Source organism: Schistocerca nitens, chromosome 1 (assembly GCF_023898315.1).
Source record: "Schistocerca nitens isolate TAMUIC-IGC-003100 chromosome 1, iqSchNite1.1, whole genome shotgun sequence".
NCBI classification, from domain to species: Eukaryota; Metazoa; Arthropoda; class Insecta; order Orthoptera; family Acrididae; genus Schistocerca; species Schistocerca nitens.
In genome coordinates this window covers 50,165,772-50,309,950 of record NC_064614.1, presented here as the reverse complement: position 1 = coordinate 50,309,950, position 144,179 = coordinate 50,165,772, and positions in this window count along the sequence as shown.

Below are 144,179 nucleotides of genomic sequence, written 5' to 3'. Positions count from 1 at the left end.
ACTGTGAATGAACTATTCTATTTGCGTATCACATACTCTTCACCTTCTAATAACATTTTTAAGTACCTTACAATACTGTTTATAATGGGTTACTGTAGCTTGATTTGTAATGGGCTACTGTAACTTGATTGTGACTACTTCTAACATTTTGATATAATTCGCACTTCGCTCTGTATCATATCCTTATCCCACTAGTCAGCCACCCACGCTGTCTTTCACTGGTAGTACCCTGTTTAGAACGTTCTAATGGAAAGCAACTTTCAAAGAGCACGATAAATGTGTTAAGGAAAGCTTTATATTTGTTATATATGTTATCGACATTATAAACATCCTGCCACTCTTGTTCTTTAACGAGGTTTAAGAAACACTCTGCTGCCGTTGGATTAGCTTTTCTACATAGTTTGTAATTGTACATAACATTTGTTTGAGTGCAAAAACCTTTTAGTGTTAAAATTTGTGCATCATGTTCTGAAAGGCCATTCACCCTTTTACTAACAGAATGCCCATCTATTAGTGAAGAGTGAAAAAAAACATTATCTATGACTGTGCTACCGTTCCCCTGCACCCTAGATGGAAAGAACACAGCCTGCATCAGATCATATGAATTTAGGAGGTCTACCAACATCCTTCTTCTTGCACCATCATATACAAATTTTTTGTTAAAGTCACCACATATAAATAATTTCTGGTACTTCCTACAAAGTGAATGAAGAATCCTCTCTACCTTGAACAGAAATGCTCTGAAGTCAGAGTTGGGGACCTGTAAACAACAACAATTAGAAGTTTAGTTTCACTAAATCAACTGCACCTGCACAACATTCAAATACCTGTTCAATGCAGTGCGTTGACACGTCTACATACTCAGATAGAGTACTATTTTTTACGTACATGGCCACTCACCCACTCCGCAAAGAAGTCCTTGAAAAACAGTCAGCTAATCTGTATCCTGGTAAAGGAAGTCTCTGAACTGTCAAATTATTTAAGTGGTGCTCCGATATACCAATAATGTCATAGTCAACATCTATAAGCATTTCACTAACTTTTCCTCTAATACCTCTTATATTTTGATAAAAATCTATTATGTTTATTGCTATACAGGGGAGACATTTGACTTGAAAGTCGCTTGCCTTGTGTCGGCGGATAAATACGATATTGCACAGTGTCTTCCCTGTATGGGAATATACAGTACACAATAAATGCAAGAGTACACGTTGTAGACACATGGTTGACGACATATGGAAGTTTGGGTCAGGCCGTGGGATGTTATCGGATAGCCAAATAGTAAGGCCATCGCTCGTAATAAGTGGGAAATCCTGGTTCGAATCCAGGTTCGGCACAAATTTTCGCTGTCGTCGTTCCATTATAGCTTATGCATATTCGCAACTGTGAATACATTTCATTATATAATCAGGTTTGCCTGCCCTAAGGTGCATAAAATATTTCCTGTGCCTTGAATTTTTACTGATGGGACATCGATAACTGTTACATGTAAGGTTCTTCTTAGAAGCTTTCGCTACCGTTGTACTGTCTCTTGATGACTGAAATCTATATACTGCCAGATTTCAGGGACCCATTGCAGTCTTCAGGTGTATCTGTAATTGGCACGTGAAAGTGTACATGTCAAATGTGGCCTAGAAAGCAATAGACGCCATGTAAATTAGCTTTGACATGGACGCTTTCGTCGACTATTTATAGACTGACCTGAAGACTGGGTTGAGTCCCAGAAACCTGACACACCTGACGACGGGGCTGGGTCCCTGAAAGCTGAAGCTGGTAGCGCAAGAAATCCAGTCATGAAATATCTGTAAAACTGTATATTTTATGGGCCATTTTCATTTTACCCATTCTGTATTACTGACATCAACGGCAGCGAAGGCGGAGAAGATGGGCTTCCGTACGGCGGAGCTGGCGGAAGAGGCACCTTTTATATTTGTGTACAAAAAGAGTACAAGCTGCGACTGAACCCCAGAGGGGCGGCTACAGACAGCGTCTGACTCATGGTGAGCGGCTGACTTTAGGCTGGGCATCCTACTGCCTATGTGGAAAGTAACGGGAAACTACCACATTACATTCCCTAGCAGTACATGGTATGTCTCTCCATGTGAAAGATTCCAGAGTTAAAAGTTCCCCTCATTCGGATCGCCGGGAGGGGAACACATTTAGAGTAGACATATTTGAGAGGAGGAAAGATACGGATTGGAACATGGAATGTGAGGACACTTCTGGAAGAAGGAAAGCTAGAGAATGCAAAACAGGAGATGAAAAGGAACAGATTAGATGCCCTTGGTTTGTGTGAAATGAGATGGGGAGAGAATGGGGAGACAGAAAGTGGAGATTATAAACTCTTTTACTCAGGGGAAATCAAGAGTGGTGAAAACGGAGTAGGGATATTGATAGGGCGAAATGTGAAAAATAAGGTAATGAAGGTACAATATATTGATGGAAGACTGATGATGATACGACTGAAGGGTAATTCAAAAGATTTGGTATTAATACAGGTCTATATGCCAACCAGCCAGCACAGAGATGAGGAAGTGGAAGAATATTATGAGAAAATACAAGAACTCGTCGATAAAGGAAATAGAAATGCCTGCATTTTCATCATGGGGGACTGGAATGCAGTTGTGGGTGAAGGAAGAGATGAAGATATAGTAGGAAAATTTGGATTAGGAATAAGAAATGAGAGAGGTGAACGACTAATTAGTTTCTGTAAAGAAAATTCATTAGCAATGGGTAACACATTATTTAAACACTACAAAAGGAGACATTACACTGGATATCAAATTTGAATAGGGAAAGATATCAGCTGGACTACATCCTGATACAAAAAAGGTTTAGTAACTGTTTGAAGAATGCTAAAGCTTATCCAGGAGCGGATATAAATTCAGACCACAACCTAGTGATGGGAGAAATACAAGTAAAGTTGAAAAACGTCTGGAGAGGTAAAGCAAGGGAAAGACTAAACATAGACTCAAAGAGGTAGGAAAGGCATCAGATTTGGAGAACATATTTATGGAAAAATGGCAAAGAGGTAGTGTTGAAGAAAGTGTTATTGACAAGTGGGTAAAAATGAGGGAATGGCTCATGGACTCTGCCATAGAAGTACTAGGAATTAGAGTATCCCAAAGCACCATGAAAGAATGGATAACAGAAAACATTTTGAAAGAGATGGAAGAGTGCAGAAAGTGGAAAAGTGTAGAAACTGAAGAGGGCAAAAAGAGATACAGGAAACTGAATAATTAATTAAGAAGAGAAACTGAAGAAGCAACAGAAAAATGGATGAAACAGAAATGCGTCGAAATAGAGAAAATGGAGAGAGAAGGAAAGTATGAAATGCTGTATAGACTAGCTAGTGAGATAGTTTTTGGACGTAAAAGAAAGAGGAATAATATGGAAATAGAAAGAGTGGATGCTGCTCTAGCAGAAGAACCACAGGAGGTTTTGAACAAATGGCAAGAATATATTGAATGTCTGTATAAGGGGGATGAAACGCAAAGCGAAATTAAGGTTGAAGAGGAGCAATATGTGCCGGAAGATGGAAAGGGATTTACCATCTTGGAAGCAGAAGTAAAATAGGCGCTGAAGGAGATGAAGAATAGGAAGGCATGTGGAATAGATGATTTGCCAGCTGAACTGTTGAAGAGTCTGAGAAACAAGGCAAGAAAAGAAATAGTCTACCTCTGTAATGAGATATATGACAAAGGGGAATGGCCTGGGGACTTCGCTGCAACACTTATGATACCAACAGAGAAAAAGAGAAACACTAAAAAATGTGAAGAGCACCGGACCACCAGTCTAATTTCTCACGCAGCAAAAGTCTTGCTGAGAGTGTTGAATAGAAGGTTATATGGCAAGCTGGATAGAGGGATTGCAGAGGAGCAGTTCGGATTTAGAAGAGGAAAAGGAACAAGAGATGCTATTGGCCTGCTAAGAACTATAGGGGAAAGATATATGGAAAAGGGTAGAGAAATCATCAGTCAGTTATAATCAACTTCCACATAAAAGCTTCCTCTAGACTTATGATCATATTACACATCATTTGCCGGCCGTTGTGGCCGAGCGGTTCTAGGCGCTTCAGTTGGGAACCGCGCTGCTGCTACAGTCGCTTGTTCGATGCCTGCCTCGGGCATGGATGTGTGTGATGTCCTTAGGTTAGTTAGGTTTAAGTAGTTCTAAGTTCTAGGGGACTGATGACCTCAGATGTTAAGTCCCATAGTGCTCAGAGCCATTTGAACCATTTTACACATCATTTATACACACCCATGTTGATCCCAAACGTTTTCTCATACAATGCACCAACATCACGTGAGGATGCCATCTGTGTCCTTTCTTATCACTTGAAATCTCAGAGACAACTTCCCTTCTACAATGCATCCGCTTGGTACATGTCTAGTATACTTCAATTTCACTAATCGCAGCCCCCTGTTGAACTGCCATCTATCACTTGACCCTTTTGTTCCTTTCGTTGTCTCTCTTCGTAACTACCGACATACGTCCCTCGATGGATTTCGTCATGGGCCACTATTGTTACTAAACCCTTATAACGTTCAATGTCCGTCTGTCATGTGGGAACTTTACTTTCGAGGATCTTACTTAGTTCATCCAAAACACTCTTGTTTATCCTCCTTTTTCAGTTGCCTCAAATATAAAAGCATATAAAATGATAGTAGAACTGTATTAATAATTAGTACAGTTTCCATTTCGAGGTGTTGATTGTAGACTATTTCAGCCATACGTGTAATTTTCACTTCTACTCTCAAAATTACTGTGTTAACATCTGTTCGTTGCTGAAGCGCTTCAGACGAGTTGTGCATTTGAGCCGTAAGGAAACTGATGATGGCTGAACCAGAGAGATTATATATGATGTACACTGGTAGTGGCAAGAAAATCATTTTTGCAGAAGAGAAATTTGTCAACATCAATTAAAGATTTGTGTGTTAGGTAGTCTTCTCTGAAGGTATTTCGAGTGTTGCCGTGTATGAAAGTGAAACGTCGACAACCAACAGTTCATACAAAAAGAGAACAGAAGCTTCTGAAATGTGGCGTTACAGTAGAATGCTGAAGATTAGATGGATAGTTCATGTAACTAATTGGGAGGTAAGGAATGGAGCGGGGGACAAAAAAAGTTATGACGTAACTTGAATGACTCAATTGGTCGGACTACACGACATTCTGAGGCACCAAGAGATCACAAAGTTAGTATTTAGTATTGCAGGGAAGTACGTGTGGTGTGTAAGGGGGCGGGAGGTTCAAAATTGTAAAGGGAGACATAGAGATGAATTTAGTGAGCAGGTTCTAAAGGATGTATGGTGCAGCAGCTATTCAAGGAAAACAGACTTGCACAGGGTCAATTAGCATGGAGACCACAACAACAACAACAAGGAAGAGAAATATTTATTGACGATGTCATCTGAAACCAATAAGGGATGAACTGCTTTGACAGATATGGATCTTCAGCAAATTTTAACATTTAATGAGTTGAAGTACTATCATATTTCCTGTTAAAGTAGGCCTTGGGTGAATTTGGAGCACACTTAGGTAAGGAATTAATCAAGAATTACACATTCCAAATAGATTTATTCTTACGAGGAAAATATATTTTGATACAGAAGTAAATGCAGGCTAGTAATAAGCTATTCACAATCTGGTCCCTTTTTAATGGATCGCCCGTCCTTCTAGTATCTTACACTGTCAGTTTTGTCTACTAATTATGTTACAACACTGTATTCAGTTTTGATGCTCTCAGCTTGTCGACTCAACGGGTTGTTAGTGTCACTTTGGCCTTAAACTGGCCCTGCTTCAAACATAGATGAACCACTGTCTTGTTTCTCAAAAGTAGTTCAGAGACAGTGTGGTGAAACGGTATCCAGCGTTTCTCAGATTCTAACATTCATACTTCTCGCTCCATTTTGTGTTTTCGTTCACGACATGCCAATGGTGCAGTTTATTACACTTATATGTGATGATTGTTCCAGTGACAAAATTAAATTCATTGTTTCTTTGCCATTCTATTGTTCATAACTTTATTTAACATCTCGCTTAAGGCGAGAAGACTGATATCATTAGAACCGATGATGCACTGCATCTCCTTTCTTGAGAAATCGTTGTCTCACATCTGTAAAACTCCTTTCCACCACAGAACTACGTAAATGTGTTCTTAAGATTCTTTTGTATTACTTATCCTCCAGACTTAAATACGAATAGATCTATGTGCCTGTCGATACTTTAAACTTCGAATGACATTAATCTTACCACCTGTTATTACCCTCTAAATTTAATTGAATTCTACATTTACTACTTCACGAAGTAAAGGAACGTTAATAGTGTTCTTTGACACTCGTACAACTCTCTCTCTCTCTCTCTCTCCCTCTCTCTCTCTTTCTCTCTCTTGTTTCCTCTCCTTTGTTTGCGTCCAGTCAGCTGCCAGCTTACGCCATGGCTCAACGTGTTTTGATTGCTTTGTACTTCTATTTCTTCTATCTTTTCTACGACCAAACGTCGTTAACTCTGCCACGCACTGTCGAAGTGTATCGCTCAGTACATTGTATCACGTTCTTATTATCAAATTCAAGGATGCTTCCGCCAACACAGCAAAGGCTGTCCACCGTCTTTTCTCCATTAAAAAACATTTGATGACATTTTTAATATCCACATATATCCATATATGGAACATGCTATTTTCAGTTATGTAAAAATGATCCCATCTACAAAAAAAATTGTACACTAACAAAGCTATTGCTCATGGTTAATTTCGTCTATCTGAAGAAGAAAACATCGGATTTCTTATTGAATGAAAAGCAACTTTAGTGTCGGACAAACTGAACCGGCTGCAGCAGGGTAAGCCCTCTTTCGGTGGGGAATTGAACAGGCGCTGCTTCTGCGAGTACGGACAGCACGCGCACACCGGCCAGTGAACCGTTGGGGTCACGGTCGGCTGAACACAGTGCAGCCTCTGTCTCGCAAAGGTAGGTGCATGCATTTGAATCCTGATCCGCCACACAGTTCTAATTTATCACTGCCTATTGAGCAACTAGTTAATTCCTCTCACTTATTTTTTACCTAAATCTGTGTCTGTGTTAAGCTAATGAATTTTGAAATAAAAAAGAGGGAGCCCCTTAAAAATAAAATTTTATTTTATCAGCACGGAAGCAAATCTGAAATACAATCAAAGAAAATTAATTTGTGAAAAAAATTACTTTTTATCTAGATTTTTAGATAAAATATAGTTTTTCGAAAATTCAGTTATAAATGGCTTATGAAGATACTGTAACATAACATCATTTACCCAGTTCAGATAAGTCCTCAGAGAGACATTTCAGTATATAGTAAACCATTGACACAAGCACATACACTTAATAATCGTAATGAATTACCAATGTTGTTCACTGTTTCCTATCAATATTGTTTAGTTTGGCTACATTTTGGTATCGATAGTAATGCAGCAACGACTGGTAAAGCCACACCAATCAGTTAGAAATATTCTTTGCCGGCTGACCCTGATTTGGGAACTGTTGTTTTTTTAGTGTCATATGCTTGCACTGAGGTAATTTTTTACTCACCCCATTTAGTCGGCAGCGTTATTGACATACACCCACATTTGAAGAATTTGTTTCGATGTCATTAGGATAAAATTGCATCTATTTCCAAAGCATATTTTGTGCAATTATTCGCGCCGTGTTTTCGTTGAGTCTCAATTTTCAGAGTGAAGACGTTATTTACGTAATGCGGCATACGGGGTTTTTCCAAAGTAAACTCTAGTTTGAAATGGTTTTTGAAGTAGTAACAATTCCAACACTAAATACTATATTTGTGGTCTCTCATAAATAGTTATCAACTAAATCACATGTTGGGTCTGGTGGTCTAGTGGTAAAGTGTGTTTGTTTACACTATATACAGGCCTATACGAATATAATCGTCAATGAAACAATTTACCTAAATTTCACCTACATTGAAAGAGGAGTTTAGAATGGACATACTATGTCACTGAAACTACTTTTATGGGCCCCGTTTATTTTTCTCATCTTTAAATGGAGTAAAAGTGAAATACCTTTTAATAGAACTTACTGAAACTTTTTTTGTGTTGATGTCGTTGCAGTTTTGATCTCTAGTGCATAAAAGTCTCAACAACGGAAAGATGACCTTAACAGAACAAATTTGAAAACTGAAAATCGTTTAGAATTAAAAATAGTGGATAATCAACATATTTAAAGGAAAAAAATAAATCAGCGATTAATTCAAAGACCCATATAATATTTTTGTACAGTTTTAGAGAAGTCGAAGTCAATGATTGGCTGCACAGGAAATCAAGTAAACGGAAGAATAAAAACATGGAATGCTTTCGGCAAATCAAATAGAGTTGTGAAAACGAAACTTCTTATGTGCGTGAAGAGAAAGTCTTACATTCAGTGTGTTTCCCAGTTTTTATGTAAGGCAGCGAGTCATGCAGGGAACTGTCTGAAAACTTTAGTTTGCTCGGGGAGAAAAGGAGAAGCAACAGTAATGAGTACTAGGAGAAGCGGGAAAAGAAACAATTTCATACTGTAACGCACAGGAGCTAAAAACTTAATTAAGGCTAGAAGAAAGATTTCGTCCAAGGAAACCAGCTTGTCTTTCAAAAACGCAGATTACAAAAACATCAATAAGCATTCTGAAGTTGCACTAACGAACAGTGTATTGAAAATGTGGCCCATCAGTGAATATTTTCCGGGATGCACTATCACACGATGGCATTCTAGCCGACAGTGTAAGTAAACTGAGTTTCTGGCGTGAATAATCTGAAGATAGTTCTTTAGTAACTGAAACTAGTAATGTCTGAATTCTCGTGTATTTCAACACCCTTTAACAATGTGTATAGCATTTTTTTGTTCTCACGAAAATTAAAGAGATTTTTAAACAAAATTTAGAAGTCTTAGAAATACATCAGATCGCTTATCTCCGTCACCTAATGATCTCAGGTCTTACTGATTATATATTTCTTAGTATTTATAATTTGTGAAACATTCATAAAATACCATGTTTTTATATTGTGTAATATTGGCTCTGAGCACTATGGGACTCAACTGCTGAGGTCATTAGTCCCCTAGAACTTAGAACCAGGTAAACCTAACTAACCTAAGGACATCACAAATATCCATGCCCGAGGCAGGATTCGAACCTGCGACCGTAGCGGTCTTGCGGTTCCAGACTGCAGCGCCTTTAACCGCACGGCCATGTGTAATATTCAATGTTCGTATAGTTATGAGCGTTCTGATATATTCGATGTTTGTATAAATAGCTGCAGCCTCTGTCCAGCTGGTCGGTATGTTCTGGCTTTCCCTTGATGTTCGAAGCGAGGGCGCTTTCAGGTCTAAGTGTTGAGCTTCATTGACGACCCTGCGTACGGATTTGAACTTGAGTGTCTTTACGGCCTGACAGTGTGAAGACGCGATACGTGATAAAAATGCAGCAATTTCTGGGCAAATCTGAATCTTCTGTGAACTAATAGGACAACTTTTCACTTCCAAGACTTGCAAAATCTGTTTTGGAATACCGAGGATGGTGTTTTGGATTTACATTCAAATGCTTACAGAAGGGAAATAGAGCATATAAAGAGATGAGCAGTAAGACTTCTTACTTGGTTAGCCATCAAATTGTTAAACAAAAAACCTCTTCAGTTTACACGTACCCCAATGAGTGAACAAAAACAGAAGTGTACTTCTGATTTTGCACTTAGACTCTGCAGAACCAACTGTACTATTAGTAGTTGTTTAATTGGTTCAGTACGTAAAAACAGACTTTCGTGGCCATAACCTTAGTGGTTAAATTTTCTGAGTCATCAGGCTGCTTCATATTGCTCTTCAAACTTCTTCTGAGATCGACGTTTCGATTCATCCGCTTAGATCTTCTTCAGGATTTCTCTGGCGTCTGTGGGTGTATGAACAATGTGAGTGTGTCATGATCACTTATGAGAAACTATTTTCCGGCTAGGGTGGCCGAGCGGCTCTAGGCGCTACAGTCAGGAACCGCGTGACCGCTACGGTCGCAGGTTCGAATCCTGCCTCGGGCATGGATGTGTGTGTGATGTCCTTAGGTTAGTTAGGTTTAAGTAGTCCTTTCTAGGGGACTGATGGCCTCAGAAGGCAAGTCCCACAGTGCTCAGAGCGATTTGAACCAGTTTTGAGAAACTATTTTCCTGTTTCCTCCAGAGAAGTGAAGTCGGTAGTTTAATTGTAGTTTTGTAGAAACATAAAATATTTTTTTTTCGTTTCCGTTTTTGTTCTACTTTTAGCATTTCTTGTGCCAAGTTCAAATAGTATTAATAACGGTGTTTCAAAGTCTTTGAATCAAACTTGTAGGGAATGTAGATCACGTTACGGGAAACAACCACTTTTATGAGAGACAAAATATTCAGTGATGGTTCCCGGCGACACTAGTAGTATTTTAGACTTTTCCGACTCTGAGACGATGAATTATACCCTTACTAGCAGGGCCTGTCAACTAGCTGTTACATCTGTAAATTGATAGCTTCAATAAGTAAAGCCTTAGAACGAGAGTCTCTAAGATGATAAACATATTTTAGAAGCAAAGCAACAACTTCAACTTTTTTTCACTTTCCGGAAGAAATTTGTGGATGTTGCTGCGATGGTGCCGAATCAGGATTAGAATCCAGATTTCCCACCTTACCACCCTTTTCTTTTTGCCGTTGTACATAAAAACCACTGAGAGAATATATGTATTCAATCATCCTCTATAATAATCAACTACACATTATACTGGCTATAATAATAATAAGAAAATCACATCTTCATTAGATGTGTAGGGACAAAGAAACAGAAGAGCTCTTTAAGCAAAAAGCAAAACATTATCAATGACCTCAGTAGACTGTAAAGAATAAACAAGTAGCAGATCCCCGACGAACGGCTGGCCCGTGGACGGGTACCTCTTCTCGTCGAATATATTCGAAACTCGGTGCTCCAATCAGTATCTGTAAGAAGAAAATCATCAGGTCATCTTCTCTTAGTCCGTACGCCCCAGTTACAGGTGGGGGTGGGGGGTGCATGAAAACACTACCCAAATAATCGAAAGATCGATATGCCGTCAGGTGCATATATTATATCGCTAAGGTTTCTGTTCTTTCCGACATGCATCTCTGAAGAAACAGAAGCGACTCCTATAAAATGTCAATTCTGGTGGGCTTATCAGACGGCAGGATTATAAATAACACATGGCATACACATGCCAGAGAGTGTATACACGCTGCTGCTTCTCAGGGGCATACCAATACGGATGTGTCGGGAAACGTCGGCAAATATTACTTTTTAATAAAAGTTGTTTCCAATGATAAAAGTTGTTTCTAATGATATGCTCCATCATCCTATGACGTTTGATTCAAAGACTTTGGAACGCTGCCTACATATTAAATAATGTCCATGGCTTAATCAAAAGTGATTTGACAATGTTTTTCTCTAATCACTGTTTTTTTTTCCTTTATTGATGTCAATTCCCCATCGGGGCGGGCAGGAAGCAGCATATGCGCTACTCTCCAGCCGAAAGTCATAGAAGAAACAATAGAAGACATTTAAAAATAGCAAAGGAGAAAACATGGTGAACATAGATATAAAAAAAGGGGAAACATCATGCAAGACAATAGACAAATAAGGGGAGACTGTAAAATGGAGATAAAAACCGTAAAAAAGTAGCGCACACAAACAACCACACATTGGGACAGTTAAAAGAACACGGGGCGCAGTATGACTGGAGCATAAAAGTATCGATGGATGACGTAGCACATAACAAACACTGACAATAACACTAAGTACAAGGCCAGCACGCGATTAAAATCACACATCACGACACACAGAAGAAACAGCACTAAACACAACACTGACATGGTACACTGACGATGGTCAACACAGAGGATCTGCCACCCACAAGGAGATGAGGGAGAATGGAAGAAGGGAAGGAGGGGAAGAGAACAGGGGAGATGGGCAGAGGATGGGCTGAAGAGGGCCATGTACACAGGTATGTGGGAGGGAAAGAGGCAAGGATGGGGTGTAGGGTCTTCGGGGGTTGGAATCCGCTCTGGGAGAAGGAAGGGAGAGGAAAAAGGGGGCCCTGGGGAGGGGGAGAACAAGGCCAGGTTATAGTTGGAAGGAAGGGTATTTGTCACTGTGAAGTTGATCATCCGGAAGGGGGAGGCGCTGGAAATAGCCCTGATAAAGGAGATGGAGGGTGTGGAGAGAGAGAGAGAGAGAGAGAGAGAGAGAGAGAGACAGCAATAGAGGCGCGGCAACGGGCAGGGGTGGAGAGGAAGGAAGAAACCTGGGGATGGGTGGGATCAAGCCTGCAGACAATGTAGAGGATTGAGAGACGTTGGAGGAACAGGAGGAGGTGAGGGAAGGGGATGAGTTCATACAAGAGCTGTGTGGGGGATGGAAGGCGGATACAGAAGGCAAGGCAGAGCACATGGTGTTCGAGGATTTGGAGGGCCTTGTAAAAGTTGATGGCTGCAGAGACCCAGGCAATGCGGGCATAACAGAGGATAAGATGGATGAGGGATTTGTAGTTGTGAAGGATGGTGGAAGGATGCAATTCCCATGTCGGGCCACACAGGAGTTTCAGGAGGCAGAGGTGGGAATGGGCATTCTGCTGGATGGTCTGGAGGTGAGGCGTCCAGGTGAGGTGATGGTTGAGGGTGAGGCCAAGGTATCTTAGGGTTGGGGTGAGCTGGATGGGATGAAGATAAAGGGTGAGGTAGATATCATGGAGAAGGAAGTAGTGGGTGGTGTGGCCTATGATGATTGCCTGGGTTTTGGAAGGGTTGAGACAAGGGAACCACTGGTTACACCAAGTGGAGAACTGCTTAAGGTGGGTTTGGATGGTGTGTTGGGACTGTTGAAGGGTAGGATAGAGAGCCAGGAAGGTGGTGTCATCAGCATACTAGAGAAGGTGGGCAGGTTGGGGGTGGCTTGGGCATATCAGCCATATACTTTAGACAAAGGAGAGGGGAGAGGACAGAGCCCTGGAGGACACCAGCAGTGAGATAAAATATACCGGAGTTGGTTTGGTGGAGGGTGACATAGGAAGGATAGTGCGAGAGGAAGTAAGCGACCAGATGGACAAAATTGATAGGCAGGGCGTAGGTTTGCAGTTTAAAGAGGAGACCAGGATGCCATACATGATGATAGGCATTTTGGAGGTCGAGGGAAACAAAAATGGTGGAGCAACAGGAGTTGAGCTGGAGGGAGAGAAGGTGAAAAAGGTTGAGTTGGTCTTCAGTGGAGAAGGAGGGTCGAAAGCCATAATGGGTAAGGGGGAGGAGGTGGTGTTGATTAAGGTGCTGATGGATACGGCAGGAGAGGATGGATTTGAAGACCTTACTGAAGATGGAGGTGAGGCAGATGGGACGATAGGAAGAGGTGGTAGAGGGGGGTTTGTTGGGTTTGAGGAACAAGAGGACATGGGAAGTCTTCCACAGGTCAGGGTAGAAGCCAGTAGAGAGGATGAAATTATACAGACGGTCGAGGACAGTCAGAAAGGAATACGGTCTTTCTCTAAGGTGGCGGTAGGTGACACAGTCGTGACCAGGGGCCGTGTTGTGTTTGGACCAGAGGATACATTTAATGTCTTGTGCTGTGATTGATATCGGAGGGGGGCCACTGCCCCAAGTACTGGAGACTAGGAGCAAGTGGAGCGACCGAGGTATTGGCACGTTCCATGACAGTGGGAAAAAGAGAATAATCAAAGTGGGGATCATTTGGGATGGAGAAGACCTCAGAAAGGTGGGAAGCGAAGTGGTTGGCCTTACTAAGGTTGTCAGGAAGGGGACAGTCATTATGGAGAAGGGGGTAGTAGGGAGCAGAATGGGAACCACTAAGGCGATGGAAGGCAGACCAGTACTTGGAGAAGTTGGTAGGGAGGGTGACATTGAGTCATGTGCAGGTCTGGCGCCAGTCTCGGCATTTCGTTGCTGTAATAAGGTTCCGTATGTGTCGCTGTATTTGCCGGTGGCGTTGGAGTGTATCCCTGTCATGAGTGAACAGGGAGGAGCGATAGAGTTGGCGGCATTCACAGAGGAGGAGGACAGGCCACAGGATGAGAGGGTGGGCTTGGATTGTTTTGGTCGGAACATGGGCCTGCACGGCGTCAGTAATTACCTTCTGAAGGAAGGATGAGGTGTGGATGATGTCATCAGGATGGCTATAGGTAAGAGGGTGGCTTTCAACCTGGGTGGTGATGGATTCCCGGTAGGCATCCCAGTTGGCACAGTGGTAGTCATGGACGACCTTGGGACACGGTGCAGGGTGGGGAGCTGGAGGATTACAGTGAGCAGGCATTATAGTGAGAAGGTCAGGGAGGTGATCGCTACCTGTGCGGTCAAGGATGGGCATGGCGATATGCCCAAGGAGGTTGGTGGAGGCAATGACAACATCTGGGGTGGTGTCACTTTTGGGTTAGGTGTGCTGAGGAAGGGGAACAAGGTCACCTTGCATTATGGAGAGGAACTGATGCCACCACCGAAGGGCGGTAGGAGAGTGGCTATGGATGTTGAGGTCAACGGCAATCTCATAGGTGGGGAAGGTGTGGTCAGTGTGCAAGATGAAGTCATAAGGGAGCAGTGGAGCAGGCATATATGGTGGCACAGGTAATGGTGAAGGAGGGGAAGAAGATGCTGAAGATAAGGTGTTCTGTGTGGTCATTGAGGAGAGGTTGTGGCCGTACGGCAATATGCTTAAGGTAGCCAATCACAACGCCTCCCTGCGCACAAGGACCAGGAGCGTCAGTGCGGTGGAGGATACATGGAGAAGTGCAGATAGAATGGTGGGGCTGGAGAAAGGTTTCATTCAAGAGGAGTGTGTCGATTTGGTGGCAGAAGAGGGTGTGCGTGAGTAGGTATTTGTTGGAGCAGAAGGCGCGAATGTTCTGGAAGAGGATGCAATACTCGTGCCCTCTGTGGCAGGAAGAGAGGGGCGGAAGAGAGGGAGGGGAACAGGCTTAAACTAGGGTGTCTAGGCGGGTGAAGGTGAAGTGGGCTTAGTTGTGGGAGTAAGTGGCAAAGGTGGAAAATGGAGTGGGCGGAAGGGAGATTTGTTGGAAGATGTTGGGGCATTGAAAAGGGTGAATGTTTTGGAGTACAACGGCAAGGAACCAGATGATGTCCTCAGCCGTGAGGGGTGGACGGAGGGATTTGTTGGCGTGGACAGGGGGATCAATGGGACGGACAGTGACTGTAAGCTCGGGGGTGGCTTTACACTTGTGGGAGTAGGTGGGACAGGGGCCATTGCATGTGTTACAGGAAGGAGGAGCAGCGAGGTTCAGCAGTTCTTAAGAAAGTGGGAGGCTTTACAATGGGGACTGGTGGGGGATTTTAGCAGTTGAGGGTCAGGTGGTCATTGTACATGAGGCATCTCTGGCAGTGGTAGGATTGGAGAGGAGATCTGGAGGATTCAGCAGGGTGGCGACGGTGATAAATCAGGGTACCCTGGGTGAGGAGATGGTCAGTGGAGGGTGCCAACTCTGAGAAGACCCGCATGAGGTATGTGGGACCAGAGGCATTGTGGATACGGCAGGCAGAGTGGATTTCCAGGTCTGGGTGGGAGTTAAGTTCCACCAACACTTCATCCTCCGTGATCACCATGCTGAGCTTGGTGATCACAGCGGTGTAGGTAGGGGGGGGGGCGATGGGGAGGTTGAGGCTGATGAGGAGTGGAAGAGGAGAGGAGGGGAGTTAGAGGTGCATGGGGGCCAAACATAACTCGTGGGAGTTTACCGGGGAGGTCTATGTGAAAGGATGGGGACGGGGACTTGATAAGTACTGAGTCCCTGTGGGGAATGTGTTGGGAGATGGGAGCACCAGGTAAATACTTTCGTATCTCCATGGTGAGGGTATGGGCATCGAGGAACCTAGGATCAGGATTTGACAGGACAAAGGTGTGGAGGGTGGGGCCTGGGGTATGGGTGGCTGGAGGAGGGGTGGGGTCCATGGAGATAACAGGAGGAGGTCGTGTTGACTTTATGTGGGAAGTGGCGGGAGCAGAGTCGGTAATGACGCGTTGTTTGGTTTTTTGGAGACTGGAGGCTGGGAGAATGGGAGACGGACGAGGAGGAGAGGGAGGTAGCAGATACCTGTGGTGTAGTGGAGGTGCCAGGAGAAGCAGCCGGTTCAGTGGTGGCGCCGGTGGCTCGGCGTGACGTGATGAGTGTGGGGGATGCAGAAGATGAAGTGATGGGAAGGGTGAGAGAGGGGAAACCGACCACCTTAGGGGTGGCAGCAGAGGCGGCAACAGAGGTGGATATGAGGGCGGAGGTAGTAGTGGGAGCTGTTGAGGGTGTGGAAGCTGGAGGAAGGGTGTCGAGGTGGGGGTACACGGCAGGGGAGTGGATAGTGGGTGATGGGTAAGTGGGGGAAGGGGAGGGGAGGTGTAAGGAGGGATGCCAGGGGCGGCACTCCATGAAGTGACTGTGGATGAGGGGGAGGGGGAGGTGTAGGTGACAGTAGAGGTGGGAGTGCTCATGGTGGACGAAACGGCGACGGAAGAACAGCAGGCAGCAGCGGCGGCGGCGGGGGCTAAGAGACAGCAGGCAGCTGCGACCACGGTAGACGGTGAGCAGCAAGGCAGGCTGGCAGGCGGATGGACAGACGTAAACAGCAGCAGGCGATAGACAGACAGGCACCAAACGTAACAGCAACAGCAACTAGCGCTTCGAAGACGTAGATCACACACTGAATGTTGCCCAGACTCTGGAATAATGTGCTTTCGAAGGAGAGAATCCAACCCCCTAGATGCTAATCACTGCACGACTCTGTTACATACAGTGTGTTGATAATTTCACCTAGCATTGTGTGCCTCACATATTTACTTCGTTTTCGTACGTTTTACGCATGACTCTAGTATGTTCTTGCTCCTTCTCTGTTCATTTAGTAGACTGCATTAACGAGGTAATGTGGGTCATCCACTGTTACGGTATTTTATCATTCTTTTCTTGCAGCAGAGTGGCACAGGGTACGAGGGGGTAGTCACGTTCCTCAAACCACTTCCCGCCTGTGCGTAATTCTGGCGTCAGCGCTAACAGAGGGCGCTGATTATGTGGAGCACGATGGTTCCTTTAAATTGTGGCTTCTTTAGCGATTGGTTTTATAGTTGTTCAATATTATCCGCTGCACTATCAAAATGTGTATAATATTTATGTCATTATCTAGAATATTGGCACTGAGCATATGTCAACTACTGTTTCGCGACTCTTCCTCTTTTCAACAATGTTACTTTTGTCGTATTCTTTTTATTGTTTTTTATTACTGTAATGCCTTTTATACGTTATAAGCTCATTACAGACTTCAACTATTGTATCCCTCTTTATTTTCACTGTTCAATTAATTATTGAGAGCTAGTGTATGCCGACATCAGCGAAATCTGTTGAACTTAAAACATAAACATCTTGTGGCTACTGTACGGCAGCTTGTTTTGAACAGTAGTGCTACTGACAACATGACTCGTGCATATGGTGCTATTCATATATATTTGACGATGCTTGTGCTGATTCTGCATTTAACATATGACGATGCTACTATGGCTGCTGTATATTAGGACTTTGTTTTTATGAAACAGGTATGCCCCTTCATACATAAGGCGCGCACATGCATATGTTGTCAGTAGTACTTTTAATTATGGTCTATGTGTTGTTTTTAAGCTGTAGAGAATCTGCGAGTGTATTTATGCTTTTCCCATTTTTGCGCCGGCCGGAGGGGCCGAGCGGTTCTAGGCGCTACAGTCCGGAACCGCGCGACCGCTACGGTCGCAGGTTCGAATCCTGCCTCGGGCATGGATGTGTGTGATGTCCTTAGGTTAGTTAGGTTTAAGTAGTTCCAAGTTCTAGGGGACTGATGACCTCAGCAGTTAAGTCCTATTGTGTTTAGGGCCGTTTGAACCATTTTTAACCCATTTTTGCTGCAGATCTAATGATGGTCATTAAAGACAGAAACCGGCAATCTGTTAACAAAAAGTTTGTGACCATGAACATAAAGTAAAGGTAACATACTAACAATTTTTTAAAATATATTTTTCACTATATTCTACATACCTTGACCTACTTTTCAACATAATTTTAATTTTTCTTCAAACATTTGTCATCCCGCTCAACAAGTTCCTGAACTCTAATGTCAGAGAAATCTGCTCACTTTGAAGAAATTCATCTGTAATTTTCACTTCTTCAGCGTCGCTGAACAGTTGACTATGCAACCACTTAAAGTAACGAAACATGTGAAAAATCTCAGGGTACAAGATCGCCAGTGTAAACCGGGTGAGCCAGTTATTCCCATTGAAAATACATTATTAGATATTGCGTTTGTGCAGAAATATGCGGCCTCCAATAGCCACGGATCAACATCAGACTGGAAGAGAGTAGGCCGTGTTCCTTTTTTCGTATGGCAGGCTGGAGTTTGTTACACACAAGAATCGAATTAGAGATCGTATCTCATAGTCAGCTGGGTGCCTCAGTTGTCTTAAGCAGACAGTGCGGCAGCAAATTACGTCCAAACGCGAGCAAAGCATGCTGGGAGCAGATGCGAATAGGGACTACGGCGGTAAAGTGTCATTCCGAATCTCATTCGCAAACGGACCTCATTTAAAACACGACACTTACATTTGATACACAAGAATGTGAGGTATATGACCTCTGAAACCGTTTCAAATAATACACTGTAATTTTGGCAGACGTGTAAATAAATCTGTGTCAGCAGAACGAGGTTTCTCCGCGTCAAGAATTCCGCACACGTCGTACCTATCGCACAAACGAACAGGGTCGAAAATTTAGGCGAGCTTTTCAGGTTTGGCACACACCGACGTCGAATACATCGGGGCGGCGACGATCTGTTTGGATAAGTGACGCGTTCGCAGCAAAGCCCCTTGGCCCTTCGGCCGCCATATCGCAAAATCACCACGTACGCCTCCAACGGGGCTCCGACGAGCCGGTCAGGGCGGGGCGATACGTTTGTCGTTTCAAATTCGGAGCCGAGTGAATGGTCTCGGCGCGTGACCCGACTTCGCACGGCGCCTTACCGCCCCCAGCCACGGCGGGCGGCGGCCGTTTGTTCTGCACCTGAATGCAAAGTCTCCTTCCGGGACGCTCGCCGGGGATGGACGCCCGTGTTGGACCGCAGCGCCTTCCGGGCAGACTGCCCGCGGAACAGGTGCGTAGAAAGTGTCGTAGCTAGCGTCAACGAGTGATAGTTTCTAGGGCCTAATGCGTCTTCCGTAAATCGTTTTTATTTGTCTCATGAATAGTTGTGGTCCGTGCACAACAATGAACGTGAGCCGCCTACAGTTACAGTGACCGTCTGAAAGTTTTGTCCTTGTGCTCTGACTTCGACTCAAAATTAGCATTTGATCTTATCAAAAATAAACACCACTTCCGTCAGTGGGTAAGGCCAGAGCTTAATTTTAGCCGGAATTCTCCGCAACAGCGTTCTGGCACCTCACAGTGAAATTCTTTTGAGATTATCCGATCACGTCGTCACCGGAGATTTGAAATAGTATACTTGTATTATATCGCAACGTAACTACAATTTGCAGCAGTCAAAAACTTGACTTTATAGTATCGAAGAGTACCTGCTTATGTTGATATGTATCGAGGAGCACTGGGGAGCAAAGTGACATCGCTGCGGGGACAGATGGCTCCACTTGTTTTTATTTACTGTTGAAAATGGCGAAAGCAGCCTTATGTATGGAGAAGTTATTTTACCAGTTTCGGCATCTCAATAATGCCGTCTTCAGGGTGCTATGCACTCCCTGTGCATTACTGAGAAGCCGAAACCGTTAGACTAAATAAGATACTTTTCAATACATACGGCTGTTTTGGTGATTTTCCGTGACCGGCCGCTGTCCTCGTACTTCCACAGTGGACCAACAGAGGTAGCACAAGCTGTTTATATTAAATTATGTGGTTTTATTGCTACGATTATAAGAAAAATTATGTTTCAGAAACCTGAATTTCAGAACGTATTTTGTGAAAAGAGATTTCTCGTTGAAGGTTCATCAGAAGTATTCAAAATTCGGAACTTGCGTATTTTATGGCTTGAGCGAGAGGGAGGTTTATAGTTGAAGAGGTGCTTTCCAGCACAAAAAATTTTAGAAATTAAGCACTGGGTGAGGCCAGTAACAAATGTCCACTAAGAATCCATTTTGCAGCTCGTAGATCCGAAATGAATGAACATAGCTGTCAATAAGGACTTGTACGATAGAATATCTCCATGCTCCTGTCCCACAACTCGTAGGCTATCAAGCGACAAACGTAACTCATACGGCGAAAGAAAACAATTATGTACTTTGAGTAATGCCACAGACAGCTCAGTCTGCTACAAAATCCGGGAATGTGACCGTTGGAAAGGGATGCCGAGGATTGCGGAAGACTACTCAGGGGATATGTGAAATCGTAAATAATGATTTCGAATCTGTGATGAACCGAAATTAACAAAATAACTAGGTATGCAAGCTAAACATAAGCATACACCTGGCGAAAGACCAATGTGGGTGACCACATGATTCTCAAAATGCAAGCTTTCTGAAGTCTACCATTAATTATGAACTGGTGTGCTAAAGTTAAGGCCGAAAGTAGCTTCCACCTGAAGTGTCATTGACAATTAACATACCTCTTCGGAATGAGATTTTCACTCTGCAGCGGAGTGTGCGCTCCTGCGCTCCTGCGAACCACCAGGAGAGCTTCTGTAAAGTTTAGAAGGTAGGAGACGAGATACTGGCAGAAGTAAAGCTGCGAGCACGGGGCGTGAGTCGTGCTTGGGTAGCTCAGTCGGTAGAGCACTTGCCCGCGAAAGGCAAAGGTCCCGAGTTCGAGTCTCGGTCCGGCACACAGTTTTAATCTGCCAGGAAGTTACCTCTATGGAACTTGAGCCATCCATAGAGAGAATTGCTACAGTATAGTGCGGAACGTAACTAAAATAAATATGCAATTAGACAACCAGAAATGATACTTTTATTCAAAAACAGAAATTTCACTGAAGTCATTACAGTTCATGATAGTCCCCTGGATTCACCGAACATTGGACATGGTTCTTAATTGTGTGTGCAATCATCGTGGACAACAGTGCACATGCTCTGCAACTTGTACCCACGCTGGCGACGAGGTTGGTAAGGGGTTCCAATCCTCCACCAGCTCGGCTGTAAATTGTTGAGTGGTCGTTCGTGCATGTGGACACGCTGTACTACGTCTACCCACCAATCCCAGGCGCTCTCAATGGAAGTCAAAGGCATGGGCAGACCAGTATATTCGCCGAATACCCAATTCGTCCTCAGGGCTCTGTTCATGCACTGCTCGACGCGGTCGTCCAATATCACCCATAAAACGAAGTCAGGACATAATGCACTCCTGAAATGACACACGTGGGGGACGAGTAGAGTGTCACAGCGACATTGGCGTGTGAGAGTAACGTATTTAAAGAATTCGAAATCAGTTCGCTCTGGCAACACAAAATAACACCTAGATCACAGAAATTATCATGTTCGATACCGTTCCTGTGTGAATGTATGGATTACGTGATCGCACCTCTCGTCATACGAGGGTACGTCCACAGTCACTACTCAGTATTAATCTGTGTTCATCCGAAAGAGCATAAGACTTCATTGGTGGTAGCTAGACCAGCTCCTATGCACATAGCACCATTCCAAACGGCACTGTCGATACGCGGGTGTCAATTCAGTACAACGTACTGATTGTGGGCCAAAGAGATTGGATTGTCCTCTCCCCCCCCCCCCCTCCTGGGCTGTACTTGACACACCTCGTCCTCCTTCCGGTTTTCTTTGTTTCTTCCCCGTATGAAGTATCTGATTGTTATGTCTGGGCCGTGATGTCGTGAAGAACATCACCAGAGCGATGCTCGCTGATTGACACACCGTGTCAATCACCGTTTCTTCAAATGCCTAGTGCAGTGGAGCGAGCCGCATTTCGCACTATAGTCACGTTCACCCCACACCATGCGACGTTCAACTTCCTTTGCACAACTGGGAGACGTCTGGAAACATGTTCCAGCACATCCATTCATTTTCAACGAGAGATTAATGTGCCATGGTACTTTATCTACCACGCCCTTAATTTTATAACACCACTGCATATATAAAAGGGAACAAAAACCAAATTGAGAAAGAGCCCAATAATATAAAGAATGTGGGAAGCCAGACCATCGGTGTGGTCCAGAACACTCGCAGGGTTATCATTTGACCACTTTGCATCTTAAGATCCCTGAAAAGTCTTGATTCACAAGAGTGTGAGCACAGACTGTGCCTCAATTTTAAGTAATAAACAATAAGAATTATCAAAGCCCTTTAGCGAGGCACGTGTACGAAAATGGAGTTTTCGTTACCCACTGCATGCAGGGTAGGCCAACCGGGATAGCTCCTTTCCAGCTTGCCTATCACGGGGAAAGCATGGGCTCACACGTAGTGCTATATCTGCGTTTCCGTGCAACCCCAAGTTTTCGTAACTTTACCCAAAAAAGAAACAAAGCAAAATGATGCAGGAGTGGCTTGTGTACAATCGTTTCCTGCTTCAGTAATATAGATCCACCAAGATATCCTGGCTTCATCAAATATTTCGTACAGTGAAAGTTAATGAAGTACAGTTAGCGTGACGAAAGTGGATGAACGAATTGGCGTATTTACTAGACACATAAATTTTACACAATACAAATCACCTAAATACTCATAGCTCATTATAATTCTTTGTATCACATCTACATACAAGGTGTGGGCAAAAATGCAGAACCACAAGAAGCAGAACACATTGCCACGCCTAACATGGCGTAGAAAATCTGTCGGTCTTCTAAATAGCTTCCAGGCTTCTCGAAATTGATACATTCAGGTCCTTTATGGTTATCAAGAAAATCTTATACCAACCTTCCCGAAGAAATTATGGCCTGTTCAGGTACCAATGATTCAGGTGATTAGCGATCTCGCAACCTCCTCTTCAAAATAGACAATAAAGTCTCAATAATATTGAGATTTGGTGACTGCAGTGGTTAGCATAGGTGCGAAAATTCATGTTCATGCTCACAAACCTATTCCTAGGCGATGCGAGTCGTATGAACAGAGGCGGAGTTATACTGAAACACGCCGGCCGAAGTGGCCGTGCGGTTAAAGGCGCTGCACTCTGGAACCGCAAGACCGCTACGGTCGCAGGTTCGAATCCTGCCTCGGGCATGGATGTTTGTGTTGTCCTTAGGTTAGTTAGGTTTAACTAGTTCTAAGTTCTAGGGGACTAATAACCTTAGCAGTTGAGTCCCATAGTGCTCAGAGCCATTTGAACCATTTTTTATACTGAAACACAGCATCCCCATTTGGGAACAGACATTGCATTCTTGATGAAGAAGATCAGCCAAAATCGTCACATAACCCTGACAGTAACGTGACTTTGCAGAGTAGCCATGGGCCTGTAGAATATCAAGATATGAATGCCCAAATTATCACGGAACCACCGCCACGTTTCACTATTGGGACACAAACCCGCCACGAAGTTAGTTACAGAGCGCAACAAGACATGTTTTTCCAAACGACTTTATTCCATTGCTCCACTATCCAGGTTTTACAGCTTCGGCACAACGTTTTCCTGCTCTCTTTGTGTTGTTTTGGTGCTGACAGAGTTCGCGAGTGGGCCATTCGGTTACGAAGTGACTTTAGAGCTGTCGCTCTTTTTTTCGTCGTAATTCTCTTCAATGACCTTACGTTACGATCACTTAACACACACTTCCGTCCGCATAGTGGCTTAGTGGGTGATGCTTTTCTGCTTTCACTGTATGCGATATTAGTAGTCGATACTGTGGCCCTTGAAACGTGAAACACTTTGGGTACTTTTGTTACGAAAGCACCCCCTGTAAGAGCACCAAGAATTTACCCACATTCGAATTCACTTAGCTCCGACATAATGCTCTCGCATCTGTACAGAACATTTTTCCGATCACGACTGAGACTTGCAATGTATTGAAGACATTTCGCGGGTGCCGTTCATGGTCAGACACTGAAGCGCAACCTGCAGATTTGGCTAAAGTCTGCGTTTATATTCAAGCATGTATTTCTCGCGGTGTTTCCAAATTTTTGTCCACCCTATCCCTTTTCATGTATAGTTTGCGACTTGAAGATCCATGGCCGAAATATACGCCTCTAAACGCGCTGAAACCCTATGATGGACGCTGCCGACCGCTTCCAGTAATGGCCACATGTCGAACTGCCTCGACTGTTCAGTCACTTGCTACTGTTCCATCAACACCACGCATTACTGTAATTAACTAATAACACCGGGGTTGGGGCACGGGTAAGATACGGAATCGTTCGCACGAAGCACTGGTGAAATTGTTCTTCTCCTGACACTAAGAACGTACGTCAATGTGGGCTGCAGTGTTATTTGTAAGTTAACACTGATTCATGAAGGCGCACAAAGCCATGGCGACGAAGATGAATGTAGTACTCACGACGCGATAATGAATGAATGTTATGCTACTAGTGAAACATAATTTACTGGTAGTGGTGCCCTACATTCAAATCTACTTACAGTTAATAATAAGTGGCACTGAGTCGAGACCGCACTTAACTCGTAATGTAGATTTCCAAATCCACAATAGTGAACCCCATGGACAACCGTACCTTGCAGTCGGTTCTTGTCCAGCATTGCAGTTCCACGGCTTGATATATATGTTTGCTGTGATCTTTAATTTCGTAAACGACAAAAGCTTCGAATAATCTTGCTCTATTATTGTCCTTCGTGTAAACAACGATATGAAACAGATGCTCTGAAATACCTCGCCGTCCCAGTGAGTCATTGTTGCTACCCTCCCTCACTCTAGGCAAAAACACTACAGCGTCATCGTGGAGACATACTTATTGCTATCGTTCCTGAATCAGATGAGACACTCGTGGGTTTCTGTCAGTTAATTTAATTTTAGCATCGTTCTCTCGTACTGAACGGTGAACGCTTCGAATATGGTTTTTCCTCAGTCCACTATTCGCTTAAATAGAAAACTGTATCACACATGTGTGTTATCAACAATTCCATTCTCAAACGTAGATCTGCCTATTATATTAGTAGAGTTACCTTTGGCGAGGAATGCTTTCTCAGGTTGTGCTAATCTGCTTCTTGACCCCGTAATTTGGCATATGCGTTATAATGCGTCCAGATTAGCAGAATCCTTTTGCTTCGTCTGCTACATGGTCCCCAATTTCATACTCATTCCATATTCATCTTTCTTTGGGTTACTCTGGGGTCATCTCTGTACTCAAGTGACAACTCTGTACTCAACTCCCGATATGAGTGGTTTATGGGTACAATTTTTTGTCTTACTTTCCCAACATATAGCAAAACAAATAAGGGAATCTAATCACTGAGATCCTTTCACCACGAATTTGGGTGCCATTCCTACACCTTTCTGTTGTTTTTCAATTCACTCACCGAGCTATGAAATACCTCATATGCCCTGACTTCTCGAGCGCCATTCAAACTATCCATCATATGTGAAACTTCCTGGAAGATTAAAACTGTGTGCCAGACCGACACTCGAACTCGGGACCTTAGCATTTCGCGGGCAAGTGCTTTACCATCTGAACTACCCAAGCACGACTCATGCCCCGTTGTCACAGCTTCACTTCTGCCAGTACCTCGTCTCCTACCTTCCAAATTTCACAGAAACTCTCCGGTGACCCTTGCAGGACTAGCACTCCTGAAAGAAAGGTTATTCCTGACACTTGACTTAGCCACAGCCTGGGGGATGCTTCCAGAATGATCCATCATATGCACCTACCAAACAAGTTCAGATGATCTTCCTTTTCAGTTTCAGACGCATAGAAAAAAAGCACCATTTCTTCTGGGCATTGGGAAATGTGGGAGTTGAGAAGAATGAAGCAGCACGAGATAGTTGTAAGGATATGTGCATGGAAAATACAAATGTACCATGTGCTATTCCAATGGACCTCGTTGTTGGGACACAATTGTCAGTGAATGCAGAAGGCCTACGTTGAAGAACAACTAGCTGCGGTCGATGAAACAGGCGATACGGCATTGGTGTTCTTTGAAGCCGCTGAGACAGTAGGAAGTAAACTAACGCGTGTCTCTGTAGGAAGACATTTTTCTGTGACGTATGAATTCCTCCTCTGGCAACAGGCTGTGCAGCTTTCGTGAGCTGCCGCATCCTGTAAGCCATATTTTAACACGATGTCTTTTATCAGGATATGAGGGCTGCAGTCAGCTTACCAACTCATCTGCTCTGTTTTTTACGAGCTGATAAAACGAATGTAATCATGTTTTAAGATTTTCTTTACCGTTTGACCGTCTACATGTATTACTAGGTAAAACAATTTAGTGTATTTACAGGCGGCTGATTCATCTTGTTATACTCTCAGAGTTTAGTCGGATACAGCCTCCTGTTACATTAATTCAGTTATTGCGTATTTATAGAATTGTGCGTTTATGCGTACCTCTTTAGTTAAGCTGGCTAGGACGCATGAAAGTCATACAGTAGGTGGAGAATAGCTTTGATGATCACAAAGCAGGCTTGACGGAATTATTTCCATCTTGAAAAATCTACCAAAGTGAAGATGGAAGTATTTGCGAATCGCTTCATGCATACGTTGTGATAAAAAAGCCATACTTCACCTGTTGTATGACTTTCTGTGTGACCTAGCCAGCTTACCTAAAGATGAAACTTGAAACTTCCTGGCAGAGTAAAACTGTGTGCCGGGGCGAGACTCGAACTCTGGCGCTTTGCCTTTCGCTGGCAAGTGCTCTACCAACTGAGCTACCCAAGCACGACTCACGCCTCGTCCTTAGAGCTTTAATTCCGCCAGTACCTCGCTTCCTACCTTCCAAACCTCACAAAAGCTCTCCTGCGAACCTTGCAGAACTAACACTCTTGGAAGAAAGGATGTTGCAGAGACATGGCTTAGCCACAGCCTGGGGGTTGTTTCTAGAACGAAATTTTCACTCTACAGCGGAGTGTGCGCTGATATGAAACTTCCTGGCAGATTAAAACTGTGTACCGGACCGAGACTCTAACTCGGGACCTTTGCCTTTCGTAGGCAAGTGCTCTAAGGGGCGTGAGTCGTGCTTGGGTAGCTCAGTTGGTGGAGCACTTGCCTGCGAAAGGCAAAGCTCCAGAGTTCGAGTCTCGCCCCGGCACACAATTTTAATCTGCCAGGAAGTTTCATATCAGCGCACACTCCGCTGTAGAGTGAAAATTTCGTTCTAGAAATTACCTAAAGACCTTTTACATTTACTAGAATTGTCGATAACTTTCTACGTGACGTTAAGTCACTCCTTTGTTAATATGTGTGTTAATAACGGGACTTTGCAAAATGACTGTAGATTGAGTGTGCGTTTTTTGTACGTTTTTGTGGTATTGTGAGCGCAATTGCAGGCAACACATAGTGGATCTAATTTCCATTCCATATTTTTCTTCTTCAAGTCAATTTTAAACAGTGTAAGGATATTCGTCTTAAATTATTTTAATAACTCTGCTGATGATACTGATATCGTGCGCCCTATAAATGTAACAGAGCAACCAATTAGGGATTTCGATATGCATTGTGAATTCCTACCTCACCTCCATTTTAAACCGAAGGCATCTCTCCTGGTCTTCCACTTGTTTTCGTCTTTGTTCTTATACGGGTGGTACGTTACCTGTCTTTCCCGATAGTACATACCTATTTTCTGCGGATTGCAAACGTCCTGGACCGTCTTTCCAGGGCGAAATATTTTATGAACTTTATCTAGTGTGCATCACTTAGATCATTAGATTCGCTGTGTGAACTATCAAGTATTCATCCTCCAGCAGCTGTGGCATGCATTGCGGATCTCTTAGCCAACGTACTATTAGTTCGTGCAACTGCTTTTTACGGTACAGACTGCCCTTTCTGTTTCCGCCAGCAAGTGACCATGGTAATGTGATTCTACAATATAAGTTTCTTTCTTCCCTTCTGCCCTCTAAACCTGTGCCACGAGTTTCACTTCGTTGACTTTACGCTGCAGAGGCTGAAATTTTCTGTTTCTCGGTCTCAAAGGGTCTCTCATTCAGTTCTGTAATCACATTACACAGAATGCGCCGAGTTTCTGACGTTGAAAGCTCCCGTTTCAGAAAGACTTTCGTCACTTCGTTATGTACTTACTTTAGCGTTTTACTGCGCAAAGAGCTTCAGACGGCACATAGACAAGTAACAGCTTCTGTATTACTGTTTACTTTCCACTTTCAAGTAGTTTCAATTACTTTAAATTGTAAGTAGTTTTTCAGTTTCCGTTCTCACTTTTTATCGTCCCGACATGTATTACGTTTTTGTCACCATTCTAAAAATTACCGAGTTTATTAACTGCATTGATTGACTTATAAGATCACATGTTTTCGATGGAAAAGTTTCTAATAAACAGCGTTTAAATATAAATTCATGTGACTGGTATCAGCAAGGCGAGTAAGTCGCAAAGGTACTGATATTACTTTTGCAAGGACAAGGTTCGGACAGAGATAACCAACGCATAAAGCCACTGAAAAAAGTATAATCCATTATGGCATTTACAGAGATTATCATTGGTAGAGAAAGTGACTCAATTGACCATATTATTATTCAAGTAAGTTATCAACGATGAAATGCTGTACCTAGACTCGAAATGAACTCGCCTCACCCAGGCACAGAGTCGATACCCTAATATGAGATGCAGGTAGCATGTGAAAGTTAAATAAATCTCTTGACGCTAATAAAAGAAATAGTTTGTCGTGAATGATTAACTCGATCGTACAGGTAGTGTGCATTTTCTGCACGCAGCCTAGCAACATCTCACCACCTCACCGACCAGCATCCACATCCACGCGATATTCGACACCAAATACATGTACTTGCTCTGCCCAGCGCAATACAAGTGTAAGCTATGCAAAAGTCGAGCCCAGCGTACATAGAGCGGCGAGTACCCAAAGTGTACTTTCTTTAAACATCACAGACTTTCTCCAGATTAACCAAACCGTTCGAAATCGTTAGCACGTACTGAATAGCATCTTTTCAGTAAACATGGGACTATATGTGCACTGAATCATTACAACGTTAAAAAATATTCAATAGAAATGCGAAAGTTGCAACGCAAAGGCAACTTTCGATACTATTGCCAAATATGTAATCTCCCAGTATGTTTACGATGTTATTAATCTATACTGAGCGGTTGATTTAGCTATGCTGCAACATTTCACCTCATCGATGGTAAAATTCTTCTCTGTCACCAAAGTAGCGCGCAACCAGATGGATGACGGTACAAATACCCAGCTTGCCATCCGGATTCGGTTTTCTATGGTCTCCGAGGCTTCCGAAGGGCTTCTTTGGAAGAACGCGGAGAAACCCCTCCCCATTATACGCCCAGTCAAAACGTGTGCTCCATGCTTAGTGACGTCGTCGTCGTCGATGGTCCGTTAATGCCAATTCTCCCCCCTCCCCACCCCACCCCCTCCTACAATCCTTCCTTACTTTCTTGTAAACGTTAGTTGAATTTGTTGACTAACGAAATCAGGAGCGAGGTGCGCAAGTAACTGTTGTAATAGCCGATTACAGTTACAGGTAAGAAGCCTTTTTTTTTTACATTTAAAGATTCTTGGTGTATGTTTTTTTTTTTTCCTACAGTTTCTGTTGTGGGTATACTTCCTACTTGCAAGAAGCACTCGGGGGTTTTCAAGTCATTAATGGCTGTCAGTGTGGCAGGCACCAGTTTGGAAGACCACAGGGGATGGTCAGCTACATGCTACACTCCTGTAACTTCCCAGCAACAGCGATTGACGGTTCGCGACCATCCTATTGCAAGATCTATCCCCACTACCCCGCTTACGCTAGAGTAACAGAAGGAACACTGAGCAGCTGTTGATGCCAACTTATAATGGTGTAGCGCCCACGATTCTTTAGCTCTTGTAAAAACACGTGTGTTATTCTATGGCGCATTACAATGTCGAAATTGCTCAGAAATAAATGACGGTACATGTTTTAGTGTTTAGCAGTATTTTAGTACCTACCACGTTGTTATTAATTCATTTTAGTTTTAGTGCTTCCCCCATGAACCATGGACCTTGCCGTTGGTGGGGAGGCTTGCGTGCCTCAGCGATACAGATGGCCGTACCGTAGGTGCAACCACAACGGAGGGGTATCTGTTGAGAGGCCAGACAAACATGTGGTTCCTGAAGAGGGGCAGCAGCCTTTTCAGTAGTTGCAGGGGCAACAGTCTGGATGATTGACTGATCTGGCCTTGTAACATTCACCAAAACGGCCTTGCTGTGCTGGTACTGCGAACGGCTGAAAGCAAGGGGAAACTGCAGCCGTAATTTTTCCCGAGGCCATGCAGCTTTACTGTATGATTAAATGATGATGGCGTCCTCTTGGGTAAAATATTCCGGAGGTAAAATAGTCCCCCATTCGGATCTCTGGGCGGGGACTACTAAAGAGGACGTCGTTATCAGGAGAAAGAAAACTGGCATTCTACGGATCGGAGCGTGGAATGTCAGATCCCTTAATCGGGCAGGTAGGTTAGAAAATTTAAAAAGGGAAATGGATAGGTTAAAGTTAGATATAGTGGGAATTGGTGAAGTTCGGTGGCAGGAGGAACAAGACTTTTGGTCAGGTGATTACAGGGCTATAAATACAAAATCAAATAGGGGTAATGCAGCAGTAGGTTTAATAATGAATAAAAAAATAGGAGTGCGGGTTAGCTACTACAAACAGCATAGTGAACGCATTATTGTGGCCAAGATAGACACAAAGCCCATGCCTACTACAGTAGTACAAGTTTATATGCCAACTAGCTCTGCAGATGATGAAGAAGAGAATAGAAGCTTTCGAAATGTGGTGCTACAGAAGAATGCTGAAGATTAGGTGGGTAGATCACGTAACTAATGAGGAGGTATTGAACAGGATTCGGGAGAAGAGAAGTTTGTGGCACAACTTGACTAGAAGAAGGGATCGGTTGGTAGGACATGTTTGAGGCATCAAGGGATCACAAATTTAGCATTGGAGGGCAGCGTGGAGGGTAAAAATCGCAGAGGGAGACCAAGAGATCAATACACTAAGCAGATTCAGGAGGATGTAGGTTGCAGTAGGTACTGGGAGATGAAGAAGCTTGCACAGGATAGAGTAGCATGGAGAGCTGCATCAAACCAGTCTCAGGACTGAAGACCACGACAACAACAACAACAGTTTTAGTGAACAGGTATATTTTAAACTATTTTAAATTAGTTTCATTGTAAGTGTGGCGTTAAATTGCTAAAGCGATATGGACGAATTGACGGGCTGCTCAAAAGATAAAAACATTTCATATAGTAAATGTGTACTGGAAAGCCTTGTAAAACACGCACTTGGAGAATTTATTTTTGAGGGAAAAAGTGACGTGTTCAAACAGGGACGGCTTACATCAAGTCTGCCACATTTGAATACAGTAACTTCAGATTATGTGAGACATGTTCAAGAATCTTGGTACTACTCTTACAAATGAGTACGTGACTGTAAAGAGACACAATAATTGTACTGTTGGCAATGTGTTCCGTTTTCTTTCGATGAGTTCTGGACAAAAAATGGTTTGACTGGCATGAACAATTCCAGCGACTTAAGGAGACGGCACGAAAATTTGAATCACCATGTTACATCTTGAAGGACACTCACTGAATCTGACAGTACAAGGACAGGTTTTCATTCGAACAATGTTTTGCTATTAAATGCTCACCAGAATAACTGACAAGGAATGAAAGACAGACACATTGTGAGCTGAGTAAATATTGTCACATATTTCCTACTTGCACAAGAACTTCCTGTCAGAGGATGCTAAGAAAGAGACGACACTGACAACATGAGAAACTTTTTGAACTAGTACACTTAATGACATAAAAACATGAATGTTTGTCAGTTCCCAACTTCGCTTATTTTTCAGTGTATCTCAAGTGACATAAAAAATGAACTCATCGATTTTATTGCTAAAGTGTTCGTACAGAAATTTCGAAAGAACTGAAAGAAACGCTGTTTGTTGCGCTTATTATGGATGAAATGATAGATGTTTCAGGTCAGTCCACACTTCCAACTGTTTTGTGGTATGTACACTGAAGCGCCAAAGAAACTCGTATAGGCACGCGAATTCAAATACAGAGACATGTTAACAGGCGGAATACCGCGCTTCGGTCGGCAACGCCTGTGTAAGACAACAAGTGCCTGGTACAGTTAATAGATCCGTTACCGCTGTTACAATGGCAGGTTATGAAGATTCAATAGTAGGCGCACGAGCGATGGGACACAGCATCTCGGAGGTAGCGATCAAGTGGGAATTTTCCCGTACGACGATTTCACGAGTGTACCGTGAATACCAGGAATCAGTTAAAGCATCGAATCTCCGACATCGCTTTGGCTGGAAAAAAATCTTCCAAGAACAGTACCAACGACGACTGAAGAGAATCGTTCAGTGTGACACAAATGCAAACTTTCCGCAATTTTCTTGCTTGCCACCAGACAGATGCATTCCCGATATTTCATTACTCTAAATTAATTGTATTTTTATTCAGACTTTTCCATCAGTGAATAAGTTTTTGGCTTCGCTGTGCAAGTCACTTGTCATTTTACTTTAAGCCGTTTCGCTTGGTCTTTCTTGGTCTCCTTCTTCTTAGTTACTTGTGAACCCATTTTTTTTTATTTTAAATGTTTTTGGTTACTATGATACCCATATTGATGTAGTTTCTCATTGTAAGATGTTGATTAATAAACTGTTGTCAAAATATATTTGCAGTACCTTTCCACTACCCAACCACCTCCCTACCACTTCACCATCCCTGCAGGCCTGAAAAGAAACGATACGAAGCTGTAAGTATTCCTGGGAGAACGTGTATGAGAAACGTAGTGAGCAGTGATCTTCGTTGACACGTCCACGGCTCCTGTATTCCCTCAGGGACTCGTAAACGGCAGGCGGCGCCGGCTGCCGTGCTGGAAGTGGGTCGCCCTCAGGGGCGAGTGTGCGGCCCGCAGTAAATCTGGGCCGCGCGCACCTCAGCCCCGCTCGCCACTTGCCGACACTCGTTTTTCTGCAGGCTGCGCTTTGTTTCGTTGTTTATGCCACGCGGCAGCGTTTGCTCTGGGGCTGAAGCGGGTCGGGCAAGGAGGGCGCGGGATCAGATAAGCTTTCCATTTGGCTTTAAGCATAATCGTAAATCAAATGCTGAATTATCTCTTAGCGTACGAAACAGAAACAGGACGGCAAAGTTCGCGAGCCTTAATGAAACTTCAACTTCCTGGGCAGTTTATAGCCGTAATTCATAAGGTACTTCGCAGTGGTGTTAAGCGGTGCTAAAGCTCCAAGATTACTGCAGAGATTTGTGTCGTGGAAACATTCTGAGTCTGGAATTCGCCATCAAAAAACTATGATGAAATAAGGGAAGAAAAGTCAGGATGCTACCATCACCTACAACACTGCAAGAGATACCGGGGTCGTCGTTATCCATCATGAAACAGGCAAAACTGGTTATATAGCCGCCCATCTGTTTAAATAACGTCTGCCACTTTGCCTGAGCGCTGCCATAGCTCTGTATTCATTTGCTCTCTCTACATGAAAGATATTTTTCACAGTGTAAATCGTTTGACAGGAAAGTTATGTTTACGGATGCTGAAAACATACATTGCGCATCTCGCAGAGAGTGTGACGTATACGGCACTGATAAAACTTTTATATTGTTACCAGAAAAAAAGTGCACTGGTTTTATATCATTTAGAGAGTTCTTTTTTGGGGGGAGAGGGCGGGGGGGGGGGCATGTAGGATATCATCATTCTTCAGAAAATACATTCATGTCAGAATAGTAGTTACATCAACGTCCTCAATTTCTTGTCATATAAAAAATAATCTATAGAACGAGTGACTACCACCTGTACGAACACATACTTTCTGAATGGAAGTGGATGCCTTCTGAACGTGGTCCTAATCTCTTGCCGTGTCTGAAACAAATGCTGTATCGGCTTCCTGGAGGACAGTATGAAATGCACCTTTCTATCGTCTTACCTCTGCTCTGTGGGTAAAAATCAAAGTACTGGGCAGACTATTTAATGATCCTTACATTTCTCGAGACATTTTTGGTGTGAAAACCAGTGTTCGGTCTTGCTTTATCCTACTGGAATATAATATTCTGTAATCTGGTAATGATGCATATGACACCGGATTTAACCGTTCGTTCCTGTTTGGTTGTGTCATGGATTCTGCTGAGTCGGTGCTACTGCAGCATCAAAGAGGTACCCACACCGAAATCGAGGGGTTAAAAAATGATTGTGTTTCGAGAATTGCTGCTTCCCGTGACCTCTCACCAAGTGCCCCATTAAAACATTTGTATCGATCTCACTGCAACCAACAGAAGCCGTACTCATCACTGAACACCACAAAATGCCACGCAGTGTCCTAGTTTGGATGCACTGTGCAAGTATCTGTCGATTGTAGTATGGTGTCTGCGGTAAAGGACGCAACACAATTGTACATCTCTGCTTTGCTTCCCATAATCTATTCTCAACAGTTTGTTGGTGACACCTTGTCTTCGTTGTCCGAATTGAATGTGATGTGATTCTTGTCAGAGTCCGTCGAACAATCTTATGATCTTCTGGTGGTGTAGTCCCCCTGCAGGGACACGTGCCAATTCTTCTCGCCCGCCAGCTCTCATCTCTTTACCATAGATGGACGAAACCACATTGTTGGTAGAGACCATGAGCATCTGATGCAAGTGGTGAAGCGATTGGGTCACCTGGGGAAGTAGGAAACGCACTGGTTGCCAAAATTTAGTGGCGAAAGTAACTTTCACATGATTTGTTACTGTCAAGCAGCTTACCTCGATGAAACTTGGACCATACTTAGGTACAACTGCAATACTAAAGTAGGGAAAGTAACTGAAAGAGATACGCAATGAGACCAACACAAGTGATATTTTTATTCAAAGACCATTGTTGTTGTGGTTGTTGTTGTTGTTGTTGTGGTCTTCAGTCCTGAGACTGGTTTGATGCAGCTCTCCATGCTACTCTATCCTGTGCAAGCTTCTTCATCTCCCAGTACCTACTGCAACCTACATCCTTCTGAATCTGCTTAGTGTGTTCATCTCTTGGTCTCCCTCTACGATTTTTACCCTCCACGCTGTCCTCCAATACTAAATTGGTGATCCCTTGATGCCTCAGAACATGTCCTACCAACCGATCCCTTCTTCTGGTCAAGTTGTGCCACAAACTTCTCTTCTCCCCAATCCTATTCAATACCTCCTCATTAGTTATGTGATCTACCCATCTAATCTTCAGCATTCTTCTGTAGCACCACATTTCGAAAGCTTCTATTCTCTTCCTGTCCGAACTACAGTATTTATCGTCCATGTTTCACTTCCATACAAGGCCACACTCCATACAAATACTTTCAGGAACGACTTCCTGACATTTAAATCTATACTCGATATTAACAAATTTCTCTCCTTCAGAAATGATTTCCTTGCCATTGCCAGTCTACATTTTATATCCTCTCTACTTCGACCATCATCAGTTATTTTGCTCCCCAAATGGCAAAACTCCTTTACTACTTTAAGTGTCTCATTTCCTAATCTTATTCCCTCAGCATCACCCGACTTAATTCGACTACATTCCATTATCCTCGACCATAACTGTACTGAAATCACCACGTTCTATGATGGTTCCTTGAACAGCACAAATGCTGGGACATGGTTCTTAGTAGGGTATCTGATCACCACCGACAGCAGTGTTTTCTGTATAACGTTCTTCCATGTTGGCTACGAGGTTGGTAAGGAGTTATTGTGGTAGAGCGTTTCATTATTCCTCCAGCGCTATTGACAAATACTGGATGGTCGTTCCTGCCCGTGAAAGAGCTGAAATACGCCTCCCCAACGGATCCCACAAGTACTCGCAGGGACGTAAGTGGGGGGAACGGACAGGCAACTCCTTTCGTCAAATATAGTCTCGTACAAAGATGATCTCCTCCACATGCGTGGTTGGATGCAGTCGCGCAATGTCATCCATAAAAATGAAATCAGGCCGAATACGTACCTGAAAAGGCGCACAAAGGGACGCAACACAGTGTCAAAATAACGTTGACCATTGAATGTACCATAGTCAAAGATTTGGAGGTCAGTACTCCCAAGGTTACACGCTATAAAATCTGGACTACCAATACGGTCACGCTCGACATTGTTTCTGGGTGAATTACGTGTCCCATCTCTCTCTGTACGAGGGTATGTACAGGATCACTAATCAGATGGGCGGCCTGACTGGCCGAGCCGTTCTAGGCACTACAGCGTGGAACCGCGCGACGCAAGTTCGAATCCTGCCTCGGGCATGGATGTGTGTGATGTCCTAAGATTAGTTAGGTTTAAGTAGTTCTAAGTTCTAGGGGACTGATGACCTCAGAAGTTAAGTCCCATAGTGCTCAGAGCCATTTGATTCATTTTTTGAACTAATCAGATGGAATCTACTTTTTTCCAAGAAGAGCATATGATCCCATTTCTCGTTGGTACAGTCCCTATGTTATATGCAGTCGCACTATGCTCTGTGCCCTCGGTGGCTCAGATGGACAGAGCGTCTGCCATGTAAGCAGGAGGTCCCGGGTTCGGGTCCTAGTCGGAGCACACATTTTCGAATGTCCCCGTTGATGTATATCAACGCCTGTCGACAGCTTAGGGTCTTGATTTAATTATCATTTAATAACACATCCCCCGTCATCCTGTCCCTTCTTGCGAGTAATTTCTTATATATTCCTTTCCTTGCCGATTTAGCGAAGAACCTTCTCATTCCTTACCTTATCAGTCCACAGGATTTTTAGTGTTCTTCTGTAGTACCAAATCTCATGTACTGCGATTCTGTTCTGTTCACGTTTTCCCACAGTCCATGTTTCACTACTATACAGTGCTGTGCTCCAAATATACGTTCTCAGAAATTTCTTCCTTAAATGAAGGCCTATGTCGCTGATACACTAAAAGGCCAAAGAAACTGGTATAAGCTTGCGTATTCAAATACAGAGTATGTAAACAGGTAGAATGCGCCCCTATTGTCGGTATTGCATATATAAGACAACAAGAGTTTGGCGCAGTTGTTAGATTGGTTACTGCTGCTACAATGGCAGGTTATCAAGATTTAAGCGAGTTTGAACGTGGTGTTGCAGTCGGCGCACGAGCGATGAGACACGGCATCTCCGAGGTAGCGATGAAGCGGGCATTTTGCCGTACTGGAATTTAACGAGCATACCGTGAACACCAGGAATCCGGTGAAACATGAAATCTCCGACACCGCTGCAGTTGGAGAAAGATCCAAAGAACGGGACCAACGACGACTGAAGAGAGTCGTTCAACGTGACAGAAGTGTACAATTCCGCATATTGCTCCAGATTTCAGTGATGAACCATCAACAAGTGTCAACATGCGAGCCATTCAACGAAACATCACCGATATGGTCTCTCGGAGCAAAATGTTCTCTCGTGTACTGTTGATGACTGCACGACACAAACATCACTCTTCGTCTGGACCCGTCAACACCGATATTGGACTGTTGATGACTAGAGACAATTTAACTGGTCTGACGAGTATCGAGCACATGGACGTGTACGGGTATGGAGACAACCTCATAAATCCATGGCCCCTTCATGTCAGTAGGGGACTGTTCAAGCTGGTGGAGGCTCTGTAATGGCGTAGGGCGTGTGCAGCTGGGGTGATATGGGACCCCTGATACGTCTAGATACGACTCTGTCAGGTAACACGTACTAAGCATCCTGTCTGATCACCTGCATCCTTTCGTGTCCACTGTGCATTCCGACGAACTTAGACAATTCCAGCAGGACAAAGCGATAACCCACACACCCAGAATTGCTACGAGTGGCTCCAGAAACACTCTTCTGAGTTTAAACACTTCCGCATGTCACCATACTCCCTAGACATGAACATTATTGAGCATATCTGGGATACCTTGCAACGTGTTGTTCAGAAGAGAACTCCAACCCCTCGTACTCTGGCGGATTAATTGACAGCCCTGCAGGAGTCATGGAGTCAGTTCCTTCCATCAGTATTTCAGCCATCAGTCGAGTCCATGCCACGTCGTATTGCGCCACTTCTCCGTGCTCGCGGGGGTCCTACACGATATTAGGCAGGCGAATCAGTTTCTTTAGCTCTTGGGTGTAGTAGACTTCTCATGGTCAGGGATGCTCTTTTCGATTGAGAATCTGCTTTTTATGTCCTCCTTGTTCTGCTCATTATGAATTATTTTGCTTCCAGTGTAGCAAAATTATGGTTTTAAGTTTGTCCCTGTTCTCATTTTTGCTATATCTCATTACCTTCGTCTTTCTTCGACTTACTCTTAGTCCATATTTTATACTTGTTAGACTGTTGATTCCATTCATCACCTCCTGTTATTCTTCTTCACTAACAAAATAATGATAAGAATGAAGTTTATCGCTTGCCACACGTTCGTTGTTCGCGTAGTAAAATTTCTGCACCAGATATGAAGTTTTAATTTATTATTCTTTGTCATTAATTCAGTTTGTAACACATTTTTCAGGAAGTACCCTAATTCACCACTGAATGTATCTGACAAACTGTATCATTGTGCCATAGATATTTCAGGAGATGTGTCGTCATAGCGATCACGATGTTAAACCACCAGGAGTCAATCACAGGACGGAGCGGAAATTACGCAGAATATACTCATCCAGAGTTCGAGCACTTAACCATTTCCAACCGACTATCATTACAATTTCGAGGATTTTCCAAAACTGGTGATCGATTATTTAAAGAATTGTTATGTGTGTGTGTGTGTGTGTGTGTGTATGTGTATGTCTGTGTGTGTGTGTGTGTGTGTGTGTGTGTGTGCATGTGTGTGTATGTATGTCTGTGAGAGAGAGAGAGAGAGAGAGAGAGAGAGAGAGAGAGAGAGAGAGTGTGTGTGTGTGTGTGTGTGTGTGTGTGTATGTGTATGTCTGTGTGTGTGTGTGTGTGTGTGTGTGTGTGTGTGTGTGTGTGTGTGTGTGTGGGTCGGTGGGTGGTTGGGAGGGTGGGTGAGTGTGACGGGGGTAGGGGGCTACAGGCACTATCCTAGACGTGAAAACTGCTTACAAACCCCTACGTTCTGCCGACATGTGTTCTAATTGGCGTAGGAATATTGTATGTAGCGCCGCGAACGCAAGCGATAGTTTCAACAATCGATGTTTCAAATTCCAAAGCGTTGATGATTAAGTTGTACATGCACTACAGACGTCATATTGGGCGTGAGGCTGAATTCAGAATAGAAAAGCGATGAAAACCAGCGTAGATTCCAGTCATCCCATTCGTCCACTAGTACGACAACGCTTTTTTGCAGGTTATTTTAAACCTTTTATAACCTTTGTGGTTGCGCGCCTTCATCCCTCAAAAACTAAGTTCATCCTCATTTCTTGGATTTACCCATTTGAGAACAATGTTTGAGTGAATGAAATGACAGTTGGAATCAAGAAGTGCGTAAGGTAAGGTTGCAGCAATTCGCTACTGTTGTTCAGCTCGAACATCGAAGAAACATTGGAAGTTAAACCATATTTCGTAACAGAACAAAATCTCTAGAAGAAGATGCGATATGTTTATGGTTCGCAGACTGCGTAGCCCTTCTGGCAGCAGTTACGGAAGACTTAGAAGGCTAGCTGAAAAGAATACACTGGATGCTTGGTAGGAGTGTAAAAAGGAAAAGTATGGCCCTCTCTAGGAAACAAGATTACACCTAATGGCCAAAGCAAAGACGTTGATTGTAAGAAACCAAGACAGCTTTCTGCAATAAAAGGACTTCACTGAATTCGTATTTTGAACAGGAATTAAGATAGAAGTCCTTGAAAATGTACCTTTGCAGCGTATTTTGAACAGGAATTAAGATAGAAGTCCTTGTAAATGTACCTTTGCAGGAGAGTATGTTAGAGGAGTGAATAGTGAGCCATGGTACATACGGGGAAGCAGAAACGGGAAGCTGTAGGAATGTGGTGTAATAGAAGATCTAAAATCAGTGATCATAGAGACTACTAAATGAAGAAATATTACAAATAACAGAAGAAGAAAGAATACTCTTACCACAATAAGTTAGAGACATATCTGCTACAACATTCATGACTTGTTAACTTGGCGCTGGAAGGAGTGGAACAGGAGAAAAATTACGTAATATGCAAACCAAATTACATAAAGTGTAGGGTCTACTCGTCACGTAAGGGTGAAGAAATTAACACGAAGTATTAACGGCGACTTAAAAAAGAAGAATAGTGGTATGTTCCAGACACTGTCGAATATCTAGCATTTGTAACTGAGTTTGCAGTAAGATTACAGACTAGTAGTCTAAGAATTTATCACGCAAACCCTGGTACACTGCTGTGATAACAGCATTAGAGTAACACACACTTCGTACACTGCGATCACATTACAGAAACTTTTTTTTTATTCCAAGGTGACCGATTTCGTCAGTCTTACATTGACATCATCTGTTCTAATGGTAGAATATGATGATAATAGGGGCGGGGGGAGGGGGAAGAGACTACAGTTTCACCTATTATAGTGTATGAGATACAAAGATTCATTTGCCTTATGGAACTTGTTATAAAAATGCCTTGTTACATTACGTGAAGTTAATGCACAAAAGGCAAAAGGCACCCTATACATACTCACACAGGGTAAAGCAAGACTGTTACACTTAGTGGTCAGCACGAGATTTCTTATCACAATTCCAAACAAAAGTGTACCTATCACATCCTATTCCCACCAATAGGTTTAATAGAAACGCGATTTCCAGAAACGAGGCCATGGCACACTGTAACTGTGTGCAGCATGCCCAAAAACAAATATCATGAACTCTGCATTGTGTCGGAGCTGTCCCATTAGCTCAGACATTTTTAAAAAAAAGGGAGGAGGGGACCGATCATGGAGACTGGCCGAGGTTACAAGCGCGTTGGCGTCAAACATTTCTTTTTGTTTTTGCAGTTAAAACATCAAATTGTATCCAATTAACTCTTCCCCAGTGAGATATCTTGATTATTTCTTTCTGTTACTGTTACCTTTACTTAAACATAAAGATATAACTTGACCTTCTTATAGACGTAACCAATGATTGTGTTTCATTCATGATGAGAAAACAGCCAATAGGAAATAAAAGTGAATACACTGAAGACAAAAACACAATAAGTAGGCTACTGTAGACTGCACATTATGCTATACAGTAATTCCTTTCTGTACATTTGATATCCTGGCTTATCTTCGCAGAGCCGAAACGTACACTTACGAGCAACGATCACTTTAATATTCAAAGCGATCATCTTACATTTTCCAACACTTCACCATTCACTGGATCGCACCTTGCTGGACCCCACTTGCATCCACCACTATCGAAGCGGCATGCACGCTAACTGTTAGGTCGTGTACATCCGTGGGTGGAGTGCAATAAACCTCTTCCTTTAAGTGTCCCCGCAAATAAAAACCTAATCGATTAAGGTTCAAGGGACTTGGAGTCCAGAACATTGGGCCCCATTACCAATCCGTTTACCTGGGAACGCTTCTTTTAAATAGATACGCATATTCATTTCAAAGTTTGGCGGTGTACCAGCATGCTTTCGCTGGACACCAAGTGGAACGTTTCCTAATGCACCAGGGAAAGTGTTGCAAAGAAACGTACAATACAGGGACTTATTCAGCTTGTCCGCCAATAGGTAAGGGCTCGAAGGAACTCTTCCCATGAAGCCAGCCTACAGGTTAATGCCAAAGCGTGCTTGAAAGCCATGTTCACGGATGACATGTTGGTTGTCTTTCTATGAATAACGTCTGTTGTGGAGGCTGAAAATATCATATTACGTTATTTATAAAACATTCATTACCGTCCACTTAGTGCAATAGTCATTCAGAAAACTGTACACATCGAATGCGATCTTGTGGCCTCTTGTTTTGAGTAAAAGTGGAATGATATGGATACGGTTCCTCATCGTGCAATGACCGGTCTTTGAGATGTTTGCAACTGCTTTGCAATATCGCGGATAGTTCGCCAAGGTGACTGTGCGAATGATTTCAAGGATCGTGACCTCTGTTTTGTGGTGTACGTCTAGTCCTTGGACGACCTCTGTCCATTACTTGTGGACGAATATTACCGGTTTGCCAGAAGGCGTTGCTCCCGGCGATGGAGCCTTTGAAGGTACCATGCAGCATCACACCAGAAGCAGTAGCTTCGTTATTGGATGCTCCCAACACGAAAAGCTCATCCACATGTTTGTTCATCACTTGGGTACTCCATCGGGAAGTCGCCTACATAATCTTGACAGGACCAGTAATGGTTGTGTACTGCGTTGTTAGTAGATACATACATGAAGTTTAATGGATCCCACTGATGTGATAGGCTATTGTCATGTGAAAAAATAATTTCCTGCTTGTGAACGACGAGGATTATGAAACGTAAGTCTAAAAATTAAAAAAAAGGAACCTGACAGAAATTCGAACCATAGCTCCATGGTGGATTTATGTTTCATCTTGCAGCAGTCTTCTCAGGGATGGCCGGTACAGTAGTGTAGAGTGATACATGTTCCTCTGTACATTCTGATCCACTGAACGATTTTAGATTGTCGCCAGCTCATCGTTTTCATACGTGTGTTTTCAAAATACGCTCGATCTGATTTTGCTAGATAAACTTCTGTCTTGTATCTGGATGAGAAAGAGCATGCAAAGATCCAACTGCTGTATTTTCCCTTCATGCAGTATGCTGATTAAAAGACACACAGTTGATTACATCCTCGCAACATCCATACGTATGGGCGCAAGACTATTGCAAGCCTGCCGTACAGTACTACGCAGAGAATTGTTAACCTTCTGCCCATAAGGTGGGGTGGAAAACCACCTGCCCAACTTTTCTGCCATTTTGTACTCTTCCAACCAGTCACTCTCACAGTATTGGAGGAGTCGCCTGCTCCGTGGTAAATACCACCCGATCCTGTTGCCGACGTCCTTCAGATCCTCCTTGTGGTCGGAGAGTTAACCTGCTTTAGAGACAGCATATCAGCTACAAAGTTAAATATCTCGCCTTAGGATGGTGTAAATACTACGTCTAAATGATCACACGTGATAGTTGCAAGCAGTGAATACTGTGCAGCAGATATAAAGATGGATTTTCCAAAATGTCCACTGTAACAATTAGGAATGTTAACTGAGCATATATTTAAAATTACCATGGGTTTACGCTGATCATAAAATCCATACTCATGCATACCATTTGCTTATTGTACAGTGAGGAACTTACAGTAATGATATAAGAAATCAAAGAATAATAATATGTATTTTCAGTTAACAAAGGAACATAACATAAAGAGAAAACCGCACTGGTGCTAGTGGCAATCTTAAGGGGCTCCGGAACGCCCTATACTTGCAATGTTAAAATAACGCTTATAAATTACATCTTTCCTCACAATGTATTTGAGGTAGGAAGTTGAACTTTTTACAGGTTATTTATTGGAATATGGGCTACAACTTAACACAGGGATTTTACAAAATTTTAGTTCAGTTATTAAAGATGATTTTTTTCAATTGTAATGAAAATTCACAACATTTCTTTGCAATTTTTTATTTATATATTCAAAAATATACAGTTTTTTGGAGAAAGGCTGTGTTAAATTATGGAGAAGGTACTGTGTAACATTTACTGAAAGTTTGAAACAAATATGTTTGGAAGATCCTTAGAAAACATGTAAATAGTATGAGAAAATAAAAGTTTTGGGAATCGAGCGACAAAGATTGGATTAACATTTTAGTGCATTCCAGGTCCATAGGAAGGATTATCTTCATCCTCTGCAAACTCCTCCTCCAGCTTCCTCTTGTTCCTCCTCCTGTTTACTCTCGCTTGTATTTCAAGACTCTTTACAGCCCTGTCTGCAGTCCGAAGGCGTTCCTTGTCTAAAGCAAGCATCGCTCGTACCATGTTAGAACCTATCTTCATTCCCATATTTCTAAATACCTTTGGCTTTCCAACATTTCTCCTTTTCTTAAAAGCCTTCAGAGGATTTCTAATAACTTTACTTTTACTCATTATTATACTTCAACAAAACAAAGACTCAAGAAACAGAATTAATTACGAATATTTTCGAGATAACGACAGAGTAAATAAACATGAAACAATCGACAATCACACCAGCGATATATATTGAACCATCACAGGTTAGCCACAACACATACTTTATCTCACATCACTAAAATGCACCTGATGAACACGGACGTTAATAATAACACCATTTGACAGCAGTTTAACAGCGCCACAGTGGGTCACGCCCATGTAGAACACATTTCAAAAAAATTTAAAAATAGTTGTAGTCTTCGGAATTGAATAAATTATATATCTATTAAAAGGTAATAGTCTGCAGATTCAGAAAACGCAAAAAAGTAAAAATTGAACTTTTCATGATTTTGAGCCTTTCCGGAGCCCCTTAAGGTCAGATATGGAGACGTCCCACAAAGTACTGGAAGGTAGCCTACGGTGGCGGCAGACACTGGCGGCGGTTCTGTGTCTGCCAAATGGCTAAAAAGTCGTGACCACCATACCCAAGAGGTGCCACATTCATAGATAGAGCAAGGAGATCTGGGAATAAACAGTGGCCCCTGTGTGGATTACCCCTGAGTTGGCTACCTAGACGTAACATTAATTTAATTACTTCAAATCCACAACCAAATAAATGACACCAAACGGAATAAGAATGGATGTCACTGAAAAAGTAATAACAAGGATCTACGGTATCACAAAGAGACTTATTAACTAATATCAAGGGCAAGAGAGAACAAACATAGAAACTTCAACTGTGTATCATTTCATTAACACGAACTCAGGTTGGTTGGCAATAGACATGGGGAACCTAATCTGAATTGACGTGTAAATGAGACTGGCTTCTGTGAGTCGTGACCACCATACCCAAGAGGTGCCACATTCATAGATAGAGCAAGGAGATCTGGGAATAAACAGTGGCCCCTGTGTGGATTACCCCTGAGTTGGCTACCTAGACGTAACATTAATTTAATTACTTCAAATCCACAACCAAATAAATGACACCAAACGGAATAAGAATGGATGTCACTGAAAAAGTAATAACAAGGATCTACGGTATCACAAAGAGACTTATTAACTAATATCAAGGGCAAGAGAGAACAAACATAGAAACTTCAACTGTGTATCATTTCATTAACACGAACTCAGGTTGGTTGGCAATAGACATGGGGAACCTAATCTGAATTGACGTGTAAATGAGACTGGCTTCTGTGAGTGGAAGGACGTCAGTCTAGGAAAGCACACTCTGCTATATCGTTCCACTGATTGGTATCTCGCGTCAAGATACAGTTACGCATGCAATAGACACTGGGAGTGGCTACTGCGAGTAAAAGGCTGCTATGACAAAAAGACGGTCGTCAAAACGATTGATAGGCTTCTGAATTTGCCGAATCTGCGAAACGTTACCGATATAGCTGGTGAAAGAGGAGATGCTGTCGACAGCGTGCGGGGGCTGCTGAAGCGTTGTACTGCGTGAGATGTCCTCCGGCGATTGTCTCATGTCCACGAAAATATAAAGTCTCGCCCAGCTGTCCCGACGTTTCATAACTAACACCTCTCTCTGTAGAATCGTAAGATCTCTAGCGTGTGTACTCCATAACGGTCTAAAAGCAAGTCCTCGTCTCTCCCTTTTGCCCAAAACCTTCTGAAAAACATGCCCCCCCCCCTCCCCTATGTTCTCAAATAGACCTATCATGGCCCTGCAGTTGTTACCATGTCAATCATGTTTTTTAGCAAGGAGACCCAATTCTCTTCAACCAATCACTGGCATGCGGTACATATTCTAATCTCCGAAAAAACAGCACACGGTGTCTGGAGGCCCAAACCCCCGGCGCATTTCACTAGATGAGGGAAGGCTGCTAGTGAAAACGAGCTCCATCTCGTCCATCAAACGATTTGGTGGGCGCCGTTTTGGCAGGGCGCGGCGGCTCCTAAGAGACGCGACATCCGGAGAAATTTGTTGTCCCGTCCGTTCTTGTGATGAACACATTAGCCGGGTTCCGGCCCGACGCCGCTTTACCTGTACCCGTACACGAGATACAGGCTTCCACACCACGTCCAGTCGCTAATAAAGCAGTTAGGCTGTCTGGCGCCGCCAGTTTCTAAAGAAGTGTCATTTCGCATTCAGCCATGGCGTTCCCACCCTATTGCTTGGGCGACATCGCACATGGCTCTGAGCACTATGGGACTCAACTGCTGTGGTCATAAGTCCCCTAGAACTTAGAACTACTTAAATCTAACTAACCTAAGGACAGCACACAACACTCAGCCATCACGAGGCAGGGAAAATCCCTGACCCCGCCGGGAATCGAACCCGGGAACCCGGGCGTGGGAAGCGAGAACGCTACCGCACGACCACGAGATGCGGGCTGGGCGACATCGGAACAAGACTGACCACCAGAATGGCGGCCCTGAAACCACTGCTCTTCCGTGCCCACGGCCCACATCGGTGGCAACAAAGGAATCCTCTAATTCGCTTGCTGTTCGGGGAAAGTTCTAAAGCTGCCGCTAATGCAATGCTCTCCTCCAGCGTCCAAAAATCTGTCTCTATAGCCGAGTTTAATATTACTACTGCTACTAAAGTCATTCAAGTACTGTGAGATTAATCAGTGGTTCACACTAACCCTAATAGTCCATCGGATTAATATCAATCAGGGAAAATGTCGATGCCCCAAAGGCAAGTGAAGTTGTCTGATAATCACCGAAACAAAATGAAAGGGGAGGTGAGTGACGAGAATTACTACTGCAGTGGCCTGTCTAGAAAGCACCATCTTTCAGTACCACTCATAAAAAGTGTAAGCGTTTAAGAAATCACAAATCACGTCTTCCAGAGTCACCTAATTCAGATGTAAGCCTTAAAGGTGCGAGGTGCCTATTTTAAAGTCAAATCGAAATGATCTATACTACAAAAAATAATGTAGACAACTACATTAAAATTAAATGTATGAATGGGTCATATCAGGACGTATGTGAACATATAATGAAAGCGCACGACGGATATCTGTAATAAAAACTTCTATAAACGGTGGCATTTAAGCAAATAGTAATGACAAACATCAAATAGCTGAGCTGAGTCCAAGGACGATATTTGGTATTATGGTTAAGAGATGAGAAGGAATCTGTTATATCTGCAACCCCTCATGGTAACGCAATCATAAAGTTTCGAATTAATGCCATAGGCAATACCCTTTAGTCCTCGAATCCTCGATCTAAAGAATGTACCCTCTATTCAATGAGAATGATGTAGGACAGATTACCTATAACTCCTGAGGTAATGACATGGCACGTGCATACTGTTCTATTAGGAGCACATCTATCATTGTTTACAGACCTTTTACGTATAAACCAACCAAGTTTAATCAGCAGTCTCCTCCATTGCCTCACCTAAACGTATAATATACCATCAAAAATGTTAAGTAATTTTAGTCACCTGTATTAAATTGATCATTAAGATTGTTACCTGGGTATGTCTTTTTATTCGTCTAAATTTGTATGTTTTTCATAATATTAAGAATTTTACCTTTGGGGGCGTTAAGTAGAATTTCCGTACAACAGCTTATGTCTATTACACTGTGCTTAGATGCACGAAGGAGATAATGGTGGCTGTTTTATGTAGACTTTTGTGCTCTCTGAAGCGGGTGATAAATGATCTCTCCGTCTGGTCTACACAAAAGCCTCAGCACTCGCCACGGTATAGTTGTACATGGCAGCATTTCTGTACATGTCTTGCTGATTTTTTATTGTATATCTCAGTTTAGAGCGTAACGTATTAAATTCGTCAAAGTCAAGAGCTATATCACTCACATCAAAAAACGTTTTGCATCACCCTGGTTGACAGAACTCATAAAGACAGAAATTGACTGAGTATTGTACCACAGACACAGTTCCTTTAACTGTTCAGAGAAGTCATTAAACACGCCCAAAGATGTAAACAACCATGCATGAGCAGCGCCTATTAGAAGGAGAGCCGACAGCCGATCAGTTCCAGTCATTCCACCAGGAATCAGGTACACGGCTCGTGTTGTCTGTAGTTCAATAGAGCGGTTCGATCGCGTCTGCGTTGTTACTTTCTGCTAGGAAGGGCTCTCAACGAGGGAAGTGTCCAGGCGTCTCGAAGTGAACGAAAGTGATGTTATTCGGACATGGAGGAGATACAGAGAGAGTGAACTGTCGATGATATGCCTCGCTCAGGCCGCCCAAGGGTTACTACTGCAGTGGATGACCGCTGCCTACGGATTATGGCTCGGAGGAACCCTGACAGCACGCCACAATGTTGAATAATGCTTTTCGTGCAGCCACAGGACGTCGTCTTACGATTGAGACTGTGCGCAATAGGCTGCACGATGCGCAACTTCACTCCCAACGTCCATGGTGAGGTCCATCTTTGCAACCACGATACCATGCAGCGCGGTACAGACGGGCCCAACAACATGCCGAATGGACCGCTCAGGATTGGCATCATGTTCTCTTCACCGCTGAGTGTCGCATATGCTTTCAACCAGACAATCGTCGGAAACGTGTTTGGAGGCAACCCGGTCAGGCTGAATGCCTTAGACACACTGTCCAGCGAGTGCAGCAAGGTGGAGGTTACCTGCTGATTTGGGGTGTCATTATGTGGTGCCGACGTACGCCGCTGGTGGTCATGGAAGGCGCCGTAACGGCTTTACGATACGTGAATGCCATTCTCCGACCGATAGTGCACCCATATTGGCAGCATACTGGCGAGGCATTCGTCTTCACGGACGACAATTCGCGCCCCCATCGTGCACTTCTTGTGAATGAATTCCTTCAGAATAACGACATCGCTCGACTAGAGTTCAAATGGTTCAAATGGCTCTGAGCACTATGGGACTCAACTGCTGAGGTTATTAGTCCCCTAGAACTTAGAACTAGTTAAACCCAACTAACCTAAGGACATCACAAACATCCATGCCCGAGGCAGGATTCGAACCTGCGACCGTAGCGGTCTTGCGGTTCCAGACTGCAGCGCCTTTAACCGCACGGCCACTTCGGCCGGCGACTAGAGTGGCCAGCATGTTATCTAGACATGAACCGTATCGAAAATGCGTGGGATAGATTGAAGAGGGCTGTTTGTGGACGACGTGACCCACTGACAATTCCGAGGAATCTACAACGAATCGCCGTTGAGGGGTGGTACAATCTGGACCAACAGTACCTTGATGAACTTCTGGATAGTAGGTCACGACGAACACAGGCATGCATCAGTGCAAGAGGACGTGCTACTGGGTATTAGAGGTATCGGTGTGTACAGCACTTTGGACCACCATCTCTGAAGGTCTCGCTGTATGATGGTACAATGTGTAATGTGTGGCTTTCATGAGTAATTAATAGGATGGAAATGATACATATGTTGATCTCTATTCCAAGTTTCAGTACAGGTTCCAGGACACTCGGAACCGACCTGATGCAAAACTTTTTTTGATGTGTGTAGAATTACGAAATTGTTGCTCAATTTTCTGCTAGAGTAGGCCATTGTAAGTCATAAAATATACAGGATGATTATAATTAAAGTTAAACTTGCAAAAAGATGTAGAAATAGCATCACTGGTTAGAATGACGTGAAATTGTAACAGAACGTTATCTGTGAAGGGCGAAAACGTATGGCTGAAAAAAAATAGTGTGAGAGTTGATCAACAGATGGCGCTGTATGTTCAGAATACGTAAATGAAAACACCTGTCATGCGCACGACCCCATGAAGTTGGAACACGCAGGGTACACGGCTTTTCCTCCTTTAGCGTCTGCGATGTTCGCCATGACAGTCTCAATGCAGGAAATCGCTCTTCTTGTAATACAATATTACAAAAAGATGACTGTGCTCACGTCGCTCTGCAGAAGTTCCGGACACTGAAGGGTTTGAAAAAAGGAACTGGTCCCTTGAATGCTTTGGGTCTGGAGAAAATGATTCGGAAATTCGAACAGACGGGTCCCAGGAAGAGACGAGTGATGGTGTGTAAACGTGCAGTGCGCAGAAAATTGTCTGAACATTTTACATACCCGTGAGCTCGGTGTGTAAAATCCTACGAAACATCCTTCTTTGCTATTCATTCCAAATTACTCACGTGCACGAGTTGCTTCCTTGTGACCTGCCAGCAAGAGATGCTTTTGCTTTAGAAGTTCATGCTCGCATGAAAGTGGACAATGATTGGCCGTGGAAGATCTTGTGGACAGACAAAGTTCACTTCCATCTGACAGGATATGTCATTACACAGAATTGTCGAATATGTGCAGCGGAAAATCCACACACATATCAACCAGTACCAATTCATCCTGAAAAGTCACTGTATGGTGCAGGTTTACAGCATCATTTATCATTGGGCGTCATTTTTAGTAGAGAGAGGTGCTTCTGGTCCTGTTACCTGTACTGTCACTGGTAAGTGCTATGAGTGTCTTTTTCGCAACCACGTTATTCCACGATGTGTGGATGAGATCATTTTATACAAGACTGCGCACCCCCGCACATTGCAAATCCAGTTAAATAGCTGTTGAAGCGCCATTTCGGAAATGCTACAATTATCAGCCGTCATTTCCCTACAGCCAAGCCGTCCCGAGCACCTGACCTTAATCCGTGTGACTTCTGGCTGTGGGGCTATCTGAATATGTTCTGTTCATTGTTCCGATTGCTAGCTTAGCTGCCTTGAAGGCAAGCACTGCGCAACACATTCTGAAAGTGACCCTGGAAGCACTTAGATCAGTTGTGGAACATGAAGTTTCTCGATTTCGACTTGTTGCAGAAAACGGTGGACAGAATATTGAACGTGTTTTGCGCCAGTCACACGGAAATTAATAATCGGATTTGAGGTTGATTGATACTTTTTACGTTGTTTTTGGCATCGGGTCAATTAAAAACCTATGTGATTGATGCTTTTTCTGCGGTTTTGGCCTCAGGACAATTAAAAACCGATGTGAGTGATGATTTTTAATGCGGTTTGCGTCCCCAGGACAATTAAAGACCGATTTTTCCCATCCGATATGGTATAACCTTGTCTTGGTATATGGGCTTATGTAACTAACAGTATCACACCTGTACATGCATGCACATTGAGTAGTAGAGTTTGTTTAACGTCAAACGTACACCTTAGGCATTGTCGTATGATTCATTTGTCATGTGTAGTCGACCACTGTTAAATTATGATGCTCACAGCGCCGTCTATTGTTACATTTTGTAACCATTTATTTTTCTTCTGCCATACGTTTCCCCCTTCTCCGATAATATTCCGTTGCAATTTGACGTCATTCTGAGCAGCGGTGTTATTTCTACAGCGATTTCAAAGTTTAACTTTAATTATAATCACCCTATACTTTTTCTCTTTTTTGTTATTAGTAGTTTTATTCTTTATTTTTCTTTTTCGCTCTTATACATAGACTATGGCTGGATCGTAAATACTTTTGCACGTGATACGCTTTAACGTTGGCATTTGTTACATGAGACTACCTCGTTCCAGTTAAATAGTCATAGAATAAAAGTATGCTTCCTTGTGTTGGCTTGGGTGGCGTGAATTGGCATTAGTAATACGATTTATTGAGGTGGGTTCCCCTCCTTCATTTCCAACGATACAGATCGCTCCACAGCACACGTACCTTACATTAGAGGAACAGTTCAACAGGTCTGTTCCGATAGCTTCATTACATTCCCGAGGCCTATGGGAAGTAAATGAGCTGCGAGAAGTGCGGTCGGCTAGACAACTGTGTTCACCGAACGGAAATAAGTTCTGTGCTGAAGGTCAGCTGTGCGTCTGTGTTGTAATTCTAGAGGGCCTCTATTTCTCCGGCAAATAACAGAGCAGCGTCGCCTGGATCCCATTTCCTGGCGTAATCTCTTTGATATACTGCGCATCTGGGGAGCAGCAACAATTCCGCGGCGCAGCTTCCTTCCCCCTACCCCACTTCTTCCACCCCCTCCCCCTTCCCTGCCCACTCCTGCTACAGTCCCAAGAAGTGGACGACGCGAAGCAGTAGAGGAGCAGGCTGTTCCTTGGGTCGTGCCTGCAACACATTCTCCTCCCCTCCAGCTAGCGAACTATCCACGGCTAACTGCCAAGTGCAAAGGGATGAAGTACACCAGAGCTCTACATAAAACAAGAATATGTAATTGTTGTTTCTCGCAGTCAAAACACTGGACCGATATCACCTTGATGCTGGGGTTTCTTACCATAGCAACACATTGCGTCTATACGCACAGGAACAAAAAATTGCAGCACACGATACATCACACCGTTTAACACAGTCTTGATAATGCAACCCTGGCGGCATGAAATAGAATCCGTCACTTCCTTAGCTACACCACGTCAGTCTTAGCCAGTCATTGGCGATTAGAGCCGTCCGGAGTGGCCGAGCGGTTCTAGGCGCTACAGTCTGGAACCGCACGTCCGCTACGGACGCAGGTTCGAATCCTGCCTGGGGCATGGGTGTGTGTGATGTCCTTAGGTTAGTTAGGTTTAAGTAGTTCTAAATTCAAGGCGACTGATGACCTCAGCAATTAAGTCCCATAGTGCTCAGAGCCATTTGAGCCATTGTTTTGGCGATTAGATTCCATGAAGACATAAAAGTGCTGGTATGTTTGTTGTTACATTTCACTTGCTGTTACAACAGGTCTGAGACATTCTCTATAAATTAAGATCGGTGACGTAGCCGGTAATCGAGGCGCTATACGGTGCGTGCGTTTTCTTCGTTAAACCAGGAAGCATCCCTGTGAAGACTGCTGTTGTCATCTTGGAAGAAAGGTGTGTCCACAGCAAATGGAAGAAAGGACAACATACCGACACCAGGGATGTTTAACTACCGTCGTTAACCATGTTTATGCAAATATGATTGATTTGGCTTAAGTCATGGCTTGAAAAATATTCCCCATCTCTACAAACTTCCATTTAAACGCCTTATGGGGCCGTATGTGGAATCGACTCCTTGTGTCATTTGAAACAGGCACAATCACGATTCGTCAGACGGGTTGACGAAAGTCATGGAATACCTCCTAACATCGTGTCAGACGTTTTACCTGGCGTAGGCCAGCGTTCTGACGTAGCATGGACTTAAAATGGTAGATGTAAGTCCCCTGTAGAAATATCCGTCCCGCCTCCTTAGCCGCCCATAATGGCGAAAGTGTTGCCAGCCAGTATTTTGTGTACTAGATGACCTCTGGATTATGTTCAATAAATGTCCGATGATGTTCATGTCGGGCGACTTGGATGATCGAACCACTTGCTGAAACTGTTCAGAACAGTTTTGATCCGGTGCCACGGCTCACTGTCATCGATAAAAATTCCACCTTTGTCTGGGAACATTGTAAGTAGGCTGTTTAGGTTTTTATGTTGGTAACGCCACGTAGCGCTCTGTATGAAACTCACTGACTGCGCTGAGTGCAGTCTGTGGCTGGTTGGACTCATTGTTGGAATATTCGCTTGTGTAGTGTTGGGCAGCTGGATGTGAACAGCGCGTAGCGTTGGGCAGTTGGAGGTGAGCCTCCTGCAGTGGTGGATGTGGGGAGAGAGATGATAGAGTTGTTCTCTATAAAAAAAAAATCATTTGCTAACTAAGCCAATTCGTAGTTAGTGCCTTCAGTACTCAGAATCTTCTATTTAGCTGGCAGTATTGGCGCTCGCTGTATTGCAGTAGTTCGAATAACGAAAATTTTTGTGAGTTAAGTGATACATGATATGTATAGGTTATTGTTAGTCAGGGCCATTCTTTTGTAGGGATTTTTGAAAGTCAGATTGCGTTGCGCTGAAAATATTGTGTGTCAGTTTAGTGATGATCAGAATAAGTAAAGAGAAAACTGCCTGAGTACGTTCAGTTTCACTCAGCTGTCTTTGTATCAAATAACGTAGAAGTTGAGTAGCACTGTCATTCATAATTTTTTCTAACGGGACGTTACAACATGAAGTCTTTGAACAGCTACAAATGGTCTCCAAGTAGCCGAACGTAGCAGTTTCCAGTGAACAATCGGTTCAATTTGACAAGAGGACACTGTCCCTTCCGCGTAAACATGCCCACACCATTTTGGAACCACCACCAGCATTTACAATACCTTGTTCACAATCTTAGTCCATGGCTTCGTGGGGTCTGCACCACACTCGATCTCTAGCATCAGCTCCTACCAATTGAAATCGGGACTAATCTAATCAGGTCACTGTTTTCCAGTCGTCTAGGGTCCAAACGATGTGTTAACGGGACCGTCGAGCCATTGCAGGCCATGTCGTGCTGTTAGTAAAGGCACTTCCGTCGGTCGTCTGCTGCCGTAGCCCATTAATGCCAAATTTGGCCGCACTGTCCTAACGTATACGTTCGTCGTACGTCCCACGAAGACTTCTGCCGTTGTACCATATAGTGTTTCTTGTCAGTTAACATTAACAGCTCTACGCAAACTCCTCTGTTCTCGGACTTTAAGTGAAGGCTGTCGGCCACTGCGTTGAGAGGTAACGCCTGAAATTTGCTATTCACGGAGCACTCGCGGGCCCCAGTGGGCGAGCGGTTCTAGGCGCTTCAGTCCGGAATCGAGCTGCTGCTGCGGTCGCAGGTTCGAATCCTGCCTCGGGCATGGACGTGTGTGGTGTCCTTAGGTTAGTTAGGTTTAAGTAGTTGGAACACGTGAGGCAATATTAACCTTACGACTTATCTTAGAAGAAAGATTAAGAAAAGGCAAACCTACGTTTCTAGCATTTGTAGACTTAGAGAAAGCCTTTGACAACGTTAACTGGAATACTCTCTTTCAAATTCTGAAGGTGGCAGGGGTAAAATACAGGGAGCGAAAGGCTATTTACAATTTGTACAGAAACCAGATGGCAGTTACAAGAGTCGAGGGGCATGAAAGGGAAGCAGTGGTTGGGAAAGGAGTGAGACAGGGTTGTAGCCTCTCCCCGATGTTATTCAATCTGTATATTGAGCAAGCAGTAAAGGAAACAAAAGAAAAATTCGGAGTAGGTATTAAAATTCATGGAGAAGAAGTAAAAACTTTGAGGTTCGCCGATGACATTGTAATTCTGTCAGAGACAGCAAAGGACTTGGAAGAGCAGTTGAACGGAATGGACAGTGTCTTGAAAGAAGGATATAAGATGAACATCAACAAAAGCGAAACGAGGATAATGGAATGTAGTCAAATTAAATCGGGTGATGCTGAGGGGATTAGATTAGCAAATGAGACACTTAAAGTAGTAAAGGAGGTTTGCTATTTAGGGAGTAAAATAACTGATGATGGTCGAAGCAGAGACGATATAAAATGTAGACTGGCAATGGCAAGGAAATCGTTTATGAAGAAGAGAAATTTGTTAACATCGAGTATAGATTTAAGTGTCAGGAAGTCGTTTCTGAAAGTATTTGTATGGAGTGTAGCCATGTATGGAAGTGAAACATGGACGATAGCCAGTTTGGACAAGAAGAGAAGCTTTCGAAATGTGGTGCTACAGAAGAATGCTGAAGATAAGGTGGGTAGATCACATAACTAATGAGGAGGTATTGAATAGGATTGGGGAGAAGAGAAGTTTGTGGTACAACTTGACTAGAAGAAGGGATCGGTTGGTAGGACATGTTTTGAGGTATCAAGGGATCACAAATTTAGCATTGGAGGGCAGCGTGGTGGGTAAAAATCGTAGAGGGAGACCAAGAGATGAATACACAAAGCAGATTCAGAAGGATGTAGGTTGCAGTAGGTTCTGGGAGATGAAGAAGCTTGCACAGGATAGAGTAGCATGGAGAGCTGCATCAAACCAGTCTCAGGACTGAAGACCACAACAACAACAACAACAAGTAGTTGTAAGTTCTAGGGGACTGATGACCTCAGATGTTAAGACCCGTAGTGCTTACAGCCATTTGAACCATTTTGAACGGAACACTCTTGTCACTTTGAATATTGGAATATTGAATTCCCTATCTATTTCTCACATTTAATGTATAGTGCTCTAGTCCCAAATGCCATACGACGTTCAAGTCTGTTTATTCCTGTCGTGGTCCATAAAAAAGTCGGAGTACAAAGGAAAGCACTGCTAATGCTTTGCCCTTTTATATCTTGTGTATGCGATGTTACCGCCATATGTATATGCGCATATCGCTAGTCCATGACTTTTGTCACCTCATTTTACAGCTGTGAGGTTTATTGCAAATATTAGCGTAACTCAGACGTTTTCTAACGGGCACAGTTCTACATGGGCTCTGGTTGCTGCCTATAGAATGTCTAGACGATACTCAGTATCTCTACATGTCTTTGTCAGAATCTCTTCCGCCACGACCTCAGCGTCGTATCACATTCGTGCTGTAAGGGGTTGCCCATCCGAAGACAGTTACTTTGATTCTGTATTCTCAATACTGATCCTACGACGTTTCATAGACGATAGATTAATGAAAGGCAAACCTACGTTTAAGCATCTGTAGACTTAGAGGGAGCTTTTGACAATACTGACTGGAATACTCTTTTCCCAGTTCTAAAGATGGGCAGTTTAATAAACAGCAATTGATTGGAGGTCCAAATGTTTTTCGTGGACTGCATCTGAACTTCACTTGTGATGTTCAGGCTGTGTTTGGAGGTAGTACATGGCTCACACTGGCTGTTGTATGGGGCAACCAAGCAGATTATGGTGGCCTTGAAGCTTCTCCAGATGCTAACATATTGGCTTGGAAAACATGGAGTATAGCAGAGACCACAGGACTGTTGGATAAACAGCCTTATGGTACGCTTGTTCCAAGCATGCCATTTGTTTTGACTACGAGAAGGAAGAAGTAATTAAATGCTGATGAGTACATGTTTATATGGGCCAAAGTTGGTAATGGCAATTGTAAAATAAAGATCAACGGTGACTGTATGATTTATTATGGAGAATAAAGTGTGTTTTGTCCTTTCCTTATCTCCTTTCCTTATCTCCCGTGAGATTTTTTTTAATTAAAAAAATTTATTCACTTTTTGTTTTGGTGGCCATGCCGCTCTTGGTAGCTCGTTAGGCGGGTGACCTTGAATGGGACTTAGTCGCTGGAGGAGGCTGCCGGGAAACACAGGGGGCGAAAGGCTATTTACAATTTGTACAGAAACCAGATGGAAATTGTAAGTGTCAAGGGCGTGAGACAAGGTTGTAGCCTATCCCTGATGTTATTCAATCTGCATGTTGAGCAAGCAGTATAGGAAACAAAAGAAAAAGTTGGAGTAGGCAAATCCAGGGAGAAGTAATAAAAACCTCGAGGTTTGTCGATGACAGAAACAGCAAAGGACTTCGAAGAGCAGTTGAACGGAATGGACAGTGTCTTGAAAGCAGGATATAAGGTGAACATCAACAAGAGCAAAACGGGGATAATGGAAAGCAGTCGATTTAAATCAGGCGACGCTGAGGGAATTAGATTAGGAAATGAGACACTTAAAGTAGTTTTGCTATTTGGGCAACAAAATAACTGACGATGACCGCAGTAGGAATGATATAAAATGTAGACTGGCAAAGGAAAGAAAAGTACTTCTGAAGAAGAGAAATTTGTTAACATTGAGTATAGATTTAGGTGTCAGTAAGTTCTTTCTGAAAGTATTTGTAAGGAGTGTACGCACGTATTGAATTGAAACATGGACGACATGAAGAGAATACAAGCTTTTGAAATGTGGTGCTGCAGAAGAATGCTGAAGATTAGATGGGTATATCACGAAACTAATGAGGAGGTACTGAATAGAATTGGGGAAGAGAGGAATTTGTGGTACAATCAGACTAGAAGAAAGCTTCGGTTTCTAGTACACGTTTTGAAGAATCAAGGTATCAACAGTTTAGTACTCGAGGGAAGCGCGGGGTGTAACAATCGTAGAGGGTGACGAGGAGTTCAATACAGTTATTAGATTCAGAAGGGTATAGGTTGCAGTCGTTGCTCGGAGAAGGAGAGGCTTGCACAGGATAGAGTAGCGTGGAGAGCTGTTTCAGAGCAGTCTTTGGATTGAACACAATAACAACATTCTCAAAGTAAACGGGAGGGGTTCCGTGAGATGGACTTGATTGCAATGATGTTGGAACCTCTTACCTTTCCATCTATCCAGTAATGTGCATTGTCACAGCATCACAGCTAAATTGGGCGACTTTTAATGTGTGTGTGTGTGTGTGTGTGTGTGTGTGTGTGTGTGTGTGTGTGTGAAGAGAGAGAGAGAGAGATGCAGTCGGAACTCATGCGGAAATGTACTCTTTTTAACTTCCTGACTTAAGCTTCCGTTTGGAAAAATCCTGCACAGTGATGTCGAAGCGTATATGTGGAAGTGTATCCATAAAAAAAACTTGGCTAGTTAATCTATTATTTCCAACAAACTGCACAACTGTACCAATTATAGTTGTGAGAATTTTATTTTTGTTCAGAAATTGTATCTGTGCTCAGCTTGTGCAAGTGAGAATACTTACTTTTGGCGTTACTAATTTATAAGACCATTTTAAGTGAAGAAACAGCTGTGTGTCTTATAGTGCTTCAAATATGGAAAATAACTATCTCGACAGTAACTACTTATTTACAGTGATTGTTTTACGAACCTCTTTTTAAAGTGCTATTAACATTGCTTTCATTTCTACAGAATTTGCACGTGATGTTGAAAGGTCTCAGTTGAATTCCTTTCATGTTAATTACTTAAATCTGTTGTCATTTACGGCATAAATTCCTCTTCTAAATTTACTGTGGTGTTTCTGACTATCTGGGAGGAGACTGAGCAGTGAAAAGTGTTACTTTTACACATAAACAAGAACGATCTGTCACAATACTACACTTCAAAACACAGTTTATATGTAATTCATGTCACACAGTCTCATACGGAACCTACATCCGCTTTCTTTTATATACTGTATATGATAAGATACTGTCATCCCCCTTCCCTTCTGTGTGAGAGGATGAATGAGCAAATGTATTTCTAGTTGCATGCTTTATGGTAGCAGACAAGCCTGTCTGCTAGAGAACAGTAGGACCAACGTCGGAACAGGTAGCTACGCTTTCTAGAAGCAAAGAGGTTTCTATTCTTAGTATGGTCCTGTCCGTCTCTTGTCATGTTGGCATAGGAAGCTGTCTCTCTGGTCACTTCCGTTTGTATCTGGGAAGCACGCTCGATAGGAGGGCAGGTCAGTCTGTCCGCGGCGAGCGTCTGAAGTGGTAAGATCTCCAGCTAAGTGCGTGTCTGCTAAGTCCGTAGGACAATGGATTTCTTAAGTTCAGCCTAACTGAAAATTTAATCACCTTCATTTCAGGTTTAGCTCTAAAATATCTAATGTTATCTTAAATTGCAACGCAGTGTGATTCGAGTGTACATTTCAGAATATCTTCCAGTAGTTGCTTTGTCACTACTTTGTGAGTAAAGTGGAACCACGTGTTGATCAGTAACTTTATGATCATCAATCTTAAATGTGAAAGTGCGTGAGATTATAACGTCTCGTCTTGAGAATATTTTTCAATATAGCAACTATTCTTTATGTTCAACCCACGTGGGGTGTACTTCGTGAGACCAGTACCACGTGCTTATACAATTGTTTGACCCATCAGGTTAATAGTAAGACGTTAGTAACCAGTTTGAGGTTTTTCTTTTGTAAATTGCTTTTCGATCTAATTTATTTTAATTATCAAAATTATTGTGGAGTTACACTCCTTGTGTAAACCAAGTTGACCACGTGAAGCATGTGGTGTAATCATGAAAGTAGCCCTCAGCTATTCTTTTCAGGAAGATTTCACAGAGAGCTAGTATGAATTTAGTATACCAGTGTGTGGTAATTACATGACAGACAGGATTGTGCTATGAACGTAACTTCTGTGGGTGAAAATTGAATCGGTTGGTAGTGGTTTATTTCCTCTTGCGTATGTTTCAACGTTCTTCGTGTGTTATTTTTGGAATGCAGTGTTGTATGCAGTCTCCCAATCTTGGCTCCATATTTGATGCGTTCTGTAAGATTACAAACCCACATTTTCACAATTCTAAATAAGGCACCAGTTTAGTTATGAATCAAGTTTAATATACCGAAATTTCAGTGATCAATGTTAAAATAAATTTCCAAATATAAACTGATTTATTTCTTTTTATTTAAATTCTCTTTTATATATATATATATATCACTAGTTGTCGTATGAGTATTAAAAGATTATAAAGATTATAATTAATGTTAGTCTGGTTGGGAATTTGGTAAGCTAGACTGGATACCTGGTGAAACATTTGCTCAGTAATGCAAGGTTAACTTCCCCAGACAGCTCACAGTTTTTAACCCACTTTTATAGTCTTGAATAGCAGCACCGCTTGCAGACCAAATTAAGGCAACAACATTACACATGGCGAAAAGTTCTGTGATTCCGCTAGACTCTGGAATCACTGAAACGTTAGATTGCGAGCGTTGTATAATCTTAATTTTTCCCCTGTAGCGCTCAAACAACTTCTACGTTGTTTCTCAGCAGACTTTCAAAATATTCACGGCGTTGTTGAGCGGCGTTGTGTTGTTTGTCCTGTTTTGTTTTCTATATTTGTGTGTTTTATATGTATGTGTTTTTTTTCTAGCTTGTAAATTGCACTGACTTCGATCAAAGATATAAATTTGTTTTGCGTGTGAAAAAGTGCGTACTACATTGGGTACCTTTCGTATGACTGTCGTAATTTTTGGGGGATACACTTATTCTGATTAGTGTGTTTCATACCGGGTATAAATTGAACTAATGCAGACACATAACCAAGCTAAAAGTAGGCGGTCCAACAACTTAAGCAACATGGACCAAGGGGATAATTTGATTTCGAATATTAACACGTCGGACGGTTCCGAAAAAACAATGGGGAATACTTCAGAGGAAATGCAAAACAGGACGAACGGGCTCACAGCAGAGCCAGAAACTAATTTGCCTCCAACTAACCAAATTGATTTGGCAGAACTCATAAAAGCCTTATTGCATCAAAATAAAGAAAACGCAGAGAAATCAGAAAAATCGATCCGAGAACAAATAGAATCATCCGAAAAATCGATCCGAGAGCTAGGCGTACAAATGACGCAGAAATCTGAAAAATCGATCCGAGAGATAGGCGAGCATATGACGCAGAAATCTGAAACATTGATCCGAGAGCTAGGTGAACAAATGACAGAGAAGTCTGATAATTCGATCCGTGAGCTAGGCGAACAAATGACGCAGAAATCTGAAAAATGTACCATAACCTAAAAATTGGTAACAGGTTGTGAAATAAAACTATTTTGTTAAAACAATTATGGTATATAGCAACAGAGCAGTGTTACCCTCTGAGAGGAATTTTGTTATGTTGACCATGTCGTACCTAACGGAGGTGGCTTATCAGAAATGAAAGTCAGAATTACGTAAATATTTGAACAGTAACAAACAAATTTTTGCCTATCTCCACTCTTTAACTGATAAAGAAAACGGTCGCCAGCCTAACTAGGCAAGAGAATGATTAACATTCTCGTTCAAGAAAATAGTTATTTGTAACTTTAATGGATAAACACAACCTATACTTGGCCACACACGAGTGCAATGAACTCTGACACATACATATGTTTACATTAAGATTGAAGCTAACAACTGGAGCAGCACAAACTAGTTGCAAAATTATAACAGATACCGAAACTCACTATTACTTTCTGGGCTTATACAAACTGAATGGTCTTTATAACGTTATTATTATTATTCACTGCAGAATACTTAATTGGATATAGGTTAAGCCTCTTCTGTTAAATACTTTACTATTAAAAATGAAGGTTAATTGGAATCCACTAACGGGTTGCTTCTCACTATCATTTGAATAAAGAAATTATGGTTTCCATAATTAGTGGTCTTTCAGTTATTTGTTACCAAACATTAACACACTAGACAAACTGTGGATCCTGTTATACTGTTAATATGCACTTATAATACACAAGAGAGACAAACTCTTAGTAAACATGAGTATATAACGTTTCACAACTGCAGTATTACACTTTTACTACAGTGAGACACAGAATTAACATATATGTAAGATACTGACTCACCTTCTGCAATTTACAACAGGCAGTAATGCGATCATTCACCAAGCAAAACTTTATAATCCTCGATCTTAAGAACTTTTAATTTTGAAGTAGGCATCAGCACATTAATAAGCAGTTTTACTAGGAAAATTATTTTCAGCAAGCAACATTAACTTTAACTTTCTTTTTACTATGTTCAAGAGGCATCGGTTAGCAAAACACTGGGATTTATTGTTATTTCAGTAGGGACACTCGGTAATCACTTTAGATCAAACGGAGAGGAACCTGAGAGGTGTTATGATGAGGAGAAAAATCAAGGTAGGTACATAAATTCAGATATAAATTACCTTATATTTGAACACATTAGCACATCCATTAAGCTGATCCTTCACTGTACATCATTATAGTATTACGTTACGGTGATTGCGCAATGTGGTGGCAACTGCATGTTGGTAGGTGGATTCGCAGACAGAATTGCTGGTATCTAGCCCTTCTTGGTGGCGATGATGAATACCAAGTCCAGAATCGTTCCAGCTATTTATCCATGCATCCGAGGCATTGGAAAGTAGCAGAAAAGCCTCTCTCAGAACCAGCACAATATGCATCTTTTACATGGCAGTGCACAGATTAGTAGCTCGTCCCTGACTCGTGGCTCGTCCCCGACTGGCTCTTGTTCCACCTTTTATACCTAGGCCAACCACAAGTTGCGCACGCTACACAATTCCGTTCCCAAGGGGAACCACTCCGCGTTTTACATGCAAACCCACTAAGAACCCTAAGTGAAGGTCAGCAGTTTACATAACAGCAAACAAACACATTAAATAAAACAGAACATTTTCACATATTGACATTTCTACAAAAAATTATTTACACAGAAATTGCAATTATATATAGTAAGTTTTGTTCCCTCCAAATGGGACAAAGAATTTAAATGATAGATATACCACATTGCACAGAACCAAGCCATGACATCAAAGTTTGTATAAAGAAAGCAGTATACAATTTTGTGTTATCTATTTAATCAAACATATTTACAGAAGCTCAGCGATGTAATTTTAAATAAAACAAAAGCAAAATAAATCCGTGAAGTATTACAGCTATGGTATTACACATGCCCCGTGTTTCGCTGAAGTTTCCCGTCAGGGATACTTCAAGGAAACATCCATAACACTTAAGTGGTGTTGGCTACAAAAAAAATATGTCATCCAACTTCAGTCGGGAGAAAAAAAATAAAACATATTACAGGCATACAGCATATACACTAAGAAATTTCATACATTTCTTCCAAAAATATTTTCAAAACAAGGCATTTACATTAATTTTAATCCACAGACTGGTTTCAGGAAACTTATTTTCATCATTACACGGGATATCTTTAAGCATGCTCATTTCATACACATACAGTTCAAATAACAGACAAATAGTACATAAACTAAATCTGCATATTAGTAGAATAGGTATAGCCTTCAAACAAAATAGAGAAAGTAAACACATATACAATACCACAGAACATTTTAACTTAGCAAAACAGAAGTTTGTCTCTCAATATTTTTAAAGGAATGTAAATATTCACAGACGCACAAGCATGTTAATGATCATAGTACATTTCAAAAGGTTCAGCAATTAATGAAATATCGAAAATTTCTGTTTGCATCCACATATGCACAAATATTTACACAAACAGCTATGAGAACCCTTTTCAACTGACTGTTTAAATACCAAAGTAGCTTTGCAAGGTTTTCTCAAAATAATCAACTTTGAGGCTGCTCTTCATTAATAGCAGTCCAAAATGTTTGTAGCATATAAAGACACTAACATATTCAGAACCTATCTTTAACTATCACTGCTGTATTTTAAAACAAGACAATCCGAAACTTTAAGTTATTTTAAAAAACCTCGTTTGAAAACATCTACATCCATTTAAATAAGAATGCATATATATTTTATAATAACTTTTCACTGACTTCAATAAGAATAGTCAGTTCATAACTCATTGACCACTCATTGACCAATAAACCTAATTTACTTCACTGCTTGCCTCAGCACCAACAGTCCATATTACATATTCTGCCCATTATTGGTTTGGCAGTTTTTGTATGTAAACATTTAGACACAAAAAATACAATTTTAGATTGCAAAGATTAAAGAACATGACAAACTGCCTATTGGCTTCTGTCTCGGGTTCTTCGGCCGACGTTCATCTAATGATTTTTCTGACGTTTCGCCAGCACGAGTGGCTGGCATTGTCAAAGCTTCACCCTCCACCACCGGCAATGGAGGGTGAAGCTTTGACAATGCCAGCCACTCGTGCTGGCGAAACGTCAGAAAAATCATTAGATGAACGTCGGCCGAAGAACCCGAGACAGAAGCCAATAGGCAGTTTGTCAACAAGTGGCCACGAAAGCCTCAACAATTTTGTATTAAAGAACATATTTTTAAATTAACACACTGCTCCATCCTCTAGGTTAGGCAGTTCATAATCACTTATCGACTCCTTGCCCCACAATGGCAAGTAGTTTGGCTACTGCTCACATACCGTATTTGGTAGTCCTCAACTCCAGGACCACAGCATTTTTTATTCATTTGTCTTGTTTTGCTGCCCAACAACATATTTTTGAGCAGTTTATTGTCATCATCTCCAGGTTTTTTCATCTTTATATCACATCTTTGGTAAAATTTGCTTTAATGGTATAAAACATAAAACCTGCAACTTTGAAACAGCAATTAGACACTGGTAATATTAAATTTTTCTTTACAGCATGTCAAAATCAGGCAATATACACATTAATGAAATAAATTTTAAATGACATTTTTGGTATAATGACAATGTTCAGGAGTTATTTGAGAGTCCCAGATTTATGGTTTTTCTCCCCACTTTCTTACTCAGTAACATTTCTTTCAAAGTCAGTACTTAGTTTAATTATTTTTCCACACATTTAGGTCATCAGATATGTCAAGATTAGAACAATTATTTTACATCCTACTGCAAGTGATTTCTGCCAACTCTTTGTGGCACTAGACACACACATCCCTCTCACATCTATTTCACATATGTTAGTCAGGTTCATCTCCTCAGTTTTAAACACACATACAGTTTTTCAACACCATATTTGCCCCTATTTTCAAAAAAACATTTACATTCAGTCATATTATAGTATTCATTTATCTTGTTTTCAGTATTCTTACCTTTTCTCATCCATATTTCTCTTTCCTATTACTTTTCCAATACAATTTTCCTTTACAATACCCACTACACTTTCATTATTCTTTGTCATTTTCTAGTGTATCCAATTTAATTAATCATTTACTTATCCACAAACAATACACAGTATCTTACATTATTTCTACACTTTTCAGTTTATTCTAATAGAGAAGAAGGAAAGAAGATAGTAAAAGTTCTGAATGATGAAGAGGAAGGTTGGCAGCACGAAAAGAAACAGAAGTAGTACTGGCAACGACTCGGGTCCCTGGTGCTCGTCAGGCACCTGACAATGTAAAGAGTGCATGTCCCCTGAGGGTTAAACAACCCTCATCTGAGGACATGTACCTTTAAATACACAACATGGTGCAAACATAAGCCCTTTCTGGTTTTTAAGTATATTAGAAATTAATTATTATCTAGTGGAGTTCTTTGCACTTTCATTAAGTTACCATAAGCATCATTATTCATAAGGTTCTCAGGTTTCTCACATTACATGGCCCTCTCTTCATAATTACACTGGCAACAATAAGTATTCAATTAAAATAAACAGTTCCTAAGCAAAGTCAAACAGTACACTACAGTAAATAAGCAACAACCTGCCCCAGGCCTCAAGGTCAACAAAACAATAATTAACTTTCAGATAACACTTAGATACAATAATAATACTAAAGTCACGCATTATATTAACAAAATATATATACATACATCCTGCCCCCAGTCTCTTTATTAACAAGGCAGTCTTTTATGGTTCATAAAACAGTCACTCAATTCTGGTGGCTTTTCAGGCCTTCTAGTTTCTACATCTTTCACTAACCTATTCAGGTCTTGCCAACGTTTTGTTTCATCTGGTGGCTTTTTAGGTTTTGGAATTTCAAAGTCTTTAGCAAGGTACAACATCTCCTGTTCTGCTATCATTTCATCCGGTGGCTCTTTTTGTTCCTGTAATTCACACTCCTTCAAAACATTTGTTAAGGCATGCCCCAGTATAGTAACATCTGGAGGTTCCTGCAAATTATGCCCCTGTGTTACATTACTGAATAATTCATTCTGTTTTGGCCCAGTTCTACTTTCTGTATCTTGCTTTGGAAAAATGTCACTAATTTTCTCATACCCTCTTTCAGTAAAAGTATATTCACTTTCGTTTACACTTGAAAATTCATCTTCACTGGAGTCATCCCTACTCTTTTCCTCACCATCAGATTCACTTAAGTACTCGACTTTTGAACAATAGGGAAAATTAGTATATTCATTCTTATCTGTATCCATATACACTTCATCATCTGAACTATCACTGATTTCGTTATCACATTCGAGCAGGAAAGCAACTTTTAAACAGTGAGGCAGATTATCACTAGATGTTTCAGCCACTTCGTTTTTCGACTCATTTTCTACGCAATGCACATCGTTTGGACAGTCAGGCACTTCTGTTGAATCACTTTGAACGATTTCAGCCTTAACTTGATACTTAGTATAATGGTCAATTACTTCGATAACCTTCATTTCATTTTCTTCCATGCTATCATTTTCAGGTAATCGTGCGAAATTCCAACTAGACCCTTCTGCATCAGAACCATAAAACACCTTTCCATCAACAACAATTTCGACTGCACTGTTTATAATGCAATGTTTACTAACGTCCTTCTCTACATCACTTTCACTTATTAGTAATTGTGCACACGTCTTTGGCGTGACATATTCTACCTTCGTCTCCTCTTTATTCATCATAACTTCCCCCACATCTACGTCTTTTACCTCATACACATCATTGACAGTACAAATATTCCCCTTTTCACTCGCCTTTTCTGGCTCACTTTCATTCTTTAATAATGTATTTTCGCACAATTCCAATATTGACTTATCTTTATCATATGACATATTAACTTTATTTTCAGTTTTACATTCGTCTGTTACTGAAACCGGCCAACGGAAGTGTCCGATCCTGCCTCTTCTATTTCCCTCCACGGCAGCCATCTTGTTCTGACGTCTGCCATTTGTGTGTGCTGGCAAGTGCAATGTATGGTGTTCCAGCAAGCGCTGGCCCGAACACGAACGGTCACGTGACTTCGCACTGGGAACGCCACTATGTATCACTCCGCGCCCGTCTTCCACAGGCGCGTCCTTAACCTCCCTGCCAGATGTTTTACATCTTTCCTTCTTCAATTTATGATTTGACACCTTTTCTTTGGGCCCAAAACCGGTTTCCGCAGCCGGCCGCGGTGGTCTAGCGGTTCTAGGCGCTCAGTCCGGAACCGCGGGACTGCTACGGTCGCAGGTTCGAATCCTGCCTCGGGCATGGATGTGTGTGATGTCCTTAGGTTAGTTAGGTTTAAGTAGTTCTAAGTTCTAGGGGACTGATGACCACAGATGTTAAGTCCCATAGTGCTCAGAGCCATTTGAACCGGTTTCCGCGTGAATCCGGCCAGTAACACACGCGGTTTTCAGTTTTCCATTTCGTCTCTAGTTTGGAAATTCCGTGCCATGTATCCTCTGCCGCGCGTCGTAAAACTTCCTCTACCTCTCGGACGACCTCGTTGAATCGTGTTTACACGATATCTATCGTTTTCAGGTCGATCGATTTGGTCATTACTTTCTCGGAAATAACTGTTGTTATTATGGGGAAGAGACTCGCTATTAGCTTCGCCAGTGGTCTTCAACCTCTACCCTTTCCAAAAACGCAGAAAAACTTCTGTGTGTACTCCCAACATATCGTTTAGAATCCTCAGGCAGTTTCTGCCAAAGAACCCAAACGATCTCGGCTTCAGTTCTCCTAGCCTTCAGATGTATCAGTTTTCTGAACCATGATTCGCAAAATTCTTTCATGGTTTGCCTACCCCTGGTATCATACAGCCTGGCCATTACGAACTCACGCCACAACTGGTCTTGTTTCTTTTCTGACCAGTATTCGTCAATAAATTTTTGTTTAAAGCTTTCAAAAGACATATGGTTTGTATCTAGATTCAACCCCCATCTTTTTGCTTCTCCCGTTAATGCACTGATCACACCATTATTTTTTTCCTGGTCAGACAAATATTCAGGAAAATTTCTTTCGCAATTCTTTACAAAGTCTAGGGGGTGGCATCCGTTATGCCTCTTTGCAGGGTCGAATTTTTCCTCTCCCTCTAATATTTTACTGAAAGGGATCCTTTCTGTACATTGTGTAGCTCCTGTTTGTATTTTTCTTTCCAAGTCATACGTTTTGCCTTGGATTTGTGAAGTGTTATGGTCAGACTTCTTTTCGCTATTAACAATCTGTTTGGTTAGTTCCCTACTTTTTTCTGTTAGAGATTGTTTAATCTGTGCAAATTCCTCGTTACAATCTGTTTGTATTTCGGATTTAATACCGAATACCTTTTCGTCTACTTTGGTACTGACTAGAGGTTCTATTTGATCTTGAATTTTAATTATTTCAGTGTCAAATCTTTCATTAATGTCATCAATCTGTCCTTGTACGTTGGCAATATTGCCATTGATGACAGTAATTTCGCTTTTAATACTTTTGATTTCATTACTCTTTGTTCCTACCCTTGAGTTGACTTCTTCAATTTGTTTGCTAAGTCTGGTACCCTGCATTTCGATTTGTTTGCTTTGTGCTGCATTTTGTTGCCCCAGTACTACGATTTGTACATTAACATTGTCACTCTGTGCTGCAATTTGTGCAGACAACATTTTTAACAGTTCTATCATATCTGGATTCTTTTCACTTTTAGGTTCTGCTACATTTTTGTGTTTGAGTCCTACTTCCCGTTCAGTTTTTGGTGATTCACACATATCCCGCGATTCATTGACATAGCCACTGTCTTCGACAACATCACCCATATTGTCTTGCTTAGTACGCGCGACATACGTAGCTTCGATCTGTTTATTGATGTCTGCGTTATAGCGTAGGTAATTTAAGTCGCGCGTAATGCCATCTATTGGTGTGCTGCCTGAACTGCTCTCGATTGTATTCTGTTCTCGCGTGTCTAGATATATTTCTAGTTTCCTATCCATTTTAGTTGCTATTAAGTATTGATAGCTTAAATTTTCAATTTAAGCTTAACTGTCGCTATCCGTTCTGTCAAATAATGTACAGGTTCGTGCCGCTGAACGTTTTATGTTCACTCTATGTTTGTAAAATGCTAACTACCTATAATTTTTTCTGTCTGTAGGTGCAATCAGGAACAACGTCCTGTCACGCGGCGCCACGTATAACACTACCGTCTGCTACTGCTGTACCATAACCTTAAAACTGGAAACAGGTAGTGAAATAAAACTATTTTGTTAAAGCAATTACGGTATATACCAACAGAGCAGTGTTACCCTCTGAGAGGAATTTTGTTATGTTGACCGTGTCGTACCTAACGGAGGTGGCTTATCGGAAATGAAAGTCAGAATTACGTAAATATTTGAATAGTAACAAACAAATTTTTGCCTATCTGCACTGTTTAACTGATAAAGAAAAAGGTCGTCAGCCTAACTAGGCAAGAGAATGATTAACGTTCTCGTTCAAGGAAATAGTTATTAGTAACTATACTTGGCCACACGCGAGTACAATGAACTCTTATGCATATGTTTACGTTAAGATTGAAGCTAACAACTGGAGCAGCACAAACTATTTGCAAAATTATAACAGATACCGAAACACAATATTACTTTCTGGGCTTATACAAACTGAATGGTCTTTATAACGTTATTATTACTATTCACTGCAGAATACTTAATTGGATATAGGTTACGCGTCTTTCTGTTAAATACTTTACTATTAAAAATGAAAGTTAATTGGAATCCACTAACAGGTTGCTTCTCACTATCATTTGAATAAAGAAATTATGGTTTTCATAATTAGTGGTCTTTCCGTTATTTGTTACCGAACATTAACACACTAGACAAACTGTGGATCCTGTTATACTGTTAATACGCACTTATAATACACAAGAGAGACAAACACTAAGTAAACATGAGTATATAACGTTTCACAACTGCAGTATTACACTTTTACTACAGTGAGACACAGAATTAACATATATGTAAGATACCGACTCACCTTCTGCAATTTACAACAGGCAGTAATGCGATCATTCACCAAGCAAAACTTTATAATCCTCGATCTTAAGAACTTTTAATTTTGAAGTAGGCATCAGCACATTAATAAGCAGTTTTACTAGGAAAATTATTTTCAGCTAGCAACATTAACTTTAACTTTCTTCTTACTATGTTCAAGAGGCACCGATTAGCAAAACACTGGGATTTATTGTTATTTCAGTAGGGACACTCGGTAATCACTTTAGTTCAAACGGAAAGGAACCTGAGAGGTGTTATGACGAGGAGAAAAATCAAGGTAGGTACATAAATTCAGATATAAATTACCTTATATTTGAACACATTAGCACATCCATTAAGCTGATCCTTCACTGTACATCATTATAGTATTACGTTACAGTGATTGCGCAACGTGGTGGCAACTGCACGTTGGTAGGTGGATTCGCAGACAGAATTGCTGGTCTCTAGCCCTTCTTGGTGGCGACGATGAATACCACATCCAGAATCGTTCCAGCTATTTATCCATCCATCCGAGGCATTGGCAAGTAGCAGAAAAGCCTCTCTCGGAACCAACATAATATGCATCTTTTACATGGCAGTGCACAGTTTAGTAGCTCGTCCCCGACTCGTGGCTCGTCCCGGACTGGCTCTTGTTCCACCTTTTCTACCTAGGCCAACCACAATTTGCGCACGCTACACAATTCCGTTCCCAAGGGGAACCACTATGCCTTTTACATGCAAACCCACTAAGAACCCTAATTGAAGGTCAGCAGTTTACATAACAGCAAACAAACACATTAAATAAGACAGAACATTTTCACATATTGACATTTCTACAAAAAATTATTCACACAGAAATTGCAATTATATATAGTAAGTTTTTTTCCCTCCAAATGGGACAAAGAATTAAAATGATAGATATACCACATTGCACAGATCTTTTGTGTCTGTTGTAGGTTCAATAAGTTAAGATGAAACTGTTTTACAGAATAGAGATTACCACAATTTTGCCATTCATGAGAAATGAATCCAGAATGACCACCACAGGCGAAATAACTGAATTGGAAGCGAAAGGTAACTTAAAGAAGGTACGAAATGGGTAAGAAAATGTAGTATAACCGTTATAATGAAAATATTTTTACCCTTCTCAGAGTCATCTGTGTGATTAATTCTTGTGATAACGTAATTGTAGATGAAATTTTCTTACTGTTTTATGTGTTAATATATGAGTATGATAAATGTATAATTGCGAGTCTGTTATCAGGTGTGTTAACTGGTATAAATGTTTTGGCGTGTAAATAACCATTGTTCTTTTTACTGTGTATATTTAAGGAAAGTTTCTCCATATTTATCATGTGACAAGATATACGCGGCGAGTGTCAGGAAGAGGACGAATTAGAACAATGTTGTAGTGGTATAAACACTGTGTTGAAGTAGCATTGAAGTAGCTTGTTGGATTAACTAGTAGTGGATAGAAGTAGAATTTTGAGTAATACATATTTATGGGTAGTTGGTTTGTAGTATAGACAACAGGTGTGCATGTGTGTGTGTGTGTGTGAAAATAACATGTGAACCCTATGCTGCCCTGACCTATACTTGCACAAGGCATAATACTATTCATTTTAGTGAATTAATAAGTAGCATTTGATTTACTAAAACGCAAGTGAACCACATTTGTAATGTGGATTTAGATCTTATATTGTCAGTTCATTTAATTTTTATTTTTATACTGTCAAGTCATTTCACTTTCATTTTTTATATTGTCAAGTCATTTAACTTTTATTTTTATATTGTCGATTCACCTAACATTTTTATTAAAAAAATTAAGTCTCACTTTTGTTCTTAAAAATTATGAAACACAATACTAAGTGGTATTAGGTATGACTTTTGTAATCACATAACTATGATGAACAATTTCTGTGAATACAGTTGAGAACGTGAAAGCGAACCGGCTCAACTATTATCAGACAGCGGGAGCAGCGAGGAGGAGGACTAGTTGTAAACAGGCGGGTTTCCCAGTAGGACACACTGTCAACCGGGCCACTTCAGGAGCGGAAATCCATCTGCTGGCAACGCACCACACGCACGTGACCGTGACGAGACGGCCGCGGTGAAACGACAGAAGACAGGAGCTAAAGGGGCGTGGAGCCTTTTGACAGGTACTGTCCAGAGAAACTTGCAGACGTCAACGACGCCTATCGACATTTCCTGACGAATGCCCACTGTCAAGCGACAGTAAATAATGGTTCGATGTTCTCTGGTCGCTAAGGGTGGCACAAAGCAGAGCCATTAAGTGTCATCCTTGCCCAGGAATATCAACCTGGCGTGTCAAACGAGGATACCGCACGAATTTGAAAACACAAACATGGAACCAAATCGAGATGTACGTGACACGGGCTACCAAGAGAAACTTCATGAGAGGGCAGAGACGGCGGGATTGCACGCAACAGATGGACAAAAATCCCTACTGACAGCTGCGGCGACGACCCTCCCCCCTACCCTTATATTGCGCCACGGAATAATGGAGCCACTGAGTATGTCAGTGAACTGCGATTATACGGTTCTTAGTTCAATGCATATACGTGTGTTTCTGTCAGATAAACTTTGACTCTTGTATTTTGCAGGGGTTCGATTTATTGGTGTTTATTAGACTGACTCTTGTATTTTGCAGGTGTTCTATTTATTGCTTTTTTTTAGACTTTGACTCTTGTATTTTGCAGGTGTTTTATTTATTATTTTTTTTTCGACGTTGACTATTGTACTTTCAGAGCTGTTTTATTGATCAATGTTTGTTCTTGTGTGATGTATTAGATTTGTGATATTTTGTTTCCTAAATTCATTCCTGTGGCATTGCTTCGTTTATCAGTCAGATAGCTGTTCATTCTCATTGGACTGTGATCGATTAGCCTTTGCATGGGGCAAATTTATACTGAGGAACCCCATAAGGGTAACAATCACATAATTAATTGTAGTTTCAGTACAATGACACAGTGCTCATTGTTTGCTAACTAACTGAAATATAGTAGAGTAATTAAATTAGAGCCACAAAGGTATTATAATTCTAAAAATTATTAGTTTTATAAGATATAGAATTTTTTGGCGATAACCGCTTTGTAAAACATGTTTTTTTTCTCTTATCATTTTTTTGCTTTTGTGGATTGTGCATTGTAAAGTTCTGCTTTATAATACTGAAGTTACTCCATGTTTTTTTTAAATTGCTGTGGCACCTTTGCTATTTTCATAAATTTTACTTGTTAATAAACAGTCATAAATTTTCCTAAGATCAGTTGGCTCCTGCAATGAGCAAATACTGGTGTACTCCATAAGGGTAACAACCCGACATTGTTTTCATATTAATGACACAGTAACCATTGTTTTTACCTGCTGACCGAATTAGGTCTACACTATCTTTTAAATAGGTGTTACAGATTGTTTTTTTCTCTTTGAAATTTGTAGACTCTAAAGATGTGTTGAAATTATTGTGTTTTAGCAAGTAGCTGGTGACCATTTGCCTTTTCTTTACATTTTTCGTTTAAGTTGGGTGTGAGAAGCCTGCTTGTGAATGTCCTAGCATGGCCAGAAAATTCCCTGCACAGTCTTTTCCCGGAGCGTTGGGGTTTTGAAAGGTCTCTGTTGGATTCCTTTCATGTTAATTTCTTAAATCTGTTGTCATTTACGGCATAAATTCCTCTTCTAAATTTACTGTGGTGTTTCTGACTATCTGGGAGGAGACTGAGCAGTGAAACGTGTTACTTTTACACATAAACAAGAACGATCTGTCACAATACTACACTTTAAAACACAGTTTATTTGTAATTCATGTCACACAGTCTCATACGGAACCTACATCCGCTTTCTTTTATATACTGTATATGATAAGATACTGTCATCCCCCTTCCCTACTGTGTGAAAGAATGAATGAGCAAATGTATTTCTAGTTGCATGCTTTATGGTAGCAGACAAGCCTGTCTGCTAGAGAACAGTAGGACCAACGTCAGAACAGGTAGCTACGCTTTCTAGAAGCAAAGAGGTTTCTATTCTTAGTATGGTCCTGTCTTTCCCTTAACATGTTGGCATAGGAAGCTGTCTCTCTGGTCACTGCCGTTTGTATCTCGGAAGCACGCTCGGTAGGAGCGCAGGTCAGTCTGTCCGCGGCAAGTGTCTGAAGTGGTAAGATCTCCGGCTAAGTGCGTGTCTGCTAAGTCCGTAGGACAATGGATTTCTTAAGTTCAGCCTAACTGAAAATTTAATCACCTTCATTTCAGGTTTAGCTCTAAAATATCTAATGTTATCTTAAATTGCAACGCAGTGTGATTCGAGTGTACATTTCAGAATATCTTCCAGTAGTTGCTTTGTCACTACTTTGTGAGTAAAGTGGAACCATGTGTTGATGAGAAACTCTACGATCATCAATCTTAAATGTGAAAGTGCGTGAGATTATAACGTCTCGTCTTGACAATATTTTTCAATATAGCAACTATTCTTTATGTTAAACCCACAATGGGTGTACTTCATGAGACCAGTACCACGTGCTTATACAATTGTTTGACCCATCAGGTTAATAGTAAGACGTTAGTAACCAGTTTGAGGTTTTTCTTTTGTAAATTGCTTTTCGCTCTAATTTATTTTAATTATCAAAATTATTGTGGAGTTACACTCCTTGTGTAAACCAAGTTGACCACGTGAAGCATGTGGTGTAATCATGAAAGTAGCCCTCAGCTATTCTTTTCGGGAAGATTTCACAGAGAGCTAGTATGAATTTAGTATACCAGTGTGTGGTAATTACATGACAGACAGGATTGTGCTACGAATGTAACTTCTTTGGGTGAAAATTGAATCGGTTGTTAGCGGTTTATTTCCTCTTGAATATGTTTCAACGTTCTTCGTATGTTATTTTATGAATGCAGTGTTGTATGCAGTCTCCCAACCTTGGCTCCATATTTGATGCGTTCTGTAAGATTACAAACCCACATTTTCACAATTCTAAATAAGGCACCAGTGTAGTTATGAATCAAGTTTAATATACTGAAATTTCAGTGATCAATGGTAAAATAAATTTCCAAATATAAACTGATTTATTTCTTTTTATTTAAATTCTCTTTTATATATATATATATATATATATATATATATATATATATATATATATATATATATATATATCACTGGTTGTCTTATGATTATTAAAAGATTATAATTAATGTTAGTCTGGTTGGGAGTTTGGTAAGCTAGACTGGATACCTGGTGAAACATTTGCTCAGTAATGCAAGGTTAACTTAACCAGACAGCTCACAGCCTTTAACCCACTTTGATAGTCTTGAATAGCAGCATCACTTGCAGAACAAATTAAAGCAACAACATTACAATGTACTATCTTGACATATTCCACATTAATACTACTTTTTCATTTCATTTGTTCTATTTGCCTGTTATTAAATTTAAATGTTTGTTTACAAAGTTTGTAAGTATTACCCGTTGTTTATGTATCCACGCAAAGTTTATTGCGGTAATTATGCTATTTGGTGCGATGAGTTGGTGAAATAGGACTGCCATATAGGATCCATCATCAAGCTAGTTGTTTTCGTCCAATCAGGAAATACTTCGTGGATTTTTGTTAGTAAGGTGTTTACGCTGTGACAGAACTAGAAACATGACAGATATTTAGTGATTATAGAATTGTTTATATCTTGGAACTCGTCGTACTGCATCACTATAAAGGATATTACCCTCTTTCCAGTAATAACGAATGAAGAATCATCTGGATTTTACGAATTTTACGAAGTTAGAGCAGTAGCTGAAAATGTATTTCATAATTATTTGCTTCAACACTAATTTTTAGCAGTAGTAATATGACAAGGAAGACTGTTCTGTAATAAACTGCATATTTCGTAGTAGTAGGGTAGTATGGGAGAGTGTTGTACCTTGAGAATAGTGTACCTGGGAACGCATGGTGCTTCTTGGATACATTTGAGTCTACTGACTGATTTTAGAATCATATGAAGGAATACGCTCTAGAGACTGCTACAAGCAGTATCCGCCATTTTCTATATATTTTGTTGTTGTTAGGCAGGAGATGGTGTTTTGTGCAGCATTTATAAATATTTCAAGTTCTACACATTTCAGCGCTATAAAATATATTCAAGCTGTTTAGAATATAATGCTAATTTTTCGAGTACAGAATTGTATGGCAAGTAAAATTATATACAAAGTCGGCCCTTTGTCAGGCTCTAACGAGATATCGATATTGTCGATCGATATGAGTTACGAAGGTGTTGTACTATGGTCTTTGGCTCAACATATGTTACTACATTCATCTCGGTGTTGAGAAAACTAGATGGCTGAAGCACGCTTGACGTTCCAGCAACGAGAACGTATTGTGAAGTAGTTTTTCAAGTTTGATAATGCCATTGAGGTGCAACGTCGGTGGAGGCGGGAGTTTGAATCGGAACCGCCAACCCGCCTAACAATTAAACGCCTCATTGACAACTTTGAATTGCATGGAACGATTTGTGATATTCACAAAGGAAGATCAGGAAGACAACGTACAGCTGTAAGTCATGCACACCTTTTTGTACAAGACTATGTGACTTTAAATCCTTGTGAAGATTATTCTTATTTCTAGTATTGATTCCATGAATTGAGCTGTTGGTTTGAAAAAGTGATATTTTTAATGACAAATTTCATTAAGGAATAAATATATCGGGAAGCAGTAGTTAGAATCCCTAGTTCCCTAAACAGGCTTCTGCAGGATGTTCTTAAGTTCACACCACATATAACTCTTACTGCACGTTCCTGTGCCCAGAAAACTCTAGCTTGGCTTGATGAATTACCCGAAAAAATAATCCCATATGACATTATGGAATGAAAGTAAGCATAGCATGCCAGCTTTTTTATTTTTATATCCCCTATGTCTGACAAAATTTGCATTGCAAACAGGGATTTGTTAAGATGCTTCAGCAGTTCTGTGGTGTGCTCCTCCCAGTTGAATTTATTATCAAGCTGTAATCCCAAGAATTTAACACTGTCCACTTCTTCTATCTTCTTGTCATCGTATGTTAGGCATATACTCGTGGGACACCCTTTACAAGTTCTTAACTGCATGTAGTGTGTTTTTTCAAAGTTTAGTGACAAACAATTGGCTAGGAACCAGTGATTAATGTCCACAAATATTTTATTAGCTGATCTTTCTAAGACTACGCTTGATTTGCTATTTATTGCAATGTTTGTATCATCGGCAAACAAAATGAACTTGGCATCTGGTAATGTTACTGATGAAAGGTCATTGATATACACAAGAGTTCCCAGTTGGATGATGCCTGATATCTTGAAACATGCCTCTTTCCTAATGACACCCTTTGTTTCCTGCCAGAGATATAAGATTTGAACCATTTTTCAGCATTTCCTGTTACACTGTAATACTCTAATTTACTTCAGAGGATATTGTGATTTACACAGTCAAATGCCTTTGACAGATCACAAAATATACCAGTTGCCTGCAATTTTTTTCTAATGAATTAAGCACATTTTCACTGTAAGTGTAGATAGCCTTCTCAATATCAGAACCTTTCAGAAATCCAAATTGTGACTTTGACAGTATGTTATTTGAGATAAGATGGTTATAAAACCGACTGTACATTACTTTTTCTAAAATTTTTGAGAATGCTGGCAACAGTGAAATTGGACGGAAATTTGATGCTATTTCTTTATCTCCCTTCTTAAACAGTGGCTTAACTTCAGCATATTTCAGCCATTCAGGAAATATTCCACTGATAAATGACTGGTTACACAGATAGCTTAATATGTTACTTAGCTCAGAATCACATTCTTTAATTTAGTTTGTTGATATTTCATCATACCCACTAGATGTTTTTTATTTTAAAGATTTTATGATGGACATTATTTCTGTTGGGGTAGTGAGGGTCAAATTCATATTATGGAAGTTGCTTGACCGAACCTGACAACCCCATCTTTTCGGTAACAGATATAAAATGTTTATTAAAATGTTCTGCAACACTATACACATCTGTCACCAATGTATCATTTACTCTTAATGCTATTTGTTCTTCTTCATGTCTGGTTCTACCGGTCTCCTGCTTCACTATATCCCATATTTTCTTTATTTTGTTATCTGATATGACTATCTTTTCCTAGTAATATGCCGGCCGCTGGTGGCCGAGCGGTTCTGGCGCTACAGTCTGGAACCGCGCGACCGCTACGGTCGCAGGTTCGAATCCTGCCTCGGGCATGGATGTGTGTGTTGTCCTTAGGTTAGTTAGGTTTAATTTGTTCTAAGTTCTAGGGGACTTATGACCTCAGCAGTTGAGTCCCATAGTGCTCAGAGCCATTTTTGAACCTTGTAATATATTTGCTTTGACATCCGTATTACAGTCTTTAATATTTTGCAGTATTTCTTGTAATGTGCAATAGCATCAACATCGGAACTGTTTCGGATTGACAGATACACTTTTCTTTTTGTTTTACAAGATACCCCTATTCCTCGAGTAATCCATGGCTTTTTTGTAGACTTTGCTCTAACCTTGGTAAGTTTTGGGGGAAAACAGTGTTCGGATAAGGTAAGCACTTTATTAGCAAAAGTGTTATATTTTTCATTCATGCCATGAGCACTGTAAACATCAGTCCAGTGAATGTCTCTGAGGAGTGTCCTAAAATAATAAATTTTTGGCTTATTGATTACCCTCTTGAGCTCAGATTTAACAGATTTTATATCCTGTTCAGTATTAATACTTAACAGAAGGAACTGCATGTAATGGTCTGAGAGGTCATTGACTATTGGTTTTGTAATATAATTTTGTTCATTGGACTTTTCTGTAAAGATATTATCAATGGCTGTTTGTGAGCAAGTGGCTACCCTAGTGGGGAACTTTACAGTGGGAATTAAGTTGAATGATAGTGTTACTGACTGAAATAAGTTCTTATTGGGGAGTCTTTAAGGAAATCTACATTGAAATTACCAGCAACCACTATTTCTCTGTTTTTGGTTGTTAAATGGGCTAGTACAGCTTCAAGGTGGTTTACAAACAGATTAAAGTTACGTGCAGGTGCTCGATATACACTTAATATTATGAAGGATTTTTTGTGAAATTCTAATTCTGTTGCACATGCTTCCATATGCTGTTCTAGGCAAAATTTTTGAATGTCTATGTTCTTAAATATATAGCACTCTTAATGAATGTAGCAACTCCTCCTTTCTCCATTTCTGATCTACAAAAGTGAGATGCTAACCTAAACCCTGTAACACTTAAAAATTATATACCAGTGGTCACATGATGTTCAGAGAGGCAGATTATGTCAGCTGGATTTGAGGACTCTAATTCATCTATGCAGATAGTTAATTCATTCATTTTATTTCTCAGTCCTCGAATATTTTGATGCAATAAAGATAGCTGACATCTCACATTGGCTGAATTAAAATTTGGTAGAGTTATAGTATCTGCTGACTGTTGAAAATTCTTAACCAATAGCTATTTACGCTGATGTAATAAGCTGGAATTATGTTTTTTGATTTCTTTCTCAAACTTAAGGTTTGTATCAGTTCTAACCTCTCTTAAAATCTGCTTTCTTTCTGTCCTCCCTACCCTAAAAAAGGGTATTTTCTGAACCCTATAATCACTGGTATTTTACCACTCATGACAGTGCCTCCCCCCTTTAACTTTCCTGCTATTTCCCCAGCCAATTTACCCTTCCCCTTCCTGGTGAGGTGAAGGCCATGCCTAGTATAATCCCACCTACTGAGAAAATCAACAGGAACCACACCAATGTGTCACCCTGCACCCGACATAAGCAGCCGTTCCAGCTCCAAATTAACTCTCTTGACAGAAGAGTTCAAATGAGGTCGGTCATGGCGCCCAAGCACAGATACAAACTCAACACTAGTATGCTTCGATGCTGATGCAATCTTCTCCTGGCCACACTCTATACTGTACCCAGGATCTCTGTCAATACTGTTACCTGCCCCACCCACTATAACCACGGTGTCTTCCTTAGTGAAATCTTTGCAAAGTGATACTAAATCCTCTGTCACCTGCTCCAGACCAGCACTAGGTTGGTGTCCTGGTATTCTGATCCTAGTTCATCCTGCAAAAGTTGGCCAACACCTCTTCCATGGGAACTACCTAACAACAACATTTCTTTCTCTTTACTGATTTCCTTACATTCTTACTTTTCAATTTGCTGCTGAAAGTTTGTTGTGCCCTGTCTACACCTGCAACTGCCTGAGGCTCACCAGCTTCTAACTGAAGCAACAGGTCATATCTATTTTCCACATTCACCATGAAGCTGTCAGTCAAAGTTCTAGGCCTGTTCCTCCTCTTGCCTGTTGCCACATCTCACCTCTCTTTACCCTTCTCCCTCCTTAACCTGGCCTTGTCTAACTCAGCCTGAAGGGGGGCAATTTTCCGTTCCTGTTCTAGTATCTTCCTATCTCTTCTACGAATCCTACAAGACCAATGATGAGTCTCATTTACTTCCCCTATTCCCAAGCCACTACAGTCACCCACATGGAAAAAACTACAGCATCCATCACACCAAAGCCCCGACCTAACAATTCTACGGCAAGTCAAGCACTTTTCACTCATGATAAACGTAATGGTTTATTAAGAATAAGTCAGTTCAATTACAGATAAACAGGAAAATTCGGTTACACAAATTTGGCCTATACGCAACTGTGTGTAAACAAAAACAAAAGTGCCAAGTTTCTGAAACAACTTAAACTTTACGCTACTTTCCGGAAATGCTAGTTAAATAATGAAGAGGTACGCTAATTTAAATTGTTGGAGAGAGCAAGGAACAACTAAACGAAATTCTATAGATCTGCTGCAGCAGAACGTAAACAGAAAATACGACTGTACGGTCTTTTCTCGTTTTCTGCTTTATTACGTAAAGAAAAATGAAACTTTTAATGGTACACTTAAAAGGTACACTAATAGACATATTTATCACGTAATCAGTACTAATCTATATGTTTTACAATCTAAAATGACTTATCTTTACGAGAACACTAAAACTCGTGCTAGTCGCCTGGCTGCAGGGCTGCCAACCTTTAGGGGTGATCCAAGATCACGGAAATTCTTAGATTAGATTAGAGTAGATTAATTATGCATTCCATAGACCCACAAAAGAGGGGATCCTCCTGGGTGTGAAATATGTCAGATAAATATATTACAAAAATTTATTTAGAAAACTTGAGTTTCATTAATTTTAATGATCCTCAGTCAGTGAATAGTAAAATTATGTACATGAATTAAAATTAAACTTCTAACATTTAGAGGTTTAATGCTTACATCTGCCTTTATTAAATCCGTCATTCACACAGTAGCCAGTTACTTGGCTATTACAACCAGGTATTGCCAAAAATTAAAGTAAATTATTCATTTCAATGATCCTCAGTTAAGAACAGTCAAATTATGTACAAAATTTAAAATTAAACCTCCACTATTTACAGACTTGAGACTTACATCTGCTTTCCACACATCCGTCATTCTCAAAGTAGGTAGTTACTTGGCTATTACAACCAAGTGTTGTCAAAAATTAAAGTATAATAAATTTTCATTATAATGGTCTACTGCACTTGTTGAGAAATTCATGGATGGAATAGAAGGAGTTGGCCACCAAAAATCATTTTAAATTATGTTTAAATTGTGCCTTGTCTGAAACTAAACTCTTAATGGTTGCTGGTAACTTACCGAAAATATGCGTTGCTGAAGAGTGGACTCCTTTCTGGATTGTTCTTATTCCTAGTATTGATACTATATACTAAGCAGTTATTTGGAAAAAGAGTTATATTATTTACAACAAACTCCATTAAGGAATACATACACTGAGGAACTGTGGTTAATATGCCCAATTCTTTGAAGAGGTTTCGAATTGATGTTCTCCAGTTTTTTATATTTCTATCTCCTATGTCTGACATCATTCGCATTGCAAACACAGACTTGTTTAGGCGCTTTAGCAGTTCGTTAGTATGTTGCTCCCAAGTGAATTTATTATCAAGTTATAATCCTAAGAATTTTACACTATCGACTTCTCCTATTTCCATGTCATCATATTTTATACACACACAAGAAGGAAATCTCTTGGCGGTTCTGAACTGCGTGTAGTGGGTCTTTTCAAAGTTTAATGACAGTGAATTGGCTTTGAAGCACTTATTAATGTCAGTAAATTGCAATGTTTGTATCATCTGAAAATAAGAGAAACTTGGCATCTGGTAATGTAACAGATGACAGGTCATTAATATACACAGCAAAAAATAGTGGACGTAGTATGGAACTTTTCGTTTAGCTGTTGTTTATTATTCTGCTGGTTATCGGTAAAATAATGGACTGACAGTACGCTATTGAGAGATTCTTTAATTTGAAATGCAAACGCAGCAGCCAATCGCGGAGAAGGACCACAATTCTCACTAAACCCGTACCGAACAAACCGACAGTCGTCGGTACCTTAAGCCACCTTACGTCATTCTTGCCACTTCTACCTTCTCAGCTGCTCTAAGAAGAGCTTCTTGTACCTGAATATAATGGCTGCAAAGCCAGAAATAATACACTCTACAACCAGCTCGGGATTTTGACGATCTAACGCGGCAATTGGTCAGAATTTGGCACGATAACCGCCAGGACGACATCCAGCATCTCTATCAATCAAAGCCAAACCGAATAACTGTTTGCATAAGTGCCAGGTTTTGCTGAAGCTGTAATCATCTGCATGTCTGTATATGAACACTCATGCTCATAAGTTAAAGATAATGCTGATACATGGTGAAAGAACGCTCTGGTGGACGGTTTGCTGGTTAAATCACCTCGAAGAATGACCATGCGGTGTATTTGACCTGCGGTCGTCCCACGGTGGCGCTGGCAGCAGTCTACATACGCTGAGGTGTGTTGGGGCATGTCAGAGTACGGTGCAGTGAGTAAGTGTGCAGACGTTTCCAGACGTGCTAATGGTGACTGTGTGTTGAAAATCGCTCAAAGAACTCATATTGATGAGGTTGTGAGGGGTAGAATATTAGGGCAACTGGAGGCAGGTCAAACACCGCAGGTCGTAGCACGGGCCCTCCGTGTGCCAGAAAGTGTGATCTCGAGATTATGGCAACGATTCCAGCAGAAAGGAAACGTGTCCAGGGGCTGCAGTACGGGACGTCCACAGTGTACAACACCACGAGAAGATCGATATCTCACCATCAGTGTCGGAAGACGGTCACGGAGTACTGCAGGTAGCCTTGCTCGGGACCTTAAAACAGCCACTGGATCAGTTGTCTCCAGACACACAGTCTACAAACGACTGAAAAGACATGATTTATTCGCCCGGAGACCTGAAAGGTGCTTTCCACTGACCCCTGGTCACAGGAGAGCCCGTTAACCGTGGTGTCAAGAACACAGTACATGGTCTTTGGAACAGTGGTCACAGGTTATGTTCACGGACGAGTCCAGGTATAGTCTGAACAGTGATTCTCACCGGGTTTTCATCTGGCATGAACCAGGAACCAGATACCAACCCTTTAATGTCCTTGAAAGTGACCTGTATGGAGATCGTGGTTTGATGGTGTGAGGGATTATGATTGGTGCACGTACACCCCTGCATGTCTTTGATAGATTAATTGTAACAGGTCAGGCGTATCGGGACCTCATTTTGCACCAGTATGTCCGCCTTTTCAGGGGTGAAGTGCGTCCCACCTTCCTCCTGATGGATGATAACGCACGGCCCCACCGAGCTGCCATCGTGGAGGAGTACCTTGTAACAGAAAATAGCAGGTGAATGATGGAGTGGCCTGCCTGTTCTTCAGAGCTTAACCCTATCGAGCACGTCTGGGATGCTCTTGGTCGACTTATCGCTGCATGTCTTCAAACCCGTGCAAGAATGAAAGGCTATACCCCAGCAGGTGCTCGACCACCTAATCCAGAGTATGCCAAACCGTTGTGAGGCCAGTGTACGTGTGCATGGTGATCATATCAGATACAGATGTCGGAGTACATGCGCAGGAATCAGATCAATGTCGTGTATGTTGCCTACGCTCCTATGCTGTTAGCGCCACTTTTCTGCAGTGCCACGCTGTGTGGCACCACATTCTGCAATTATCGTTAATTTATGAGCATGAGTGTACGTAACTTCTACTGATTTCCTTCCGTCCTTTAGGATAATTTCTTCGTGGTGCGTCGACTTTTACTTTTTTTTATGAATAGCATCAGTCCAGTCGCATCAGTCCACCTTCAGGCTACTTAAGCTTCTGGAACTTTCACAATATTACGAAGGAAATTTTTCCTCTTCGGCACTATTTGTTAGGATATTTCATATGCGTTTAATACGTTTACCAAGGAACGGTGCGAAAGTGTCGAAATTCCAGACGGTAGCATATCAACAGGGCCAACGGCCTTGCCGCAGTGGTAACTCCGGTTCCAGTCAGATCTCCGAAGTTAAGCCTGTCGGACTGGGCTAGCACTTGGATGGGTGACCATCCAGTATGTCCAGCGCTGTTGGCAAGCTGGGTGCACTCAGCCCTTGTGAGGCAAACTGAGGAGCTACTCGACTGAGAAGTAGCGGCTCCCGTCACACAAACAGACAACGGCCGGGAGAGCGGTGTTCTGACCACATGCCCCTCCACATCCGCATCCAGTGATACCTGTGGGCTGAGGATGACACGGCGGCCGGTCGGTACCGTTGGGCCTTCCAAAGCCTGTTCGGACGGAGTTTAGTTTTAGTTTAGCATATCAACAGGAGAGCTGAAAGACTTGGTGAGAAATTTAGGAGGTCGCTGAGAATATTAGTTCTCGCGGGGGTGAAGCGGTTTGCGCTGTTTCCAAAGTGGCACGCAGCGGCAGACAGCGCCGATCGGAGCCGTGGGATGCGCGTGATGGGCCAGCGGGAGAGCGTGGAACGGGCGGCCGGCCGTGGGTCATCATTTATGTTTCAGTAATCTGCCAGAGAGCGATAAATTGCGGCTGGCGCGATAAAACAGTTGTCACCTCGGCGGCCGCAGCGGGCGACCGACGGCTATCAGCGCCGCACCCGTGCGCATGCGAGCCACCGCTGTGGTCGGCCGCCGCAAGCTGTCGATGGCCGCGTCATCACTCCTGCCGCTGCGTGCCCTACATCCGCTTTGTAACTCACCTACACTTTTTTGTTTCTGCGCACGTCGACTCGTTTTCAGTTCTGCGGTTTGCTGCAGTTCTGACGGGGCGGGTTCCACATTTCTCTCTAATCACCTTCCACAATTCACAGCCCGCAGCGATAAAGTGTGGTACCTATTCCTAATGGGGCCCATTCGCTTCGTAACAGGTCGCTCTATGCTTCTGTGAATGTTCTTCAACTGCCTTACTGCGGGTCCTAACGTGCATCATATTTTCCACTTTACATTACCTAGGAATGATATTACATTTTTCTTTATAAACATACCAGAGGTTATTAGGCACAACATCGAAAGATAGTGTCGTCGACCTAGCCCCGTCATTAACTGTTGTCACTGTTGTTTAGAATAATAATAGTACCGTAATAGAAAATTGGTATGACTTAAAGTCCTGTTGCAAGTCTTTCAATTTAAACGCCACTTCAGTGACTTGCGTGTCCCTAACAAATGGTTCAAATGGTTCTGAGGACTATGTGACTTAACATCTGAGGTCATCAGTCCCCTAGACTTAGAACTACTTAAGCCTGACCAACCTAGGACATCTCACACATCCATGGCCGAGGCAGGATTCGAACCTGCAACCGTAGCAGGAGCGCAGTTCCGGGCTGAAGCGCCTAGAACCGCTCGGCCACAGCAGCCGGCCGTATCCCTAACCTACATCAGCAATACTACCTGGGAAATTGGACCTACAGTTCAATGTCTATGTCGGACCAAATTTCTTTCCTTTACATCACTGTGAGGCGAAGCGTAGGTTAAAGCCCAGCTGAAAAATTTTCATTGGCTAAACCGGGAACCTTTTGAATTCATCTCTCAGTTTCTTGTGCTATAATTATAAGTGAACCAAATGGAACTTTATTCTGAAAATTCGATTTTCTAAACTAATGTGTGCCGGACCGAAACTCGACCTCGGGACGTTTGTCTTTCGCGGGCAAGTGCTGTGTCGTTTCTTTTCTCTTTTTTTTTTCATTTCTTTCGTTGTGTTTGGTCCTTGCGGACATTACATGGCATCCGTTCGAGTTTTTTTGTTAATCTTTTCACTCAGTTTTTTTATTACACAGACCAACCAGCTCTCTGACCGAATACGCTGGGCTATCGTGCCGGCACCGCTGAGCTACCCAAGCACGACTCACGCTCTGTCCTCGCAGATTTACTTCTGCTAGTATCTCGTCTCCTACACTCCAAACTTCACAGAAGCTCTTCTGCGAACCTTGCTAGGTTGGAGGGTAGGATACGAGATACTGTCAGAAGTAAAGCTGCCAGGACGGGCCGTGAGTCGTGCATGGGTAGCTCAGACGGTAGAGCACTTTCCCGCGAAAGGAAAAGGTCCCGAGTTTGAGTCTCGGTCTGGCACACAGTTTTAATCTGCCAGGAAGTTTCATATCAGCGCACACTCCGCTGCAGAGGGAAAATCTCATTCTGAAAACATCCCGCAGCCTGTGACTAAGCCATGTCTCCGCAATATCCTTTCTTCCAGGACTGCTAGTTCTGCAAGGTTCGCAGAAGAGCTTCTGTGAAGTTTGAAAGGTAGGAGACGAGATAGTGGCAGAAGTAAAGCTGTGAGGACGGCCATGAGTCTTGATTGGGTAGCTCAGACGGTGGAGTACCGTACTCCGTATTATTAAAATTTTATTTCCCGCACTTTGCTGAATAAAGTTTTCTTAAGTTACCGACACTCGTTGTTTTACGCTCGACCATTTCTATGCAAGTAATTATGTCAGTATGGTTCTAATCTCCTCCGCCATTAATTACGTAATTTACATAATTTCCAAGAAACGACAAGACAGTATTATTTGTTGTGGTGGAACACAGTTTGGTGTCGAGACCGAAGTAAGGTACATGTCGTAGAGCTGCTTTTTGAACTCCTTGTTACCAGCGCAAGTCCTTTCTTGGTCCACATTCAGTTGCGTAAACGATGCCACTATACAACCAGCCCCGACATCGATCATTTCCATTAAGTTGAGAAAGAAAAGTTATTTCAGTCACATTTCCAACGTTATCCTTTCTTCTTGGATTTGGAGTGCAAGTGCTGTACATTCCTTAACAGTCTAATGATATTATGCGGCAAGGTGAATCGGTCCCCACCTCGTGAGGATGGTTTGAACACTAGAGTGCTTTACTAGCTTGCCGCTTCCTGTTGTATTTTTCCCTATGAATAAACTTGTAAAAAGGATTTAATGTTTTTCTGTAATATGTGAAAAACTTTGATATTTTTTCACGTTAAGTGCATCGAGTGAAAAGGACAAAGACACCAAGCGCGATTTATTATCTGTGTAGACAATGGTTAAAAAAGACTGTATATACTCTGTTAATTGTCATTTCTCTGATAAAAGAGAAGACACTGTACCTTGTCGAGTAGAACAACTAACATAGCAACCCGCCTCTTTCTATGTTCCATATTAAGAGGGCTGTAAAAAGTGTGATAATTGTTAATTTTTCTAAATCGTTTTCAGAACGCAAATGGTGTTTGTTACTATAGAAAACATCTGTTAGTTACAGATGAATTGTGTCCTTTCCTGCAGTTATTGAAAGTTTTACTGGTTATGATCTTACCCTATTTTTGCCCGCCATTAAAGTTGGTAGTCCTATTTTTGGTAATCACGGCTCTTCCGGCCCAGATGTTACTAAGATAACTTATTCAGTTCACGCATTTATGAAAGTATTAAAACATATACGCTATTAATTTCATTTTCTGTTGCAAATTTTGCCGTTCTGCGCCACAAATATCGAGTATTACTCACGTACGCGCCGTCGCGCCGTTACAGAGAAAGCTATAACTAAATATGCTTCATGCCATTAAAATTACAGATCAGTGTGCTACTCATAAGTATACAAACATACGAAGTCGAAGTTTCAATCCCTGAGGCCAAAAGAGATCATTTTCATTACACTACACTGGCACTCCATAACGTGGGGACCGATAAACAAATTTTATCTGAATTTTGTATGTATATCGTCGCAGGTTGTGTCGTACTAAAGAATATGTACTTTCTTTTCATGTACTTCGACGTGTAAATGAAGTGAGAGGAAGGAAAGTAAAGGAAACAATGTCCAACTATCGAACAAACTGGAGTTGGCCCCTTATACTAAACTGTATCACAGTATTATTCAGATAAGGCATCACAGGTGATATGTTTCCTTTCTGGTCGTTTGCCAGTAAGCTTACGCTACATGCATACAGCATATTTTTTTTAACTGGGTATAGATAAACGCAGCACGAGTTACATGCGAAGTATCAGCTGGGAGACAGTCATCAACTGTTGCATCGACTTTAAGAGCAGCCCGATAAACAGTTCTGTGCAAGTATTTGTGTATTTAGTTATAAGTTCTTTTTTATATTTTGTGTATTTTATGTGTATAGCGTGTGAGGTTTAATAATAACTTAGCACAATGGTTAGACCAAAGCGAATGGAAACCCCAGACGCTGAGCATAATGTCAGTGTTTAGGAAACAGATACGACAATGACTGAGCTTCCCACATGGGAAGCAGAAACTCAAAATATAGAAGACAAAAGTATTCCGGTTTCGGAAAAGGAGATAGTAGCCAAAGCAAATTGTTTACTACATCCAGAAGTGAAAACGTTATAGATCTTTCCGTGCCGAGGGAAGCGTCAGATGATCCTCTAACACAGAAGTACCTGGAACAGATTTAATTACTATCCTGTTACAAAAACTGGATGTTAAGAGAAAAAAAGCGTGAAGCTAAACAGGCTGCATTAGAAAAAAAGCGTTAAAAGCGACAGGTTCGTAGGGAAAAACAACTGCTGATTGAGTTTTAAAAGGAACGAGGCAGGAAAGAGGGTTTATTAGAAATAGAGCGTGAAGTCTAACAGGCTACATTAGAAACAGAGAGACGCTAAGCAGGAGCTTAGAGAGAAGGAAATGATGAAACAAGTAAATCAGGCACTAGCTGCTGGAGTCGATGAGTTAGTACGGTATCAAGACTAATTGTAGTCTTAGATGCTCGCTGTATAGCTATCGTGGAGAATATTTAGGAGGATCTCGAAAGTATTCGCGAAGACGTCACTGCTTTGCAGATTCACTGGTAAAGATAAAAGTAGAAAATGTCACAATAGAGCTAGCTTTTTGCAAAGATGAAACTTTCCAGGCTTGCGTGAGGTGCTAACTACTACTAGGGAAATCATACAGTCTACATTCCCCACGTGGCAAGGTAACCGACAGACGCAGGTAAGAGAACCTGACAGGTAAATGCGTAATGAAAACAACGCAGAGCGAAATGATGTAAGCCACACTGTTCCTCAGTATCTTAATATACCAATAGCACTGCCTGTGTACAGACCCGTGGCTAGGGGTGAAAGTATGCCGTGTAACAACACCGGCTTTGAGACAAACTAGGATTGTTGGTATTTTTAAAAATGTTTGAATCCGATACATCGATATTTGAAAATTATATCATACCGACGCTCTATATATCGGAAAAAGTGCCAATATATAGACGGTAAAAATATTCACGTACCAGCTTATAAAAACATCGGCTGCACATTGTAAATATACTGCTGGCTTTAGAACTGTATAGTTGAGTACTGATTTAGTATCAGATATCCTGTACAACAACAAACTGGCAGCCTGCTAAAACCCTTAGGGCTTAGAGCAAGAATTGAAAGGAAAAAGATGCACGTTTATGTTTGGCGGTAACCACTTTGGTAATTATGATAACTGCTTGTAAGTGGCACAAAGAAAGGTGTCCGATGGATCCGTCGTTCGATTTCGTCAAATATCGTTTTGTCCAGAACACTGCATGTCGACCGCCCTGTTTTTTTTATCTCTGCAAACTACAGCGACCTAGCAGTTGCAGTGTCAAACTTGCGTGGTGAAGTAAATGGAAATGTCGTGTGACTAGGACCTCCCGTCGGGTAGGCCGTTCGCCCGGTGCAGGTCTTTCGAGCAGACGCCACTGTGGCGACTTGCGAGCCGATGGGGATGAAATGATGACGAGTAGAACAACACAACACCTAGTCCCTGAGTGGAGAAAATCTCCGACCCAGCCGGGAACTGAACCCGGGCCCTAAGGATTGATATTGTGTCGTGCTGACCACTCAGTCACTGGGGGAGGACGCGTGGTGAAGTTAAAGGCTGTTGTTTCCTTTGGTAGCACCGAGCGCCGACTGTGCCAGCATTCTTCACACGTCTCCGCCCACCAAAAAGACCAGTCTTATCATTCAGATTTTTGTTCATCATTTTAACCAACTGTTTCTGCAGAGTGCCGTTTTGGCGAAATAGCACACTAGTCAGCTAAACAATAATTTTTTAACCCAACTGGTGTGTTGTTTCTTCACATCGAGTAGGTTGTATTTCTATTCACACCGCCCCCCACTCCCCACCTACAAGAAGACTTCTTCACAGAGTTAAGGAAAAATCTACTATAATTTCGAAAGAAGAATTTAAAATATGCAACGAAAATTGCGAAAAAATATAATACAAAATAAAAATATCGATACTCGATATTGCTATTTAGATATCGATATAAGGGAGAAAATAATGTTGCAGATATAGACTGCCATTTTGGGAAAAATATCGCAATATCGATATTTAATCAACAGCCCCAAACATTTTATGAACAGCACCAAACAATACAAAAAAAAAAAAAAACCACGAAACCAGGCATACCAACTTTGACACATTTAATGCAAAGGGAAAGTTTGATCAAACATCGCCATTTCCAAACTTTCAATGATGAGAAAAAGAATATCCACCCTGTGGTATTGATAAACAATCTTCGAGGTGTTGTACCAAGATCATGGACAGAATGACAGAAAATTCAGTTTGTTATCTCACGTAACTAATGAGGAAGTATTGATTAGGATTGGGGAAAAGAGAAGTTTGTGGCACAACTTGACCAGAAGAAGGGATCGGTTGGTAGGACATGTTCTGAGGCACCAAGGGATCACCAATTTAGTATTGGAGGGCAGCGTGGAGGGTAAAAATCGTAGAAGGAGACCAAGAGATGAATACACTAAGCAGATTCAGAAGGATGTAGGTTGCAGTAGGTACTGGGGGATGAAGAAGCTTCCACTGGATAGAGTAGCATGGAGAACTGCATCAAACCAGTCTCAGGACTGAAGACCACAACAACAACAAACATCATCTTACATGTAACTGGGGATGCATCGCTATAGACACTCCAAGTTGCAGAGATATGCAACACTTTTGTGTATTTGCTTTCTAGGACGATATGAAGCGAAGGAACAAGGGAAACCATCACTTTTTTCCGTCGAGGCAACATTTTACTGTATATCTATTGAGTTAACAGTGATACACGGGAGTTGACTACTGTATTCGACACCTTTCAGGATGACAGAGAGCCATCTGCCTCTAAACTTAATTGCTTGTTCGATAAAGGATGAGATAGAGTGCTTGGTAGAGATTTAGTTTTAACGAGGCACGATTTAATGGTAGACTGATGATGCATTCTAGAGAGAGAGAGAGAGTGGGAGAAGTTGCTGCAGGTCATTTGACCATTTTTTTCTGTTATTCAGTCAGGATGCATCATTTGTGTTATATAGCCTGCATTCGACTCATGTAGAACCACATGTTCTGTGTGGGTCTTAAAGCAGTGGCTACTTGCGATTGTTAACAGTAAACCGATCAGTCATCAGAGGAGTTCCATCTCATGCGTGGTGAAGTGTGACCCATTTCTCTAAATGAACAAAAATTTATGCGACGAACTCCATTTCCCTGTAGTATCTTTGGTGACAAATTGATACTTCAGTTTCATAACTAAGTTGGCGATAGGTGTTTGTGAGCCACTGCAATTCCCATGAACACATCTGCCTGACTGACGTGCTGTTTACGGAGTCTGTGGCGGCATGACCTTTGATTTCACATGTCAGACGCTGCTGCTGTGCGCTTACCTGTTTCCTTGTAAGAGATATTCTCCGTTACTACCATCATTTTATGTAGGATTGATGCGGACATAGTACAGTTTCTGAACCATTATCGGATGTGAACAGTGGAAGCTATACATCTCGGGAAAGCTATATTGTGCGTGTATCACACAGAGCCACTGTTTTAAGGAAGTAGTTTTTTTCGTTTTACAGTTTGTTACCATAGTTTATCGTAGAGAAAGCTGGAGGAAGGATGTATGTCATGTGCTGGAAATATGTTTCTTACATTGGAACATTAACAGTGCTTCATTCCACACAATTGATAGGTCGGAAACTGAAGCGATCTAACATTATAGCCTGTTTTAAGGGGACATTGTAGGTCGTATGCCGCCAATAACTAATGAGGAGGTACTGAATAGGATTGGGGAGAAGAGGAGTTTGTGGCACAACTTGACCAGAAGAAGGGATCGGTTGGTAGGACATGTTCTGAGGCATCAAGGGATCACCAATTTAGTATTGGAGGGCATCGTGGAGGGTAAAAATCGTAGGGGGAGACCAAGAGATGAATACACTAAACAGATTCAGGAGGATGTAGGTTGCAGTAGGTACTGGGAGATGAAGAAGCTTGCACAGGATACAGTAGCATGGAGAACTGCATCAAACCAGTCTCAGGACTGAAGACCACAACAACACATGCCTCCAATGTCAAACTATCGAATTTTGTGACCCATTATCTTGGAAACCTCTTAAGACACCAACTTACAACCTTCCATAATTATTGAGTGCACCTTTCTAGATACACTGAACTAGAATTATTACTAAAATTGTATTGTAGGGCATGTCTCCTTTTCTTTGTTTTTGTCCCAAACACTCAATTATTGACAGAATTTTGTAAGTAAATGAACATAAAAACAGAACAACTCAGGATATTTTAATTATTGTAGTTCCGCATGTGTTGAATCTCACACTTGGCATTCTGTGAAAGTTTCGTGTCTCTACCATCAGTACTTTTTTAGAAAACGGGTCATTGACTGCCAAAAATGTAGTTCAGAGTTATTGATGTTTAAAGTCTTTTTATTACAAATTCTTATACAGACTTACGTTTCTGCGTCTTTTTGCACTAGATTTTTTCCTGGCCCATAGTCTATGTCTTGTTCAGTATCACAACAGGCCAGTGCTTGCCTCCTCCATTCCTGTCTTCCTTCTTTTGTCATTTGCTGAGCAGCTAACTTTGCTTAACGTACACGAAGCTCATCCAGTTCCCGCAGTCGTTTAGCTGTGTTCTGTCCAAATCTTACCTCTAACTTCTCCAGAACCTTAAGTCTTTCATAGTTCCCATCATTAAAAGTTGTTACAGCTCCAGACATTGCTAACTTTAGAGTCATAGTGCCAACAAATACATTTTTAGGCCCATGGTACCACACAATATTATTGAAGGACTCATTACCATTTAGACACTTCTTTATTAGCTCAGGATTTGCCAAATTTCTGTAAATAGGTTTGATTGCCTACATTGTTGCCAAAGGAAGAGAATGTTTATGTGCAAATTAATGTAGGGTGCCAGAAAATTCAGCTTGCTTATATTTACACCAAGTGTTTGGTTGAAGTGGACACAAAGCATGACATGGCTTTTCATCGGTTGATGTACCAACACAAATTTGCGTTTCCTGAAGCTACTTTTACGGTTAGTCATTTTATTTACGTACAAAAAGCAATTGAAGTTAGCTTACTACAAAAATAGCCAGTAATCACACTACTTTCAACGAAAGCTAGTATCAGAGACAAAGGACTGATTTCTTTATTCATAATGTCAACTTCTGAGATGTAGCACAACACAAAGCAATTCACAGCCTTCTAGACTGTGTAGTTCCCAAGATATGACTGCTCAACTGTGACAGTATATGCGTAGCCGCGAAATTTGACAGTCACACATCAACATTCGAAATATTTTTTTAAGGTCTCACAATTGCCTGATTTTAATGTATTATATTCCAAATGTTCAGGTAAGTCCAAAGTACATTATGGAGTAGAAAACAGAAACTCTTAAATTTCAACAGATGTCACGTATACTGTCCACTTAAGTGCAGAACTGTGTAGCCTTAGGAGTGCACGTGTTTATCTTCTCTCTTATCAATTCCCTCCTGGTACTGATCTCAGACACTAGAACAATACTTTTAAAATGACAGCGTAGTTGATTTACATAAAATGCTTCGAACTCCATCTGTCTGGAGCTCCATCATGCATAAAAATCACCCATTTCTTATTCTTCTTAACCGTCTGCAATTACATGATAACACTTTAAAATCTGTTACTATACATCTATAAGTAGTGCTAACGTTCTGGACATGGACACATCCGGAGAAATTTAGTGCACTTGGATGGGCGAGGACTTGCCAAGGTCCATTCATTCACGGGGTGCGGAATGTAGCGGTCTACTTCTGGTAAGCGACTTATTAAATCGGTATCGTTGCTGCAGGCTGGGTTGGTCAAAGACAATGCAACGGGGTCTTTCAGTCCCTGCTCTGATCTTATCCTAAGACTGCGAGAATGCTCTGAGACTCCCATCTGCATGGAGATAGATCGTAAATTATGCACTATGCTCGAGGTGCTATAAATATGTAGACTGCTGTTTGAGAATTAACAGTGAATGGACGTACTGCACAGTCATCTACCTACATTCGCAATGATAACTGCAAAGTAGAGGATGGGAGGTTTAGCTGTGATACTGAAATGGGGAAACGCTGTCTCATCATTGGTCGGTATTGAAATTGCTGCAAAATTGCTAAAATTTTTCATGCTATCAACTGTGATGCATATTATTAGAGTACATCGACGGTGTCTTTCCATCCCATCCATTTACTAGTATGTTGCTGGGTACCACCTAATGACTAACTGACAGCTTGTTTCAGTTGGAGGGAGAGTTTGGTGGAGGGGCAACACCTTCTGGGGATGGGTACCAACAAAACAGTGATCATGTACAGAACTGCAATATGAGGAATCAGTCGAAATGGAACACAGAGTCATCAGCTATTCCGACACTGTGACCGATGAATTTAAATGTAGAGGTCGTCAATTGCCTTCGGGCAGCAGTTTGGAAACTCTCCACAATGCCGCAAAACTCTTCCAGTTTCTTTAAGTGGTAACTGTCTTTATTTAAAATCATCAAGTGCGTGTGGTGTGTTGAGGTAGCATCGGTAACAACATGATTTACACTGTGCAACATATAGTTTTCTGCGAGACGCAATGGATCATCAGTATATATGGGAGGAGACAGATGCGGTAAAAATCTTATCAAGTTGGATGAAATTAGTCTAGCTTTTACAGTTCGTAATTTTTCTGTGTTGGATGGTACATAATAATGATGATAGATTGTTGGGGTGATAGTCATGAAACGGCCCTGTGGGATGCGGATCCGTAGCACCTGTTGGTAGTGTGGAGAAGCACCATAATGCAGCAGCAAAATCCACATCCTTCCCCCAGTTCCTGTATTGTCTTTTATACTACCTCTTATTAACTCAGCTTAGCCTGCTTCTACATAGGTTACAGAAGGTTGTAGATATAGCTCTCTCCAACTTCTACTCAGTTCCGACTTATATTGGAACGATCACACTTGCAAAGCTGCAGGGATGATAGTACAGAGTCAGAGGGGCAGTTGTAAGATACAGAGGGACCACCTAAGACCACGTTGGAATTTTACTGTAGCAGATAGGTTCAAGAAAGGTGACATATTTCGCGATATGAGAGTGCCAGAAATATGATTCACTTGTGGCTGTAATCATTAAAGAACTTCTTCATAGGATCCACTGTAGGTATGTGGTTGAATGGAAAAACTTGACTCCCAATCCCAGACGACATATCTACTGAAAGTGTAGCACTAGAAATCTGAAAAGCTAGTGTACATTTCTTATCACCTCAATCAACATACCTTCTACTACTGTTTGTAATCCTTCTCAATCAACCATCGCCTATAACCCAGTCGATACATCACCGAATCTCTGACATGGCATCGAGATAGAATGCGTTACAAATACTGAAGAAATATCTAGCGGCGGCAGTGCATTAGGTCAGTTGGACTACAGACCTCATGGTGAATACGCTGGATGGCGGTTCAAATTGCTCTGAGCACTATGGGACTTAACATCTGAGGTCGTCATTGCCCTAGAACTTAAAACTCCTTCAACTTAACTGACTTAAGGACATCACACAGATCCATGGCCGAGGCAGGATTCGAACCTGCGACCGTAGTGCCGCGCGGTTCCAGACTGAAGCGCCTAGAACCGCTCTGCCACACCGGCCGGCGCTGGATGGCGGTACTCCCTGAAACTCTGAAACTGTTTAAATAAAGACTGAAAATAAAGACTTATGTCCATACTATCCAGCACAAGCTGTGTCCTTTTCCCACAGATTCCTAGGCAGAAGTGGCTGTCGGATGACTTAGGTTAGTGGAGGTAGCCCAAGTGACCTATTGCCCCGCCATTGCTTTATGTTAGTGGAGGTAGCCATGGTGTGTTGCATTGTAATGCTGGACTGCTGGAATTTGAACTTCCCGCCATGACATCATTGTGATGTTGCCATATCAATGGCCGCCATCTTGTATCCGCTATCTTGAATAAATTTGGCAACAATGGGGAGTGGGGTGATGCGCAGGTTGTTCCACTTCCCACGCGTTGTGGACGTGACAGAAATTGAGAAAAGTTCATATTCCCAGGCGTCAAACTGTGGGTTACCACTGTAGGCCTTCGTCAGTTGGTCGCAACACAGAATGAAGGGACAACACAACGACTCGTAGTCGTTACATACAACGACAGGGATGACATGAGGCAGAAGAATGAAGTCACAACATAACTGAGATAAAAAGAACCTTCACCATCGCAGCGCGTAAGCAATCGTTGGTTAATACATTAAAAAACTAAAAACCCGCCTCGATTACGAGAAAAGCACCTAGTGTTATGTGTTAACCCAGGTTTCGGCGTAGATAACTACACCTTCTTCAGAACAACAATAAAACCCACAAGTGCCTAAGAAGACCTTTGTCAGTGATTAAAAGAACACCATAGCTATACATTAATAAACGAAAAAGAAAAGGAAAACACAAACAGTACATATGTACAAAGTCAAAACCACTACTTAACTTAATGGTGTACGCTCCACCTCACACCGGCCTATGTTCGATGGGTCATGACCCGCCATAAACTGCAGCTACGAATGATCGCTCACTTACAAGCCTGTCCCGCTACCTATGCACATGCGCAAGAGAAGAGAAGTTACTTGAATGCGCATGCGCATACGAAGACGGGAAAGTTTACACAGGTTTGGGGCTAAGTAGCCCATATATTCCCAACCGTGGATCAACATATATAAAAAAATGGAATGGATAGAACAAGAGACGAGCTAAATAGGAGATGAAACCTAAAAATAACCGCACACGGTTGCTTATGCTGGTAAAGAAACTTACATATGAAGCTACCTATGACAACAGGAGGAACTCTTAAAAACTATACCTAAGGCCAGTAGTTAGCCCGGGGGAGGGGGGGGGGGGAGCTGAGGGGACGTAATCTAAGGACGTGGTGGTAACAAAGATATACGGATAAACTGTGAGGTGTTCAACTGGCTAAAATCACCTTCATCGTGAAAGGAAAATGAGGATAAAAAGAAAGATGAACAGCTTGACCAACCGCGAATGAGGATTTTCACATGCGTGCACTGATTGGCGAGCTGTTCATCTTCTTTCTTTTTATCCTCATTTTCCTTTCGCGATGAAGGTGATTTTAGCCCTTTGAACACCTCACGTTTTATCCCTATATCATTATTACCACGACGTCTAACTACTGGCTTTAGGTCACGTGGTTCCAAACTGTAGCGCCTAGAACCGCTCGGCCACTGCGGCCGGCCAATGAAGAGAGAGGTTCACTGACCCATTCGTCAAAATAAATGCCCAGGGAGTACTCCAAAGGTTGCAACTAATATTAAATTTTCATCGGGACTGCATGGGACTATGTAAGCTTTCGACGATGCTCGACATGTGAAATTTGTTTCCAGGAAGAGATGGGTCTGCCTTTCGTTCCATGTAGACATGTTGTTGCTTGCGTTGAATGTGCATTTCTCATTTCCTTTTGTGCTACATGTTGGAAACAGGTTTCAGCAACAATAAGCGCATTTCTGGCGTTATAAAAGTCGCCATCGTCTAAACTCTCGATAGACCATATTCAAGATAGTAAACAGCCAGATGTGCTGAAGCACTGCTCCCCCTGTTAAAATAACCAGCTTCATGTATGTTAGTGTTTTTCTACCACTTTTTATCTCAAATCACTGCACCCTTTTTCTGAAGACTGTGCGTTTATCATTTTCCAAATACACATACAGTGGTATACAAAAATATGGAAACACAAAACGTACTCCACTGAAGCACTGCTCCCCCTGTTAAACTAATAAGCTTCGTATTTGTTGGTGTTATTCTACCACTTTTTATCTCAAATCACTGCACCCTTTTTCCGAAGACCGTGCGTTTATCATTTTCCAAATACACATACAGTGGGTAGACAAAAATATGGAAACACCAAAAGTACGCCACTGAGGCACTGCTGCCCCTGTTCGTGTTTGTTGGTGTTATTCTACCACTTTTTATCTCAAAGCACTGCACCATTTTCCGAAGACTGTGTATTTATCATTTTCCAAATACACATACAGTGGGTAGACAAAAATATGGAAACACCAAACGTACGCCACATTATCAAGCCTAATACGGTAAAAAAAACCGTTGTCTTTCGAAACAGTTTCCAGTCGTCTTGAATAGGATAAATACGGATCCTACATGTTTTCAAGGGATTCTAAAGCCATTCTTCCTGCAAAATTTTGCCTGGTTCTAGGAATAATGATGGAGGTGGATAGCGATCACGCGCTCTTCTCTCCAAAGTCAAAAAAATGGTTCAAATGGCTCTGAGCACTATGGGACTCAACATCTTAGGTCATAAGTCCCCTAGAACTTAGAACTACTTAAACCTAACTAACCTAAGGACATCACACACACCCATGCCCGAGGCAGGATTCGAACCTGCGACCGTAGCAGTCCCGCGGTTCCGGACTGCAGCGCCAGAACCGCTAGACCACCGCGGCCGGCTCTCCAAAGTCGACCACAAACCTCAGTAATAATGAGAAATGTTGATCACGGTGGTCAGATACGACAGCTCATCTTTGTACTCACAACATCAGATCTGGACGATGAGACATGTATGCGCATGGGCCCTGTCGTCATGAAACAGTGTACTGTGAGATTGACCTCATTGTCCAAAATGGTCAGATAACCTCTGGTAGTAATTCGACCTTGCAGAGCAACCATGGGCCAATCGAATCTTGTGCGAGAAATGACTATCCCATTGCTTCAGAGTCCAGGTTATACTATGGGTTTGGCACCATATTTTCCTGTTACGGACATCTGCATCACACATGAGTGATTTTAGAATTCCAGCTCGCCTTTTAGTTCCCTGCATGTGGAGCTCCCTTCGTCTTGTTTTAGTGCTGCCACGGTTTTCGACAGCGACGTTCATTTCTGCAGTGACTTTTTCAGCTGTTGTCCTCTTCTTTTCCGTCACAGTACTCTTCAATGATCGTTTGTCAGGGTCACCCTATACACAAGTTCGACATCATTGTGTCTTAACGGATGATATTGTACCACTTTCTCTGTATTCGACGTTCGACACGGTGACTCTTGAAACACCAAACACTTCCGCTCCCTTGGTTACAGAAGCACACACCATATGAGCACCAACAATTTGTCCACGTTCGAATGGAAGGAGCTGTTACATAATGCACCCACAACTGCACAGGACACTGTTCTGACCACCAGTCATACTTGCAATGTATTAACGAAATTGCACACTTATCGTTCGAGGTCAAATACAACAGTCCAAATGGTTCAAATGGCTCTAAGCACTATGGAACCTAACATCTATGGTTCTTCAGTCCCTAGACTGAGAACTACTTAAACTTAACTAACCTAAGGGCATCACACACATCCATGCCCGAGGCAGGATTCGAACCTGCGACCGTAGCAGCAGGGTGGTTCCCAACTGAAGCGCCTAGAACCGCTCGGCTACAACGGCCGGCTACAACAGTCCAACCTGTAGGCTTCGCTAGTACCTGTATTTATGTTGAAGCATGCATTTGGCGATACGTTTCAATTTTTTTGTACACTCCCTGTAGTTACGACGAGTCCGTTTAATCGCTCAATATGCTCGCTATTACATGTCTCAACAAACGCTTTTGCATCCGTATTAATATTGTTGCTATGTTTGTTGGAGTGAGGGGGGTCACTTGTACCCACGTTCTTATAGATATGTATCGAGCGAGGTGGCGCATTGGTTAGCACGCTGGATTCACGTAAGAGGTCGACGGTTGAAATCCGCGTCCGGCAATTCAGGATTTGGGTTTTCCGTGATTTCCATAAATCGGTCCAGGCAAATGCCAGGATGGTTTCTTGGAAAGGCCACGGCATGACTCCTTCCTCATCCCTGAAACGTTTCGAGCTTATGGTCCGTTTTCGGCATCGACTGGACGTCAAATCCCTACACTTATCTCCTTCCATCCAATAACATGAAATAATCCATTGCACACGTAACCATTGTCTAGAAGGTGTAATTTTGGTAGCTGGTACGAGGGTCACTTGAAAGCTCCTGAAACCGTAAACCAAAGTATCATCTCGTAATATTAACAAATGCGACGAATTCTCATGTCTTATTTATCATCATCATCATCATCATAATCATTTAAGACTGATTATGCCTTTCAGCGTTCATTCTGGAGCATAGTCCCCCTCATAAAATTCCTCCATGATCCCCTATTCAGTGCTAACATTGGTGCCTCTTCTGATGTTAAGCCTACTACTTCAAAATCATTCTTAACCGAATCCAGGTACCTTCTCCTTGGTCTATCCCGACTCCTTATTTATTCTATTTAATAATACTAGCCCAAAAATACTTTACAACGCATCGAACGATCGGATCACTGAATGATTACCAAGCTATTGTGACTATTGTGAGGTGACACTTTGGTGGCGGGGTGCGAGGCGGATGTGAAGACCTCAGTTTCTGTAGTAGAAATCGCGGCAAAGTGGCAGTCGAGAATCGGGCGTGTTTGCATCTACGATGGGTGTGTGTCAGCCGTCTCGACAGCAGCAGAATCGTCCTAGCATCGGCACTGACCGACAGATGGCGGTACTTTAAAATAGGTACGGTCGGTTTGGCGTCCAGCCACGTAACGGGTAAACTCAACGGCCGGCCCGCTGGCTCACGGCGGGCTTTCTCTGGGCCGCTTTTAGCAGAGAGCTAAAATGAATGTGTGAAGAACTGATCCCAATGAGGCACAAAAATGCTTGTAGGCACATTTTAAAGCAGGAAATTAGCCGGTTGTGCTTTTATAAATGCGCCTCCAGTCGCCCCGGTAGTTTTTGAATTACACTCCTGGAAATTGAAATAAGAACACCGTGAATTCATTGTCCCAGGAAGGGGAAACTTTATTGACACATTCCTGGGGTCAGATACATCACATGATCACACTGACAGAACCACAGGCACATAGACACAGGCAACAGAGCATGCACAATGTCGGCACTAGTACAGTGTATATCCACCTTTCGCAGCAATGCAGGCTGCTATTCTCCCATGGAGACGATCGTAGAGATGCTGGATGTAGTCCTGTGGAACGGCTTGCCATGCCATTTCCACCTGGCGCCTCAGTTGGACCAGCGTTCGTGCTGGACGTGCAGACCGCGCGAGACGACGCTTCATCCAGTCCCAAACATGCTCAATGGGGGACAGATCCGGAGATCTTGCTGGCCAGGGTAGTTGACTTACACCTTCTAGAGCACGTTGGGTGGCACGGGATACATGCGGACGTGCATTGTCCTGTTGGAACAGCAAGTTCCCTTGCCGGTCTAGGAATGGTAGAACGATGGGTTCGATGACGGTTTGGATGTACCGTGCACTATTCAGTGTCCCCTCGACGATCACCAGTGGTGTACGGCCAGTGTAGGAGATCGCTCCCCACACCATGATGCCGGGTGTTGGCCCTGTGTGCCCCGGTCGTATGCAGTCCTGATTGTGGCGCTCACCTGCACGGCGCCAAACACGCATACGACCATCATTGGCACCACGGCAGAAGCGACTCTCATCGCTGAAGACGACACGTCTCCATTCGTCCCTCCATTGACGCCTGTCGCGACACCACTGGAGGCGGGCTGCACGATGTTGGGGCGTGAGCGGAAGACGGCCTAACGGTGTGCGGGACCGTAGCCCAGCTTCATGGAGACGGTTGCGAATGGTCCTCGCCGATACCCCAGGAGCAACAGTGTCCCTAATTTGCTGGGAAGTGGCGGTGCGGTCCCCTACGGCACTGCGTAGTGTCCTACGGTCTTGGCGTGCATCCGTGCGTCGCTGCGGTCCGGTCCCAGGTCGACGGGCACGTGCACCTTCCGACGACCACTGGCGACAACATCGATGTACTGTGGAGACCTCACACCCCACGTGTTGAGCAATTCGGCGGTACGTCCACCCGGCCTCCCGCATGCCCACTATACGCCCTCGCTCAAAGTCCGTCAACTGCACATACGGTTCACGTCCACGCTGTCGCGGCATGCTACCAGTGTTAAAGACTGCGATGGAGCTCCGTATGCCACGGCAAACTGGCTGACACTGACGGCGGCGGTGCACAAATGCTGCGCAGCTAGCGCCATTCGACGGCCAACACCGCGGTTCCTGGTGTGTCCGCTGTGCCGTGCGTGTGATCATTGCTTGTTCAGCCCTCTCGCAGTGTCCGGAGCAAGTATGGTGGGTCTGACACACCGGTGTCAATGTGTTCCTTTTTTCCATTTCCAGGAGTGTATAATAAATTGAATATTTTAATAACTAAGTAAGATTGTAAATTGGGCATCTTGTAGACGCTTTGACAAAATTTTACGAACGAGGCTTCAAATGAAAGGTCTGAATGAGTGGTATTAAGATATCTATGTAACTTTTTACATGTTTTAAAAATTAAAATTAGGAGCCGGAATGCTGTTGGCATGATTAAAAATGCAGAATTTTGATAAATAAGAAGTAGACGTAAGGAAATAGGTTATTTATGCAATGAAAGTATTTTAAATAATGAAAAGTTCTATATGTAAGAATGAGATCTCGTACAGAAATTCTGGTGATGAATCTGAAATCAGCGGAAAATTTCCGTCAGTATTGTAACTGTATTGTCCACCCCAATAATTGGTGAATGATCAGCGTAAGGGGCCTGGGTTCGATTCCCGGCTCGGTCGGGGATTTTCTCCGCTCGGGGATTGGGTGTTGTGTTGTCTTCATCATGATTCAATCTCCGTGGGATGCACAGGTCGCCCAATGTGGCGTCGAATGTAATAAGACCTGCACCAAGGCGGCCGGACCTGCCCCATAAGGGGCCTCCCGGCCAATGACGCCAAACGCTCATTTCCATTGTATCTATATTAAGTGTCAAAGTAAATTTTATGTGCAAACAAACTTGATTTGACTTCAGAGTGTTCAATCCGACAGCTTTTAAGGGTAATCATTGTCTGTGGTGGGAGCAGTCTTTCAGTTGAGTCACGAATTGGATTTAGAATATTTTCGGACCGCGAAGTTGCGTGGAAGTTGCGATTTTCAGCAGTTGTGTGCTGCTGGCCTTTGAAGAATTCTCGGTGGTGCGCTTGTGAGACTTGTGAAAATTTCGCGCAAGAGTTGAACTTGGAATATTTTCGTACCGCGCTGTCCTGTCGAACTTTAACTCTGAACGACCGCTGTGGGACATTGTCATTTCAGTATGCGGTTGGACTTCGGATGGTGTTTGGTTTATTATTATTTTTCGAGAAGTATTCTCCGCTCGGAACTTTGTTCATCTTGGGGTTCCAGCTATTTTAAAAGAAACATTAAGCGAATAATTGCTGAATGATCGTGATTAATATTTGAGTGGCGCTGTTGAAGTAACTCGGTAAATATCTGAGGTCAAATCAAGAACACTTAAGGGGCTCCGGAAAGGCTCAAAATCATGAAAAGTTCAATTTTTACTTTTTTGCGTTTTCTGAATCTGCAGACTATTACCTTTTAATAGATATATAATTTATTCAATTCCGAAGACTACAACTATTTTTAAATTTTTTTTGAAATGTGTTCTACATGGGCGTGACCCACTGTGGCGCTGTTAAACTGCTGTCAAATGGTGTTATTATTAACTAACGTCCGTGTCATCAGGTACATTTTAGTGATGTGAGATAAAGTATGTGTTGTGGCTAACCTGTGATGGTTCAATATATATCGCTGGTGTGATTGTCGATTGTTTCATGTTTATTTACTCTGTCGTTATCTCGAAAATATTGGTAATTAATTCTGTTTGTTGAGTCTCTGTTTCGTTGAAGTATAATAATGAGTAAAAGTAAAGTTATTAGAAATCCTCTGAAGGCTTTTAAGAAAAGGAGAAATGTTGGAAAGCCAAAGGTATTTAGAAATATGGGAATGAAGATAGGTTCTAACATGGTACGAGCGATGCTTGCTTTAGACAAGGAACGCCTTCAGGCTGCAGACAGGGCTGTAAAGAGTCTAGAAATACAAGCAAGAGTAAACAGGAGGAGGAACAGGAGGAGTTTGCAGAGGATGAAGATAATCCATCCTATGGACCTGGAATGCACTAAAAAGTTAATCCAATCTTTGTCGCTCGATTCCCAAAACTTTTATTTTCTCATACTAATTACATGTTTTCTAAGGATCTTCCAAACATATTTGTTTCAAACTTTCAGTAAATGTTACACAGTACCTTCTGCATAATTTAACACAGCCTTTTTTCCAAAAAACTGTATATTTTCGAATATATAAATAAAAAATTGCAAAAAAATATTATGAATTTTCATTACAATTGAAAAAAAAATCATCTTTAATAACTGAACTAAAATTTTGTAAAATCCCTGTGTTAAGTTGTAGCCCATATTCAAATAAATAATCTGTAAAAAGTTCAACTTCCTACCTCAATACTTTATGAGGAAAGATGTAATTTATAAGCGTTATTTTAACATTGCAAGTATAGGGCGTTCCGGAGCCCCTTAACACTGTTTCAGTCAAATCTGTGAGGAACATGTTAAAATAAACTCCAATTAGTTAAAACTGTGGTGTGTTCACGAAAAATAATTACTGTCTGCTAACATTTGCTTTTTATAAACTTGACATTAATTTATAATTACTGAGGATAGTGCAGCGGATGTGGTTGGCACCCCTCAGAACTAACGTAGCCTATTCAGTTAATAAGTCCAAGCATATCTTACGGAACCTGAAGGAGATGCATGCTATGTAGGTGCTTGTTTCTGCTTTTTTTTTTTTTTTCGTGCAGAAGCACGTGGAGGCTCGAGCCATCTAGTTTTACTAGATAACTGACTTTGAACGACAATTATTGTGGTCACCCAGTGCAACCAGGGCGTTTCTCCCGATCTCGCGCATAGAGAGAAACCGCAGCACGTCGCAAATGGTTTTCTCGACGCAGCGAAGCTCGCAAATGGGTATTTCTCGTCCGTAGTAGCTCGCACTGTTCAGCAACACAGAAATCGAGGAAGTAGATCCGTAAGTTGTCGTAAAATTAGTATCTGAAGATAAATTTACAAACGGACCCAGCTGACACTCTAACCATTAGGAAAAAGGATTTCGTATTTGAGATATCACTCCCCTAACTTCCATGTTGTTGTTTCCATAACTGACGAAGGTGTGTTTAAGCGCACGACTACAGTCAGTCAGGATCAAATAGGAGCGGAACCCTTTCGTGGGTGGTAGTGCTACTCGTAGGCTGTGCGAGCGACCAGCCGACACTCGGCGGTCCTGCCGGGACACCTGTTCAGCTCTGAGAGGACCGGACAGGTCGTCCGCCTGGGGCAGCATCGATCAGCAGCGGCGCGGGAGCCACAAAGCGGCTCGCCGTCTGTCCTTTTGTGACCGCCCGCAATCCGTCAGCCATTGTCCGCTGACGGACTGGTCTGAGGGGGGGAGGGGGGGGGGGCGGTGCTGACACGGCTGGATGACGCTGCGGCACCTAGCGGATCCGTCGCCACCGCAGGGGAGTAACCATGACACACCTTGTGAAACGATTCCGGCACAATTTTCTCTCAGTGAAAATCGATATTAAGGTATAGTGCTATACAAGGAGACACTTTTCAGAAGTCCTCCTATTGCTACTTTGGTAATAAAAGTGTAATACTTTTACTTATTCCATTTTCCAATGATACAATACATTTTTTTTTCTGTTCCACACATTTTCTGATATTACACCGAAAAATTATGTATTTTCCTAATGCAAAAACGTGTTTCAAGCTATAAAGTTGTTACGCACCTAGAAACAAGCATTCTACTTAAATTTAAAATTGTAGGAATAGAGAAAATATTGTCATTACCGTACTTAGTTGTTTATCTGTTACATTTAGATTGTACTACACACCAATAAACTGCATGTGAAATCAAGGTAAGCAGAAATATTATCAAGAACGGGTTAAGAGCCAAATACATTTTGACGCTGAAACTGCTGGAAATTGATACTAATTTCTATTTTCAAAACAATTAAAACCCTTAAGACATTAAGGAAATTCAATTAATTTGCACATACCACTTTTACATGGTAAACGACCTCCTTCCGTTACGAACTACAAGATTGGTTGGTTTTTCGGGCTTGAAGGAACCAGACCACAAACGCCATCGATCGCTTGAATTACAAGATTAAGCACGACCGACGATATATGACTTAGCCATCTACACTAAATACAGAGTCAGCCAGAAAAATGTATATGCACTTTAAGGAAAGAAAAGTATTACTTATGTGCTTATTTTACATTTAATAAATGTTCACGCATGCTGTACAACCCTCAGTTTAGCACATGGTTTCTTTAAATGTTCTTAATGTTCACCCTTGGCAGCTATACACATGACGGAACGACGAGTGCTTTCCGCAACTACGTCAGTCATGTCGCAACGGTGATGGCAGCACATGCCACTGTAATCTCCTGGTGAAGTTCCTCCAGCGTGCGTGGCTGACGCCGATAGGCGTTATTTTTCACAGTTCCCCACACGTAAATGTCCATAGGTGTTAGATCTGGCGACCGTGGAGGGAACTCAATGAGCTCCTTTCGTCCAATCTAATGTCGGGAAAATTGTCATCAAGGAAAGCTCTAAGGCTAGATGGTAGTCTGGTGGCACCCCGTCCTATTCTTAGGAGACCTCTTCACCAGCTCCATAAAGCGCACATATACCTCGCAAAATTGATGTACGTAACATTTCCAGGTACACTTCTCCAGTGACAGTAGTATCAAAGAATAAGGGTCCTACTAAGCCCCTAGATGACAGTCCACACCACACTTTAACCTCTGGTGGACTGACCGTTTATCCACATAAATATGCGGATTTTCTGGTGCCCAGTACATACTGCTATGCCGATTCACGTTTCCATTAAGTTTAAATTGTGCCTCGTCACTCCACACTACCTTCGTCAAACATTGTCGTAATCAGTTACAATTTGCTGACACCATTCGCAAAATTGCATTCGGCGGTCAGGATAGTCATCATTAATCGCGTGCAGTAATCGTGGAACGCTAACTCCCCACTTTGGAGCTTTCACAATTCTTCGTACACTTATACTCCTAACCCTCACTTCACGTGCACGTTGCGTAGCAGAATTCTGTGGGGAATTAACCAGCGTTTCCAACACGAGAGCCGATGATTATTCAGGAACACACATTTTCAATAACTTGCCAGCAGCCATAAAAAGCTTAACAACCAATGAAATTCAGTTTAAGAGAAGCCTAAAGGATTTATTGGTGGCCAACTACTTCTACTCCATTGATGAATTTCTCAGTAAAACCGACTGATATATATATATATATATATATATATATATATATAACTTCTGCGCAATTTCAGTGCAGTAATGTGTTCATTGTAAATGTGTGTGTGTGTGTGTGTAAGTACAATCTAACTTCTGCAACATTTCAGTGCAGTAATGTGTTCATTGTAAATGTGTGTGTGTGTGTGTGTAAGTACAATCTAACTTCTGCAACATTTCAGTGCAGTAATGTGTTCATTGTAAATAAGTATTATAGTAGTTGTATTACATGTTTATTACCTTATAAATAAATAAAAAATCTTTTATATTTTAAATTCAGTGCATTACTATTTGTAAAATGACTTTCATATAATGTTCATTAAAAAATGATGATCATTCCACTTGGGACCTGTGGAATGGTATATTAGCTTATTTGTTTTAGTTATAAATATTTGTCATGTATTGTTATTTTTCTGACATGTTCCACATCCTGGAGGACCTCCTCACTACGGATCAATTGGAATGAAAGTAAATCTAATCTGATCTAATCTAACATGGATGGGGGGCGGAGTGGTTCAACTGTAAGGTTAGAGCTGGTTCGGCAGTGTCGGAGGAGAGACTCGTTGTCTCCTGCGGTCAGCGTCAGGTTAAGACTTTATTAGCGATGTATGTTTATTTGGAAATATAATTGAGCACAGTGTTATAGTTATATAGGAAATATAATTGAGCACAGTGAAATATAATTGAGCACGGAAATACGCAGTTCATTATTTCATTCAAGAATGGAAATTATTTGTGACTCAAAAATGGAATGTAATTGTGCAGTTCCTCGTGTTCTCAGCCGGCCTTTGTGGCCGAGCGATTCTAGGCGCTTCAGTCCGGAACCGCGCTGCTGCTACGGTCACAGGTTCAAATCCTGCCTCGGGCTTGGATGTGTATGATGTCCTTAGGTTAGTTAGGTTTAAGTAGTTCTAAGTCTAGAGGCCTGATGACCTCAGATGTTAAGTCCCATAGTGCTCAGAGCCATTTGAACCATTTGAACCTCGTTTTCTGCTGATAAAAACGGAGTGGCATCACTTATAAACAAAATAGTTTAAAATATAATTATTCACATAATATCAGTTCCTCGATAAGAGTTTCTTAAAGCCTCAAGAAAACGAATTCACGACCTACGTGCTATTTTCTGCGTGGGGGACAACAAAAGAAGAGTACAGGTTGGTGAACATTTATTAGCACTTATGCATTCAACTCTGGACTCTGGAAACAAATAGGCTCCTCGCGTGTACTGCAATCTTAGTACAAATGAGATCAGTGACACGTCATCTGTGGTAACACAGGAGGGGTATGAAGAAGAGAAATTTTTGAGGGTTGGGTTTATCGTGCACTTATATATCATCCTCACTCACTCTCTCTTTTTCAAGTAACCGTAAGGGCCCTGTCCATAGTCCTCCAAACGTTCTCAGTTGGGGAGAGAATAGGAGACATTGATGGCCAAGGTAGGGTTTCGCTAGCAAAATACTAACAGTATGATCTCTCACCGTGTGCCTGCGGGAGTTGTCTTGTTGAAATGTAAGCTGAGGAAAGTTTGCAACGAAGGCAACCAAACGGGGCGTAGAATATCATCGATGTACCGCTGTGCTGTAGTCGTGCCAAGAATGACAACCAAATGGGTCCTGCTGTGAAAAATTCTTTCACCCCAGACCATCACTCCTGGCTGTTAGACTGTACGGCTGGTGACAGTGAGGTTGGTGTTCCAAGTCAGGTTGGTAACCCACCGCTGTTCTGGGATGTCTTCCCTGGACATCAGGGCTCAGTTCAAAGCGGGATTCATCACTGAAGACAGTTACGTTACATTCAATGAGATTCCAGGTTGATGACGTTTTTGGAGATGACCCTGACATTGGTGGGATACCGACCTGATTACCACCCGCCATACTGCACGACAACCACGGTGATGGTCTGTGGTGCTATTTAATTTCATTGCACTTCAGCTGTGGTGGGCCTTTTCTGACACACCAGCTCCTTGGGACGACTATCGATTACCCGGCTGTACTACGATCTTTGCTCTGGTTGTGATCTGCCGGCGGGTATTTGCGGTAGGATAGCTGGACGCCAGGACTCTCTACGAGGCGCTAGGACGTGCTTGAGGGGACGACAGAGGAAACGCGCGGGCTCGGGCAGCGGTGGCGCGGCCAGTGTACCTTCCAAGACGGTCGCGAGTTTCTGGTGGACCTGTCCGATGTCAACGGGGCTGCTCGTCACATTGCTTTGGGGCCTGTTTTCTCGCAGAGACCCCATCCCTCGAGACCATTTCGAACAACGCTCTCCATCGTACGTGTAAGAGGTTTCGGTGCGTTCGTTTCGTCAAACAATTTGCATTGCAGCGAGTGAACTTGTTGGTCGTTTGGCAGCCGGCAGAGTCTGTGTGACTCCATGCAGACAGCAATTACTACACTACTGCTCATTAAAATTGCTACACCACGAAGATGACGTGCTACATACGCGAAATTTAACCGACAGCAAGAAGATGCTGTGATATGCTAATTATTAGCTTTTCACAGCATTCACACAAGGCTCGCGCCGGTGGCGACGCCTACAACGTCCTGACATGAGGAAAGTTTCCAACCGATTTCTCAAACACAGACAACAGTTGACCGGCGTTCCCTGGTGAAACATTCTTGTAATGCCTCGTGTAAGGAGGAGAAATGCGTTTCCGACTTTGATAAAGGTCGGATTGTAGCCTATCGCGATTGCAGTTTATCGCGACATTGCTGCTCGCGTTAATCGAGATCCAATGACTCTTAGCAGAATACGGAACGCCGTGCTGGATCCCAACGGCGTCGTATCACTAGCAGCGAGATGACAAGCATCTTATCCTCGTTGCTGTAACGGATTGTTCAGCCATGTCTCGATCCCTGAGTCAACAGATGGGGACGTTTGCAAGACAACAACCATCTGCACGAACAGTTGGACGACGTTTGCAGCAGCATGGACTATCAGCTCGGAGACCATGGTTGCGGTTACCCTTGACGCTGCTTCACAGACAGGAGCGCCTGCGATGGTGTACTCAACGACGAACCTGGATGCACGAATGGCAAAACGTCATTTTTTTCGGACGAATCCAGGTTCTGTTTACAGCATCATGATGGTCGCATCAGTGTTAGACGACATCGCGGTGAACGCACATTGGAAGCTTGTGTTCGTCATCACCATACTCGCGGATCACCCGGCGTGATTGTATGGGGTGCCATTGGTTACACGTCCCAGTCACCTCTTGTTCGCATTGACGGCACATTGAACAGTGGACGTTACATTTTAGATGTGTTACGACTCGTGGCCTTACCCTTCATTCAATCCCTGCGAAACCCTATATTTCAGCAGGATAATGCACGACCGCATGTTGCCGGTCCTGTACGGGCATTTCTGGATACAGAAAATGTTCGACTGCTGCCCTGGCCAGCACATTCTCCAGATCTCTCACCAACTGAAAACGTCTGGTCAATGGTGGCCGAGCAACAGGCTCGTCACAGTACGCCAGTCACTGCTCTTGATGAACTGTGGTATCGTATTGAAGTGCATGGGCACCTGTACCGGTACACGCCATCAAAGCCCTGTTTGACTCAATGCCCGGGCGTATCACGGCCATTATTACGGCCAGAGGTGGTTGTTCTGGGTACTGATTTCTCAGGATCTATGCACCCAAATTGCGTGAAAATGTAATCTCATGTCAGTTCTAGTATAATATATTTGTCCAATGAATACCCGTTTATCATCTGCATTTCTTCTTGGTGTAGCAATTTTAATGGCCAGTAGTGTATTTGCTTTCAAATGCGCTGGTTGGAATTACTATTAGGAAGCACATTAGCACAAATCCGTGCGTATGATGTATTGCCATCAAGCGACGTCCCTGGAATATTGCTGTAAAAGAAAAAAAAATTGCAACCAGTTATTCTGTTGTTAGTAAAACTTATATTTATGAAGCTATCATTTGTATGTACTTCCTTATATACGTGCACTTATTGAATGCACTCATTCAACAGCAACTGATTTGTGTATTTTATTGTTTATCAGTTTCCAAACGTATACTGATTGATGTTTGTTTGGTGTTTGCCGTCTCTTCTGCGATCTGTTTGTGTTCCAGTTTCTGCGAGTTGGGGGTTGTGGGTGCGGCGACACGTCCCTATTCGGTGCACAGAAGCTGTGACGTGCCGTCTAATGGGAAGTGACTCCCGGTTGGGCCCCGGCGTTTAGGTGTTGTTTGGACGGCTGGTCTGCTGGTTCCGGCATTTAAGTCACCTTTGCTCAGGGTAGCCCGGGGTCACTACCCGTTTGATAAACGTTGCCTATTCTATATATATTTAATTAAAGAAAGAAAGATTTTAGATTTTTGTATGAATTGTAATTCTAGTCACGTGTTGTGCTCGTAGGGGTTTTGGGAGTTGTAAACGTACTGATGCTTTTTATAAACGAGCTTAATATTGTAATTTACTTTTTTTAAATTTTGTGCTGTTTCTTTAAATCAGCTTCAGACTGTAATTTATTTGAAATCTCTGTGGGTTATCTCTTTAAGTCTGTTGGTAATTGTTATCCGCTTTTAAAAGCAAGATATCAGTAATGTTTAATAAAAGATGCCCACGTTGATTATCTCTTACCTGTTTTGAATAAACAATGAATTTCGTAGTTGTTGTTTAAGGAGTGACATTACAGGGGCCTTGAACATCCATCCTAAGTGTACCCCTCATCCCCATTGAACGCAGTAGTTGGACAGAATTTGGTACTACACCCCTGAAGAAAACATCGAGCAAATCTGTCAGTCAGTTCCAAGCCGAATAACTGCTTGCATAAGGGCTACGGGTGGACCAACGCGTTACTGACATGCTCATGGTGAAGCTCTTTTTCTTGAAGAAATCATCCAATTTTTCTGAAATTGTTTTCATTTCTTTATCTGCACATGTGCACTACGTCTACCGATTGCCGTCCTATTCGGGTGTTTCCATAGCGCTACAGGGTGTATAACAGATTCTGACCACACCTAGTAACATTTTGTTGAAAAAAATATATGAAGTAGTTTTTCTTTAACTACCAGGAGGTCACTGACACGCATGATGGACTTTCTTGTAGCTTTGTTCGTGAGGGAGATATGAACAACAGTAAGTTTCTTTTTAAATATCATCGTAAATATTTTATTCTCCTCAAGACCTGTTCAAAGCCGTACAACAGTGTACCATTCACGTGAGCATCACGACACTAAAAGCTTAACACAGAACTAACTTTGACTTCCCTGTACTGCCACACTGTGTACGTACTTGGGGCAACGATACTCGTCCACTGGTAGGACTTGACAGTAAAGTAATAGAACAGCTTTTGTTGCAGTGCACACAAATAATCTCAGTAAAATGGAATTGACACTTTCTTCACCCAAAGAAATAGAATCCATCATAAAGCCCCTGAAATCAAAGCATTCTACTGGTTATGATAACATATCAACAAAGTTAATAAAAGAGTGTTCATGTGACCTTAGTCATATCTTAAGTTAAGTTGTGTAATCAATCACTTATCACTGGAATGTTCCTGTACTGGCTTAAATATGCTGAAGTTATACCTCTCCACAAAGAAGGGGACAAAAAAATTCCGTCAAATTACCGACCGATCTCTTTCTTTCCAGCTTTTTCAAAAATATTTGAAAAGTTTATGTGCAAGCCTCTACTTAAGCACTTTAGTGAAAATAACATGCTGTCAGAGTCACAGTTTGGGTTTCTTAAGGGTTCTGATATAGAGAAGGCTTTTTACACTTACAGTGAAAATTTCCTTAATTCATTAGACAACAAATCAAAGGCAACTGGCATATTCTGTGACCTGTCAAAGGCTATTGACTGTGTGAATCACAGCATTCATTTAAGTAAACTAAAATATTATGGCATCACTGGTAGTGCTGTACACTGGTTTCAGTCATATCCTAGTAATAGAAAACAAAAGGTGTCGTCACGTAACACTTCAGCAGTAAGCAATCAGACATCATCTGACTGGGAAGAAATTACATGTCGTGTTCCCCAAGGTTCCATACTAGGTCCACTACTTTTTCTTGTGTGTGTTAATGACCTGTGTAGTTTTTCTTATGTATATTAATGACCTGTCACCTGTTACATTACCAGATGCCTAGTTTGTAATAAATAGTAAATTAAATATAAATTTACAAGGGGCAGCTAATCAAATTTTTACTCACATTATAAGTCGTTCATAGCAAATTCACTGTTATTAAACTTTGAAAAGACCCATTACATGCAGTTCAGAACTTCCAAGAGATTTCCTTCTAGTGTGTGTATAAAATATGATGAAATGGAAATAAGAGAAGTGGGGAGTGTAAAATTCTTGGGATAACAACTTGATAATAAATTCAGTCAGGAGCGACATACTAACGAACTGCTAAACTAGTCTGTTTTTGCAATGCGAATGTCGTCAGACATAGGAGATATAAATATAAAAAAACTGACATATTTTGCGAATTTTCACTCCATTATGTCATATGGTATCATATTTTGGGGTAACTTCACAAACCGAGAAAACATTTTTAGAGTACAGAAGCGTATAATATGAGTAATGTCTAGTGTAAATCCAAGTACGTCATGTCGAAACCTGTTCAGAGAATTGGGCATACTAACCGTTGCTTCTCAGTATATTTATTCCTTAATAAAGTTTTTCGTAAATAATGCATCGCTTTTTCCAACTAAATGCTTAGTCCACAGTATCAATACTAGGAATAAGAACAATATACGCAAAGATTTAAAATCACTTACTCTTGTCCAGAAAGGAGTCCAGTATTCAGTAACGCATATTTTCAATAAGTTACCAGAAACCATTAAGAGTTTAGTTTCAGACAAGGCACAATTTAAACATAATTTAAAAGATTTTGTGGTGGCCAACTCCTTTTATTCCATCCATGAATTTGTTAACAAGAGCAGTAGACCATTTTAACGAAAATTTTATTATACTTTAATTGACAATACTTGGTTGTAACAGCCGAGTAACTAGCTACAGTGTGAATGATGAATTTAATGAAAGCAGATGTAAGTATTAAACCTGTGAATATTAGAAGTTTCATTTTAATTCATGTACATAATTTTACTGTTCATTGACTGAGGATCATTATAATTAATTAAACTCAAGTTTTTCTAAATACATTTTTGTAATGTGTTTATCTGACATGTTCCACACCCAAGAGGATCCCCTCTTTTGTAGTTCTATGGACTAAATAATTAATCTATACTAATCTAATCTAATCCATCTCTCCGCTGGCATATATTATACACACACAAACGTTCAGCTGTCAGCTAATGATATAATTATCGAAATTATCTTGGGTTTCCATCTGTTTACCTCCAACTCCATTATGTGGACGGGTTACGTTCCTATAGGGACGTGAATCTTGCGCTACTTTACGAAATGCGTGTTTACGTACATGGTATGTTGAGATACGTTTTCGGTCAGGTCTTGAGGAGAAGAAAAGGATTACCGAATATAAAATATAGGACGCTATATAAAAAAATGCTTACAGATCTTTATGTATTCGTTACGATCGAAGCCACAAGGAACGGAATTGTGCTGGTTAATGTCGCCATTGTAGCATATTATTCTTGACACACATCTTAGAGTACATCTGAAAAAAAGATTTTTGTGGTGGTCACGATAAATGGGATAATCTGTATACATCGTGTTCGGCAATTCCCGTCACTAACTTTTGGGACTTGTAGAGGGGAATGAGTAGTTAATATTTTGAACAAGAACTCATGTCTGAAAACGTACTGTTTCTGTGCCACATACTTGCTAGGAGGTATACAACAGGGTAGTCATGGTGGGGGTAGTTACGTCGGATAGGCTGATGTCTCTGACCTAGTTCGAGTCTCTTTCAGATGTCTGTGAGTGTTAGAGCTACATGGTTGAGTACATGTATGCAGAATTCACCGACATGATCTTTCTGAATGGCGAAGCTCACAGTAATCAAAGAGCTGCTTGTCGCCATTATCGTGTTCGTTCTCCACAACGTCTAACTCCATCACATAACATTTTTGCCACAATTACGCAACAGCGTCGAGGAGGGGTACCTTCACCGTCAGCAGACGTGACTGTAGTCCTTCAAAGAAACTCATGGAACCCGAACTGGAAGAAGACCTATTGCATCACGTTGAAGAAAACCCGTCAACGAATATGCGACCATTAATGAGTGGAACTGTAAAAAAAGTGGTGTACTGGGTTACGCCTAATCAATTACTGGTAAAAGTGATCGCGGTACCAAAATGCTTCCAAATGGTTATAGCAATGAAACTTTACGTTTCGGGAATGCGTTGCAATTCAAAACACTATCTACTCTCTCCTCCCAACAAGAGGTAGAAGTTTTTACCGGGCATTTCCAAACACCCCGTACTGCAGTCACTCAGCGTGCCACACAAGCGATCCATACACCTCTCAACAAAAGATAGCGAGTCGTGTGCGGTCCCGGTTTGTGAAAACAGAGTAGAATGCCTTGAACAATCCTGTCTGCTGCAGGAATGAATGAAGCGAAAAATGTAACGAGCTCACTTCAGCACGCAGTAAACAGTCGATAAGCTAATCCAGTGTTAATGGATTGTCGTGTGACGGAAGTACCGAGCATATTTTGTCGCTCGTCTAACATCTCTTCATTCAAAACCTTTCTGAATAACTGATTACAGAACATCAATTACGCCGCTTCTCTTATACAGATAAATTACAGTTCATATGACAGAAGGTCATGAACTTTTACTTACTTTCTTTTTGTAGCGTTTCTGAATATATTCAATATCATAAAAACATAATACCATAAAATACGGTTTTTTAAAATAAGATGAACATTAATCAGCATATGCAAGGGCAGGTCGTCAGATTCTCGTGTTTAGCAATCTGCGTCGCTGCAGTTTTGTAGCACTACGGCATCTAATCACCTATGAGCGACTGCAGCAGAATATGGCTTCCATCTTTAAGCAAGCCACACACATTGATTTCGCATGTGTAGCACGAGGTATCTATGGTACGATGACTTTTCTGGCGTATATTGCTTGGGGCCACTGCGTGTAGATATGGTTGAGTTTGAGAAAACAGCCTTAAGTATCTGAATATTAATTCCGAGTACAGCTCAAACGATTTAAGCAGTAAACGCCAGGAGAGTCCTCATGGGGCACAATTTAATGGGCAAACATCACCATGATTCAGCCAATTATGACGAAATTTTGATATTTTTGTAAACAAGCGCACCTCGTGAATCAGTGTATGTGTTAGTTAAAAACGTATAAAAGTCCCTGTAGTCGTTTCCAATATTAGCTTTCACATACAGGCAGAAAAAAAGACGCGGGGGAGTTTTTTACTCGTATAATACCGCGGCTCGTGGTTTCCAGGTAGCGTTCTCGCTTCACGAGCACGGGGTCTCGGTTTCGATTCTCGGCGGGGTCAGGGATTTTCACCTGCCTCGAGTAGACTGGGTGTTGTTGTGTCGTCTTCATCATCATCATTCATTCCCATTACGGTCGGAGGAAGGCAATGGCAAACCACCTCCAATAGGACCTTGCCTAGTAAGGCGGTGAGGGTCTTCCGCATCGTTCCCATACGCTCTGTCAAGGAGTATGTGACTTCATCATCATCAATACGTAGCGATACGAAAATTTTCGGATTGGAGGGAAAGTTACTGTTACGAATATCTATTTGAAGTACAATTTGCTGTAACCAGTCATATTTATAATAAATTTCGCAACGCGTTTCGTAAGATAACACCTCCACCAGCAGTGGCTTCACGTTAAATCATGAAGCGTGGATGTACAGTATACAAGAGTTCTGGGAAACCTGTGTCACTGCCGTATGTGGTCGTATTTACGTCACACACTCTTTTATCCAGCATCGTAAGTAGAAATTTGGAAATTTGTGGTAAGTACCTATGGGACCAAAATACTGAGGTCATCGGTCCCTAGGCTTGCATACTACTTAATCTAACTTTAACTTACGCTAAGGACAACACATACACACACACACACACACACACACATGCCCGAGGGCGGACTCGAACCTCCTACGGGGGAAGCCGCGCGAACAGTGGCAAGACGCCCAAGACCTCGCGGATACCCCGCCTGTCTCGTAAATAGACAATTTGAAGCGGTATACATCTCTGTGGCTTAGAGTGGTCATACTTTTAAGTGTATGTAATGTAAATACAACTATAGAAGCAACCTATGGCTACTGAGTAACAGTGATACAAGTTTCCTAGAAGTCGTACGTACTATACGTTTATACCTTATTAGGTGACACAAATCCTCCGAAAAGCGATGCGGAAAGTATAATAAATGTGATTAATACCAGCAGTTTATATTCTGAATACGTACGACACACCTGAAGAAACTTGTGGACACTCTGTGTCATCGAAATCATGCCATTATCTAGGCTAGAGACTTGTTCGCGTCTGCCTGGGGCTGACTAACATTATGTATGGTATGTTAATTTGAGAAACCAAATTGCCTGACGAACCAATGAAGCACGAAGAGGAGATGGTCGAATGTAACTATAACCTCGTACAAGTACTCATCACCAGCGCGTATGCAACTGATTAAAGTTGTAATTTTCTGTGGCAGATAGAACGGCCACTAGAGTAAATAAACATTGTTCGTGTTTAACGTTGTTAGCAGCCTGGCAGGATATACAAGGACTGTGTGCAGCATCATATGGTGAGTGATTTTTGTGAAGGTCACGGAGATGTCGCGTACCGGTGTGAGACAGCCTTATCGCGCCTGAAAGTGAAATGAGACTCATTGTGTTTTTCCAGTGATGATCTGCATGAGACCATGAGGTCAGGTATATTCGTTATCAAGGTTCATGTCGACCACATCTGACCCGCACATAGGAGGACTACATTATTGAGCATCATGCACACTCTAACGTCTTCATATATGTTCCTGCCGCCTGAGAACAAGTAATGGACTCCCTGGAATGTTCTTTGTCGTCCAGAGCCACTGGCCGGAGACTATCAGCAGTTCCTAGTAGGAAAACACCACCCCACGCTTAGGCTACCGCAAACACCACATCAGGAGCAGATGTGTCTTGCGTGGGTTCGTAATGATGAAACATGTACTTCTCGTGAATGGTGTCGCGTTGTGTTCAGCAGTGAAGCATGGGTCTCCACTGCCTCAGGTGACCACGGTCGGCGAGTATGGTGGCGATGTGTAGAGAAGTCCATTTCTTCCAATATTATGGAGAGACACAGCGACTTTACTTCTGGCGTCACGGTGTAGGGAGCCATCAGGCACGACTTTAGGTCACGATTGGTAGTTGTTGGGGGAACTCTGACGTCACAATAGTACGTCACAGTGCTCGTCCACTCATGTCATGATAATATGACGTATTTGCATGATGCTGTGGTACTCCAGCGGCCAACTAGGTCCTTCGGTTTCTTCCTGACAGAATACAGGGTGGTCCACTGATCGTGACAGGGCCAAATATCTCACGAAATAAGCGTCAACTGAAAAAAAACTACAAAGAACGAAACTTGTCTAGCTTGAAGGGGCAAACCAGATGACGCTATGGTTGGCCCACTAGATGGCGCTGCCATAGGTCAAACGGTTATCAACTGCATTTTTTAAATAGGAACCCTCATCTTTTACTACATGTTCGTGTAGTACGTAAATAAATATGAATGTTTTAGTTGAACCAATTTTTTCACTTTGTGTTAGATAGCACTGTAATAGTCACATACATATGGCTCACAATTTTAGACGAAAAGTAGTACAGTTGGTAACAAGTAGGCTTTTTAAATTAAAATACAGAACGTAGGTACGTTTGAACATTCTATTTCGGTTGTTCCAATGTGATACATGTACCTTTGTGAGCTTATCATTTCTGAGAACGCATGCTGTTACAGTGTGTTTACCTGTAAGTACCACGTTGATGCAATAAATGCTCAAAATGATGTCCGTCAACCTCAATGCATTTGGCAATTCCTTTAACGACATTCCTCTCACCAGCGAGTAGTTCGCTTTCCTTAATGCGCGTATATGCATTAAAAATGCGCTGACGCATGTTGTCAGGCGTTGTCGGTGGATCACGAGAACAAATATCCTTCAACTTTCCCTACAGAAAGAATTACGGGGACGTCAGAATGAGCGACCAATCCACCAGTCATGAAATATGCTATTCAATAACGCTTCAACCGTACGCGAGCTATGTGCCGGACATCCATCACGTTGGAAGTACATCGCCATTCAGTCATGCAGTGAAACATCTTGTAGTAACATCGGTAGAACATTACGTAGGAAATCAGCATACATTGTACAATTTAGATTGCCATCGATAAAATGGGGGCCACTTATCCTTCCTCCCATAATGCCGCACCATACATTAACCTGCCAAGGTCGCTGATGTTCCACTTGTCGCAGTCATCGTGGATTTTCCGTTGCCCAGTAGTGCATATTATGCCGATTTACGTTACCACTGTTGCTGAATGACGCTTCGTCGCTAAATAGAACGCGTGCAAAAAATCTGTCATCGTCCCGTAATTTCTCTTGTTCCCAGTGGCAGAACTGTACACGACGTTCAATGTCGTCGCCATGCAATTCCTGGTGCATAGAAATATGGTACGGGTGGAATCGATGTTGATGTAGCATTCTCAACACCGACGTTTTTGAGAGTCCCAGTTTGTCTCCTAGTGATGTGAGGATTGGCCGCGACAGCTGCTAAAACACCTACTTGGGCATCATCATTTGTTGCAGGTCGTGGTTGACGTTGCACATGTGGCTGAACACTTACTGTTTCCTTGAATAACGTAACTATTCGCCGAATTGTCCGGACCCTTCTATGATGTCGTCAAGGATACCGAACAGCACACATAGCACACACCCGTTGGGCACTTTGATCACAATAGCCATACATCAACACGATATCGACCTCTTCCGCAAATGGTAAACGGTCCATTCTAACACGGGTAATGTATCACGATGGAAATATCGTCCGCACTGGCGGAATGTTACGTGGTACCACGTACTTATACGTTTGTGACTATTACAGAGCCATCTATCAGAAAGCGAAAAAAGTGGTCCAACTAAAACATTCATATTTCTTTACGTACTACACGAATGTGTAATAAAAAATGGGGGTTCCTATTTTTTTAAAAACGCAGTTGGTATCCGTTTGACCTATGGCACCGCCATCTAGCGGGCCAACCATAGTGCCATCTGGTTTCCCCCTCCAAGTTAGACGAGTTTCTTCTTTGTAGTTTTTTCGTTTGACGCTTATTTCGCGAGATATTTGGCCCGGTCACCGTCAATGGACCACCCTATATATGGGGGACCAGATCGGATGGCAACTCCATTCGAGTGCCCTTATTTGGTCTATCAAGTGTCAGTTACGATAGCTGTCATCCAGCTTTCCACTGCATGGATTGTCATGGCATTATGATACGTTTCCCAGTCAATTCAGTGTACGCCTTGAGGCCCTAGGATGCGCAATGCCATACAGTCCTCCGTTAATTTGATTTTGTAATTATTGCCACAGGGGAGTGTTATGGGACCATTGCTTTTCACAATATATATAAATGATCTAGGAGATAGTGTCGGAAGTTCCATGTGGCTTTTCGCGGATGATGCTTTAGTATACAGAGAAGTTGCAGCATTAGAAAATTGCAGCGGATAGGCACTTGGTGCAGGGAGTGACAACTGACCCTTAACATAGGCAAATGTAATATATTCCGAACACATAGAAAGAAGGATCCTTGACCCGTAACATAGACAAATGTAATGTATTCCGAATACATAGAAAAAAGGATCCTTTATTGTATGATTATATGACAGCGGAACAAAGACTGGTAGCAGTTACTTCTGTAAAATATGTGGGAGTATGCGTACGGAGAGATTTGAAGTGGAATGATCATATAAAATTAATTGTTGGTAAGGTGGGTGCCAGGTTCAGATTCATTGGGAGAGTCCTTAGAAAATGTAGTCCATCAACAAAGGAGTTGGCTTGAGTTTTGCTCATCAGTGTGGGATCCGTACCAGGTCGGGTTGACAGAGGAGATAGAGAAGATCCAAAGAAGAGCGGCGCGTTTCGTCACAGGGTTATTTGGTAAGCGTGATACCGTTACGGAGATGTTTAGCAAACTAAAGTGGCAGACTGTGCAAGAGAGGCGCTCTGCATCGCGGTGTAGCTTGCTGTCCAGGTTTCGAGAGCGTGCGTTTCTAGATGAGGTATCGAATATATTGCTTGCCCCTAGTTATAACTCTCGAGGACATCACGAATGTAAAATTAGAGAGAATCGGGCGCGCACGGAGGCTTTCCGGCAGTCGTTCTTCCCGCGAACCATACGCAGCTGGAACAGGAAAGGGAGGTAATGACAGTGGCACGTAAAGTGTCCTCCGCCACGCACCGTTGGGTGGCTTGCGGAATGTAAATGTAGATGTAGATGAACATCGCATATCATCTATAACCCTGAAGTATCATCCCCTTTCGTCGTCCATGTTTGGTTTCTTCACTCTTTCGATCAGTAAGTGTGCATGGGACGTTCACGTCGACCCCCTACGTCCGCGTGGGGACGGTTTCACTGGCGTACCTGAGCGACACATTCAAGTTCGTCGGCAGAGTTAGCCTGCCCACTGCAGAAACGTGCGGCAACTCCACCGGTTTGGAATACCTTTCGCCGGTGTATCATTCGTTCGCTCTGGTAGTGTGGCGGACACGTCCGGGACGCCCTGCGGGAGGCGGAACGTGGACCCTTAGCGCAGTTGGACGGCAAGTTTTTATGGCGGCTCGCGGCGGGTCACCGGATGCTCCTGAGAGAAGTCCTGCCGCGAGGAGGGTTCGTCCAGGCGGCGCAGGACTGCCGCATAATGGGCCGTCTTTATTCCCGTCAGGTGCCGGCCGCTATAAACTTATTTGCCGCGCGGCTCTGTAGCTGACATCCCGCAAAGATGACTTTACGGCTCCCCGCTGTATGGGAATATATGTGCGGCAGAGGCGGGTTTTATGCTGGCAGACACAGTTACTGCCGCCCTGCTGCCTCGCGCACGCTCGTCCACACGTCTGTCCCCGCCGCGGCCGGAAACAAAAGACACGCGCGCCCGTGTGTCGCGTGTGTGTGTGCGTGTGTGCGTGTGCGTGTGCGGGCGCGACACGGGGACGTGAAAGAGCAGCGGCCGTGCTGTCTCCCGCAGGAAATGCTCTGCAAACGACGTGCAACTGAATAACGAGACGGCTTCTCTGAGCACAGTGCGGCCTATCGAGTTTCACCGTAGCTTCCCAACTTCAAAAAGCTCGGAATCATGTCCTGGAATGATATCTTCTCTTCTGTGTTTTTGTCAGTCAAGAGTGCGATATTAGGATTTTCCCTTTAGTTAGTTATCATGTGCAGTGAGCGTAACGCACTAACGAAAGTGACTCGAGTTAGCAATAGTCACAAAATGTATTCGTGGGAAGTTCCTTAAGGAGGGTAGGACGTCAAACGGGCCGACTTGGAGCAGGAGAGGCACCACAGGACATTTTAATTTCCACTGTCTATACTTTTACAAATAAATTCATAAAACTTCGAAAGCATAATCAGGAAGAATTTAGGATTCACACTCATAGTGGTGGAAGCTCAAAAACGTAATAAAATATATTTTTTTACATGTGAAATTTCATCATTTTTTCACTTACTACTGGCTGCATTTGTCGCTATAGGTACACTTTTCTTCCTAATTATGAAGACTCTTTTGCACAGCATACAAACTATAGTTAAATGTGTATGAAACTCTAGAGTTTATTTAATTTATGAAAAAATCAATGAACTGTTACATTTTAAACTTCTTGTTTAGAAGAAAACTCAAATTTTATAGTTAATTATCTCAATTTTTACCACAGTTTTTAATAGATTGGGAAATTTCTAGAGTTTCATACACCTGTAAGTACTGTTTGTATGCTGTGCAGAATCTCTCATACTTAGGAAGAAAAGTGCACTTACAAAAACAAATGCAGCCAGTAGTAAGTGAAAAAATGATGAAATTTCACATGTAAAAAAAGGTAATTTGCCACGTTTTTGAACTTCCACTGCTATGAGTGTGAGTCCTCAATCCTTTCTCGTCATGCTGCCAAAATTTTATGACTTTATTTGTAAAAGTATAGACAGTAGAAATTAAAATGTCCTGTGGTGCCTCTCCTGCTCCAAGTAGGCCCGTTTGACGTCCTACCCCCCTTAAAGGAGGACCTTGTGAACCTCTGAAAAGGATGGGATGACGTGGGAAACGAAGGTACATGTGTTAAGTTAACAAGGAGTAATACGTCCAAGGCATCTGAGACAGCTGTAGAGTGAAGAAACCGTGGTCTATGAAGAGAAAGACGAAGATACACAGGGTGACACTTATTGAAGTGTATGAATTAAAATCGTCATAACCTCTGACGATTTGCGTTTGGACGTTCAAACTGCTAAGTTGGCCGCGTGATAGGATGTGAATTAGTATGTGTATGCGCATGTGAAGGCCAGCTTCATTTGGATGGGTTCGTCAATAAGAACGTCTGGCCCAACTGGGGGACTGGGAATCCGCATTTCGCTATCGACAAGTCGGTTCATACGCAACGGGAAGCTGTGTGATGTGCACTGTCCAGTCACGCAATAATCTGTGCGAACATGTCATCACCTAAATCCCGAATATCTGTAGTGTCCTTTACATGTTGAATAAAGTGTGTGCACGCAGTAGTTTTTCACTAATTTATGTTTTTTTCCTACAGTTCAATAATTGTCACCCTTTATTTGGCAGATAAATGTGGAAATAGTCTGATTAGATTAGATTAGTACTTGCTCCATTGATCATGAATACGACACTTCGTAATGATGTGGAACTTGTCAGGTTAATAAAAGGTGTCTATACAAGATATTACATTACACAAAATATTACATGCCACTAAATATTTTTAATTTTTTTTGTGGGGGTTGGGGAAATTACACACTTACTATACCCAAAAATTCATCTAATGAGTTGCCATTAAGAAATTCTTTTAATTTCCTTTTAAATGCTATATGGCTCTCTGTCAGACTTTTGATGCTATTAGGTAATTGACCAATGACTTTCGTGGCAAACATAATTTACCCCCTTATGAGCCAAAGTTAGATTTAACCTTGAGTAGTGAAGATCGTCCTTTCTCCGAGTGTTGTATCCATGTACACTGCTATTACTTTTCAGTTCGTTTGGACTGTTAATAACAAATTTCATGGAAACGGGGGCAGAACGGAGTGACTATTGGTAGGTCACATTAAACTACTTAGTAATCTGATGTCCCGAAAAGAAAAAGAATGTTGATAGACTGTCTGAAGCATCTTAGAGAAATAGTGGTAAATATGCTTTAGGGCTCTCGCTACAGTAATGGAAAAAGTAAAGTTGTAGATTCTTCGGTGGCTTAGTGTGATGTCAGTGGGACGAGTGGCCTAAAGCTATTTCCCTCCTGGCAAATGAAAAAGTCTCATCTCATCCTTTGCTCCTTTGATAGTGGAGGCATCAGTCTTCAACATGTACTACGGGCATTGGATTGCCTAGACAAACGACGTAAATAATGGAGAGAACAGGGAGAAACTACAGACCAGTAGGAAGCAGTGAATTGAAACTAAAGCAAATGAATATTTGATAAGAACACGTATGTGCAATAAAGGTTTGTCACAAAGAATGGGTCTAGCAGACTTACAGTTACGAACTACACTGCGAGCTACTGGCTTACTACAGGATAAGCTCAATGTACACGAAAAAGAATCAAACTAGATGCAATGACCACGACAAGTCCCCAGGGAGAGTAATAATTGAGAAAGGAACAGAGGTGAACCTTGGGAGTTGTGAATGACTAACGAAAGCAGAGAGCTACGAGGTGTCACGTAATAAGTGCTTACATGAAGGATCAGTGCGACAAAGCCTGCAGTTCTAACATCGGTGAAACAGTAATGTTGGTTGTTCGTGGTGAAAAGCACCTATTTGCATCTTAATCTCGGATGAAGTTTCCAAGAGGATTCTTCCACGAAACTAAAGTCGACTGAATTTACGCACTGTTGCTCCTAAAGTGATGGAAGCCCATATATGCATCACAAAGTGCCTGCAACTTCCGCACTACAGCTAGTCATAAGGTGAAGCCGACTAACAGCTCCAACGAATTGGAGCCTCGACAACATCTCTCCAGAGTTTTGTGACCTCGGGTGCTGCACAGCAGTGTGCCCATTCCAACAGAACAGTCAGTGTAGCCAAACTGACTCGGGTTGGCCAAGGGAACAGTTTCTACTGCTTTGTGCTGATGGGGCAGTTCGTTCTCTTGGAGCTCAGACCGGCGACATTCGATGGTGCTAGTTTCCCAAACTCAGGCAGGACTAGCGATCTTCTGCATAGGCGTTCCTATCACCTGAATCTGAAAGTAGCTTCCCTACCAATTTTCGCAACCTTCGGTAGTCTCTAAATTATTTAACAGGTGGTTATGAAAACTGCTTTGCCCCACCTTTCTATAATCCTCAGCTCAGGCTAACCATTTATGTTTGCAGTTGAATGGGAAAAATTAATCCTATTGCACTACTTGACCAACTAATTTCACAGACTTTTTAAGTAATTGGTTGAAATACCCACGATTAGTGCCACTGATTTCATGATAATATAAGCGATATGAATCTGTGATTGAAAGTATGAACTTAATTTAATTCCTCTCTCTTCCTTGGGAATGGGGACTGGATTCGACAGCTTTTTCCACATCTCTGAAATGTCTTCAGGTTATAAACAATCCTGCCATGTGTTCTTAATGAGTGAGGTGTCGATTGAGCTCCTATGATGCTGTAATTCTTGTCCCCTATAACCTTCACGGAAGGAAGGTCCCCCATAACATCATATAAATTTAGGAAAAACGAAGTCGTTCTGTCGGTAACCCCTTATTGGATGTAAGTTACTGGGGGTTGCCCAATTAAACTAAAAACTACTAGTACCACACTTCGCGGGGGTATTATAATGAAGGAACGCATCGGTCTGCAAAAGTAAACTAGCAGTCAATATAATAACTTCGTTTCTTGCTGTAAGACACCAATCAAAATGATTTACGCACTGAATCCAGCACATAAATATTTAACAGGTGGATAAATGGTTGCAAATACGACCTATAGCCTTGACATTGGCGGGCGGGTACATGAAACCATAATATGAAACTGTATTGTGGATATGGCTAAAGACTGCATAAACTGTTGGACTTTATAAATTGTTAGAACCCCGGAAAAGCAGGAGTGAACGCCATTCGATTCGTGAAAGTGCACGATACGTGCAACTACCTGGCTGACAATGTTAAACCTGTGCAATTAAACCCTGATACAATTTAACTGGCTCTGTGTCTCTCTCGCTTCAGTGACTCCATTGACAGATCAAGCTTTTCACTTCTAATCACTGCGAATGTGGGACATGGCTGCAGCAATGACTGGAGAGTCTGAGTCCAGATCCACCTATGTAGTCTGCTCAATATCTGAGGCATCTGTCTCTTCCACAAGTACATTCTTGAGCATATCTGAAGTTAGCGCGCCCTTCGAAATCCCGGCAGCAAGTTGTACTGTGTGATCTCTCTACAGCAAATCTCTTCTGACTTTGCTCTGTCGAACAGCTTTTTCTGCCTGTGTAGGATTGTCGCCTGGCAGTTGGAGCCGACCTTGAGAATCCTGACCAATAATAATTCTGTAAACAAGTTTAACAAAATCTTACTCTCATGGATTTAGTCACGGTGAATCAATAATGGTGTGGTTGTGGAAGGAAGGCATAGACTCTCTCCTACTATGATATCAAACCATGGCCTACCAAAAGTCCTGCATCCAGACATGCACAGAAAAATTTAACTTGTACCGAAATAAGTATTCTGAGCCAATCACTCGGATTTTAATGAACATTCGAGTGTGTCACTCCCATGACCAATGGCCAGTCCCACAATCTCAAGCTCTGGATTTTCACATAGATTTCAAATTTTATCTCACCAAAAGGGATTCCTCCTAGCATATCGCACAAATCAGGTTTTATGGAACACAGGCCGCTCTCCTAGACAGCTTCAGCGCAGACATAGGACATTGTGACATCTCTGTTCTATACTTTCTCCTGGCACCTTCCAGTGCTGATCAAGTTTAAGTCACTCTTGTCCTTCTATGTTAATTTTGCTGTCACTAGCCAGCTAAAGAAGGTCCAAAAGCCTGCTGGAAACAATAGGTATTCCTCCAAATAATAAAAGGAAAGGAAAAATAGAAATAATTAGCTGTGCATTCGTAGGCAGCAGTGCATATTGTCTGCAATTCGTACAGTGGTAAGGGGTTTTCTGTCCTGATTGAAAATCTGGAGTGTAATTTCCTTGTGACTCCATTTGTATACCGCCAACTCCATAAGACGGAGAAGTTGGTTATCCAGGAAGCCTACATCGTGTACTAGTACAAGACAGTGACAGTCATTTTGTGTTATGTTTCTAATAGCGTTATGTCTACGTGGATAGTTCACTGATGCGATTTGGGCCAGTTATTGAGAAGAGCAAGTTGATCACCGAAAATAATATAGGATGCTTTTGATGTTGTCGTGACGAACAAAGACACAAGAAAGTAACCATGATGACTGGTTTCCTTCTGATAGCTTCTCATCAAGAAGTTGCTTCCATTCGTCAAAATAAATGAAACACCCTGTAGACATCGCATCGAAACTATTCTCCGCAATTAATGTTTACACATCGTGAAGCTGGAAAAACGGAGAAGGAATACGTGTTAACGGAAAATCTCAATTTCGTTGATGGTTTTGTTCGCTTTATTTCTAGACTAAATAACCTTAGATTTCGATTAGAAGGTCAAAATATAGAAAGCTTGAAAATAAGTGCAAACTGACCTGCAATACAGGGTCCTGCAAAAAGAACTCCAGTATTTCAAAAAGTAATTACAAGCAAACAGATAAAGATACAGAGAAAATACTTTTATTTATGAACAACATATACTACGCCATTTTACATTAGATGGTTTTTAAAATTATGTCCTGTAAATAGCGTTCTTCTTTGCTGACACATTGATAAAGCCTTTTCCGGAAGCTGTACACACTTCTTCGTGTCATTTCCGGTGGAATGCAGCCACTTCCTGGGTGGTTGCCACCGTAAGTGGTTACAAGGTAGCGGGGAAATGTTTATGAACATGAGCATTCTAGTGTCCCCAAAGAATAAAATTACAAGGTGACAAATTGGGTGACTTTGGGGACCAGGAGAAATCTCCTCGTGAAGACGGAAGACAACTGTCTCAAAATTTCTAGAGAACGCCGAGAAGCGTAAGTTGTCGCTCCGTCGTGTTGGAAGCAGACTTTTTTCTCTTCATTGTTCCTAACAAACAGTTGAAATTAGGTCGGAGGAAGGTCTCTATCATGTGGCGGTAACGATTTGAACCGGCCGTTGTAGCTACACCATCATATTCACAAAAATACGGACCCTAACACCAAATTTACCAACGTCGCACCAAACTGTCGCACGTGGCTGAGAAATGGTTGCTGGTGAAGTTCCTGGGGATTTTCTGCTACCCAAAAGCTGACATTTACAATATCCAACAATTGGAAGTCGGTATCATCAGAAGAAATCAAAAAAACGTCAATGGGAATGCACTGAACAGTTTCCTTACACACAGCTCTGCGTGTTTCAAAATCTCTTTCGCCTATTTCTTGGATGACCTTCATTTAGTATGGGCGCATGTGAAGGTCTCTGTGCAGGATTCGTTTTACTCTCCTGTCAGATAATCCCAGGGCAGCTGCATGTGAAGTACTGAACGCTTTGTAGATTAGTGGACGGACTATCTCTGGCGCGCCACATTTACCGGCGTTGTAATAGTCCGAGATTGGGTCACCTAGGAAGCCATTGCGCCTATTGAAAATGGTAGGTGTACCGCTATTGATCGATTACCCCCCCCCCCCCCCCCTCCCACACACACACATTAGAAACCCCGCCGTAGCTCACACTGCGGCTTCTCCAAATACGGGAGGTCTTTCTGCCGGGCCCTGTATGATTAAATTAGTGTACAGTAACATGACGACATGGAAGTACAACAGATTAAGAATGAGTTAATGGGGTCAGTTGGTTAACAACTGTATTTAGGGCACAGAACATACGGATGGATTTCTAAAGAAACGGACGGGGATATGCAGATGCCTCCAGAGACTTTGATAAACTAAATAGTTAGCATTGCTAAGCTTCCTATATGTTTGAAAAGCACGCATTGAAACAAGCGTTCAGTTCATAGTGCTGTGGAATGTGGGAAAAAAGCCGCAAATTGGCATTCATAAGAAGAACAACAACACAAAAAAAAATGGTTCAAATGGCTCTGAGCACTATGGGACTCAACTGCTGTGGTCATAAGTCCCCTAGAACTTAGAACTACTTAAACCTAACTAACCTAAGGACATCACACACATCCATGCCCGAGGCAGGATTCAAACCTGCGACCGTAGCGGTCGTGCGGTTCCAGACTGTAGCGCCTTTAACCGCTTGGCCACTCCGGCCGGCAACAACAACACAAAAAATGCAACAGGATTATAATATGTAAGAAATTGTCCACGCAACCTGCCACTGATGATGCCTTGCAGAAAATAAAGGCGAAACGCGTATGGCACTAAAATTGAGTTTTATTCAGTTGCTGTCAGACGGTCCATAAGTAAAAATTATCAATATACCGTGATAGCACAGAGTTCATTTTCAGTATATTGACTTAAGGCAGAGAGACGTATGTGAAAACAGAGTAAATTTGAAGATATAACAACGGCTTTGGACAGTTCTCAGAATGTCTCTGCCATTGATATCACAGAGATATGCCGCAAATGCTAATTGGTGAGTGTTATCTGTGACAGGCCGAAAGGGAACAGCTTAGGCTAGGGCGGCCTCTCAGACTCTTCTTGAATGCGAGGAAGGCAACGCTAATTCGCCTGGAGTGCATTGGGGAGCAGGCGGCTTATGTACAGAGTCACTGAGGTGGGATCTTGGGCAACTTTGCCAGTGGTGAGCCACTGGTGATGGGTGCAGGACGTTTGTCTGTCATTTGCTCACCACCGTGTATGCGGTATATTCTCCGTATGGATGGACTTCAGATAATGGCAACGAATGCTCTTTCTCGCTTCCATGTATGGATTACGATGCCCGGACGAAATCTACACAATTACAGGAAGCCTCGAGTAGTAGTCGCCGGAGATCTCAACGCCAAACACCCAGAATGGAATTCACGCGTACGAAATCCCAACGGCAAAAAACTATACGAACATTATTCACTAGGCAGAAACTACATTATACTAGCGCCGACTGAACCGACACACATTCCCTATCAGAGGGGACACAGGCCAGACGAGATAGACTTGGCCCTCATCAAGGGTATTACATGGACGTTGCCGTTGCCGTTAAAAACGACCTGCACTAAAATCACCAATCTGTAATACTATACATAGAGGAAACACTGCAGCACATGGAACAACGCAGGATGTTGGACTACGGGCGTGCTAATTGGACCTTGTCCAAGGAAACGCTCGATAGCCACAATCCACCCATACACGAAATTAACGAAACAGCAGAAACCCTCACTAACGCCGTCGAGGACGCAATGGTGGGCACCACTCCCGATCGCACCCCACAACAACACAGAGCTGCCTTGTCCCAGGAAAGTGGCAGCGCACCAGGCTTCAGTACTTCAAACGGCGCATTAACAGGCTACAGGGCGTCATACACGACAAAATACAAACACATAGAACACAACAGTGGAACCAAAAACTTGACGGGCTGAACACGCATCCTGGCGTGTGGCATCTAGCCCGACACTTCACCAGGGAGAAAATGTACACCCCAATGCTCCAAGGGCCTGACGGACCTGCATACTCAGCGCAGAGAAAGCAGAACTAATGGCCCCCACACTCGCAGCGTCCTTACACCAAACCTGGTACTATCAGATCCTGTGTTCAAACTTGCTACAGACCAGGATGTTACACGCATTCTAGCCCAATCATCGCGCGACGGCATTCGACATGCTAGTACAGCTTAAGTCTCCTGGGATATGATGCATTCCGCTGCTAGGAAAGCCCCTGGTCATGATGACATTTAAAACCATGTCCTCCAGGAGTTCACGGATAAAGCCACAGAATATCTAACACACATCACGAATTCCATACTGAAACACCAACACTTCCCCGCCTTTTGTAAGGCGGTCAAAATCGTGATGTCCAGGAAGCCGGGGAAAGACCACACCCTCTCACAAAATTACCGATTCATCAATCTTCTGAGTTCACTCAGCAAGATTGTTGAGAAGGTGATCCTCAAACGCATCACTAGGCATTGCGTAACAAATGACACCCTGAGAGGCCGGCCGAAGTGGCCGTGCGGTTAAAGGCGCTGCAGTCTGGAACCGCAAGACCGCTACGGTCGCAGGTTCGAATCCTGCCTCGGGCATGGATGTTTGTGATGTCCTTAGGTTAGTTAGGTTTAACTAGTTCTAAGTTCTAGGGGACTAATGACCTCAGCAGTTGAGTCCCATAGTGCTCAGAGCCAACACCCTGAGACTGGAGCAATTCGGCTTCAGGAATCAGCACATTACAACACAACTCTTACAGGTCGTTCAACATACAACACAAGGCTTCAACACAAAGAAAGCAACAGGGGCGGTGCTCCTGGACGTAGAGAAAGGTTTCGACCGTCTATGACACAACGGCCTCATTCGCAAACTCAGCGACGCACAGTTCCCCGACGGGCTGGTGCGTCTCATACACTCATATCTCACAGACAGGAGTTTCAACACTGAAGTGCAGGGAAAACAATCAACACGACATGGTATACATGCGGGAGTACCCCAAGGAAGCATCCTGGGGCCCCTATTGTTTAACCTCTACATAAATGATCTCCCAACGACACACACACAAAAAATAAAATAAATAAATAAATAAAAAAAACACAACGATGGCACTACGCGGATGACACCGCCATCCTCGTACAAGATTGGAAACCATCAAACATCACGTCACGATTACAGACCGCACTCAGAGTGGCTGAGCTTTGATTAGAGAAATGGCGTGTTAGAGTAACCGTCGACAAGTGCGAAGCCGTTCTTTTCACTCGAAGACCGAAGGAACTGCGCAAACATCGAGACTGCAGACCAGTAACACTACATGCACGCCCAATACGTTTCCATGAGAAAGTCAAATACCTTAGTGTCTGGCTGGACCGGAAATTACTCGGGGGGGGGGGGGGGGGGGAGACCAGATACAACACATAACCAACAGAGCAAGCGCGAGGCTCAAACAGCTCTACCCTATGCTCAACAGGCATAGTACATTGAACAGACAGGTCTCGAGGACAATGTACATGACACTTATTCGACCCCTGATGATGTACCCAGCCCCTCTCTGGGGATACGTTGCGCCCAAACGTCTGCGCCGTCTCCAGCTCATACAAAACAAAGTACTCAAAATCATAAGCAATGATCCACGATACACACGCATCGCGGCGCTTAACAGGGAATACCGACTTGAGACTCTCACGGAGGCAATCCACAAACTCACCACAAGACTATACAGAAACTCCAGACATTCGCAGAACCCGTTTATTCTGAATCTGGGGAACTACGACCACAACCATAGATGGAAACTAAATAGACCAAAAAACATACTTGCAAGGACCTAACATCTATGGCCAAGTACATGCAAACACAACGGTACAGGTGAGCCGCTGTTTATCAGCCACCCTTACTAGATGTAGAGTTGGAGCACATCTGCCGAAAAAACCGGCACCACGTAGGGACGCCGTGCCGTACACTACATGCAGACAAGCTATACACACACCCCACACAGTGAGATGATCTATGGCCGATCTCTCACTAATATATATCTTGACTGTTCCAGGAATGCAGCGGCTGCAGCAAACCGGGATACATCACCATTGCCTGCCACGGTAGCGAAGCATGATACCCACACAAACAAACCCAACCTTGCATCAACTATCGCGGCTAGTTAGCCACTACTGCTCTTACTACCCATTCCACTGTCGCAGAGGTTTTTTTTCCCCTCGGCACGAGCCTTGGCTCTTTTTTCCCCCTGCTCTTAAAATCGCTACCCTCATTCGCATTTCGTCCACAATCTATGCGTAATCTTAGCCAGACGCATGGATAAGATTACAGCCCAGCATCCTGTGATCGACTGATCAGACAGCTAACATGTTGATGGAGGTGACAGTAGAACATTTGGTTTGGTCACCACATTGGTGCGGGCGTCGAGGGGCCCCATCTCTAGATTAAAAAAGCCTCTGTGCCGCCATCTTTTCGGTGCCGCTTTCGAAGTACGGCGCGCTAGTTCGTGATACACTAAGTGATCAAAAGTATCCGTACACCCTCAAAAACATACTTCTTTCATTTTAGGTGTATTGTGCTGCCACCTGATGCCAAGTACTCCATATTTGTGACGTAAATATTCATTAGACATCGTGAGAGAACAGAATGAGTCGCTCCGCGGAACTCACGGACTTCGAACGTGGTCAGGTGATTGGGTGTCAGTTGTGTCATACATCTGTACGCGAGATTTCTACACTCCTAAACATCCCTATGTCCACTGTTTCCGCTGTGATAGTGAAGTGGATCCGTGAAGGGACACGTACAGCATAAAAGCGTACGGGCCGACATCGTCTGTTGACTGACAGAGACCGCCGACAATAGAAGAGGGACGTACTTTGTAATAGGCAGGCATCTATCCAGACCATCAGACAGGAATTACAAACTGCATCAGGACACACTGCAAGCACTTCGACAGTTAGGCGGGAGGTGAGAAAACAACATACGCAACAAAAACACAACATACGCCGAAGCGCCAAAGACACTGGTATAGGCATTCGTATTCAGAGATATATAAACAGGCAGAATACGGCACTGCAGTTGGCAAAGCCTATATAAAACAGTAAGTATCTGGGGCGGTTGTTAGATTACTTGCTGCTGCTGCAATGAAAAGTTATCAAGATTTAAGTGAGTTTGAACATGGTATTGTAATCGGCGCACGAACAATGGGTCACAGCATTTCCGAGGCAGCGGTGAAGTGTATCGTGAATATCAGGAATCCGGGAAAACATCAAATCTCCGACATCGCTGGGGCCGGAAAAAGATCCTGGAAGTACGGGACCAACGACGATTGAATAGAATCCTTCAACGATACAGAAGTGCAATATTTCTGCACCTCGTTTCAGATTTCAAAGCTGGGCTACCAACAAGTGACAGTGTGGGAACCATTCAACAGAACATAATCGATGTGGGCTTTCGGAGCCGAAGGCCCACTCGTGTCCCCTTGATGACTGCCCGACACAAAGTTTTACACCTCGCCTGCGCCTATCAACACCGACAATGGAGTGTTGATGACTGGAAACATGTTGCGTGGTCGGACCAGTCTCGTATCAAATTGTATCGAGGGGATGGACGTGTACGGCTGTGGAGACAACCTCACGAAACAATGGATCCTGAATGTCAGCAGGGGACTGTTCAAGCTGGTGGAGGCTATTTAATGGTGTGCGGAGTGTGAAGTTCGAGCGATATGAGACCTCTGATGCGTCTGGATACGGCTCTGACAGGTGACACGTACGTAAGCATCCTTTCTCATCACCTGCATCCATTCATGTCCATTGTGCGTTCCGACAGGACTTGGGCAATTCCAGCAGGACAATGAGATACCCCCACATGTCCAGAATTGCTACAGAGTGGCTCCAGGGACACTCTTGTGAATTTAAGCACTTTTACTGGCCACCAAACTCCCCAGACATGAACATTACTGAGGTTATCTGGGATGCCTCGCAACGTGCTGTTCGGATTATATCTCCACCCCCTCGTACACTTGCGGATTTATTGACAGCCCTGCGGGATTCGCGGTGTCAACTGCCTCCATCACTACTTCAGACATTACTCGAGTCCATACCACGTGAAACGTCCCCTTTGAATAATTTTACATAAAACTTCCCCTTTGAACAATTTTACACGACTGTGCTTAAACTGACGCACAATATTTTTTAGCGCAACGCATTCTGACTTTCAACACACAATATTTTGTTAGCGCAACGCAATCTGACTTTCAAAATTCTCTACAAGAGAATGGCCCTGACTAACATTAAACTATCTCTTTCACAAATCACTTACCTCACAAAAATCTTCGCTGCTCAAGCTACTGCAATACAGCGAGCGCCACTACTGCCAGCTAAATAAAAGATTCGAACTATGGAAGGCACTAACTACTCATAGGGATAGTTAGCAAATAAAAGATATTAATAGAGAACCAACAATGTATTTACCTTGATATCATGACAAATTACAAAACTCCGCCATCTCTCTCCCCACATCCACCACTGCTGGCGGCTCACCTCCAACTGCCCAGCGCTACGCGCTGTTCACAGCCAGCTGCCTAACACTACAATGGTTGAGTATTACAACAATGCAAAGCAGCCACAGACTGCACACGGCACAGCCGGTGATTTTCATACTGAGGTGGCGTTACCAATAAAAAAACCTAAACAGCCTACTTACATAGCCCCCATGCTCCCCACAAAAAATTTTACAAATTGGGTTGGGCAGTGGGCAATACATATTTGTTAAAATTTTTCATAATCGTAATTACAATAACAAATAAATCAAATGCACACACTTATTGATACAATGTTGGTCAAAAGCTAAAATTTTCTCACAGTCCATAAAGACAGTCCTGATCGTTCATGACGGTAAAATAGCAGTGTTTTTCTCAAAGTCTGAGCAGTAAAAGAAAATGCACACGGAAGTAGTGGATTTCCATGCAGTCTTGAAGAAGTAGCGTTGTCCTTCCAACGGAAAGACAGTGCTGACTCTTGACATGCAGACAGGTAATGGGCCACAACAGAGCAAACCCACAGAGGAGTCAATCGAAGTTTTGAAGAATATTGGTGGGTAGGTCATCACAGAGCAGACCCACTGTAGTCCTGGTAGAGATTATGGTATTGGTGGGCCACCAGAGGTGCAGACCCGCTGTAGTCCTTGTAGAAATAATGGTACTGGTGAGTCAGCAAAGACGCAGACCCACTGTAGTCCTTGTAGAGATGGCCAGCAGCCATCTGTTGCAAATGTGCAGGTGCACAATCACCATTGAAGAGTCTTGCGGCTAATATAGCAAGTCCATAACCACCACTTGTGCACTCACAAAGTTTTTGGAATTGTCCTCAGAACCAGCAATGCTGTTATCCAGTCCCTTGCTGAATCATTAAATCACATGCAAACACTATCACTCCCTACTTCTCACATATTGTCCATATACTATGACCAACAGAAACGTGTGCAGCGAAATGTAACTTACAAGTTACTTAATTTGATGACCTGGTGTCAATTACAATTTTATAACATAAGAATACAATTACAAGGGTACAGAAAACATCATTAAAAACATAATAGTAGAGATAACATTCGTAGTAATAGGGGCTTTACAAAAGAATAGAAATAAACATATACATCAGTGTTACAAAAATAATGACATAAGTACATACATAAAGATCAGAATAACTTTTGGAATATCAACTTCCACATGAGCATTAAAACAAAACAGAACAAATACTGTTTAAACATGTTTACAAAGTAAATAACATGGTATTAGAAAAATTCTACAACATAGGTCTTATCAGATAAACAACTAAAGACAGGAAGTACACAAATACACAAGGGAACACAAACACATAGTGGGATAACACAAGGAAAGGACAGGGTTTCTTTTACTGCAGTATCTTGCGAACAAAACTTTTTTTGTTCTTGGAGATCTCCCTTCGTTCCTCATTATTTCCAAAAGTCCTATCTGTACCTCTTTTCTGTATTCCAACCATAATTCTTTCAAAATAAATATGGCTCATTGTACAATACTCATTTTGGCCCTATCTGTTTCTTGCGGCTTCTCAATGCATTTCTTCCAATTCATCATAGTTAGTTTCTTATATAGTCTACCCCCTCTTAAGCTAACTTAAATCTACTGAGCTCAGATATATATACCAAGGGACGAAGCAATGCAGCATCACATAAAACAATCAACATCAATGACAAAAATTTCAAACTGGCAAAGCAAGCTACAGTAAATCTAAATTACCAAGCAATTCAACATTACAACTAATATGAGGCAATGCGCAGCAAACAATAAAATAATCATTAGTAAAACTGGCTTAACAGCGTAATACAAAGTCAAATTCAGTAACATTATGCCTGGCAAACAGCAGAAGCAAAAGCAATAAATTATATCTAAACATGACAACGCTCAAGCAGAAAAATATTACAGTAAAGACAACAATGCAGATAAGGGAAATGTATAATCACATCTTAATGTCTAAGTAATTAAAGTGGTGTACCACAAAAAGTTATTCTACCAAAAAAAATTACCCAGTAGTTGAAAAGAAAATTCCGTATGCAATTCCTGTGAAGTGAAATATTTTTTTTTTTATGCTCCTTCGTTTTTTTTTTATTTACTCGATCTGTAGACAGAAAATATTTACATTAATACATCTATAAAATTTTATTTTTACCAATGCTGCAGTGCAGCTAGAAACTAGATATTAAACAAAATGGGCAAAGCAAGGCGTGAAACGTCATTCACTAGCCATATGGCATTTCTCTCAATTAGCACGACAATAGCCGTGAAATGTTTCTCATCGTTTTCAAGTTCGACCCTGTCGTTTTTGCGATGCTCTCTACAAAGGAAGGGTAATGGCCTCCCTTTTTTTTTTTTTTTTTACCTGTGCCGCTGAAAAAGGGGCTCGCAATAATGGCCCCCTTTTTTTTTTTTTTTTTTTTTTTTTTTTTCAGGCGTCTGACTCAGCTGTGTGCCCGCGACGCATTACGTGCAGGTGGTCACTTAACTTTCGTACGGAAATATTTACGACAGCAGTTTTCACTACAATGGCAGTCTTATATTACAAAAATTCACAGGGTGAGAATTTGCGTTACCAATCTGTAGAAACAAAATCTTATTGATATAGCAGTGTCCAAAAAAATTTTCGTCGGCATTGTGATACATTCACGCATTTACACACATTTCATAATTCTAAAAGTACGATTCTCGGTTTCCAACATACGTCTTCACAAGGCAGAGTTCCTAACCGTTACTCATTACTCCTTACCTTATTATACATATACATATTCGTCGACACTTCAATATTTCATCGTAACATACGTATCATAATCAGATTCCTCATATAGCATCATCTCATTGATAATAAACATACCTCAACAACATAATACACATCGTCGCCGTAAAAATAACATCATAACACCTCAGTCAACTCTCAAAATCGTCGTAGCTTTCTAATTTCAAAACCTAAAAAAAATTCTCTGCTCATGTCAAAAGTGTCATCTGCCTCAAACGTACTTTAAAAATCATGATTCCATACCAAACACATCATTCAAAGCTCACATAGTATCACAATGGTTCCAAAAAAATATGAACAGTTTACAAAGTACAAACAAAATACAATTTCATAAGTGTGAAGTTATTCAGCTGTGTAATTACGTAAGCATCTGTCACTAATGTAGTAAAAAAAATGTTTGTCTCTCTCAGTTAAATGATCTGATAGCTGTGTAATACTGTGTTGGAGAAATATGGTACCGATGTGTAAAGTTGTATAAGCAAATACCATATTAGCTAGGGTTCCTTGTGGTTGCCACACACAGGGTACACAAAGTAAGCGTGTACCCCCCTGAGGATAAATGTAATTATACCCTCAGGTGTTACAGATTACAGCAATGGAATGAAATGTATCACGGAAAACTTTCTTTGCAATTCAAAAATCTTTAAAAATAAATGTTTTAAGTACAAAATTAATCACTCAAATACGTGTCCTGTAGCGCTAAACTGTGCGTCATGTTGTAAGATAATCTCTGTGGAAGTTTCGTAGTTATCGTCCTCCGAAAGCTAAGTTCTGCAGAAGTCAATGTACTTACCTCTTGATACACAAAAGTGAAATGCTTTGCGTATGGATATCTTAGTTATTACGCTTATTGTTGTGATGAAGAAAGTACTGTCCTGTAACGTATTGTTGTGCCACGAAAAAGGCTGTCTCATTGTAGCTATACCACAAAAGTTAAATACTAAAACATGTTTTACTTTCCAGAAGAATTCAGAAAAACTGTGCAAATACAAAACAGATACACCGCAAAAACAACATTGTAAATTGTCACTCATTAGTAGCGTCGTGATAACATCGTGTAGCTGTCAAATAAACTAACCACTGTGTCACCTGGTATCTCACAGAAAGTACTGTAAATCCAGAATGTATTTTCAAGTAAACCAAAATGTTTCATTAAAATCTCAAGTTAAAAAAGCACATTATCTCTCAATAAACAGTTTTACGTGTGAAATGTGGTGTAGAATGCGGCATAAGTCGGTAAAGAATACTGGAATTTTTCTCAAGGTTAGCGTCTATGATATTTTTCTCGGAGCCAGCCGGCGCACGCGGCTCCCTGCGGTGCGGGTCATTGTCTGTTGGCGCGCGTCGTTAATGGGATTCGGAGACCGAACCTCTAGAAATTCGCCTTGCCGAGAGGGCCCAGCTCTGTTATAATCCCGCCAGTTCTGATGAAATTCAGGTCTGTCGTTATATCGGTAGTTTACATAGTTTCTTGTTTGTCGGTCATGTGGTGGAGAATTTCTCCCGGAATCGTAACTGCGCGCCGAACTGTTGCGTCTGAAGTTATTCTGCCCCCCCCCTTTTTTTTTTTTTTTTTTTTTTTTTAACAGCTTATAGTAAAAATCATTGTGTCGGCGAGTAGCATAACGGTCATTGTTAGGTCGTGTCGGCGGTTCCATCTTAAAATTCGGTGCACATTGCCAATTTCTTTCATAACTTCCGAAATGCCCTGTGTTATTATGTTGCGGCTTTTCCGTATCTCTATGTCCCTCTTCCCATGTTGGAGCGCGAGTGTCCTCTGAAATATGAAATTTTTGTATTACCTGCGTCAACTGATCTTGTACTTCCCGGATTTCTCTTTGGTGTTGCGTATTAATTTGATTTTGATTTTGTTTCAGTTTCCTAATTTGTTCGCACTCTTCTGTGTCGTTAAAGACCACCGGTCTTGCGTCATTCAGATCATCATCCACCCCTGTAGATAAGTTAGTGAACTGATCTGAAAGTTCGGCTACTTTATCCGATAGTGTACTTATTTCCTCAGTGTGTTTTTCTGAACCAAGTTTCGGAGTATCTACCGTGTCCTTTAAGTTTTCCTGAGTCTCTGCAAGTTGCGCAACCGAATCGGTAGATGCAACTGAGTCAAATTTAGCTTGTAAGGTCTCATGATTTTCATGAACAGTAGTTTGCAGTTCTTCTTCATGCCGCGAAAAAATAGGTTGGAAATGCTCACAAATTTGTGCTTTTACGTCATTACAGACTTTTGGACATTTCGATTCAATGTGATGTAACTCAGTAGTTAAATCTTCACGTGTTTGTTCAAGCTTATGTTCCACTGAGTCTAACTTTTGAAGATTTTCTTCCATTGTGTCTAACTTTTGAAGATTTTGTACCATTCTGTCTAACTGTTGCTGTATTTGTCTCTCATTTTGTTCCATTGTGTCTAACTTTCCAAGCTTTTGTCCCATTTGTTGCATTAACTGTAATAACAATGCACAGGTGTCTGAAACACGTTCCTCAGTGCTTTTCGGCAGTGAAGTTGCACCGGCAGCATTCACATTTTGACAAGCAGAAAATGTGTCTTGACTTATTTGAGAAAACGGTGAGGACCCAGAACCTGAATCTACAGTATTTGCGAGATCGTGTCGTGTCATTTCGGCTTCCTGAGGCGAGCTATTGCCGACCGACCGATCGATAATGCTTCCCTGCTCACTGATTGTTTCACTGTCTACGCCATTGTTTGCAGCCCGCTCCATTTCCCTATGCACAGCTACCAAATTATTACTTTGAACATCTGTTAATTCATTACACAGTGGTGCTGGCAAGCTACGCTCGTCGTCACTATTATTTCTCAGTTTGCTTTGGAGCCTAGTGTTACGTTTTTCACACGCCATTATTGTCACAGTATTTCACACGACAACACAGAAAAACACAATTTGAAGAGCAAAAATAGGAGAACACATTAACACAACACTGAAAATAATATCTAGTTAATTGCAGCTGCGAAATACTTGGTGCAAATCTACATGCATGCCACAACTATTTTACTGTACAACAATGAAAAACTACAACTACAATGGAAATTCTCTCTACAATTACGCGCTAGCAATAAACAAAATCTACACTAATTACACAAACTACAAGAAAAAATCAGAAGATTCCAGTGAGGTATCCTAGGCTAAGGGTCGCCATATGAAACGTCCCCTTTGAATAATTTTACATAAAACTTCCCCTTTGAACAATTTTACACGACTGTGCTTAAACTGACGCACAATATTTTTTAGCGCAACGCATTCTGACTTTCAACACACAATATTTTGTTAGCGCAACGCAATCTGACTTTCAAAATTCTCTACAAGAGAATGGCCCTGACTAACATTAAACTATCTCTTTCACAAATCACTTACCTCACAAAAATCTTCGCTGCTCAAGCTACTGCAATACAGCGAGCGCCACTACTGCCAGCTAAATAAAAGATTCGAACTATGGAAGGCACTAACTACTCATAGGGATAGTTAGCAAATAAAAGATATTAATAGAGAACCAACAATGTATTTACCTTGATATCATGACAAATTACAAAACTCCGCCATCTCTCTCCCCACATCCACCACTGCTGGCGGCTCACCTCCAACTGCCCAGCGCTACGCGCTGTTCACAGCCAGCTGCCTAACACTACAATGGTTGAGTATTACAACAATGCAAAGCAGCCACAGACTGCACACGGCACAGCCGGTGATTTTCATACTGAGGTGGCGTTACCAATAAAAAAACCTAAACAGCCTACTTACACACGTCGTGTTGCGCCACTTCTGCGTGTTCGCGGGGGCCTAACACCATATTAGGCAGGTGTACCAGTTTCTTTGGCTCTTCAGTGTATATATGACTTCCTACGGCGTAAGGCCGCCAGCAGCCACTGTTTTACGACTGGAAGGTGGAAAGAGGGGAAATCCTGTTTTCGTCCAGGTCCGGGAAACACACCCTTGTGAACGAACGTAAAAAGCTATTGATAATCTTTTCATGCTTTTGGGTCACAGTCATGTAATGTTGGTTGAATGTTATTTTAGCCCTTTGACTGTACAAGATTCTTTATTTTATAACAGAATCGTGATTTAGGCCGTAAGCTATTGTCAAGTAGAACACCGTTGGGTATACTTAGACATTGTTGAGGGAAGTCATCGTCAAGACCTTTTGAACTTGGTGTGCCACCTTATAGAAGCGTACGAAACCACAGAGGTATATGGCAGACAGTTAGCAGGCATGTTTTACAACCATGAAATAATTGGGCAATAGAATTAACATGAATACAACAGTTATAAGTGCTGTGAACATTCTCTGAAATTATACTGGTCTTCAAAGATGAATAGCCAAGATATGTTTCAGTGGAACAGATTGGACACCACAGATACCGTCTAGGAAATGGAGAGAGAGGCAACAGTTTAGAACCATATTTGTGAATGTGGGATCCCATTGAATGTCAGGTCCATGAAAACTAAACTCTACTAAAAATGTTTCAACCGACATTGCTATCAAAACCAAAACTGTATACTGTGACATATAAACTTAACTCCTTTCTGTCAGATCATCTCCTGAAATTTAAACCTCAAGGTCACACTTGAATTACGTGGCTGACATTGATGCAACGAAATGCGAGTAATTGCTCCAACCTAATGCCGATCTGAAGTGAAAACTCTCTAGTGAGTGCAACATTTAACGCCTGAGGAATGCGTCATTCACCTTCCACAGAACGCAGCAATAATGTCGGTGGCGGTCAGCTGTTGCGTGTGTCGCCTCGCCTAGCTGTTGACCTGACAGAACTATGCTGTCCTCTGATTGAATTTAACAATCTAAAACTTCCCTATGTCCCCGTAAAGTAAATGACTTTATGCGTCCCTAGCTGGACGACGTGCACAATGTTGCCCTCAAAATTTCTGACAAGAACATTAACTACGACAGATCTTCTAGTTTCCTCCACTACGGAGATATACAAGAATTCCAGCACAACTTCGGTTGAGGCAGAGCTTCGGGAATCAGCAAAGTGGTCACAGAAAAATATCTCTCAGCCTCACATCAGAATACTAAGTGCT